The sequence below is a fragment of the Macaca mulatta genome, chromosome X (assembly GCF_049350105.2).
Source record: "Macaca mulatta isolate MMU2019108-1 chromosome X, T2T-MMU8v2.0, whole genome shotgun sequence".
In the NCBI taxonomy this organism is placed as follows: domain Eukaryota; kingdom Metazoa; phylum Chordata; class Mammalia; order Primates; family Cercopithecidae; genus Macaca; species Macaca mulatta.
In genome coordinates, this window is record NC_133426.1 from 49,596,972 (window position 1) to 49,741,150 (window position 144,179).

Genomic DNA, 144,179 nt, shown 5'->3' on the forward strand with positions numbered 1-144,179 from the left:
ACTTTCAACTTTTCTCTGTTTGGTATAATGTTGGCTGTGGGTTTGGCATAGATGGCTTTTATTACATTGAGGTATGTGCCTTGTGTGCCAGTTTTGGTGAGGGTTTTAATCATAAAGGGATGCTGGATTTTGTCAAATGCTTTTGCTGTATCTATTGAGATGATCATGTGATTTTTGTTTTTCATTCCATATATGTGGTGTATCACATTTATTGACTCGCATATGTTAAACCATGTTAAACCATCCCTGCATCCCTGGTATGAAACCCACTTGATCGCAGTGGATTATTTTTTGATATGCTGTTGGATTTCTTTAGCTAGTATTTTGTTAAGGATTTTTGCATCTATGTTCATCAGGGATATTGGTCTGTAGTTTTCTTTTTTTTTTGTCCTTCAAGTTTTTTTTTTTTTTTTTTTTCATTTCAGTTATTGTACTTTTTAACTCTTGAATTTCCATTTGGTTCTTCTTTATAATTTCTATTTATTGATGTTCTCTATTGGATAGGTCATTGTCATAAAACTTTAATTATTTAAACATGGTTTCCTTTTAATTATTTGAACAAATTTATGATATCTTCTTTGAAATCTTTGTCTGCTAAGTTCTACACATGGACTCCCCACTTTTTTTTTTTTTTTTTTTGAGACATGGTCTCACTCTGTTGCCTAGGCTGGAGTGCAGTGGCATGATTATGGCTCACGGCAGCCTCAACTTCCTGGGCTCAAGCAATCCTCCTGCCTCAGCCTTCAGAGTATCTGAGACTGCAGGTGCACACCACCATGCCCAGTTAATTATTTTATTTTATTTTTGTAGGGATGAGGTCTTGCTTTGTTGTCCAGACCGGTCTCAAACTCCTGGGCTCAAGGTATCTTTCCACCTCAGCCTTCCAAAGTGCTAGGATTATAGGCATGAGCTACTGCACCTGGTCAGCACATGGCCCCTTGAAGGCAATTTCTCTTTCGTGCTTTTTGTTTGAATGATACAAGAATCATTATCCCATTTCTTCCCAAGACTCGTAACTTTTTGTTGAACACTAGATATTTCAGATAATATAGCAACTCTGAATTCTTATTTATTCTGTACTCCCTCTGAGGCTTAGTGATATCACTGGTTTGTGTTAGCTTGTTTGTTTAATGTCTTGCCTAGACCAATTCTATGAAGTATATTTCCCTCTCAGTGTGCAGTCTCTGACATCACTACTCAGTTTGTTTTTTCTCCTTGGCTTTATTTTTTAAGCCTAGTTTCCTAGGAGTTGCCTCTGGGTCGGTATAGCTTAGTGTTCAATCAATGATTATTCCAAGGTTGTGCTTATGCTCTGTTATGATCTGCATAATTTCTTCCAAATTCATTTGTTGAAACTTAATTGCCAGTGTGATAGTATTAAGAGGTGAGGCCTTTAGGAGGCGGTTAAATCATGAGTGCAGAGCCCTCATGAATGGGATTGGCAACCTTATAAAAGGGCTGGAGGGAACTAGTGTTCATTCCTTCTGCCCTTCCCTCCCTTCCACCATGTGAGGACATGGAGTCATCCCTTCTGGAGGATGCGGCAACAAGGCACCATCCTGGAAGCAGAGAACAGTCCTTGCCAGACACCGATCTGCTGGTGCCTTGACCTTGGGCTTCCCAGCCACCTGAACTGCAGGAAATAAAATTTCTCTTCTTTATGAATCACCTGTTCTCAGGCATTTTGTTTTTCTTTGTTTTGTTTTGCTTTGAGACACAGTCTCACTCTATTGCCCAGGCTGGAGTGCAGTGGCACCATCTTGGCTCCCTGCAACCTCTGCCTCCAGGGTTTAAGCCATTCTCCTGCCTCAGCCTTCTGAGTAGCTGGGAGTACAGGCATGTGCCACCACACTTAGCTAATTTTTGTAATTTTAGTAGAGACAAGGTTTCGTCATATTGGCCAGGCTGGTCTTGAACTACTGGCCTTAAGTGATGCACCTGCTTCAGCCTCCCAAAGTGCTTGAATTATAGGCATGGGCCACTGTGCCCAGCCGAAGCATTTTATTATAGCAGCACAAGTGGACTAAGACATGCTCCTTGAGTCAGTAAGGGTTCAAGCCTTAGCTGATGGATCTGAGTAGCTTTGGGGATGCTTTCAATTCTGCCACATGCTCTAGTAGGGACCAGTAGCTTTCAAATGCCTGCTTCAGTTGCTCATAGACTGGAGGACTTATCCCTGATTGTAAGGGATAAATATGATTTTAACAGGGTACTTTTTCCCTGTCCATTCCACTGGTTGCCTTTGTGAGACTTCTGGCTGATTTGCTGTTTTGTCTGTTGGTATTGGTTTCATGGAAATATTCGTCTTCTCTTTTTTTTTTTTTTTGAGACGGCGTCTCGCTCTGTGGCCCAGGCTGGAGTGCAGTGGCCGGATCTCAGCTCACTGCAAGCTCCGCCTCCCGGGTTCACGCCATTCTCCTGCCTCAGCCTCCTGAGTAGCTGGGACTACAGGCGCCCGCCACCTCGCCCGGCTAGTTTTTGTACTTTTTAGTAGAGACGGGGTTTCACCGTGTTAGCCAGGATGGTCTCGATCTCCTGACCTCGTGATCCGCCTGTCTCGGCCTCCCAAAGTGCTGGGATTACAGGCTTGAGCCACCATGCCCAGCCTCGTCTTCTCTTAATTGCCTGACACGAAAGTTGTTCTTGTTTTTCCCTACACCTTAAGGCATGGGTTCCTCCACACTCTGTTCCAAATAAAACCAGCCCCTCTCTAGAGCTGTGGAGTTATGAGTCCTCCAGTCCTGCCCTTCCCCTTGGGCAGAACCTCTGTGCATTGCACTAGAGATAGAGCTGGGGCAGGGATGGTGGCCCACATCTCCCAAAATGATGCCTCTACTCTGCAAATTGGAGCAGAAAGGGACTGTAGCTCTTGTCTTGTCTGATTGCCCTTCCCTATATGGAACCTCTTTCCTGTGAGTGGGATCTGGAGTGGGTGTTGCTACTGGGGCCACAGCGTTGCCTTGCCTGGGGTACAACCTCTACTCTGTGAATGGGAGCTGGGTGAGGGGAAGGGAGCCCCTATCTTCTTTGTAGTGGAATAGACCTTGTGTAACACAGAGCTGGTGGTGGGGGGTAGGGGGATGAGAGATGCTTGTGACCTTTCCCTCCACAGGTGAAACTGTAGTCCCAAAACTGGGATCTGTGGGTAAAGGGAGCACTCATCTTCTTGGCCACACTCTCCTGAGGTTACAGCTTCTGTAATATGGAGTTGGGAGGGTTGAGGTGGAGGGGTGAAAGCAGGTTCTAATTCAGGTGCCATAGACTTGTGCTGTTCTTACCAAGATGTATTAGGTTTTCTTAAATAAATGCCTTTTGATTTGCTTAGATTGACCTCCGAAAACTTTAAATGGCTGTGTTTAATACTTTTCACCAGTTAAATGACTGTTTACTGCAGAGAGGTCCACCAAGCTCCTCACACTGTTTTAGAAGTCCCATTCTGTCTCACTATTCTTGATGAAAGTACCATGATCCATCAAAATGACTTAACAGACAAAATGCAGCAAATGTAATATTCAGAAAGCCCATTTTCTGCAATCGTGTCCACGCTTCAGCTGTGCCTGCCGATGCAGGTCTGTGTTCCATTGGTGACTCATGCTCTCTTTCATCCTTGGAGGCTTGAAAGCCTTGGTTTAAGACCAGAGCAACCTAAGAGGAGTTGTCCTGAAACTGCCTATATGTGCACTCTTGCCTCTATAGCAACAGCCCCTTGCTTGCTCATGGATAAAACTGTCATAAGCTATAGTCACCGGTTGAGGACAAAACACCCATGGCCACCTTAAAGTCTTTCACATAGGACAGAGCTGAATATTCTCCTCCAGGTTTCAAGGCTAGAAGCCTTTAGCTACTCGATGATAGTCCAGCCCAAAGCCTATAGGTCCCAGCTTCAACAAGAGTCTCAGTCTGCTATAGTTTGAATGCTTTTATACCCTCCAAAACTCATGTGTTGGAAACTTTTGTGTGTGTGTGTGTGAGACGGAGTCTCGCTCTGTCACCAGGCTGGAATGCAGTGGCGCAATCTTGGCTCACTGAAACCTCCACCTCCCCGGTTCAAACGACTCTCCTGCCTCAGCCTCTTGAGTAGCTGGGACTACAGGCATGCGCCACCACACCCAGTTGTTTCTTGTATTTTTAGTAGAGACGGGGTTTCACCATGTTGGCTAGGATGGTCTTGAATTCTTGACCTCATGATCCACCCGCCTCGGCCTCCCAAAGTGCTGGGATAACAGGCATGAGATATCGCGCCCGGGCATGTGTTGGAAACTTAATCCTCACTACAACAGTATTGAGATGTGAGACCTGACTGGCAGTGTTTAGGTCATGAGGGCACCATCCTCATGAATGGATCAATGCTGCTATAAAAACAGGAGCTTGCAGGAGTTGGTTTTCTCTCTCTTGCTCTTCTGCCATGTGAGAAACAGCAATTCTCCCCTCCGAAGGATGCAGCATTAAACATGCCATCTCGGAATCAGAGAGGCCAGGCCCTCACCAGACACCAGATACCAGCACCTTTATCTTAGACTTCTCAGCCTCTAGAACTATGAAAGAATAAAATGTTGTCTTTATAAATTATCCAGTCTCAGATATTTTGTTATAGCAGCACAAAATGGACTAAGTCACAGTTACTTTATGAATTTTTACTTCCTCAAATTCTGGTGTTTTTAATTTTTATATTAATGTTCCCAGATGATATACAAAAACCGTTGAGATCCTAAGCTACTTTCATCAAAATACAGCTCTTTCCCACCTCAGCTGCTCCGTAATTTTTAAGGCAAGCAAACCCTGTCAGAGAGCTGGCCAGGGTTTCCCTTTGTCTTCTTTTAGGTATATTCCCATTAGTGTTGTTGAGATCATTTACTTGATCCTGAGGCCACAGTGTTTATCATCCCTGCAATGAAACAAACAGATCTCAGTAAGGATGTTGAAAAGATTATGCATTTCTGTGAGTTATAAAAAGCCTGTGAGCATTTCTATTCACAGGGGTCTCTCCTAGTAAATTCTGCAGTTGAAGATGTTTCTGACTGTATGAATTAAAACATACATTTTAAAAATTGCTGGCTGGCATGGTGGCTCATGCCTGTAATCCTAGCACTTTGAGAGGCTAAGGCAGGAGGATCACTTGAGTCTAGGAGTTTGAGACCAGCTTGGGTAACATGGTAAAGCTCTGTCTCTACTAAAAATACAAAAAATTAGCTGGGTGTGGTGGCACATGCCTGTAATCCCAGCTCCTTGGGAGGCTGAGGTTGGGGAATCACCTGAGCCTGGGAACTCAAGGCTGCAGTGAGCTGTGATTGCACCAGTACACTCCAGCCTGGGTGACAGGAGTGAGACCCTGTCTCAAAAAAAAAAAAAAAAAAAAAAGATTAAAAATTTGCTGGTGATTAGATGAGAAATAAAAAGATTCATTAGAAGTTTCTAATATTGCCCGTTGACTCTTGCTGAGAGATATTTGTCACAAGGCAGTTTTGTAATTGATAAAGTTAAAACCATTTTCAGAGGTAGTTGTAGGCCTTTATTTCTGTGTTGACTTTTCTAACAGTTGTGCTGTGATCATGTTTTCACTTATTCCTTCCCCACAGGTGAGGGTCACAAACTTTTGTGCCCAGAGCATGCTGCCAGCACACATTACCACTGCTTCCCCTTATTCTGATGGAAATGACTCTGTCTTTGCCTGCAATGTTGGTATTGACTTTTCATAACTTTCGTGTTGATTACTTTTATGTGTCAACTAGACTGGGCTAAGGGGTGCTCAGATAGCTGATAAAACATTATTTCTGGGTGCCATGGTTTAAATGTGTCCTCTCCAAAATTCAGGTGTTAGCCATGTGATAGTATTAAGAGGTGACTAGGTCATGATGGTTCCTCCCTCATGAATGGGGTTGAGGTCCTCATAAAAGAGCTTCATGCAGTGTTCAGCTACTTGCCCTTCCCCCTTCCACCATGTGAGGACACGGCATCCCTCCCCTCCAGAGGATGCAACTCTCACTAGACAACCAAACCTACCGGCACCTTTGATCTTGGATTTCTCAAACGTCCGAACTGTGAGCCGATACATTTCTGTCCTTTCTAAATGATCCAGTCTGTAGTATTATGTTATAGCAGCAAAAACAGACTAAGACACTAAGTGTGTCTGCGAAGGTGTTTCTGGAAGAGATTTGCATTTGAATTGCGGACTAAGTAAAGAAAAATGTCCTCCCCACTGTGGGCAGGCATCATCCAATCTACTAATGGCCTGAATAAAACAAAAAGGTAGAGGAAGAGATAATTTGCTCTCTGCTTGAACTGGGACATCCATCTTCTCCTGCCCTCCTGCTTCTCAGGCCTTTGGGTTTAGACTGAATTACACCAACTTTCTTGAGCCTCCACCTTGAAGATGGCAGATCATGGGACTTCTTAGCCTCCATAATTGCGTGAGCCAATTTCTCACAGTAAATCTCTTTCTATATATTTATATACATCTGATTGATTCTGTTTCTCTGAAGAATGCTGACTAATACAGCTTCTCATTGGAGGTAAGGGGGAAATGGTAACTGAAGTTCTTGATTGAAATCCTCCAGATTGAAGCCTTATACTTTTACCCAAACAGCCGGCAGGCATAGAAGTATTCTCTAGGCTGAACATCTTAGTGGTTACTATAGTTTTGGGAAGGCCTGTTGATTCTGCATTCAGAACAGTAAGGCTTCTTAGCAGCAACTCGAGTTTATATTAGAACACTAAATATAGATGCTCAACCACATAGCAGAAGAGAACACTGCCACGAAATAATCAGCATTTTATAACGGTATTTATTATTGTAGAGATTCAGTATTGCTTGTTCACAAAGTCATTCTTAACCACCTACAATCTGGTGAGACTGCCAGGCGTACAAGAGAAGCAGAGACAGAAGTGTTTAAAATCTGAAGTAGAGAAAAAATGGATACATATAAAACACATTATGATGAAAGACTATATATAATTATTAAATTATGAAGGTTCCTTCAAATGCAACAATACTGTGAAATAAATGATTTCTCATGCACTAAAGTTGCTAGAGGGAGTGATAGTTCAGAGTAACTCATGGATTCCCAGAAGCTCATCTAAGAGTTCTTTGCCTGCCTGGGAGTCCATCCACCCCAGATTAAGAAACTTTAAACTAGCTAGTATCTAGGACCCTTTGTAGCTCCAAAATACTCTGAGCTTGGGCTCCTAGGCTTAGTATCAACTTCAGCTCCTTCCTACTTTTGCAAGCATGTTCTCCACTTGCCTGCCTCATGGATCTCCTTCTTTTGCCAGGAAGACAACCCAGTGTGTTCAGTTTCACCCCCTTCCTTGCTCATACCATATTTCATCTGTTCAGTGGCTCAGAAAATATCTGTGGTGCAACCACGAAGCATGGGCTCCATGACACAGCAGGGAGGCACCCAGACAAAGCCTTGCTCTTGCGGATTGACACTCCATCTCCTAACAGAAATGGCTTTTCCTTTACTTCTTGGCTTCCCACTTATCCCCAACCTAGCTGACCATTTTCCCTGCTTCTAAAATTCTGCATTTCCTCAGATGACGCCTGAATGTTTGGCCTTCATTACGAGATGTTTCTGCAGTGGGTGAGCTTACCTGGGCTCAGTCATCGCTTCTCTACAGTTTGATGCCTGTCCTTCAGTGGAGGGATCCTGTCATGTTTCTTCTTTTTTTCTCTTTTCTTTTTTTTTTTTTGAGACAGAGTCTCACTCTATCGTCCAGGCTGCAGTGCAGTGGCACGATCTCAGCTCACTGTAAGCTCTGCCTCCCGGGTTCAAGAGATTCTCCTGCCTCAGCCTCCTGAGTAGCTGGGACCACAGGTGTGTGCCACCACACCCAGCTAATTTTTGTATTTTTAGTAGAGACAAGGTTTTGTCATGTTGGCCAAGCTGGTCTCAAACTCCTGGCTTCAAGCAGTCCACCTGCCTCGGCCTCCCAAAGTGCTGGGATTACAGGTGCGAGCCACCCTGCCCAGCCCTGTCATGTTTCTTTATCATCTCTAGGCACCTGTTAGATTTTGGTTTTGAAATTCTGTTTGACTGATTATCATATGTGTTATTCTGCCCTAAAACAGTGACTCCAGGCAGAACCTTAAGAAAATACTTTGCATTTGTATGGCTCTTTAATCATTTGTGTTAACATATTATTCTGAGACATTCTCATTATAGCCCTAGGATTTGATGAGCTAACTAGGTGTGGGCGTTATTTCCCATTTTGCATAAGGGAGGGTTGATCCCACAAGAGGTAATTTCAAGAATTTGTTCTCAGTCACAGATCACAGAAGTCACAAAGTAAGAATGGATCTGAGATTTACTGGGTCCTAGCCCTAGTGCCTAGTTCCTTCAACAAGACTCTAGGATTAGGAAACACCCTGCCATCAAGAGCAATCAGCATCTCAGGTTAGAACAGAGTTTGGCGTGCTGGGAATTCTATCACTTCGAATGGAGCGAGAGACATTCAGGCACTGTTGACTGGACTCTACAGATAACTTGCAGACTTCCATTTAATTTCAGTATCCTTCTCCACAAAATCAGTGACTAGATGCACAAATAGGGATTCTCTTTAATCCTTCATTTATAATTGCTGACAGACATTCCAGCTCCACTGCCAAGCTGTGTGGATTCCCACTTTTGGGGCCGGCTTTCTTTGTGACTTCGAGGAAGTCACCAAATTGACCCTTTTAGACCTAGACTTTCCTATGTGTAAAATGGGGGATAATTCCACTCTCTCTACTTATGCTTTAATAAATCATAGCTTCTAATATGGATGTGCTGGAATAATACATACTGACCTGAAAGGTTAAAAGAGCTCACTATATCCCCTGCTCTGAGAAGGTCATTCCACCAAGGTGTGGAGTGATTTTTTTGCTCTATAGTCTTATGGAAGACTTCTGTCTCATCTGTAAATTTTGTGCATATCATTTATAGCCTTATGCTGATCACAGCCTTGTTTCTCTTTCCTTATTGGATTATAATAATATATTTGCGTTGTCCACTGTTTTCAAAGTAGCGTCTTCCACATTGTTTCACATAATTCCTAAAATAACTCTTGTGACTTAGGCAAGTCAGGTGTCCAAATTTCCATTTTTCTCCCTAGCTTCTTCAACCCATCAGTACCAGCCCCCTCATGGAGCCTCACTTTACCACCTCCTTCAGGAAGTCTGCCCTGATTGGAGCCTGGGAGAGCACAACACTCTGCACAAAGGAAAGGCCTGAGAAACGCTAGAATAAATAGATGAATTTGTGAGCCCCCAGTAGCATCACTCTAACTTGGCAATGAAAAATAAAGGTTCTGACCTTTTTTGTTTTTCTGCTTTACCTGAGTGCAAAACACTAAAAGTTAGAAATGCAAGCATGGTGACATTTGGGGAATGGGCACCATAAAAACTCTTACCATGTTATAACCTCATTATTATATCAGCATCATTTTTTTTTTAACGCAAAAGGGAAAGAATGCACAACTGAAAAGCTTTTTATTTCTATTTAAAGCACAGATGCTTTTAAGCAGCACTTACTACATTTTTAAAATGTGTTGAGAGGATGGAAAGTTTGGAGAGCTGCAGACTGTTTTTCAACTTTGATATGGATGGACTATGTGGTACTCTCTGAGATTTTCCATGTTTGTTTGTTTTTTTTTTTCCCCAGGAGGTTAAAATGATACCTTTTTGTATAATGTGAAAGATGTGTTTGAGGGAACCTGGGGAGCAAAGGTAATTATTCTGATGATTCAGTCCAAAAACCATTCTGTCATGAAGGAGGAAAACAAAGTGTGTAGTTGGACCTGAGCTGTCCAGATTGCCAGTTGACATAACTCACATTCACAGAACACATTATTCCTTTGCTTGTTTCGCTAGAGCACCTTTCGGGTGCGTCTATTAGTTTGTTAAGACTGATAAGTAAATCAGCATCTTATAACCAAAGAATAGCAGAGATCTGAGAAGCTCTGCATCCCTGGAGTTGCTGGGTTTATAAAGCATTTCCACCTTCCAAGGGCATGCCCTAAACTAGTACTCAAGAGGAAGGGAGAAGAAAAGGAGCACCTGTGTGCGGAACATTGTGTTGGGTGATTTACAAGACTTTGTCCCTCTTTTTTTTTTTTTTTTGAGACGGAGTCTGGCTCTGTCGCCTGGGCTAGAGTGCAGTGGCCGGATCTCAGCTCACTGCAAGCTCCGCCCCCCGGGTTTACGCCATTCTCCTGCCTCAGCCTCCCGAGTAGCTAGGACTACAGGCGCCCGCCGCCTCGCCCGGCTAGTTTTTTGTATTTTTTAGTAGAGACGGGGTTTCACCGTGTTAGCCAGGGTGGTCTCGATCTCCTGACCTCGTGATCCGCCCGTCTCGGCCTCCCAAAGTGCTGGGATTACAGGCTTGAGCCACCGCGCCCGGCCTTGTCCCTCTTTTAATACTCACAACACCACTCTGAGATCAGAATTTACAGATGACAAGACTAGAGCTCTAATAGATTAAGGTGCTCACAAAGAGTGGGCCAACCTGAGATGAGAACCTCAGAAACTGCAAAGTCCCAATGTCCTTGAGCCATCGACTACAACTCCTCCTGCTTCTGGAGCATTCTAGGTGTGATTCAAGTTACTGCATTATTAGTCAGATCCATTATTGAGCACCCACAATGTGCAGGAATAATACCAGGAACTGAAGACACCAAGATGCATAAGGCAAGACCTCACCTGTTGAGGAATCGAGTATGGTACCAGGTGAGCCTGAAACACATCTTCACGACAGTAGCGTTGCTGCAGGACTGCAAAGGAGGAGCTGATCAGCAGTTTCCTAGAAAAGTTCTTAAGGGCCACAGCAGGAGGGAGAAATCTGAAACCCTGGGGTCACCTGGACCAGAGTCTCCTCTCTTCTGCACTAGATCACATGGTTATATGGAGAACTTCACCAGAAAGACCCTGGCATTCAATCACGGGAAGACTGGGCTCAAATCCTAGCTGTGGTATTTATAATGTGTGCTGCATGGCACAAGTTACTTAACCTCTCTGGGTCTTGGGGCTTGCTTTTGTAAAAATATTAGGATAAAAATGCCAGCTTTAGGGAATTGTTGTGAAGCAGAAATCTCAAGATGCTTTTTGTATTTTAGTCCTTGTCTGTCTTCTTTCCAGTCTGCAATATTGCTTCTTGCTGTGCACCAACCATTGTGAAGTTCTCTGTATAACCATGTAGCCTAGTGCAGAAGAGAAGAGACTCTGATTCAGGTGACCCTGGAGTTTTAGATGAAAATGTGCCAATTTGCATCTAAGGTCTTCCAGACAGAGCACCCTCTGAGGACATAATCTATGGGAAAGCAGGCCAATAATACTCACTACTTCAGGTGAAAAGAGACCAAGCCCAGGAGGCAGGCAGGCTGGGCACCATAAAATAAACTGGAGAAAGATCAGCACCAGGTTTTTGCCAGGATACTCAGGTGTAACACCTCAGTGACCTGGTGGAAAACAAAATGGGAATAACACTTGTCGAGGATAATATTTGGGTGCCAATAAAGAGGGGCAGATGATTAATATTAACATGCTGGGGCTGGGAAGACAGACAGAATATCTTAACTCCCCAGGAGGAAGGCTGGCCTTAGAATGGGTTACATTCCCCCAAAGCCCCAGGCTGCTAATGAGATAGATTACCCAGCTGCAGCTAATGAGAAAGGGGCTAATGAGTCTGCAGATCGCCTGTCTACTGGCCAGCCTTAGCTGTAGGTCACCAAGCAGGGAGATGGCTGCCCTTTTTTATAGAACCATTCATTTGAAATAATAGGTGTGATGGGGTGTTTGCTTCTTGGCTCCTTAATAGTGACACTGATTCCTTATCCTGGCCAGGCTGCCACAGGGAACAGTTCCCTAATTAATTGATTGGAAGGAGATGCCTCCTGGGAAGGCCACAGAGGATTTGTGGGTGGGACAGGGAGACATGGACAGAATGGGGCCCACTGAGAATACAGATATTCTCTAGGCTCTGCAGTGTGAACCCCGGATGAAGGGCACATCCTAGATTCCCAGATTTAGACAGATAGTGGGAGCAGGAGTATATGAATATCTGAATTTTTGCCATGCAAACAACAGTCTGGCTTTATAAGTGACCTTGACCACAATCATGGTTTTGTTTGTGGGTCCCCAATACCACCCTCAGGTTTAATTATTTGCTAGAAGCACTCACAGAGCTAAGCAAAGCTATTGTACTCATGGTTATTGTTTATTACACTGAAAGGATACAGATTAAAATCAGCAATGGAAAAAGGTGCATAGGGAAGAGCCCAGGAGAGACCAGGTGCCAGCTTCCTGTTGTGATCTCCCAGTGAAATTTTATGAACAGCACTTAATTCTCCCAGCAATGATGTGTGTATGTTAACTGGTGAAGCTCACTTGAGCCTTGGTGTCCAAGGTTTTGACTGGGGGTTGGTCATATAGGCATGGAATGTCCATGTGATTGATCCTACCTTAATCTCCAGCCCCCAGAGTTCAAACTGATACACAAGTGATCCTCCGACCTCAGCCCCCCAAGTGACTGGGAGTACAGCACGCACCACCATGTCCAGCTAATGAATCACATGGCCCAAGGCAATAAGTCACATAGTTAGCAGAAACTATCTCACCTGACCTCTCAGATGAACAAAGACACTCTCAATAGGCAGGACATTCCAAGGGCTTAGAAGTCCCCGGAGCCTGGGTCAAAGAATCAAACATTTCTCGGGAGCTTGCAGAGTTTGCACAGCTCAGACCCTCTGAGTTAATTCTTTACTGCATGATGGAAGAAATAGAAGAGTGGTAGTTCCTCTCCTTTCTAGAGCACAGGATTAGTTTGGCATGTGGCTTGAAATTTTAAAACATGTGTAAGCCACTTTTCTATTGGACTGAAATCTCACTGGCATGCCACATTTGGCAGGGCCTAAAGGTAGTGCTGTGAAGAGGCAAATGCATTGGAGTAGGGAGAAGAAATGTGAGTCACCTTGGAGCTGTATCTCAGCTGACTGTAGAACCACAGACAAGTCTCTCAGCCTCCTTGGTTCCAGTTTTATCCCATCATACATGACTGGCAACATTTAATCTACTTCCTGTGAACAACATCTACCCTTTTGGGGAGTATCAAATTAAATAATAAATACGAAATCAACTTGAAATTTGATCACAATACACAAATGAGATATTAAAATAGCAGCTTGCTGTTCAATAGCTTTTACGGGAAGAAATACCACACGATTCCTGACTGAGAATATCGGTTGGGGGCAGTGGTAATTTTTAATTTGACTTTTTAGGTGCAGTGTTATCACTATTCTTGAAATATTGATTTGAAAACCTCAAAGAAGGCCGGGCACAGTGGCTCAAGCCTGTAATCCCAGCACTTTGGGAGGCCGAGGCGGGTGGATCACGAGGTCAGGAGATCGAGACCATCCTGGCTAACATGGTGAAACCCCGTCTCTACTAAAAATACAAAAAACTAGCCGGGCGTGGTGGCGGGCGCCTGTAGTCCCAGCTACTCGGAGGCTGAGGCAGGAGAATGGCGTGAACCTGGGAGGCGGAGCTTGCAGTGAGCCGAGATCGCGCCACTGCACTCCAGCCTGGGTGACACAGCGCGAGACTCCGTCTCAAAAAAAAAAAAAAAAAAAAAGAAAACCTCAAAGAAGATTAAAAATGTTGTTAAAATCCCTAAAGGTTGGAGACAGAGGGCCTATTAATGCTACCCATCATATTTATTGGTTATATGACAAGCCCCCTTATCCAGGGGGCACCTGCATCTGCACTGGTTCAAACAGTTCTCTTTTGAAATTGTTATAGCGAGTTGGTCAGCATTATTCTTCCACCTGAGAGGTCTGGAAGGGGCTGCTGCATATGGCCATGCCTATTGTGAACTGCACTATTCGCATAGACTATGACATGAATCACACTCCTTAGAGCTGTGCAATGTGGAAACCCTCATTCTGGGAAGGATCAAAAAGAATATATGTAGGATTTTAAAATGTTTAACCAAGCAGTGCTAAAATCAGATTTTTGTAGTTAAGGTCATTTTTGGATTCCCCTATGTCCAACGAGTGTGAAAAGCAGTTGACTACAAATCATTTGCTTTATTTATTTATTTATTTATTATTATACTTTAAGTTCCAGGGTACGTGTGCACAATGTGCAGGTTTGTTACATAGGTATACATGTGCCATGTTGGTGTGCTGCACCCATTAACTCGTCATTTACATTAGGTATATCTCCCAATGCTATCCCTCCCCCCTCCCCCCTCCCCCCACGCCACAACAGGCCCCAGTGTGTGATGTTCCCCTTCCTGTGTCCAAGTGTTCTCATTGTTCAATTCCCACCTATGAGTGAGAACATGTGGTGTTTGATTTTCTGTTCTTGTGATAGTTTGCTGAGAATGATGGTTTTCAGCTGCATCCATGTCCCTACAAAGGACATGAACTCATCCTTTTTTATGGCTGCATAGTATTCCATGGTGTATATGTGCCACGTTTTCTTAATCCAGTCTGTCACTGATGGACATTTGGGTTGGTTGCAAGTCTTTGCTATTGTGAATAGTGCTGCATTAAACATACGTGTGCATGTGTCTTTATAGCAGCATGATTTATAATCCTTTGGGTATATATCCTGTAATGGGATGGATGGGTCATATGGTATTTCTAGTTCTAGATCCTTGAGGAATTGCCACACTGTCTTCCATAATGGTTGAACTAGTTTGCAATCCCACCAACAGTGTAAAAGTGTTCCTATTTCTCCACATCCTCTCCAGCACCTGTTGTTTCCTGACTTTTTAATGATCCCCATCCTAACTGGCGTGAGATGGTATCTCATTGTGGTTTTGATTTGCATTTCTCTGATGGCCAGTGATGATGAGCATTTTTTCATGTGCCTGTTGGCTGCTATTTCTTTATTTATTTTGAGACAGGGTCTCGCTTTGTCATCCAGGCTGGAGTGCAGTGGTGCAATCTTGGCTCATTGCAGCATCAACCTCCTGGTCTCAATCGATCCTCTGACCTTAGCCCCACAAATAGCTGGGAGTACAGGCACGTGCCACCATGCCCAGCTAATTTTTGCATTTTTATTAGATACAGGGTTTCACCATGTTGTCCAGGCTGGTCTGGAACTCCTGCGCTCAAACGATCCATCCCCGTTGGCCTCCCAAAGTGCTGGGATTACAGGTGTGAGCCACCGCGCCTGGCCCAAGTCATTTGCTTTAGATAAAAGTTACTGATCATCTTCCTGTGGAATTATTTTCTGTATCAATAATAGTCTCTTTGACATAGACGGGTGGAAAGACTGTGACGCTTGATGTTTAGAACTTCAAACACAATGGCCTCAAATGAAAGATATGCTTAAGCAGGTGGCTGTTAGGCCTCAAATTGTACTGTCATGACTGGTCACCTATTTCTCCTTCCAGAATTTTTTTTCCACAGGGTTGACCTAAGGACTATGCTTTCTGTTTTCAGATATGAATATGCCTCAGAGTATGTGGGAATGTTTCATTTTCATAATCCCCTTAACTCCTCATTGCCACCTAGCTGAGAGTTGATGATGACATTGAAAATATTATGCTACCAAATTGAAGGCTGACACTCATTGTGTCATTAAGTAAACTGCACTTATTTAACTGATTAGGCAAAATATAAACGTGTAAAACTGCTTTAATTTTTTTTCCTTGTTTATACCTGCCAGTAAAGATTCTTAAGGCTTTACTTCAGTGGAAAGCATTCCATAAGCTGGGCTCTTCCTTCATCCTAAATACCTACTATGTCAAAAGCCCTTTACACTCCAAAGTTAGGAAGAGGTGGCCACTATCTGATCATTTTAATCTTGTCTATACAATCTTAATTTTTAGATAATTACCATTGCTTTTATCTGTGCTTCATACATAGTTTTTGCCATGTTTTACTTTAGCTAGATTAAAGGTAAAGAGACCAACAAAAGTGGCAACTTTTATTTTTCTCCTTCAAGAATGCATCAGTATATTCCACAAAATAGAAACCAACAATGAGCAACAGTAGCTATATTTATATCAGATAAAATAGACTTTAAGTCAAAACTGTAAAGAGAGACAAATAAGGTCACTAAATAATAATAACAGAATCAATTTAGCTAGGGGATGTAACAATTGTAAATATATATGCACCTAACACTTGAGCACCCAGGCATATAAAGCAAATATTGGGATAGAACCCAATACTGTAATGGTTGTGGGCTTTAACACCTCACTCTCAGCAGTGGATGAATCATCTAGACAGAAAATTACAAAGAAAGATCAGATTTAAATTGCACTACCGATCAAATGGAATTAACAGACATTTATAGAAGATTTCATAAAACAATGACAGAATACACATTCTTCTTTTTTCTTTTTCTTTTTGTCTCTTTAGTCAGAGTCTTGTTCTGTCTCCCAGGCTGGAGTGCAGTGGCACGATCTTGGCTAACTGCAACCTCCACTTCCTGGTTCAAGCAATTCTCATGCCTCAGCCTCCTGAGTAGCTGGGATTACAGGAGTATGCCACCACACCTGGTTAATTTTTGTATTTTTAGTAGAGATGGGGTTTCGCCATGTTGGCCAAGCTGGTCTCAAACTCCTGACCTCAAGTGATCCACCCTTCTCAGCCTCCCGAAGTGTTGGGATTACAGGCATGTGCCACCACACCCAGCCCATATTCTTCTCATCAGCGCTTGGAACATTCTCCTTGATAGACCATATGTGAGGCTGCAAAACAAGCTTCAACATGTTAAAAAATCGAAATCATATCAAGTATTTTTTTCTGACTAGAATGTAATAAAACTAGAAATCAATCACAAGAGGAACTTTGGAAACTGTACAAATACAAGGAAATTAAATAACATGCTTATGAATGACCAATAGGTCATGGGAGAAATTTAGAAGAAAATTAAAAAAAAATGTGTTGAAATGAATGAGAATAGAAACACAATATACCAAAACCTATAGGATATAGCTAAAGTAGCACTAAGAGGGAAGTTTATAGCAATGAACACCAACATCAAAAAAAGCAGAAGTTTAGAAGGAACAAGATTACATAAAAAAAGAAAAGAAAGCAGAAAAATTTCAAATAAACAACCTAACTATGTGCCTTAAGGAATTAGAAAAGCAAGAACAAACAAAACCCAAATTTATAAAAAGAAAGAAAGAAAGAAAGATCAGAGCAGAAATAAATGAAATAGAGACTAAAAAATACAAAAGATCAACAAATGAAAAGTTGGTCTTTTGAATGATAAACTAAGTTGACAAACCATTAGCTAGACTAACAAAGGAAAAAAGAAAGAAGAGCCAAATAAAGAAAATCAGAAACAAAAAGGGAGACATTACAACTGCTACCACAGAAATACAAAGGATCATTAGAGACTATTATGAACAACTAACTCTACGCCAACAAATTGGAAAACGTGGAGGAAATGGATAAATTTCTGGACACATTCAACCTACCAAGATTAAACCAGGAAGAAATAGGAAATCTGAACAGACCAATAACAAATAGTGAAATTGAATCAGTAATAAAAAGTTTCCGAACAAAGAAAGGCCCAGGACTAGATGGCTTCACCATTGAATTCTACCAAACTTTCAAAGAAGAATTAACACTGGGTTCCCGGAGCAAGATGGCCAAATAGGAACAGCTCCCAGCGCGAGCGACACAGAAGACGGGTGATTTCTGCATTTTCAATTGAGGTACTAGGGAGTGCCGGAAAATCAGTGCTGGTCAGCTGGTGCAGCCCGACCAGCGAGAGCTGAAGCAGGGCGAGGCATCGCCTCACCTGGAAAGTGCAAGGGGGAAGGGAATCCCTTTTCCTAGCCAAGGGAAATTGAGACACACAACACCTGGAAAATCGGGTAACTCCCACCCTAATACTGTGCTTTACCAAGGGTCTTAGCAAATGGCACACCAGAAGATTATATCCCACACCTGGCCGGGAGGGTCCCATGCCCACGGAGCCTCCCTCTTTGCTAGCATAGCAGTCTGAGATCCAACTGCAAGGCAGTAGCAAGGCTGGGGGAGGGGCACCCGCCATTGCTGAGGCTTAAGTAGGTAAACAAAGCCTCCTGGAAGCTCGAACTGGGTGGAGCCCACCACAGTTCAAGGAGGCCTGCCTGTCTCCATAGACTCCACTTCTGGGGACAGGGCCTAGCTAAACAAAAAGCAGCAGAAACCTCTGCAGATGTTAATGAGCCTATCTGACAGCTTTGAAGAGAGCAGTGGGTCTCCCAGCACGGAGGTTGAGATCTGAGAATGGACAGACTGGCTGCTCAAGTGGGTCCCTGATCCCTGAGTAGCCTAACTGGGAGACATCCCCCACTAGGTACAGACCGACACCTCACACCTCACATGGCAGGGTACACCCCTGAGACGAAGCTTCCAGAGCAAGAATCAGACAGCAGCACTCGCTGTTCAGCAATATTTTATCTTCTGCAGCCTCCGCTGCTGATACCCAGGCAAACAGGGTCTGGAGTGGATATCAATCAAGCAATCTCCAACAGACCTACGGCTGAGGGTCCTGATGGTTAGAAGGGAAACTAACAAACAGAAAGGACACCCACATCAAAACCCCATCAGTACGTCACCAGCATCAAAGACCAAAAGCAGACAAAGCCACAAAAATGGGGAAAAAGCAGGGCAGAAAAGCTGGAAATTCAAAAAATCAGAGCACATCTCTCCCTCCAAAGGAACGCAGCTCATCACCAGCAACGGATCAAAGCTGGACGGAGAATGACTTTGACGAGTTGAAAAAAGAAGGCTTCAGTCAATCAAACTTCTCAGAGCTAAAGGAGGAACTACATACCCAGCACAAAGAAACTAAAAATCTTGGAAAAAGAATGGAAGAATGGATAACTAGAGTAATCAATGCAGAAAGGCCATAAACGAACTGACAGAGATAAAAACCATGACAAGAGAAATACGTGACAAATGCACAAGCTTCAGTAACCGACTCGATCAACTGGAAGAAAGAGTATCAATAATTGAAGATCAAATGAATGAAATGAAGCGAGAAGAGAAGTCTAGAGAAAAAAAGGAAAAAGTAATGAACAAAGCCTCCAAGAAGTATGGGATTATGTGAAAAGACCAAATCTATGTCTGATTGGTGTGCCTGAAAGTGAGGGGGAAAATGGAACCAAGTTGGAAAACACTCTGCAGGATATCATCCAGGAGAACTTCCCCAACCTAGTAAGGCAGGCCAACATTCAAATTCAGGAAATATAAAGAATGCCACAAAGATATTTCTCGAGAAGAGCAACTCCAAGACACATAATTGTCAGATTCACTAAAGTTGAAATGAAGGAAAAAATGTTAAGGGTAGCCAGAGAGAAAGGTCGAGTTACCCACAAAGGGAAGCCCATCAGACTAACAGCAGATCTCTCAGCAGAAACTCTACAAGCCAGAAGAGAGTGGGGGCCAATATTCAATATTCTTAAAGAAAAGAATTTTCAATCCAGAATTTCATATCCAGTCAAACTAAGTTTCATAAGTGAAGGAGAAATAAAATCCTTTACAGACAAGCAAATGCTTAGAGATTTTGTCACCACCAGGCCTGCCCTACAAGAGACCCTGAAGGAAGCACTAAACATGGAAAGCAACAACTGGTACCAGCCATTGCAAAAACATGCCAAAATGTAAAGACCATCAATGCGAGGAAGAAACTGCATCAACTAATGAGCAAAATGACCAGCTAGCATCATAATGACAGGATCAAGTTCACACATAACAATATTAACCTTAAATGTAAATGGACTAAATGGTCCAATTAAAAGACACAGACTGGCAAATTGGATAAAGAGTCAAGACCCATCAGTTTGCTGTATTCAGGAGACCCATCTCACATGCAGAGACACATATAGGCTCAAAATAAAGGAATGGAGGAAGATCTACCAAGCAAATGGAGAACAAAGAAAAGCAGGGGTTGCAATCCTAGTCTCTGATAAAACAGACTTTAAACCATCAAAGATCAAAAGAGACAAAGAAGGCCTTTACATAATGGTAAAGGGATCAATTCAACAGGAAGAGCTAACTATCCTAAATATATATGCACCCAATACAGGAGCACCCAGATTCATAAAGCAAGTCCTTAGAGACTTACAAAGAGACTTAGACTCCCATACAATAATAATGGGAGACTTCAACACCCCACTGTCAACATTAGACAGATCAATGAGATAGAAAGTTAACAAGGATATCCAAGAATTGAGCTCAACTTTGCACCAAGCGGACCTAATAGACATCTACGGAACTCTCCACCCCAGATCAACAGAATATACATTCTTCTCAGCACCACATCGCACTTATTCCAAAATTGACCACATAGTTGGAAGTAAAGCACTCCTCAGCAAATGTAAAAGAACACAAATTATAACAAACTGTCTCTCAGACCACAGTGCAATCAAACTAGAACTCAGGACTAAGAAACTCAATCAAAACTGCTCAACTACATGGAAACTGAACAGTCTGCTCCTGAGTGACTACTGGGTACATAACGAAATGAAGGCAGAAATAAAGATGTTCTTTGAAACCAATGAGAACAAAGATACAACATACCAGAATCTCTGGGACACATTTAAAGCAGTGTGTAGAGGGATATTTATAGCACTAAATGCCCACAAGAGAAAGCAGGAAAGTTCTAAAATTGACACCCTAACATCACAATTAAAAGAATTAGAGAAGCAAGAGCAAACGCATTCAAAAGCTAGCAGAAGGCAAGAAATAACTAAGATCAGAGCAGAACTGAAGGAGATAGAGACACAAAAAACCCTCCAAAAAATCAATGAATCCAGGAGTTGATTTTTTGAAAAGGTCAACAAAATTGATAGACCGCTAGCAAGACTAATAAAGAAGAAAAGAGAGAAGAATCAAATAGACACAATAAAAAATGATAAAGGGGATATCACCACTGACCTCACAGAAATACAAACTACCATCTGAGAATACTATAAACACCTTTATGCAAATAAGCTAGAAAACCTAGAAGAAATGGATAATTTCCTGGACACTTACACTCTCCCAAGACTAAACCAGGGAGAAGTTGAATCCCTGAATAGACCAATAGCAGGCTCTGAAATTGAGGCAATAATTAATAGCCTACCAACCAAAAAAAGTCCAGGACCAGACGGATTTACAGCTGAATTCTACTGGAGGTACAAGGAGGAGCTGGTACCATTCCTTCTGAAACTATTCCAATCTATAGAAAAAGAGAGAATCCTCCCTAACTCATTTTATGAGGCCAACATCATCCTGATACCAAAGCCTGGCAGAGACACAACAAAAAAAGAGAATTTTAGACCAATATCCCTGATGAACATCGATGCAAAAATCCTCAATAAAATACTGGCAAACCAGATCCAGCAGCACATCAAAAAGCTTATCCACCATGATCAAGTGGGCTTCATCCCTGGGATGCAAGGCTGGTTCAACATATGCAAATCAATAAACATAATCCAGCATATAAACAGAACCAAAGACAAAAACCACATGATTATCTCAATAGATGCAGAAAAGGCCTTTGACAAAATTCAACAGCCCTTCATGCTAAAAACTCTCAATAAATTCGGTATTGATGGAGCATATCTCAAAATAATAAGAGCTGTTTATGACAAACCCGCAGCCAATGTCATACTGAATGGGCAAAAACCAGAAGCATTCCCTTTGAAAACTGGCACAAGACAGGGATGCCCTCTCTCACCACTCCTGTTCAACATAGTGTTGGAAGTTCTGGCTAGGGCAATCAGGCAAGAGAAAGAAATCAAGGGTATTCAGTTAGGAAAAGAAGAAGTCAAATTGTCCCTGTTTGCAGATGACATGATTGTATATTTAGAAAACCCCATCGTCTCAGCCCAAAATCTCCTTAAGCTGATAAGCAACTTCAGCAAAGTCTCAGGATACAAAATTAATGTGCAAAAATCACAAGCATTCTTATACACCAGTAACAGACAAACAGAGAGCCAAATCATGAATGAACTTCCATTCACAATTGCTTCAAAGAGAATAAAATACCTAGGAATCCAACTTACAAGGGATGTAAAGGACCTCTTCAAGGAGAACTACAAACCACTGCTCAGTGAAATAAAAGAAGACACAAACAAATGGAAGAACATACCATGCTCATGGATAGGAAGAATCAATATCATGAAAATGGCCATACTGCCCAAGGTAATTTATAGATTCAATGCCATTCCCATCAAGCTACCAATGACTTTATTCACAGAATTGGAAAAAACTGCTTTAAAGTTCATATGGAACCAAAAAAGAGCCTGCATTGCCAAGACAATCCTAAGTCAAAAGAACAAAGCTGGAGGCATCACGCTACCTGACTTCAAACTATACTACAAGGCTGTCGTAACCAAAACAGCACAGTACTGGTACCAAAACAGAGATCTAGACCAATGGAACAGAACAGAGCCCTCAGAAATAGTATCATACATCTACAGCCATCTGATCTTTGACAAACCTGACAAAAACAAGAAATGGGGAAAGGATTCCCTATTTAATAAATGGTGCTGGGAAAATTGGCTAGCCATAAGCAGAAAGCTGAAACTGGATCCTTTCCTTACTCCTTATACGAAAATTAATTCAAGATGGATCAGAGACTTAAATGTTAGACCTAAACCCATAAAAACCCTAGAAGAAAACCTAGGAAATACCATTCAGGACATAGGCATGGGCAAGGACTTCATGTCTAAAACACCAAAAGTAATGGCAACAAAAGCCAAAATTGACAAATGGGATCTAATTAAACTAAAGAGCTTCTGCACAGCAAAAGAAACTACCATCAGAGTGAACAGGCAACCTACAGAATGGGAGAAAATTTTTGCAATCTACTCATCTGATAAAGGGCTAATATCCAGAACCTACAAAGAACTCAAACAAATTTACGAGAAAAAAAAACCAACCCCATCAAAAAGTGGGCAAAGGATATGAACAGACTTTTCTCAAAAGAAGACATTCATACAGCCAACAGGCACATGAAAAAATGCTCATCATCACTGGCCATCAGAGAAATGCAAATCAAAACCACAATGAGATACCATCTCACACCAGTTAGAATGGTGATCATTAAAAAGTCAGGAAACAACAGGTGCTGGAGAGGATGTGGAGAAATAGGAACACTTTTACACTGTTGGTGGGATTGTAAACTGGTTCAACCATTGGGGAAAACAGTGTGGCGATTCCTCAAGGATCTAGAACTAGAAATACCATATGACCCAGCTATCCCATTACTGGGTATAAACCCAAAGGATTATAAATCATGCTGCTATAAAGACACATGCACATGTATGTTTATTGTGGCACTATTCACAATAGCAAAGACTTGGAAGCAACCCAAATGTCCATCAGTGACAGACTGGATTAAGAAAATGTGGCACATATACACCTTGGAATACTATGCAGCCATAAAAAAGGATGAGTTTGTGTCCTTTGTAGGGGCATGGATGCAGCTGGAAACCATCATTCTCAGCAAACTATAGCAAGAACAGCAAACCAAACACCACATATTCTCACTCATAGGTGGGAATTGAACAATGAGATCACTTGGACTCGGGAAGGGGAACATCACACACCGGGGCCTATTATGGGGACGGGGAGGAGAGGGATGGCATTGGGAGTTATACCTGATGTAAATGACAAGTTGATGGGTGCTGACGAGTTGATGGGTGCAGCACAGCAACATGGCACAAGTATACGTATGTAACAAACCTGCATGTTGTGCACATGTAGCCTAGAACTTAAAGTATAATAAAAAAAAAAAAAAAAGAGAAGAAGAATTAACACCAATTCTTCATAAACTATTCCAAAAAATCAAAAACTAGGGAATTCTTCCAAACTTATTCTGAGGCTAGCATTACCCTGATACCAAAACCAGACAAGGACACAACAACAACAACAAAATAAAACTACAGGACAATATCCCTGATTAACATCGATGCAAAAATCCTTAACAGAATCTTAGCAAACTGAATCCAATAGCACATCAAAAAAAAGAAAAAAAATATATATATATATATATCATGATCATGTAGGATTTATTCCAGGGATGCCAGGATGGTTTAACATATGTAATTCTATAAACATGAACAGAATAAAGGACAAAACCCATATCATCTCAATACATGCAGAAAAACCATCTGATAAGATTTAACATCCATTCATGATAAAAATTCTCAACAAATTCGGTACAGAAGGAATGCACCTAAACTTTCAATAAATTAAGTACAGAAGGAATGTACCTAAACACAATACCCCACAACCAACATTGTACTGAATGTGGAAAAGTTGAAAGTTTTCTTTCTAAGAACTGGGACAGGACAAGAATGCCCACTTTTACCACTCTTATTCAGCATAGTACTTTAGGAAGCCCTAGCCAGAACAATGACGCAAGAGAAGGAAATAAAAAGGCATCCAAAGTGTAAAGGAGGAAATAAAATTGTCTCTGTTAGCAGACAGCATGATCTTATATATTGAAAAACTAAAGATTCCACCAAAAGACTCTTAGACCTGATGAATGAATTCAGTAAAGTTGCAGGATTAAAAAACCAACATACAAAAATCAGTAGCATTTCTGTACACCAATAACAAACTAGCTGAAAAAGAAATCAAGAAAGCAATCCCATTTACAATAGATACAAAAAAAAAAAAAATGCCTAGGAATAACTTTAACCAAGGAGGTTAAAGATCTCTACAATGTAAACTGTAAAACACTGACCAAAAAAAAAAAAAAAAAAAAAAAAAAAAGGAATCTGGACATGAGGAACAAAAATAAATAAACAAATAAATAAATGAATGAATAAATAAATAAAATAAAGTGAAGAAGACACACAAAAAATGGAAAGACATTCTATGTTCATAGATTGGAAGAATAAATATTGTTAAAATGACTATACTACTCAAAGCCATCTACAGATTCAATGCAATCTCTATTAAAATACCAATGACATTCTTCACAGAAATAGAAAAAGCAATCCTAAAATGTATATGGAACCACAAAGACCTCAGATAGCTAAAGCAAGCTTGGTCAAAAAGTACAAAGCTGGAGGCATCACACCACCTGACTTCAAAATATACTACAAAGCCATAGTAACCAAAACAGCATAGTATTGGCATAAAAATGTACACACAGACCAATGGAACAGAGTAGGGAACCTAGAAAATCCATACATCTACATGGATCTGAATAGACATTTCTCAAAAGAAGACGAACAAATAGCCAACATATATGTGAAAAAAAGCTCAATCCTACTATTCATCAGGGAAATGAAAATTAAAATCACAATGAAATATCACTTTACCCCACTTAGAATGGCTATTACAAAAAAGAGAAAAAATAACAAATACTGGCAAAGATGTGGAGAAAAGGGAACCCTCATACACTGTCGGTGAGAATGTAAATTAGTACAATTTCTATGAAGAACAGTTTGGAGGTTCCTCAAAAAGCTAAAAATAGACTTACCATGTGATCTAGCAATCCCACTACTGGGTATATATCCATAGGAAATGAAATAAGTATGTTGAAGAGATATCTGCACTTCCATGTTCATTGTATCACTATTCACAATAGCTATGATATGGAATCATCTTAAGTGTCCATCAATGAATGAATGGATAAAGAAAATGTGGTATATATATATAATCAATAGAATACTATTCAGCCATAAAAAATAATGAAATCCTGTCATATGCAGCAACATGGATTAACCTGGAGGACATCATGTTAAGTAAAATAAGTCAGGCACAGAAAGATAAATACCACATGTTCTCACTCATATGTGGGAGCTAAAAATGTTAGCTCACAGGAGTAGAATTGAGAGATTGAGAATAGAAGTAGAAGTAGAGAGTAGAATTGTGAGTATTAGAGGCTGGGAAGGGTAAGGGTAAGGGGAGGTTGTGGAGAGGCTGGTTAATGGATACAAAATTATAGCTAGATAGGAGAAATAAGTTCTAGTGTTCTATAGCCCTGTAGGGTGACTATTGTAAAATACTGCATTTTTCCTTATCGCTAGAAGAGACTTTTTTTTTTTTTTTTTTTTTTTTTTGCGAAGTCTCACTCTGTCACCCAGGCTGGAGTACAGTGGCGTGATCTCGGTTCACTGCAACCTCCGCCTCCCGAGTTCAAGCGATTCTCCTGCCTCAGCCTCCCGAGTAGCTGGGACTACAGGCATGAGCTACCGCGCCTGGCTAATTTTTGTGTTTTTTAGTAGAGACGGGGTTTCACCATATTGGCCAGGCTGGTCTCAAACTCCTGACCTCGTGATCCACCTACCTTGGCCTCCCAAAGTGCTGGGATTACTGGCGTGAGTCACCACACCCGGCAAAGAGATGATTTTGAATGTTACCACAAGAAGAAATAATAAAAGTTTGGGTGATGAATATGCTATTACCCTGATTTGATCATTATACATTGTATACATGTATCAAAATTTCACGTTGTACTGCACAAATATGTACAATTATTATGTGTCAATTAAAAATATATATTAAAAAATTAGAAAAAAAAATTCTGTCTCTAAGCCTGTGGTTGTAGTTGTAGTAAAAATTCTCAAGCACAAATATGCAGGACAATAAAACATAGCTTAAAATGAAAAAAATAAGGTTGTCAGAAAGGAATTTTTTAAAATAAAAATCTGCTTATATGCTGTTTAATAAAAAAGGATGCATTGTTAAGAGAATAATATTTTTCCACGTAATTAGCCTAAGAGGCAATGGGTTTGTTTGTGTTACTTGAAGAACTAGCAAGACCTTCAGAACACCTCAGTCACTCAGTTTAGTAAATAAGCTTGGTCACCTAGCATTTTGTTTATTTTGTATACAGTACTTCAATTTTTTTAAATCATTGCTAATTCCTGGAAATCTGTTCTCCTCTTCATGCTTTTGCTGTTGTATTTGCAGTTACCCCCTCACATATTGCTGGATCTTCTCTTCTTCCTGTTCTATTCACCTTCCTAATTTCTAAAGCCCCAGAGCTTCTAATGCAGGTCAGGCAGCGCGACACAGGGAACCACTGAGGGTCAGGATCTGACCAATGAACATACAAGGTTCTTGAGAGGGGGCATGTGGACAGCTATGCTGAACGCTTAGTCATCTTCTGCCTCCTCAGAACCTCTTGACACACACAAAGACAGGCAATTGCAGTATCTAAATGACCATATAAATTGCCATTTCTTTCCTTTTCTTAAAGACACATCCTGAGACACTTATGAAATAAAAGTGGAACATATGGTTTTTTTTCCCTTTAAAAGCACTGCTTGTCCTCTGTCCCTCTCTGCCAACTCTCTCACATTCCCAACAACATTATCTAACAGTCTTTAAAGGACAAATGCTCACCTCCCCTCTCCACTCAGGGAACAGGAAGAGCCAGAGAAAAACAACTGATGGAGAAGATGCCCTAAGGTTGAATATTTCTTCCCTTGGGGGAGCTGAACGTCCAGAGAAAACAAATTAAATTATCCTCCTTATCCCTGGGCTGTGACATCAAAGTGGACATTGTGTACCAATACCCCTTGCTTTGTTTTATAACCTCAAATCGAAATTAATCTGTTGTCACATTTGTTTATGGTGACTAACCAAAAGCCTGAATTATTCAAGAAAAGCAGTTTGAGACACAAGAACAGGAAGAACGACCTAGCAACCACAGATCATTCTTTTCCTGCTTTCAAAGGAGTAACATTTCCCATCCTCCATTTCTGGAAGCCCTAGTAAAGCCTTCCACTCTGCTGTCTGAAGTCAAGTTTGAGTGCCTAGAGAGAAGAGAATCCTTTGTGTTGCAGGTCAGTTAATCTGGAGCAGGTCCTACACAGTCTCTCCTATGCATTTATTTAGCCAGGGAGCAGTTATTAAGCACTGATTTTGAGTTCAGACCTTACCATACATTTTTTTTTTTTTTTCATTCATACAGTCATTGGGAACCTGACTGGTGAATTGCTGGGAAGTCATTTATGAAAAGGTCACGGTCACTGCTATTGAATAGCTTTTAGTCCTGCCATGGAGGAAACAAATCAACAGCTGTATATGTGGTACAGTTTGGTGAGCACTATAAGGGACCTGCACAGGGTGCTATAGGAGTATACAGAAGGAGTCTCAAGTGCAACCATGGGCAATCAAGGAGGAGGAGAAGGTGGCATCTAAACTGAAACCAGGGGAACCGCATACAACAGATAGGGGTTAGCCTGGTGAAGCTGGTGGGCAATGTCCTTCCTGGCAGGACAGCAGAGCAAAAGTTGGGAACTGTATTATGAGTGTAGAAAGCATTGGGAGGTGTCTTAGTCACCTTGGGCTGTTATAACAAAATATCATAGCGTGGGTGGCTTTTAAACAACATAATTTTTTTCTTACAGCTCTGGAGACTAGAAATCTGAAATCAGGGTGTCAGCATGGTTTTGGTGAGGACCTTTTCCTCTTGCAGACTGCTGACTTCTTTTTGCATCCTTACATGGTGGAAAGGGCACGAGAGAGCTCTCTGGGGTCCCTTTTATAAGGACATTAATCCCATCCATGAGGGCACCATTCTCATCACCTCCCAAAGGCCCTACCTCCTGATACCATCACATGCGGGTTTAGGATTTCAACATAGGAACTTGAGGGAACGCAAGCATGCAGTCCATTGCAGGAGGCAATGTGAAATCATTGAAGAGTTGTAGGGAAGAGCACAACCTGATCAGATTTGCATTTTAGAAAGCTGTCTCTAGCTACAAAAAGTTGACTATGAAAAGGCAAGCCTGGAGGCAGAGCAAGTTAGCTAGTGGTCTTCATACTTCTTATAAAGGACAGTGGTGGCTGGCTGGAAGGCAATGGAGTTGATGAGGTAGAGAAATTAATGCCTTCAAAACATATTTCGAAGGAGGAGACACAAGATCGGCTGGCTGATTAGATGAGGAGGGGCAGATGTGAGAAAGACAGAGGCCAAATACAGAGCCTCTGCCTTCCAGCAGCTTACAGAATGCTTGAGAGAGCATAACCTGTAAATGTCAGCCTTGTACATTTCAGGCAGTTCAGTGTAGTGGTAAGAATTTGGTCTTTGAAATCAGCCAAACTTGCTTTGAATTCCTGTCATATCACCGATTAGCCACATGATATAGAAAGATTACTCGAATGCACTGCACTGCATCTCAGGCTCCTTATTCCTTACAGGTGGTTATGTGTGTTCATATGTGAAAAGTATGTGGCACCCAAGAGATGTTCTAAAAATATTAGTACATCTTTCTATGGAATGATAATCATTATCATATATACTTACTACTATAACACTAGGAAAATAGTAGTCATTATTATATAAAACCGTGAAAAACACTTTTTGGGGGGATCAAATGTATACTACAAGGTAATTTTTTTTTCTCTTAAAAGTTTCCAAGTATCAGAAAACTCCCTCTATTGTGCTGTTAGGAAACGAAATAGAAATATGTATCATTTTTCTGAATATCTGTGGGTAATAGGCTCCATACCTCCTTGGATCAACAGTTTATACCTGTTGACGAAAAGAGTCAAACTCTTTAAAATATTGTAAGAGATTTATTCTGAGCCAAATATGAGTGACCATGGCCCGTGACACAGCCCTCAGAAGGTCTTGAGAACATGTGCCCAAGGTGGTCAGGGTACAGCATGGTTTTATATATTTTAGGGAGGTATGAGACATCAATCAAATACATTTAAGAAATACATTGGTTTCATTCAGAAAGGCAGGACAACACAAAATGGGGAAGGCTTCCAGTCTATAGGTAAATTGAAACATTTTCTGGTTGACAATTGGTTGAGTTTATCTGAAGACCTGGGATCGAAGGAAACGTTCAGGGTAAGGTAAAGGATTGTGGAGACCAAGTTTTATTGTGCAGAGGAAGCTCTCAGATAGTAGACTTCAGAGAGAGCAAGTTGTAAAATGTTTCTTACCAGACTTAAAAGGGTGCTTGACTCTTGGTTGATAATCTCCTGGATCTGGAAAGGAAGGAAGGAAAATAAAGGGGGAAAGGGATTCTCTATAGAAGGCGGATTTTTCCTACAAGAGACTTTGCAGGGCAATTCCAAGGTATGCCAAGGAAATATATTTTGGGGTAAAACATTTTGATTTTTTCCCTTGTTATGTCAGAGTCAGATTGAGAAGTAAGCCATGATATACAGGGTTAAACAAAACCCTTCTGATGAGAATTTATGGTTTGTAGAGCATGACTCCCCAGACCCCTTAGAAAGGAATTTGGGCAAGATTAAAACAAAAACAAAAACTGAGCTTAGTCCTCATTCCTATAACGGTCTGGAAGTTCTTCCATCTATCTCACCACAATCCCTCTTGCTTTATTTTAGCCTGTTTGCTTTTGCTCCATTCCCTTAGATTTCTTCTTGCTGTTCTAAGTGTAGTTACTTTCTTGTCAGGGAATGGTTTATCAAATTATCTTGCACGTTTTTGTGCTGGGACTTTATATTTCTCTGATTTCCTGGTTCTGTCTAAAGAATATATTAACTTATTTCATAGAATTGGCATGGTTTTCTCTATACACCCTGCTCATTACTTTTCTATTTAGAGAAAATATTTATTAATTTAATTTCTTTTTCAAAAGGTTGTCTTCTGGTTTTATTTTGATGGCCTAACTTCAATTTGTCTACTGGATCAAAGTATGTGACCTGTGTTTGTTTCCATGTAAAACATTGCCCAATCCAGCATCAAGCAGTTCCAGGGAAGCCGTTCTGGATCCTCAACAGGTGGAAATGTTTATTCTCACTTTGTGTTATAGATAGGAACCTGAGATGAATAGAGGTGCCTGATTGATCCAGAATCACCTCGCTGTCAGATACCCACACAGAATTGATCAGACAGAGCAAGCTGACTGCTCCAGGCATACTTACCGTAATGGATGGAATGTTTGTGTCTCTCCAGAATTTATATGTTGAAACCCTAATCCCCAATGTGATGGTATTAGGAGGTGGGGCCTTTGGGAGGTAATTAGGTCACGACAATGGAGCCCTCATGATGGGGTAAGTGCCCATATAAAAAAATGGATACAAAAATACAGTTAGCTAGTAGGAATAAGATCTAGTGATCTGGTAGCACGATAGAGCAACTATAGTTAACAGTAATTTATCATACACTTCAAAATAATTAGAGAAGTGGATTTGGAATGTTCTCAACACAAATAAATGATAAATGTTTAAGGCAATGAATATCCCAATTACACTGATTTGATCATTACACATTATATACTTGTAACACATGTATTCCATAAATATGTACAACTATTATGTACCCATAAAAAGTTTAAAATAGCATATTCTCAAAAAGAAAAATAACAGACACGAGAGAACTGGCTTCCTCTCTGCACCATATGAGGATAAAAGAAGATGACCATCTGCAAACCAGGAAGAGAGCCCTCACTAGTAACCAAATAAGTTGGCACTTAGATCTTGGTCTTCCAGAACTGAGAAATAAATGTTTGTTATTTAAGCCACCCAGTCTCTGAAAATTTGTTACAGCCGCTGGAGCTAAGATAGTGGACTGCACAATTTTCTGTCTTTAGATGCCTTCAACCTCTTTCTCAGGGGGGTCTGCTAGCAGCCCTTGCTGTCTTCTATGTTTTCTTCTTCTGATCAAATCTGCCTCTGAAAATGAGTTGGTCTACCTTTGGTATGTATTTCAGAGAAGGTACTACTCCTCTCTGGGTTACGCCCTTATGTGTATTTATAAAATGGAAGGGGCTGTTGCCTGTGAAGGAAAAACAGGCACTAACAAGCTGGTAAGGCAGCTCAGTGGGGGAATGGTCTGGGCCCTCCCAAGAGCTCTCCAAATGCTGCCACATTGCAGCCATCTATTCTGACTCTGTCCCTACATCCTCATACACACAGTGCATGAGGCTGTGTAGTCAGATAGACACAGTGTCCAAACCTGGGCCTGCCCAGAGATTGCTGGGAGACCTTGGGTGGGTTACTGTGAGCCACAGTAACCTCATCTGCAGTCTGGTGACAGCAATCCTTGTTTTACAGGATTGGAAGAGAACAAGTGTGGAGTTTCCAGGCTAGCATAATGTCCAGATTGTAGGGTCTTATAAATGCCTTTCCTCCCTGCTTCCAGGTCAAAACCTGTGAGCATGCCATGTTTTCACTGAAGCTTCTATTTGTAGTTCTAGTTCCTGGGGTATGAAGAAAAGAAAAGGAAAATGATTTGGGGATGGCTACAATTTGTAACAAGTCAGTGTGCCACAAGGCATCTTGGATATGCTGCCTGTAGTGGGTTTAATTGTGTCCCCCAAAAATATATGTCCAAGTTTTGGCCCCCAGTACCTATGAAAGTCACTTTATGTGGACACAGGGTCTTTGCAGAGGTAATTAAGTGAAGATGAGTTTATTCTGGATTTGAGAGTGGGCCCTAAATCTAATGATTGATGTCTGTATGAGAGAAAGGAGAGGGAAGATTGGGACGCAGAGACCCAGTAGAGAAGGCTGTGAAGACAGAGGCAGAGACTAGAGTTAGGTTGCCAGAAACCAAGGAATGTCTGGGGCCACCGTAAGCTGAATGGGGCAAGGAGGGATTCTCTCCTAGAGATTTCAGAGGGAGCATGGCCCTGCTGACACCTTGATTTTTGACTTCTGGCCCCCAGAGCTATGAGAAAATAAATTTTGGTTGTTTTAATCTACCAAGCTTGTGGTAATTTGTTATGGTAGCCACAGGAAACTAGTACGCTGCTTAAAAGGAGGACATTTATTCAGGCATCAACATGTCCAGAGAAAACAGCATGCGTATTTGCTAGTACTTTCCCATCTGGTGTGTCCAGAGCATCAGGAGAAGCAGGAACCCTCCCAGCAGCCATCTGGTCTCTCTACCCAGCTCCAGGCAGAGCTGGCACCTGTACATGGATGGTCCCATCCCATGCCCAGGTTGCATATGATAGAGTTTCTGACTGTGATGTGTTACATGAGGGCATCTGTGCACCTCCTCATATGCAGGTAGAATAAACACACCGTCCTTTAAATGTTCTCCAAGCAAGGTCTGGCCCAAAGCACAATGGCAGGTGTGGTCATTGTATTTCCGCAGGAACATGAATTACCAATTAACACAGTGCTAAGAAATAGCTGATTATTTTCATCTTTGACTAAAAGATTTCTTGAAATTGCTTTGATAAAATAAGATCAACACTGATTTCCTTTTTATGCATTGTGCCTATCAATTGAAATGGAAAAAAGAAAGCCACTGCCAACTTTCATGTATTTAAATGTATAGGTAGATAGATACATGCAGATATTTACGATTTCTCCCTAGGATTCACAGATGCAAATGGAAAGGAAAAGTTGCAATGTTAAGTGTACATATTTTGTGGGGAAGACAAATAAGAACAAAGTCCCGCTTGCTCAGATGGACAGCTCTGTGTCTCCGCCTACAGGGCTCTGGGTGTGTGTGCACCAGGGGGAACCTGAAGTGGCCGCTTCTTCACAACCTCCGTTCCATAGACAGTTGCTTACCCCACCCCTTGTCACTGGAATAAAATCATTTGAAATATCTAACACCTAAAATTGCTAAAATGCACAGTGGACCTACGTAACAGCGATTTATGCCTATGAGGGCCTACAGCCAAAATGAACAAGGAGAGAGCTGGGCTGCTGTCAGTGTTATTGTGGCTCATTGTCTATGTACCAACTGCAGTGCTACAGAGGCAGGTAACATTTATGACTTTCTGTTTGTTTGACGTCACTTTGGTACCTCAGCTCTGAGGTTTCCTTTGAGGAAGAGGGAGTGGAATGTCTGGAAGTTTTGACAGTGAATTTAACCTCCTCTCCTTACAGAGTTTAAGGGGCTACTCTCTAGAATGATCCCCTCTGACATTTAGATAACACTGGATTCTGTTCATCTCTTGCAGAGGAGCTTACCAGCGTGGACTCTGTCCAAATGCAGGAAACATGAGCAGAATCCCCAGCTTGCTTTCTCACACAGGACTCTGAGAAATACTCATCCTGTACATGCTCCCATTTAATGCCTTTTAATGGAACAAATTCGCCATTGGAAATACGCAGGAAGTTGATTTCTTATGTATTTTGCCATCTTTAACCAATCCCTGGATGGGTTTCCAACATCTCATTGAAGAGAAATATTTGGATGAGATAGGGGAAGTGGAACTCAGGCTTCTCTTTGTATTTCTACTTGGGTAGAATCAAGGAAACCTAAATGGCCATAATGTTTTACCTTTACCCCTTGTTATGGTTTGAATGTGTCCCCCTCAAAATTCATGTGTTGGAAACTTAATTCCCAATGCAGGAGTGTTGGGAGTTGGGACTTGATAAGAGGTGATTGGCTCTGCCCTCATGACTAGATTAATGTCATTATCATGGAAGCAGCTTAGTTATCATGACAGTGGGTTGTTATAAAGTGAGTTCAGCCCCTGGTGCCTCTCTCTGCCTTGAGCACTGGTTTTCACCTCTGCCTTCTGCTGTGGGATAACAAAGCATGAAGGCCTTCACCAGATGCTAGCACCAGGCTCTTGGACTTCCCAGCCTTTGGAACCATAAGCAAAATAAACTTTTATTTTTTATAAATTACCTATTCTGTAGTATTCTGTTATAGCAGCAGAAAACAGACTAAGGCACTCACAAAACATATATAACAAACCAGCGTGTGTGCACATATGCGCACATGCACTCATACTGGAGGATACAGTGAGTGTTTGAGTTTTTGTGTCTTGTAGTTGTTGATGCAAGATGGCTTATGGGGTTGAAATTTGTCATCCATACTAAGTAATGTACCAGTTGAAATTGAGCAAAGTGTGGAGAAGAGCCTTAAAAATCTGAAAAAATGAGGTGAGCTTAAAATAATTTAATATGTGCAGCTCAGGGAAGCTGCTGTTTAGGAGAAGTGGGAATGTGCCTCTGCTTCAAGACTGTAAGTCTCCAAAGGGTAATTTGCAGGTACTAAGAAGGCACTACAAAGAAGGAAATGGGCAGAAAGGAACTGAAGTGCGTCTTAGTTTGCTCAGGCTTCCATAACAAAATATCACAGACTAGGTGGCTTAAACAATAGACATTTATTCTCTCATGTTCTGGAGGCTGGAAGTCCAAGATCAAGGTGCTGGCTGATTTGGTTTCTGGTGAGGGCTCCATTCTTGGCTCACAGATGGCTGCTTTCTTGCTGTGTTCTCACATAGTCTCCTCTTTGTGAGCAGAGAAGAAAAAGAAACAAAAAAATAGAAAAGAAAGAAAAATAAAGGAAAAAGAAAAAGAGAAGAAGAGCAAGAAGAAGAGCTCTGTTATCTCTTCTTTTAAGGACCCACCCTGATTTAATTAAGGTGAAATAACTGTATGACTTCATTTAACCTTAGTTACCTCCTTGTAAACCCTGTCTCCAAATACAGTCACATTGGGGATTAGGGTTTCAACTTATGAATTTGGTGGAGAAACAATTATTTTCATAGTAGAGTGGAAGCTATAGGCAGTAGAATGACCTCCCAGGGAAACAACGGGGACAGTGATGCTATTCCTGAGGAATTAAAAGTGCATTGGGCTGGCCCAGTTCCACAATATGCTCTACGAAGGGCTTCCTTCCCTCCTGGCCCTTTGGAGATGTGAGGAAGGGACTGACAGACTAAACACTTTAGGTTGCTTGGGAGATACCATCTGATAAAAACTTGAATCTGGTAACCTTTCTCTCTCTCTTTCTCTTTCTATCTCTCTCTCTCTCTGTCTGGCTCTCCTAATGGAATACTAGTGTATTCTTATTAGGGAAGATAGAATTTGGTTAGGAAGGAAGGAAGAAAAAAAGGCAGGCAGGCAGGTATTGGAGCCAGAAGGACTGGGAGATCGCAACCACAATCTCCTGGGCAAAAGAAAGGTGAAATTAGAGGCAGAGCTTTCTCTTAGTCATGCGGGTAGTTACTGGCAATTTGTTCTGGCCAGCAGAACTTCTGATATCATGGCTATTGAATAATTTATCATCAAAGTTTAATGTGAAACCAGGTGACTAATAACTAAATCTAGGAACAGAAATAGAATCTTCATTTTTTCCGCCTGAAGAAACATTTTTTTTCTGTCATTTGATTTAAAGGCGAAAGGCTATTCACCATACCACTGAGAATTATAAAACCTTTATGAAATACTCATTACAGTGTTGAAATGAATGTGTGATAGAGAGGAAAGATGGCCTAATTCAAATCCTTACCCGACCCATCTTAATGAGGTAAAGACTCCTGTGAAAGCTATCATACTCAATGCAGTGAGATCACAGCATAGCCTATATATATATATTTTACCCTCTTTCTAGGTTGAATGGAAACCAGGCAGTGGCCAATAGGGGATAGAAATAAACGTTCTTCTCTTACTGTGATCGTGTAGATCTGATGGGGTTTTCAAAATGGCACATGGGTCAGTGTTTCTTGGAGCCTGGACTAGCACTTCCTCCTGGCATCTTAAGAGAAACAGTCTCCAGGCTTGGTAGAAGTCCTTGGCTTTCTTGCTTAGAAATGTCAGAGGCCAATGAATTATTTACATCCCCATCTCAACTTTACTCTGATTTGCTAATCTGATCCTTATCAAATCAGGCCAAAAGGAAAGCAGTTAGAAACTTAAGAACTTCTGTTGTTAGATAAGGACCAATCTCTACATTAAGAGCTATACAGATATTTGTAAATTTCTCACTGGGACACAGAATTGGTACATATCTCCAGGTGATCCTGTTCTTTCAGCATGTATATTCTTCTCTTGTGTAGATATCAGTTGCTGTGATGGTCAGAAAGAGACAAAGAGAAACAAATTCATCAGTCTGTATTATATCACAGTAGAACACAAGGCTAGAAAGTAGGTTCTACCCTGTTGGAACCCAGCTGGTCTGCTGCCGTCACTGAGTTTCAGGATCCCTGTCTGCATATCTGGAAAATAAGTTCATCTTTCCTAAAGACCTATCCAATCTTTCATTCTATAATCATAAGTAGGGTGATAAGATGTTATTTCATACTTAGAGGATGGGGAATTTGAAGCCATGCATGGTTACGAAAGGCCCAGAGATGGAATCTCATCTCTGATTCAAGGCTTTGGTTTCTGGCTTCCTGCTGTGTTACTTCAATGAAACCAACCCTTTTAGGGCATATGTCCACACATATTGGCCTATTCAAAAATCCATTCTATGCTGGATGAGGTGGCTCACACCTGTAATCCCAGCACTCTGGGAGGCCAAGATGGGAGGATAACTTGAGGCCAAGCATTTGAGACCAGCCTGGACAGCATAGTGAGATCCCATCTCTAAAAAAAATAGAAAAATTAGCTGGGCTTGGTGGCATGTGCCTGTACTCCCAGTTACTTGGGAGGCCAAGGTGGGAGAATTCCTTGAGCCCAAGAGGTTGAGGCTGCAGTGAGCTATGATCGTACCACTGTGCTCTAGCTTGGGTGACAGAGCAAGACCCTGTTGCTTACAAAAAAAAAAAAGAAGCAAAATGCCTTTCCAAATGATCCCATTGACTGGGCAGAAATGTTACATTGTTAAAATATTTTGTGCCAGCTGCGGTGGCTCATGCCTGTAATCCCAACACTTTGGGAGGCTGAGGTGGGTGGCTCACCTGAGGTCAGGAGTTTGAGACCAGCCTGGCCAACATAATGAAACCTTGTCTCTACTAAAAATACAAAAAAAATTAGCTGGGTGTGGTGGTGGGCGCCTGTAATCCCAGCTACTTGGGAGGCTGAAGCAGGAGTTTGAGACCAGCCTATGCAAAATGGCGAAACCCCTTCTCTACTAAAAATACAAATTAGCCGGGTATGGTGGCGCATGCCTATAGTTCTAGCTACTTGGTAGGCTGAAGCAGGAGAATCACTTGAACCCAGGAAGTGGAGGTTGCAGTGAGCCGAGATCACGCTATTGCACTCCAGCCTGGGCAACAAAAGCGAAACTCTGTCTCAAACAAATACTACTACTACTACTACTACTACTAATAATAATAATAATTTTGCACAGTCTTCTCCATGAGATTTATACTCCTAGAGAGCAGAGATAATGACAAGCCTATAAGTCAATGTAGTATTGTTTTATTTAGTGCCTGCCTATTACCTAAAGAGTTTGAAGCAGTTTACACTAAAAACATAAGAAGAATAATCTTGAAAACCCAGGAAGAAAATTTGGGCAGAGAAGTCTCTGGGAAGCATCCCAAAACTAATGGCTACTGAAAATAAACCTCTCTAAACCCCTCTCTGTCTTTCTCTCTCCTTTCTTTTTCTTTCTGCTTCCCTTCTTGATTGTATTGTGTTTTCTCAATTAATTATTTTCTCTTTTTTATGCCGTCTTTTTCTTCCTATTTGGTTTCAGACAAAATGAGCCAGGTTTCTGAAACCAGAAGCCAAAAGCATCTGTGTTAGTCTGTTCTCACACTTCTATAAAGAACTACCTGAGACTGGGTAATTTATGAAGAAAAGAGGTTTAATGAACTCACAGTTCCACAGGTTGGACAGGAAGCATGGCTGGGAAGGCCTCAGGAAGCTTACAATCATGGCAGAAGGTGAAGGAGAAGCAAGCACCTTCTTCACATGGCAGAGCAGGAAGAGAAGAGAGTGAAGGGGGAAGGACTACATGCTTTTAAACCATCAGATCTCATGAGAACTTACTATCAAGAGAACAGCAAGGGGGAAATCCACCCCCATTATCTAATCACCTCCCACCAGGTCTCTCCCCTAATATTGAGAATTACAATTCAATATGAGATTTGGGTGGGGACACAGAGCCAAATCATATCAGCATCCTAATGGATACATCATTTGATTTTCGTGGCATGACATTAAGTATGAACTATTATCACCCCCATTTTACAAATGAAGAAACTGAGGCACAGAGGGGTTGAAGATGAAGACTTGCCTAAAATCAAATGGTAAATGGTGGAGTGAGGATTTTGATGAAGATAGTCTGAATCCAGTAGCTACATCATTAACTATTATAATATATACTGCCAGGTATGAAGTCAGATTTTAAACCAGGTCTGTTTAACTGAAACTCCATTGATCTTGACTATTAAACTATGCTCCCTGTGATGAAAATGATGATGATCATGACAATGGCAATAACAGTAATAATTATAGCTGACATTTTTTTTTTTTTTTTTGAGACGGAGTCTCGCTCTGCCGCGCAGGCTGGAGTGCAGTGGCCGGATCTCAGCTCACTGCAAGCTCCGCCTCCCGGGTTCACGCCATTCTCCTGCCTCAGCCTCCCGAGTAGCTGGGACTACAGGCGCCCGCCACTGCGCCCGGCTAGTTTTTTGTATTTTTTAGTAGAGACGGGGTTTCACCGTGTTAGCCAGGATGGTCTCGATCTCCTGACATCGTGATCCGCCCGTCTCGGCCTCCCAAAGTGCTGGGATTACAGGCTTGAGCCACCGCGCCCGGCCTATAGCTGACATTTACTGAGCTTTTATAGTGTGTCAGCATTAGTCTAAATATTTTTTAAAAATCAACTGATTAAATTTTCACAAAAAGTCTGTGAGTCAGGTACTACTGTTATCCACATTTTAGAAATATTTATTTCTATTCATATTCACAAATTGAGGTGTAGGTCATGTATTTTAAAAAAATTCTAGTTAAGACATAATTCACATACCATATATCTTATCTTGTTAATCATTTCAATTATTATTTGATTAAGAAATAATACACATCGCCATAAAATTTACAACTGTATACTTTGTACAATCCAGTGATTTTTGTATGTCCACTATGTTGCACAGCCATCACCACTGTCTAATTTTAGAACATTTTCATCACCCCTAAAAGAAACCCTGTATCCATTAGCAGTCACCCTCCACTCCTTCCTCTCCGCAGGCCTTGGCAACCACTAATCTACTTTCTGTCTCTATGGATTTATCTGTTCTGGATATTTCATATAAATGAAATCATACAATATGTGACCTTTTGTGTCCAGCTTTTTTCACACAGAACAGAGAAAAACAGCTACCATTTATTGGTTGCTATGACTACTATGGCCTACGCACTGTTATTGAGAGCTTTGTGTGCCTTATCTTTAATCCTCCCAATAACCCTGTGGCAGAGTAGAACTATCATCTTCATTTTAATGAGGAGACCGAGGCACAGAGCTGTTCAGTAACTTGCATAAAGAGCAGCAGCGCATACATGGCAGAGTTAAAATGCACATCCAGGTCTGTCTGTATCCAAATCCCACACCCTTTACATTCCATTTCTCTGCCTCAGTGTCACATGGATGTGGGCTACTAATGTGGTGGCATTGCAGCCAGGGCAAAGGAGTTGAGTCAACCACGTGGTGCTGAGAAACACAGCCCTAAGATCTCCTGGACTTGGTGTATCTTAGTGGGGTGGGGGCTGGGGATACCCCATCTCAAGCCTGTGCTCCTGACCCCGGCAAATTTGCCTGCTGAGGTCCTGCTTGCTTACTTCTTCCTGCAGCTTCCTGGAGGCCCCAGCTGCAGTCTTTGGTTTTACTCAATTTGGATGTGTAGGTTACAGAGCTTGTATCGTGGAGCGTCTGTATTTCTTCATCTGGCTTTGCTTACATATGGAAACATGACAAAGCAAGTCAAGCTTTCTATGAGGGGAAGGACAAAAATTCACTGACCTTATTCAAGTATTCCCCCAAAGTCTGCAGCTCAGGCACATTTCCATCTGGGGCCCATTGAATAGCATCAGCTGCCCTTCTCTGGATGGGCACCCGAGGATGACAGCTCATATTTGCTTCCACAAGAGGAGGTTTTGGGGTTGCCCAACGGTTTGTTGCACAGAGAGCCATTTATGCTGTTGACTTAAGTTGATACTTTCTCCCAGTGTTAAGCTCTTCAAGGTGTGGCCTGTGAGATCTGGGGGAATGAACTGTTTTGCAAAGAAAGGATTATGCCTGATTGATAAAGCTGATATTTGCACCATGTGGTGGTGATGAGTATTCTTTGATGGCATTGGAGGATTTTATGTAACAGAAAATAAATATTTCAATGAGTTGAGTCCTAGAACGTTAGATCTGGAAGTGATCCTCAAGACTGAGTATTCAGCCCTTCTTTTTAGAGACAAATAAATTTACCAAGTCTGAGGGAGGAGTGTGGCACAGCGCAGGAATGCATGTGGTATCCATGGGCATCAATGAGAGAACGTACTGGGATCATTGCGCTCTGGTCATTTTACCCACTGAAGCCTTGGCTCCAGTGACCCCTGAATTTCAGTGACACACAAACATATCAGGATGCCTCACAGATGACAGCTGGTGCTTGTCGTTTCATAGACTTTCGGCCCTCAGTGCTGCTTTGTCACTGGCTTTCTTGGGCAAAAATGTGCCCGCTGCAGGGTGGACCCTAGTCACTACCAAGAACACTGATGACAATGATGATGATGATGATGATGATGATGACATCATCTTAGAAAACCCAGAGAGTGATGTACAGCAGTGGGTCCCCAACCTTTTTTACACCGGGGACGGGTTTTGTGGAAGACAGTTTTTCCATGTATGGGGCAAGGATGGAGGATGGTTTGGGGATGAAGGATGGTTTGGGGATGAAACTGTTCCACCTCAGCTCATCAGGCATTAGTTAGATTCTCATAAGGAGCAGGCAACCTAGATCCCTCACATGCACAGTTCACAATAGCGTTCGTGCTCCTATGAAAATCGAATGCCTCCACTGATCTGACAGGAGGCGGAGCTCAGGCGGTAATGCTTGCTTGTCCGCTGCTCACCTCCTGCTGTGCAGCCTGGTCCCTAACAGGCCAAGAACTACTGGTCTGGGGCCCCGGGAATTGGGGACCCCTGATGTAAAGGACTTATGTGTGCTCTGGTGATTTGTGAGGATGCTTTGAGGACCAGACTGTCCCCAGCTGCTATTCCTCCTCAAAGTCACCTGGTTGATGTGCTCCCTTCTCCCTCTGAAGGACCTAGAGTAGCCTAACGGGGAGAGGAGACAGTGAAGGCCCACAGAACAGGACCAAAATACCCAGCAGTACAATTAGCTGTCTCCACAGACCAGTCCAAGATCTCTTTTATTTATATATTGTACAAACGCAGATGTTTTACATTTTATTTAATAATTGTTTTAGAGACAGGGTTTCACTATGTCACTCAGGCTGGAGTACAGTGCTGTGATCATAGCTCACTGCAGCCACAGCTTCCCAAGTAGCTGGGACTACAGACATGTGCCACCATGCCTGGATAATTTTTTAAATTAATTTTTTTTTTGTAGAGATGACGTCTTGCTATGTTGCTCAGGCTGGTGTTGAACTCCTGGTCTTAAGTGATCCTCCACCTCAGACTCCCAAAGTGCTGGGATTACAGGTGTGAGACATTGCACCTGGCCCAAAAGCAGATGTTTATACTAATAGATATGGACAATGAATAATTAAGTGGCGATTTCCATGCTCTATAAAGATGGCAGAGAAATGGATACTACTTTTCTAAAAATAGTGCCTGCCAAAAGAGTTTGTTTCAATAATTTGGAAAATGCAGGTCCAAACGGCTCATTCTTTCAGATTGCTGAACTGATTTGCTGTTATTGCGGCTACAGGCCTCTAAGAGTCACTGTTGAGCTCTCAGAGGAATGTAGAAGCTGGCAGGGAAGAGAAGGTCTAGAAAAAAACCTTATCTTATATAACCAGAAAATATTTATCAAAAATAAGGCATTAATCTTGATACAATGTTATTAACCAAACCATAAAAGTTATTCAGATTTCATCAGTTTTTCCAGGATCCATTCAGGATTCCACATGGTATTTGTCGTTTTAGTCATGTCATGTCTCCAGTTTGTGATAGCTCCTCGGTCTTTTCTTGTTTTCCATGACCTTGACATTTTAGTGGTCAGGTGTTTTGTAGGCAGTCCCTCAATTTGAGCTTGTATAATGGTCTGTCATGATTAGAATGAAATAGAAATTTCTCATGATAAGACTGAAGTAGGTTTAAGTTAGTGGAGCCGTCTTGGGGCTAAATTTAAGAAAGGGATAAGTTAATTTTCTCTGTCCTGCTGCATCCTCCTGCATCCTGCCCTCTGTCTCCATCTTCAGTTCACTTCTCTCTGCCCTCAGTGGCCAAGCCTTAATAAACACTTATGCTTGCTCTGTGTCCAAACCAATGATAAGCGCTTGGGGCAATGCAGATGGAAGGTATCTGCCTCCATTCCTCTTTCTCTTCTTTCTTTCCATTTCTTTTCTTTCTGCTCCTTTCTTTCTTGCTTGCTTTCTTTTTCTTCTTTCTTTTTTCTTTCTTTCTTTCTTTCCTTTCTTTCTTTCTCTGTTTCTCTCTCTCCTTCTCTCTGTTTCTCTCTTTCTCCTTCTCTGTTTCTCTCTCTTTCCTTCTCTCTCTCTCTCCCTCTCTCTCTCTGTCTCTCTCCTCCTCTCTCTCTCTGTCTCTCTCCTCCTCTCTCTCTCTGTCTGTCTCTCTCCTCCTCTCTCTCTCTGTCTCTCTCCTCCTCTCTCTCTCTGTCTGTCTCTCTCCTCCTCTCTCTCTCCTTCTCTCTGTCTCAACAGGTGTCCTCAAACTCTAGGAATGAATTCCAATATCCTACATTGTGACCAGAAGGAGGCCCCACAGTACTCCTTCTGAAAGGGTTTGAGCAGAGGGCAGTCAGTCCTGCAGCTGTAATTCATCATTACATCGCTCATTGTGTGAAAAGCAATAATGTCCCATTAGCGAAGTATTAAATCTGAAATGTTTGTACTGAATTCTGGAGAAACTTCCTGAGGTCACTTTCTCAACTGGGTGGTGTGATGTTTCATCTCAGTGGTCCTGATTTTTCTTACTTTTGGTGGAAGGGGGAATAGTAACTTAGTTTTCTGGAGTTTCGAGAGGGATGGGAAATATTATGAAATCAACAATGTTGTAGCTCAGTACATGATCCTTTCAATTTACACCAATGGCTAAGATTTATTATCATTTTTCTGATAAAAGTTTGGGGCTTTTAATCATAGCTCCATTGAACATCAAGTTTGGAGGAAGATGTTGTTCACAGTTGTGTCATTTTATGTATGAAATCACTGAGGCCAGAGAGGGAAAAACAACAAATTACTCAATCAATGAAATCGATATTGCTCGTTTTCTGTGTGCTCAGTTCTGTACTGGCTGGTGGACGGGTATATAGGTTTATAGGACATTGTGCCTATCTGTAAAAATCTTTAAGATCTAGCATGGGGGTGTTTACTATTCTGTTTAAGGTGAGCAAGAGCAAGGCAGCAGTTATGGCATTGATGCTAAGTATCATATGAATTCATAGAGAAGTCCAACAAAAGTTTGGAAAGGCCTTAAAGAGGGGTAGAAATTGAGCTGGATCTTTCACAATTGACAGGATTAGAGAGAGGAAAAAGCCAGACAGTGGAAGCCTCCAAAAACCAAACAGAAAAGGTTGAAAGATTTGAAGCAAGAGTGCCATGAGGGGACCACTGTGGTTTTTTTTTTCTTGTTTGTTTTTGAGACAGGCTATCACTCTGTCACCTTGCTGGAGTGTAGTGGTGCGATCACAGCTCACTGCAATCTTGACCTACCCAGGGCTCAGTCTCCCAAGTAGCTGGGACTGTAGGTGCATGCCACCATGCCCAGCTAATTTTTCCTATTTTTTTTGTAGTGACAGGGTCTCACTGTGTTGCTTAGGCTGTCCTTGAACTCCTGGGCTCAAGTGACTCCCCTACCTTGGCTTCCCAAAATGTTGGGATTACAGGCATGAGCCACCATGCCCAGGTGAGGGGAGTAGTGTTTACAGAAACTTAATCTAACTGAGATGTGCAGTGGGATCAGCTGTTTCAAGTGGGAGAGTCATTGCCAGGCAAGTGTGACATTTATTCTGTGCCTCTCAGGGGCAGCACCAAAGCACTGTGGTCCACTAGTGAAACTAGAAATCAGATAGGAAAGGAAAATTCTGCTATATTGAGGCAGCAAGAGAGACTTTTTGGAGTAAATGTATCCTTGAGTGTTCCTTAAATTTTAATGGAAAAGTACATTGGTTAACATTTTTAAAGTGCTTTTTATGTGCTAGCCATTGCTATGTGCCTATTGGTTCACGTAATCTCTCTTATACAGAGGAGGAAACTGAGGCTTGTAAAATAAGTCCCTCCGCTTAAATCATAAGGCCAGAAGATAGCAAAGTAAAGTTTCCTAAATAGACCTGTCTGATTTCAGAGTCCCTATCTCCTGACATCCTACATATTGCGGCATTATTTTTTCTATGTTAGAGCTGGAGGAAATTCTAGTCCAAACTCTTGTTTTAATGAAGAGCAGGCCAAAGGCCAAACAATCAGAGTGGTGCACCTAATCCTTGATCATTTTGTGCTTCTTCAAAATGTTGGTGCCTCTGACATCAGGCATCTGGATGCTGGGGATGGAGTATCTGGTCCTGATGTCACAGAGTAACTTAGGGGAAAAAACCCTCTCTAAAAGAGTTCAGGCTTTAGACTTAGCTGACTAACATAGGGGTCCCCATATTATTCAGTGGCTCTTTCCCCTCCAATTATGACTTGAGATCTGGTTCTGGAAAAGACTGAAAGGGGGGGCGTTCTTGGCAGGAACCCAAGCTGGGCAGTCATTGGTGGGGATGGGGGAATAGATGTTATCCCACCTTCATATTTTGATTCCTGTGACTCTGAAGCCTTTTCTGTTTGGACAAATATATCATCTAACATGGCCACTGTGTGTCCTTGGGCAAATTGCTTGCTTTTTCTCAATGTCAGCCTTTTCCTTTGTAGAGTGAGAATAGTGATCATATCTACATTTTTAGGGTTGTGGGTGTGAGAATGGAACGGCTTTGGTTAAGTGTACAAAGTAGACACTCAGTGAATGTTAGCTCCCTGAAATACCTTGGTAGAAAAGGCAGTGGGTGGTAAAATGGCAAGATCCCTTATTTGGAATTAGACAACATTGATGATGCATTTAGGATCATCAAACTTGGGTGTGTGGTCTTGGGTAAAGCAGGTAAGTTCTGGCTGTAGTCTCACCTGAAAAACAAAGAAGCTCATTCTAAATGGAGCACATGCTAATCATTAAGAAACTAAATGGTATGCAAAGTTATGGAGAAGGAGAAGCAGATAAAAAAGGGAGGGGAGAAGGGAATTGTCAAGAAATCCACTTTGCTTTTTTACATCTCACATATTTGCCAAAAGCCTCTGCTTTCATGGAGGCATGAGCCTAATAAAAACATAACTGTTGTCTCTAAGGTTAGTTACTGTAAAAACACACACACACACACACAAACAAAAAATCTATAACTGCAAGCTACAGGTAGTTTTAGAGAGACTTAACCATAACAGTAATGATAATATTTACCATTTATTGAATGTATGCTATGACCAATAACCGAGCTGGATGCTTTACACACAGTATGTCCATTTTTCCTAGCAATCCTGCAAGGTGAGAATTACTGAAAACAATTTACAGGTGAGGACACCAAGTTTTCAGACATGTTAAGCTAATCTCCTGCAGATGAAAAGTGATGGAGATGGGATTCCAACTCAGGTTTCTTGAGCTTCAAATGAGTTGCTCTTTCCCTTATGCCAAGATGTTTTTCATGTGTATCAAGTGCTAATCTTTAAAGCTGGTCTGATGAAGAGGCTCCCTTTATTTTCAGAAGCTGTAGCCAGATCATAAAGCCTTCCTAGTGTTCCTTTTTAGGGGTTTTTTTCAGAAATACACAAAGAAGTCAGCCATTGCTTTCAATGACAGCCTGTTTAGGGGCCATATTGTATCTGACCTTTGGGTTCCCTACCTTATTCACCATGTATGGCTCCAAACAAAACTGAATGGTTCCTGAAATGAAAATTCACACTCAAAAGACATACCTTTGCTGCAGTTGTAAATACTTGGAAAAATTATGCTTTGCAATTTGAAGGCAGTTTCAAAAAGAGGTGTTCCAGAAATGCCTTTAGTACTGGCAACACCATTGAGATCATAAGATGACTGCTTTAGAAATGAACAAACCCATCTGGAAGTTGAAGTATTGACATGGAGACTAAAAACAACAAGATATAATTCCTCTCCATTCCCACCCCAACCAAGGTATTCCATGTCTGTAAGATGAGTGGGCTGTAAATTTGTGTGTGTGTATATGGGGTCCCCCAACATAATAGACCACAGGAGACTGGGAGAGAGATGTGGAGTTTCCCTTTAATCTTCTAGTACCTGAGTTCCTTGCCCTAAACCAAGATAATGGTTTTTATATGCAGAGTCTTGATTTCATAATGCAAAAGCCTTATGAAATCTAGTTGTGAACCTCCAGCTGCTGCTCTGGTTGATATGGAAATGGGAGGGTGGGGAGATACAGCCCTAGCCACATAGAATCTCTCTAGCTGTGGGCAATAGACCTGAAGGGGGCCCAGGACACTCCTGTAGGACACAGTTTAAAAACCACTACTGAGGCCGGTCATGGTAGTTCATGCCTGTAATCCCAGTAAGTTGGGAGGCCAAGGCAGGAGGATTGCTTGAGCTCAGGAGTTTGAGATCAGCCTGGCCAACGTGGCGAGACCCTATCTCTAAAAAAAAAAAAAAAAAAAAAAAAAAAACTTAAAAATTAGCCAGGTTTGGTGGCATGTGCCTGTGGTCCCAGCTACTTGGGAGGCTGAGGTGGGAGGATTGCTTGAGCCTGGGAGTTTGAGACTGCAGTGAGCTATGATCTTACTACTATACCCCATCCTGGGTGACAGACCGAGACCTTGTCTCTAAAACAAAAACAAAACAAAATGAAACAAACAAAAAACACTGCTGAGGTAATTCATGGGGTTTCTTGGTGATTTTTTTTTCCATGAAGGAATCCCATATACCAGTTCCTATATTGTTGGGCCTTCGTTTCCTCACCTAAAAAAGAAGAATCTCTCAAGTCTCCTCAAATTCTAATGATTGGGAATTCTAATGTGGTCTAATAATAACCAGGACCAGGCAGTGAAAATGCGAAACCTTTGCTGACAGACCTTACCATACAAGGCTTTAGCTCATTCGTAATGGGGACTGAGGGCACAAGCTCTGTGGGGCTGAAATGCACCAGCCCTCCTGCTGAGTCCCTTCCTCCCCATGGCTTCTAATGGTTAATGGACAGCTGACTCCATGATACACAGATTTCTCCAGCAAGTCTTCTGTCGTGTTTTTACTGCCTTGGAATTGTGGAATTGCTCAACCGATGTGCATGTGGCTCATTTCACTCATTCACAACAAAAATGCAACTCCTGCCAAGTCAACAGAATGCATTAAATACACTCAAATTATACAACACATCCAACAAGTATTTGCCAAACACAGTTTAATGCTCAGGAGGTGGCTGATCCAAGAGAAGAAAAACCAAAGCTCTTCAAAGATAATATATAATACATCTTCATTAAAAGAGAAGATAAAAAATAGAAAAATGGACTAAGGACACAGACAGTTCACCAAGTACAAATAGTTATTGTTTAGTCTTAAAAAAATTAATCTTCCAGGACATCCAGCCAATACAAATAGTTATTATGTAAAAGTAGGGGTCTGCATTGTGACCTCTATCTTGTTATATGATCTGGAGCAAGTTACACTGTCTGGCGCCAGTTTCTTCCTTAAAATGTCCAGGTTTGGCTAGATAAGCCTTAAGGTCCGAGTTCTAAAATTCTCTTGGTCTCTCTTTTGTATTAAACACAGAAGAATACAAAAAGACACCTCCTAGAAAAAGTAACATACGGCATAGGTCCTGCTCCTGAAGAAGGATGCAGAATCTGATTGAAAGGCAGGTTGGGGCTACATCGTGAATGGCCTTGAAGGACAATTAAAGATGTTTGGACATTATCTCATTGCCAAAAGGAATCACTGAAAATTTTAGATCAGGGCAGTAGTGCTGAGAAAAGTTTGAGATAATACAAAAATAAATCCCGGCCGGGCGCGGTGGCTCAAGCCTGTAATCCCAGCACTTTGGGAGGCCGAGACGGGCAGATCACGAGGCCAGGAGATCGAGACCATCCTGGCGAACACGGTGAAACCCCGTCTCTACTAAAAAATACAAAAAACTAGCCGGGCGAGGCGGCGGGCGCCTGTAGTCCCAGCTACTCGGGAGGCTGAGGCAGGAGAATGGCGTAGACCCGGGAGGCGGAGCTTGCAGTGAGCTGAGATCCGGCCACTGCACTCCAGCCTGGGCGACAGAGCGAGACTCCGTCTCAAAAAAAAAAAATAAATAAATAAATAAATAAATCCCTAGGAAGAAATGATAATAGAATGAGGACAGTATGGAAGGAGTCAGAGAGGCCTTCTTGGCAGACTCTAAAAGATTTGAACTGTACCCCTTCTGTTTCCACGGATGCAATTGTTTGATTTTGTTTTTAATAATGCAGCATTGAATATCATCATTGACAAGGTTTTACTTTTTTTCTGCTTTGTTTTTCCTTCATATGATTTACAAGTTTTTAGTTGAAAAAGTAAAATACAGAGAAAGATAGAAAATTCAGTTTCCTCCTTCTCACATTTTTTTGGATAAATTATATATTTGACATTTTAAATGTCTTCTCAGAGAAGAGGAGCCATGCGGTATCAGCCTGCTGGCATTGCTGTCCTTAGGGAAGTAGGGACTCTGGAGACAGAATGCTCAGCTCATTTATGGAAATCAGTTGATTGAAGGATAGAATAAAGTGATCTTCTCAACATTGATTTAATATGAACATGTTTTATTGACAGCTTCTAAAACAAAGTCTGGCTCCACTCCTTACCAAACTATTCACCCTCTCTACGCCTCCATTTTCTTATCTGTAAAGTTGAGCTACTAAGAGTACCTACCTCATAGAGTTATGAGGATTAAACAATGTAATGTTTTTAAAGTAGGAGTTTTCATTATTTAATAAATGCTGAGGGGAAAACAGTTTCACTGTTTAGAAGAAAAATAATAAATGCAATATTTTAAGATTGCATTTCATACTTTATACCAAAATAAATTCTAGATGAATAAAAAAGGGACATATTTGAAAAGATAGTTAATATATAATACATCCTCATTAAAAAAGAAGATAAAGAACAGAAAAATAGGCTAAGGACACAGACAGTTAACTAAGTACAAATAGTTATTATGGAAACTATAGCCCTTTAACTTAGGAGTTTCACTTCAAAGAAAATACAGATGCACAAGGATGTACTCATAAGGATTTCATTCTAAAATATGAACAGAATTACATGTAGAATTATAGATGAGTTTTTAAAATTTCTGTTCTGTGTGTTTTTTACTTTTTAATTCTTGTGGGTATATAATAGGTGTATATATTTATGGGGTACAAGAGATATTTTACACATAGGCATGCAATGTGTAGAAAATTGGCTATCCATTCTCTCAAGCATTTGTTCTTTGTGTTGCAAACAATCCAGTTATACTCTTTTAGATATTTTAAAATATACAATTAAATTATTTTGACTATAGTCACCCTGTTGTGTTATCAAATACTAGGTCTTACTCTTTCTAACTAGTTTTTTTGGTACCCATTAACCATCCTCATTTTTCCCTCAACCCCCCACTACCCTTCCCAGCCTCTGGTAACCATCTTCCTATTCTCTATGTCCTTGAGTTCAATTGTTTTGATTTTTAGATCCCACAAATAAGTGAGAACATGTGATGTTTGTCTTTCTGTGCCTGGCTTATTTCACTTAACATAATGACCTCCAGTTCCATCCATGTTGTTGCAAATGGCAGGATCTCATTCTTTTTCATGGCTAAATAGTACTCCACTGTGTATAAGTACTACATTTTCTTTTCTTTTTAAAATTAAGTTAAATTAAATTTTAACTTTTGGGATATATGTGCAGGATGTGCAGGTTTGTTACATTGGTAAACATATGCCATGGTGGTTTGCTGCACCTATAAATCCATCACCTAGGTATTAAGTCCAGCATGCTTTAGCTATTTTTCTTGATGCTCTCCCTTTCCCCATCCCCCTACAGGCCCTAGTGTGTGTTGTTCCTCTCTGTGCCCATGCGTTCTCATTGTTTAGCTCCCACTTATAAGTGAGAACACGCAACTTTTGGTTTTCTGTTCCTGTGTTAGTTTGCTGAGGAAAATGGCTTCCAGCTCCACCCATGTCCCTGCAAAGGACATAATCTCATTCCTTTTTATGGCTGCATAGTATTCCATGGTGTATATGTACCACTGTGGTACATTTTTATAATCCAGTCTATCATTGATGGGCATTTGGGTTGATTCCATGTCTTTGCTATTGTGAATAGTGCTGCAATGAACATATGCATGCATGTATCTTTATAATATTGTAATATCATAAAGATTATAATAGTAGAATGATTTCTATTCCTCTGGGTATATACCCAGTAATGAAATTGCTGGGTCAAATGGTATTTCTGGTTCTAGGTCTTTGAGAAATTGCCACACTGTCTTTCAAAATGGTTGAACTAATTTATATTCCCACCAACAGTGTAAAAGCATTCTTATTTCTCCACAGCCTCGCCAGTATCTGTGATTTCTTGACTTTTTAATAATCGCCATTCTGACTGGTGTGAGATGGTATCTCATTGTGGTTTTGATTTGTATTTCTCTAATGATCAGTGATGTTGAGCTTTTTTCATATGTTTGTTGGACACATAAATGTCTTCTTTTGAGAAGTGGCTGTTCATATCTTTTGTCCACTTTTTAGTGGGGTTGGTTTTTTCTTATAAATTTGTTTAAGTTCCTCGTAGATTCTGGATATTAGACCTTTGTCAGATAGATAGGTTGCAAAAATTTTCTTCCATTCCATAGGCTGTCTGTTCACTTTGATGATGGTTTCTTTTCCTATGCAGAAGCTCTTTAGTTTAATTAGATCCCATTTGTCAATGTTTGCTTTTGTTGCAATTGCGTTTGATGTTTTTATCATGAAGTCTTTGCCTGTGTTTATGTCCTCTAGCATTGCCTAGATTTTCTTTAGGGTTTTTATAATTTGGGGTAGTACTACATTTTCTTTATCCATTCATCTGTTGATGGACATTTAAGTTGGTTCCAAATTTTGGCTACTGTGAACAGTGCTGCAACAAACATAGGAATGTTGATATCTTTTTGACTTACTGATTTCCTTTGTTTGAGGTATATACCCAGCAGTAGGATTGCTGGATCATACGGTAGTTCTATTTTTGTTTTTTCCAGGAACATCTAAACTGTTCTCCATAGTGGTTGTACTAGTTTATAATCCCACCAACAGTGTACAAAGGTTCCCTTTTCTCCACGTCCTTGCCAGCATTTGTTATTGTCTTTTGGCTATCAGCCATTTTAACTGGGGTGAGACGATATTTCATTGTAGTTTTCATTTGCAGTTCTCTGATGACCAATGATGTTGAGCACCTTTTCATACGCCTCCTTGCCATTTTTGTCTTCTTTTGAGAAATGACTGTTCAAATCTTTTGGCATTTTTTGATTGGATTAGTGTATTTTTTCCTATAGACTTGTTTGAGAACCTTATATATTCTGGTTATTAATCCCCTGTCAGATGGGTAGTTTGCAAATATTTTCCCCCATTCTATGGATTGTCTCTTCACTTTGTTGATTGTTTCCTTTGCTCTGCAAGAGCTTAACTTGATGTGATCCCATTTGTCTATTTTTGCTTTGGTTGCCTGTGCCTGTGGGGTATTACTCAAGAAATCTGTGCCCAGACCAATGTCCTGGAGATTTCCCCCAATGTTTTCTTGTAGTAGTTTTATAGTTTGAGGTCTTAGATTTAAATCTTTAATCTATTTTGATTGGATTTTTGTATATGGTGAGAGACACGGGTCTAGTTTATCCTTCTGCCTATGGATATCCAGTTTTCCCAGCACCATTTATTGAAGACTATCTTTTCCTCAATGTATGTTCTTGGCACCTTTGTCAAAAATTAGTTAGTTGTAAGTGTGTGGATTTGTTTCTGGGTTCTGTATGCTGTTCTATTGGGCTACGCATCTGTTTCTATGCCAGTACTATAGTGTTTTAGTTACTATAGCTCTGTAGTATAATTTGAAGTCAGGTAACATGATTCCTCCAATTTTGTTCTTTTTGCTTAGGATAACTTTGGCTATTCTGGGTCTTTTGTGGTTCTATATAAATTTTAGGGCTGTTTTTTCTATTTCTGTTAAGAATGTCATTGGTATTTTGACAGGGATTGCATTAAATCTGTAGATTGCTTTGGGTAGTATGGACATTTTAACAATGTTTATTCCTCCAATCCATGAACATGGAATATCTTTACATTTTGTGATGTCCTATTCAATTTCTTTCATCAGTGTTTTATAGTTTTCATTGTAGAGATCTTTCACTTCTTTGATTAAGTTAATTTCTCGATATTTAACTTTATTTGTGGCTATTGTGAATGGGATTACTTTCTTCATGTCTTTTTCAGATTGTTCACTGTTGGCATTTATAAGTGCTACTGATTTTTGTTATTTATTTACTAGTTATTTTGTGGTCTTCTCTTTCTTCTTTCCTTCCTATCTTTCTTTTAATGAAGGTGATTTTTTCTGGTGGTATGATTTAATTTCTTGCTTTTTTTGTATCCGTTGTATGTTTTCTTATTTGAGGTTACCATGAAGCTTGCAAATACTATGTTATAACACATTATTTTATTTTATTTTTAATTACTTAATTAATTAATTAATTTATTATTATACTTTAAGTTCTAGGGTACATGTGCACAACGTGCAGGTTTGTTACATATGTATACATGACCCATGTTGGTGTGCTGCACCCATTAACGCATCATTTACATTAGGTATATCTCCTAATGCTATCCCTCCCCCCTCCTCCCTCCCCACAATAAGACCCGGTATGTGATGTTCCCCTTCCTGTGTCCAAGTGATCTCATTGTTCAATTCCCACCTATGAGTGAGAACATGCGGTATTTGGTTTTCTGTTCTTGCGATAGTTTGCTGAGAAGGAAGGTTTCCAGCTGCATCCATGTCTCTACAAAGGACACGAACTCATCCTTTTTTATGGCTGCATAGTATTCCATGGTGTATATGTGCCACATTTTCTTTGTTTTTGTTTTTTTTTGGGGGGGGGGATGGAGTCTTGCTCTGTCACCCAGACTGGAGTGCAGTGGCGCAATCTCGGCTCACTGCAAGCTCCGCCTCCTGGGTTCACGCCATTCTCCTGCCTCAGCCTCCCGAGTAGCTGGGACTACAGGCGCCCGCCACCACGCCTAGCTAATTTTTTTTTGTATTTTTAGTAGAGACGGGGTTTCACCGTGTTAGCCAGAGTGGTCTCGATCTCCTGACCTCATGATCCGCCTGCCTCGGCCTCCCAAAGTGCTGGGATTACAGGCGTGAGCTACTGCGCCCGGCCAGGTGCCACATTTTCTTAATCCAGTCTGTCACTGATGGACATTTGGGTTGATTCCAAGTCTTTGCTATTGTGAATAGTGCCGCAATAAACATATGTGTGCATGTGTCTTTATAGCAGCATAACTTATAATCCTTTGGGTATATCCCCAGTAATGGGATGGCTGGGTCGAATGGTATTTCTAGTTCTAGATCCTTGAGGAATCGCCACACTGTTTTCCACAATGGTTGAACTAGTTTACAGTCCCACCAACAGTGCAAAAGTGTTCCTATTTCTCCACATCCTCTCTAGCACCTGTTGTTTCCTGATTTTTTTAATGATTGCCATTGCAACTGGTGTGAGATGGTATCTCATTGTGGTTTTGATTTGCATTTCTCTGATGGGGAGTGATGATGAGCATTTTTTCATGTGCCTGTTGGCTATATGAATGTCTTCTTTAGAGAAGTGTCTGTTCATATCCTTTGCCCACTTTTTGATGGGGTTGTTTGTTTTTTTTCTTGTAAATTTGATTGAGTTCTTTATAGGCTCTGGGTATTAACCCTTTGTCAGATGAGTAGATTGCAAAAATTTTCTCCCATTCTGTAGGTTGCCTGTTCACTCTGATGGTAGTTTCTTTTGCTGTGTAGAAGCTCTTTAGTTTAATTAGATCCCATTTGTCAATTTTGGCTTTTGTTGCCGTTGCTTTTGGTGTTTTAGACATGAAGTCCTTACCCATGCCTATGTCCTGAATGGTATTACCTAGGTTTTCTTTTAGGGTTTTTATGGTTTTAGGTCTAACATTTAAGTCTCTAATCCATCTTGAATTAATTTTCGTATAAGGAGTAAGGAAAGGATCCAGTTTCAGCTTTCTACTTATGGCTAGCCAATTTTCCCAGCACCATTTATTAAATAGGGAATCCTTTCCCCATTTCTTGTTTTTGTCACGTTTGTCAAACATCAGATGGCTGTAGATGTGTTAACTCATTATTTTAAATGGATGACAACACTGATTGCATAAACAAAGAAACAAACATGCAAAAACAAAAGTAATAAAAACTCTACACTTAAGTTTTTTTCTCCTGCTTTTTAAACTTTTTGTTGTTTCTCTTATGTCTTACTGTCCTGTCGATGTCTTGAAAAGTTGTTGTAGTTATTATTTTTGATTGGTTCATTTAGTCCTTCTACTCACAGTAAGAGCAGTTTATGCATTACAATTACAGAGTTATAATATTCTATGTTTTTCTGTATGTTTACTATTACCAGTGAGTTCTGTACCTTCAGATGATTTCTTCTTGTTCAAGTAACATCATTTTCTTTCAGATTAAAGAACTCCCAAGCATTTCTGGTAGGTACAGGTCTGATGTTGATGAAATTCCTCAGCTTTTTTTGTCTGGGAAGGTCTTTATTTTTCTTTCATACTTGAAGAATATTTTTGCTGGATATACTGTTCTAGGATAAAATTTTTTTTCCTTCAGCACTTTAAATATGTTATGCCATTCTCTCCTGGCCTGTAAGATTTCCACTGAAAAGTCTGCTGCCAGATGTATTGGAGCTCTACTGTATATTATTTGTTTCTTTTCTCCTCCTGCTTTTAGATCCCTTTTTTATCCTTGACCTTTGGGAGTTTGATTAGTAAATGCCTTGAGGTAGTCTTCTTTGGGTTAAATCTGCCTGGTGTTTTATAACCTTCTTGTACTTGAATGCTGATATCTTTCTCTAGGTTTGGGAAGTTCTCTGATATCCCTTTGAATATACTTTCTACCCCATCTCTTTCTCTATCTCCTCCTTAAGGACAGTAACTGCTAGATTTGCCCTCTTGAAGCTGTTTTCTAGATCTCTTAGGTGTGATTCATTCTTTTAATTCTTTTTTCTTTTGTCTCCTCTGACTGTGTATTTTGAAATAGACTATCTTCTACCTTCAAGCTCACTAATTCTTTCTTCTGCTTTATCAATTCTGCTGTTAAGAGACCCTGATGCATTCTTCAGTATATCAGTTGCATTTTTCAACTCTAGAATTTCTACTTGATTGTTTTTAATTATTTCAATCTCTTTGTTCAATTTATCTGACAGAATTCTGAATTCCTTCTGTGTTATCTTGAATTTCTTTGAATTTCCACAAAACAGCTATTTTGAATTCTCTGTCTGAAAGATCACATATTTCTGTTTCTCCAGGATTGGTCCCTAGCACCTTATTTAGTTCACTTGGTGACGTCATGTTTTCCTTTGTGGTCTTGATACTTGTTGAAGTTTGTCAGTGTCTGGGTATTGAAGAGGGAGATATTTGTTGTAGTCTTCACAATAAGGGATTATTTGTACCCATCCTTCTTGGGAAGGCTTTCCAGGTTTTCAAAGGGACTTGGACCCAAGCCCAATAACACTGTGGGTTTGTCAGACCCATAGAGGCACCACTTTGGTGGTCATAGGTAAAATCCAGAATAATTCCGTGGATTACCAGGCAGAGTTACTTATTCTTTTTCCTTACTTTCTCCCAAACAAATGGAGTCTCTCTTTTTGTGCTGAGCCACCTGGTACTGGGGGTGTGGTGATGTAAGCTCCCCTGTGGCCACCACCACTGGGACTTCACTGGGTCGGTTCTGAAGCCAGCACAGCGCTGGGTCTTGCCTAAGGCTTGCTGTAACCACTACTTGACTACAACCTATGTTTACTCAAGGCCCTAGGGCTCTATGATCAGCAGGTGGTGAAGCCAGTCAAGTTTTGTGTTCTTCCTTTCAGGATGGTGAGTTGCCCCTGGCCCTGGGTGGGCCCAGATATGCTATCTGAGAGTCAAGGATTAGAGTCAATAATATTAGAAATTTACTTGATGTTCTCTTCTACTGTGGCTAAGCTGGCACTTAAACCACAATACAAAGTCATTCCCACTCTTCCCTCCTCCTTTCACAGGTAGAGGAGCCTCTCCCTGTGGCTACCAACACCATTAGCCCGCAGGAGTTTCTGCCAGGCCATGCTGATGTGCACCTAAAGCCCAAGGGCCCAGGGCTTTTCAGTCAGCTTGTAGTGAATTCTGCCAGGCCTGAGACTTACTTTTCAGGGCAGTGGGCTCCCCTCTGGCCCAGGGCAATATCTAGAGACACCATTAGCCCACGGGGGTTTCTGCCAGGCCTTGCTGATGTGCACCTAAAGCCCAGGGGCCAAGGGCTCTTCAGACAGCTTGTGGTGAATTCTGCCAGGCCTGAGACTTACTTTCAGGGCAGTGGGCTCCCCTTTGGCCCAGGGCAAGATCTAGAAATGCAGTCCAAGAGCCTAGGCCTGGATTCTGGGACCCCAAGAGCCTGCTTGTTGCTCTACCCCAATGTGGCCGAGCTGCTACCTAAGAGGCAAGACAAAGTCCTCTTCACTTTTCCCTCTGCTTTTCTCAAGTAGAAGTCTTTCACCATAGCCACCACAACTATGAATATACTGGGTCACACCAGAAGGCAGCATGTCTCAGAGTCTCATCCAAGGCCCATTGTGTACTACCTGGGTGTTGCTGCTGGTTATTCAGGGCCCAAAGGCTCTCTAGACACCAGGTGATGAATCCTGCCAGAACTGGGTCCTTCTCTTCAAGGCAGCAGGTTCCCTTCTGGCCCAAGGTCGGTCTAGAAATGTCATCTGGAAGCTAAGGCCTAGAATGGGGGGTCTCACAACTCTGCCTGGTGCCCTCTCCTACTGTGGCTGAGCTGATACCCAAGAGGTAAGACAAAGTCCTCTTTATCATTTGCTCTCCTCTCCTTAAGCCAAAGGAGGGAGTCATTTTTTGTTGCTGTGAGCTGCACTTCCTGCAGTTGGAGGAGAGATGGCACAAGCACTCCCTTAGCTGCCCTGGCTGGTGTTTCTCTAGGTCATATGTCACCCTAGTCCACTGGCGCTAAATCCAGCCTAGCACTGGGAGTAGTCTAGAAGTTGCAGTCCTTGTATGCTAGACTGCCTTTCAAGTCTACCTAGAACCCCAGAGCGCTTTGACCCACCACAGTGAGGCTTGCCAAGAAACTAATGTCTTGACCCCTGAGATGGACGATTCCCCTCTGGCTAGGTCTGGCCCAAATGCTCCCTCCATTCATGGGTGCTGGCTGAGCCCAGCATGGCTTTGCTCTCCACTGTGACAGAGTGGCACTGAGTTCAATGTAAAGTCCCCCAGTTGCTGCGCTCTCCCTCCTGCAAGTTCACAGATTCTGTCTTCACACAGCATGACTGCTGCTGGGGGATGGAAGAGAGGTGGTGTCAGAGAGTCAAGACTGTCCATCCTACCCTCTTCAATGCCTCTTTCAGCAATATGAAGTTAAAGCCAGGTACTGTGATTGCTCACCTGATTTTTGGTTCTTGTGAAGGTAATTTTCTGTGTGCAGATTGTTGTTAAATTTTGGCATTCCTGTTGGGGGGAGAGATGAATGGTGGGGGCTTCTATTCTGCCATAGTATTCCACTCTCCTAGATGAGGTGGGTTTTTTTTTTTTTTTTTTTTTAAGACAGAGTCTCATTCTCTCGCCCAGGCTGGAGTACAGTGGCATGATCTCAGCTCATTGCAACCTCTGGCAACGTCTGCCTCCCGGATTCAAGTGATTCTTGTGCCTCAGCCTCCTGAGCAGCTGGGATTACAGGTGCCCACCACCATGCCTGGCTATTTTTTGTATTTTTAGTAGACACAGGGTTTCACCATGTTGGCCAGGCTGGTGTCGAACTCCTGACCTTAAGTGGTCCCATCACCTCGGCCTCCCAAGGTGCTGGGATTACAGGAGTGAGCCACCGTGCCTGGCCCTAGATGACTTTTTAATTAATCTTATTCCACCACCTCCTCCTTCTTTTTTTTTTTTTTTTTTTTTTTTTTGAGACGGAGTCTAGCTCTGTCGCCCAGGCTGGAGTGCAGTGGCCAGATCTCAGCTCACTGCAAGCTCCGCCTCCCGGGTTTACGCCATTCTCCTGGCTCAGCCTCCCGAGTAGCTGGGACCACAGGCGCCTGCCACCTCGCCCGGCTAGTTTTTTGTATTTTTTAGTAGAGACAGGGTTTCACCGTGTTAACCAGGATGGTCTCGATCTGCTGACCTTGTGATCTGCCCGTCTCGGCCTCCCAAAGTGCTAGGATTACAGGCTTGAGCCACCGTGCCCGGCCCACCTCCTCCTTCTTTTACAACAAATTTCTTCTTCTTCTCCTTCTTTTTCTTCTCCTTCTTTTTCTTCCTCTTCTTCTTCTTCTTCTTCTTCTTCTTCTTCTTCTTCTTCTTCTTCTTCTTCTTCTTCTTCTTCTTCTTCTTCTTCTTCTTCTCTTTCTTTCTCCTTCTCCTCCTCCTCTTTCTTTGTCCTTCTCCTCCTCCTCCTTCTCCTTTAGTCTTATTCCACCACCTCCTCCTTCTTTTACAACAAATATGTGCTACTTTCCTCCTCCTTCTCCTCCTCTTCCTCTTCTTCCTCTGCCTCCCTTTCCCTCTCCCCCTCCCCACCTCCTCCTTCTTCTTCTGAACAAAATGGTGAAAATAAAGTTCTCCTTCACTTTGTGAAATCTGGTTCTTTTTCCACTCTATCCAGTATGTCCCCACTTCCAGTCCAATTCTCCACATGGTTTCATATATTCAGCTCCAACTCTTAAGCACATCTGGTTCATAATCTAAGTCATAGATTCATCACCTGTCAGCCATTGTGGTACCTCCAAACTTTGCCAACTGCTCCCAGTACTCATTGCGGGACATAGTTGTGTGAGACAATCTTCATTTGTCCATGGATAAGATAGAACATGGTTTGTTCTGATGGAGGAAGGGGAGTCAGTTGTTTTATCTTTGCATGGGAGAGATTACACTCTGCATTATGATGAAGTGATTCATATGTCCTGAGTAAAGTGGCGTGCTTGTAGAGGGATGCGGAATGGCCAACATCTGACATTCCTGCCAGCAGCCTCCGTGGCTATTCCCTTGGAGAACATGGCAAGTCTGTTACAGCATTCTTTCCAGCTGATCCCTAATACAACCCCAGAATCTTGACCCAGGAATCTTGGGCACAATGCTTTATTCTAGCACCTCAAAGTATGATCTTAGTGTCAGATAGGAGCTTATTAAAGATGCAGATTCTGAGGTCCCACTCTAAATTTACTGAATCTGAATTTGGCCTCACTTTTAGGAATTCTTGGTCCTTTACAAGCTGTGGTAGAGAATTACCTAAATATAACCCAATCACCTACTCATTTCACTGAGTGGTTTGTGGTCAGTTTGCATTAAATCACCTGGGATATTTATTACAGAAGTTGAGTCTTAGGTTCTTCCTGAGAACTAGGATAATGCCAGGAATCTATGTTTTTGACAAATGCCCTGGAGTATTCTTAAATGTAAACTGATGTGGTGGGATTCTGAGTAAACATGGCCGTTTCTCTGGAATGCAATACACTCATTCTAACACACAAGGTAGACAGGGTGGGGTTAGGCAGTGGCTTCCCTAGGTGTATGTTGAAAAAACTCTTGGGGCCAGGTGCGGTGGCTCATGCCTGTAATCCTAGCACTTTGGGAGGCCAAGGTGGGCAGATCACTTAAGGTCAGGAGTTCGAGATCAGACTGGCCAACATGGTGAAATCCCATCTCTACTAAATACAAAAATTAGCCAGGCATGGTGGCATGCGCCTGTAAACTCGGGAGGCTGAGGCAGGAGAATGGCTTGAACCCAGGAGGAGGAGGTTGCAGTGAGCTGAGATGGTGCCACTGCACTCTAGCCTGGGCAACAGAGTGAGACTCTGTTTAAAAAAAAAAAAAAAAAAAAAAAGAGACAGAAATAAAAGAAAAGAGAAAAAAAAAAAAGAAATAAGAAATAAAAGAAAAAGCTCTTGGTCTCTCTGAGGTCAGGCCAAGGCATAAATTATCTAGTGTATGGATGTGGAAAATACAGGCTGTGGAGTCATACACCATTTACTAGGTGAATGTAATTTTGTTGAGCCATAACTATAACATCATGATAATTATGCCTGGCCTGTCATAGGGGGGATTCTGGCAAGTTTCTGGTGGATAGTAGGAACTCAAGCTTTTTTGTCTATTGATGTGTACTACTATTTCCATTTATTCATCATTTTGAATATACAATCCATAGCAAAAATAATTAAATAATGGCTAATATTCATTGATTGTTAATTATATGCCAGGCACTACATGAAACATTTAATATACATTATCTCATTTATTCTTTACAAAAGCTCTATCAGGGTGGTATTATTATTCTCTTCATTTGACAGAAAAAGGGAACTGAGATGTGGGGAGCGGCCAAATGCTCTTAAGGTCCCTAAGCCTAGACTCTTTCAAGCATATTTGGCACCATGCTAACTTAGTGAACTTTAAAGTGATGTAAGAGACACGATCTTGGAAAAAATCTTTTCGTAATCTTGAAGGCAAGCAAGCCCATGCAAACAAATAACCAAGATGAAGACATACCCAGAATTTCCAAGGCGTACACATGGAACATCACAGACTTTCAGAGGAAGAAGAGGCCACTTTCAGGTTCAATGGTCAGGGCAGATTTCACGAAGAAAGTGCTTCTTAAATGTAACATTGAAAGATATATAGGGTCCTGTTAGAAAGGGATTGAATGAGTTACCACATGGAAAGTATAAAGCTCTTAAATAGAGGGCCGGGTGTGGTGGCTCTCGCCTGTAATCCTAGCACTTTGGGAGGCTGAGGTGGGCGGATCACAAAGTCAGGAGATCGAGACCATCCTGGCTAACATGGTGAAACCCCGTCTCTACTAAAAACACAAAAAATTAGCCAGGCATGGTGGCAGGCGCCTGTAGTCCCAGCTACTTGGGAGGCTGAGGCAGGAAAACGGTGTGAACCTGGTAGGTGGAGCTTGCAGTGAGCCGAGATCGCACCACTGCACTCCGGCCTGGGCGACAGTGCTAGACTCTCAAAAAAAAAAAAAAAAAAAAAAAAAAAAAAAAAAAAAGCTCTTAAATAGAATCTGGCATAAAGGAAATGCTCCATATTTTAATGTATCTCTACTATTCTAGTTATTATAATGTATCTCTACTATTGCTATTACTATTACTATTACCATTACCCTTTTGTGTGTGTGTGTGTGGTTTATAATGTTTATAACAGTTTTAATGGTTTATAACTCTTTATAATGTGTATTGTGAAAGCCTCTACAGAAGCCACTTGATGGATACAAACTCACCAACTTCATCTCACCCAGAGTTCGTTTGTCTCTCCATGAGGTCTTTCTGAGAGACTTCATCAAAGACCACGTTCCAGATATGAACCCTCCCCTGACATGCCACTCTAGTCTCCATCCAAAATGACTGGGAAAATTGTGTGTGATATGGTTTTTTTGTGAACTCATCTACAACATCATGATGTTTAGGTGGCTACTTCCTTCACAGCCTCCCTTGGGGTTGTGGGGAGTGTCACATGGCTGCCATGGGTGCTTCGTGATGATCTCATTGCAGGGAATTTCTTCTGAGTCTTGTAGCATCTGTTCCTCTGTTCATCTTGTCCTCAGATATTTGGGTCCATCTCCCCTCAAGCTTTACTGAGATATCTCAAATAATCCAGGACATGTGGGCTTCAGAGCCTGCAAACCTCATTTTAGAGCCTGGAGTCCTCAACTCCTGGTTGTGTGACTGTCTTAGTCCATTTTTTTGTTGCTTATAACAGAATACCTGAAACTGGGTAATTTATAAAGAAAAGGAATTTATTTATTACAGTTCTGGAGGCTAAGTTCAAGGTTGCAGGGGCACATCTGGTGAAGATGGTCTTTCTGGTGGGGACTCTGTCAGAGTCCCCTGGTGATGCAGGATATCACATGGCAATGGAGCTGAGTGTGCTAGTTCAGATCTCTCTTCTACTTCTTATAGGGCCACCAGTCCCACTCCCATGGTAACCCATTACTCCATTAACTCATTAATCCATTCATGACAGCAGAGCCCTCATGACCCAATCACCTCTCAAAGGCCCCACCTCGTGACATTACCACATTGGGGATTAAACTTTTACATGAATTTTAGTGGGGACAAATACTCAAACCATAGCAGTGACCTTGGGCAAGTCACCTGTCCTCTGTGAGTCTCATTCAAATGCCCATCTTGGAGGATATCTGTGCATCTTTGCCATGTGTTGTGACACGGTTTGGCTCTGTGTCCCCACCCAAATCTCATCTTGACTTATGATCCTCACGTGTGAAGGGAGGGAAGCGATTAGATCATGGAGGCAGTTTCCCCCATGCTGTTCTTGTGATAATGAGAGAATTCTCATGAGATCTGATGGTTTTTAAAATGGCAGTTTTTTTCCTGTATTCTCACTTCTCCCTCCTGCTACCTTGGGAAGAAGGTGCCCTTCCGCCATGATTGTAAGTTTCCTGAGGCCTCCCCAACCATGCAGAACTGTGAGTCAATTAAATATCTTTCCTTTATAAATTACCCAGTCTCAGGGAAGTTCTTTATAGTAGTGTGAAACGGACTAATACACATGTAAAGCTCTGGCTCCCAGCCATCCTTCAATAGGAATTTTCCGAGTATCTGTTATGTGCCCAGGTGCTGCTCTAAGTGCTAGGGATACAACAGAGAACAAAACCAACAAAGTCCCTAACCTCATAAGTTGATCAGTAAATATATAGCAGATCACAGTGTAGCAAGTGCTATATGTAAAAATAAGGCAGGGTCAGGGGAAGGACTATTCTGGTGGTGGAGGGATTATATTTAGCGTGAGTGGGAAAAGCCTCACTGCCAGGGGTCATCTGAGCACAGAGCAGAGAGAAATGATGACAGAGAGTCACACTCTGACCTTAGGGTTTGTATCCCGGATGCTTCCCCTGCCTGGGACATTCTATCCCCAGAGAGCCACGTGGCTGACTCCCTCATCTCCTCTGGGTCTCTCTCTTCCATATCTTCTTCGTGGTGAGGTCTTCTCTGACACATTTGGAAAATGGTTGAGCATCACAATCAGTCTCTGCTTCCTCACCCCATTTAATTTCTCTCCATAGAACTTATCACCACCTGACATATATTTATTATATGTTAATTTAATGCTTTTTTTTTTTTTTTGAGACGGAGTCTCACTCTGTCACCCAGGCTGGAGTGCAGTGGCATGATGTTGGCTCATTGCAACCTCTGCCTCCTGGGTTTGAGGGATTCTCGTGCCTCAGCCACCTGAGTAGCTGGGATTACAGGTGCGCGCTGCCATGCCCAGCTAATTTTTGTATTTTTAGTAAGGACAGGGTTTCGTCATGTTGGCCAGGCTGGTCTCGAACTCCTGACCTCAAGTGATCTGCCCGCCTCGGCCTCCCAAAGTGCTGGGATTACAGATGTGAGCCACCACGCCTGGCCCCACTGTCTGATTTTGTAAATAAAGTTTTATTAGAATACAGCCACACCCATCCCTTTGTGTATTGTGTATGGTGGCTTTCATACTACAACAGCAGAGTTGAGTGGTTGTGAAAGAGACAGTGTGGTCCTCATAGCTTAAACTATTTGTTATTTGGTCCTTCACAGAAAGAAAGTTTGCAGACCCCTCTTCTACAACACAAGCCCTGTGGAAGCAGAAATTTTGTTTCGTTTATTGCTGTCTCCCAGGTCCTAGTACAGTGCTTGGCATGTAGTAGGTCCTCAATAAATATTAGTTTACTGAATGAGTGAATGAATGTAGAAGAGTAATCAAAATAACCAGAAAACCAGGCCAGTCTTGAGTCTTGAATGCTGTGCTTAAAGGGCTTGGTTGTTCTTCCCTGGTGATCGGGGAAGGGGGTGTCCAGTGAGGAGGAGGGTGAGGGAAGCTCTCTGGATTCTGTCAGTGAGGAGGTTAAACAGCTGTTTCTACCATGAGATTACTATTATTCATGTTGCTATTATTCATACATTACTACTATGCATGTCCAATGTGCATGTTGGAGACATCATATGTAAGTATGGGCATGTGGGCACCATTTCTGAAAACCTGGTACTATTACCCAAAGTGGAATAGAGGCTCTTTAAGGGTAGGACCCCCAGGGTCACAACATGCAGTGGGTGATTCATGCTTCCCCCACCAAGCACCTGTGGAATCTGGAGAATTTAATGAACTTCCCTATACCTCAGTATCCTTGTCTTCGAAATTGGATATTAACAGATCTACCCTCATAGGGTTGTTTATGGATTTAAGGAGTTGGTTAACGTGAAGTGTTTGGATCAGTGACACTCAGTAAACTATTAATGAATATTAGCGATTCTCCACTATTAACAACTCTCCATGATGTCCCCCCATGTGTGTATAATGTCACATAGTAAAGAATTTAACCTGCAAATTTAACCTCAAAGAGAAGTCTGTCCTTTGCCCTCAGATTCCAGTTGGTAATCTGTAAGGTGTCATGCCTGATAGGAGTGTCTTTATTTGCTTAGGGGCCCTGGGCCAGCCAGATTGAAGCAATGTGATTTAGGGTAGAGGCTTTGAGCCACACCAACAATGTGATTTAGGATAGGGAACTTGGTCCAGCCAGATGGTAACTATGTGATGTACAGCAGGGACTCTGAGCCACACCAACAATGGTGTGTAGGATGGGGGCTTTGGGTCATGAAGCTTTACCTCCTGAGGGCTGGAAACTGAGATCAGCCATGTGGGCAGTAACTGTCCCTACATGATGGAGCCCCAGTAAAGACTCTGGACACCAAGGCTTGGGTGAGCTTCCCTGGTTGGCAACACTACATGCATATCAATGCCAGCAGAGTAATGTTGTCCTAACTCTGTGGGAAGGGGCCAACTGGAAGGTCTGTGTTTGCCTCCCGCCTGGACCCTGCCCTGTTTGTCTCTTCCCTTAGCTTATTTAAATTTTAACCTGTATCCATTCCTTGTAATGAACTATGTAGCTATGTATATAACAGCTTTCAGTGAGTTTTGTAAGTCCTTTTAGCAAATTATCAAAACTGAGGGTGGTTTTGAGAACTCCCCCTGCATTTACAATTGGTGTCAGTAGTAAGGATGGGTTTGTGTGGACTGTTCTCTCTAACTTTGCAGTTGGCTTTTTGAAAATGTGCAGAGTGTGGGTTTCCATGTATGCCTGGTCCATTCCTGGCCTGACCCCTTGAGAGGCAAACTGTCCCATCATATCCTCCTCAGGGGACCTGTACCCTCTTCAGTTTCCTCTGTCACTGAGGCCGATGAGTAGGCAAGGCCACCACATCAGCATCCCAGGTATACCATTTTCTAGGGGGCTACAGGATTGGGTGTTTCTGACCTAAATGGGAACCTGGGAGGGAAGAAGATGTGCATTTCCCTTCTTCCTTCCCCAGACCTTTGTGGTGAATGCTCTGTCCTCACACCGCAGCCTCACACTGGGGCCAGAGATAGACAGACAGATGGGACCTAGTCTATCATTGATGGTCATTTGGGTTGGTTCCATGCCTTTGCTATTGTGAATATTGCTGCAATAAAAATATGTGTGCATGTAACTTTATAATAGAATGATTTATATTCCTTTGGGTATATACCCAGTAATGGGATTGCTGGGTCAAATGGCATTTCTGGTTCTAGATCCTTGAGGAATCACCACACCGTCTTCCACAATAGACGGTGAACTGATTTACATTTCCACCAACAATGTAAAAGAATTCCTATTTCTCCACAGCCTCGCCACTGTCTGTTGTTTCTTGACTATTTATTTATTTATTTTTATTTTTTTGAAACAGAATTTCACTCTTGTTGCCCAGGCTGGAGTGCAGTGGCGTAATCTTGGCTCACTGCAACCTCCACCTCCCGGGTTCAAGCGATTCTCCTGCTTCAGCCTCCCGAGTAGGTGGGATTATGGGCTCCTGCCACCATGCCTGGCTAATTTTTGTATTTTTAGTAGAGATGGGGTTTCATCATGTTGACCAGGCTAGTTTCGAACTTTTGACCTCAGGTGATCCACCCACCTCATTCTCCCAAAGTGCTGGGATTACAGGCATGAGCCACTACACCTGGCCGTTTCTTGACTTTTTAATAATTGCCATTCTGACTGGCATGAGATGGTATCTCATTGTGGTTTTCATTTGCAGTTTTCTAATGATCAGTGATGTTGAGCGTTTTTTCATGTTTGTTGGCTGCAAAAATGTCTTCTTTTTTATTATTATACTTTATGTTCTAGGGTACATGTGCACAACGTGCAGGTTTGTTACATATGTATACATGTACCATGTTGGTGTGCTGCACCCATTAACTTGTCATTTACATTAGGTTTATCTCCTAATGTTATCCCTCCCCTGCCCCCAACCCCACAACAGGCCCCGGTGTGTGATGTTCCCCTTCCTGTGTCCAAGCATTCTTATTGTTCAATTCCCACCTATGAGTGAGAACATGCAGTGTTTGGTTTTCTGTTCTTGCAATAGTTTGCTGAGAATGATGGTTTCCAGCTGCATCCATGTCCCTACAAAGGACATGAACTCATCCTTTTTTTATGGCTGCATACTATTCCATGTGCCATATTTTCTTAATCCAGTCTATCATTGATGGACTTTTGGGTTGGTTCCAAGTCTTTGCTATTGTGAATAGTGCTGCAGTAAATATACATGTGCATGTGTCTTTATAGCAACATGATTTATAATCCTTTGGGTATATACCCAGTAATGGGATGGCTGGGTCAAATGGTATTTCTAGTTCTAGATCCTTGAGGAATCGCCACACTGTCTTCCACAATGGTTGAACTAGTTTACAGTCCCACCAACAGTGTAAAAGTGTTCCTATTTCTCCACATCCTCTCCAGCACCTGTTGTTTCCTGACTTTTTAATGATTGCCATTCTAACTGGTGTGAGATGGTATCTCATTGTGGTTTTGATTTGCATTTCTCTGATGGCCAGTGATGATGAGCATTTTTTCATGTGTCTGTTGGTTGCATAAATGTCTTCTTTAGAGAAGTGTCTGTTCATATCCTTTGCCCACTTTTTGATGGGGTTGTTTGTTTTTTTCTTGTAAATTTGTTTGAGTTCTTCGTAGGTTCTGGATATTAGCCCTTTGTCAGATGATTAGATTGCAAAAATTTTCTCCCATTCTGTAGGTTGCCTGTTCGCTCTGATGATAGTTTCTTTTTGCTGTGCAGAAGCTCTTTAGTTTAATTAGATTCCGTTTGTCAATTTTAGCTTTTGTTTTGTAATTGCTTTTGGCAATTTCATCATAAAATATTTGCCCATGCCTATGTCCTGAATGGTATTAAAGAAAATGCGGTACCATGGAATACTATGCAGCCACTAAAAGGAATGAGGTCATGTCCTTTGCAGGGACACGGATGAAGCTGGAAGCCATCATCCTCAGCAAACTAACACAGGAACAGAAAACCAAACACCGCATGTTCTCACTTGTAAGTGGGAGTTGAACAATGACACATGGCCACAGGGTGGGGGAACAACACACACTGGGGCCTGTGGTGGCAGGAGAGGAGGGAGAGCATTAGGACAAATAGCTAATGCATGTGGGGCTTAAAACCTAGGTGACGGGTTGATAAGTGCAGCAAACCACCCCATGGCACACATATACCTATGTAAAAAACGTGCACGTTCTGCACATGTATCCTGGAAATTAAAGTAAAAAAAAAAAAAAAAAAAAAAAGGATAAGACAGATGGGGCCTACTCCAAGGGGAATGAGGTTTCCCTCCTGTGGGAAAAAAAAACATATCGATGCATAACAATGACAATAATCATAATATTACACATTAATAAAACATGTTGATCCTCTCATTCTTGTGCACACGGCTCTGTGCACACGTAGGTTTTTTTTAGGACACATTCTTAGAACTGTCATTGCTGCATGAAGGGAGTCATTCATTCAACAAACACCTCATGAGTGCCTGTTGTGTGCTGGGCACTGTTCTAGGAAGTTGGGAGATGTCACGGGCATGAGGTCCCTGAGTTCTTTGTCGTTTTTCTTCAGAACATAAGCTCTCCGAACTGCTCAAGCTTCTCCGTCCAGAGTTTGTAGAGTGTAAGATGTTATGGGGTCTGTGTCCTGTATGAGGTCTTTGAATTCTATGGCAGGGTCTGTATCCCAGGGATGAGGTCCCTGAGCTGTTTGGGGAATCTTTGTCCAGGATATGAATTATCTGGTACATTGGGAGATCTGTGTCTCAGGATGTGAGGTGGGACCTGTTTGTGGCTCTGTGTCCAGGGTGTGAAGGCTTTGAGCTTTATGGGAGTCTCTGTTTGCAATATGAGGTCTCTGAGCTCTTTGCAGGTGGGGGGTTCTGTGTCTAGGATATGAGGTCTTTGAGTTGTTTGGGGATTTTATTTTTAACCAGTGGACGAGGTCTCTGAGATTTGGGGGGATACTTTTTCAGGGTGTGAGGTTTTAAAACAGGTTGGGATTTTTTTTTTCTAGCATGTAAGGTCTGAGTTCTTTGAGTGTCTGTATCCATGGATGTAATGTTTCTGTGCTGCTTGGGGGTCTGCAGCCCAGGGTGTGAGATCTGTGTTCCCGGGGAGTTTGTATCACAGTGTCTCTGGGCTCTTGGTAGGTCTGTGTTCACAGCATGAGGTGTCTGTATATTTAGGGGTCTGAATCCTGTATTTGAGGTCTCCCAGCTATTTGGTGTAATCTGTGCAGAATTTGAGGTCTCTGGACTCTGGGGTTTCTGAACTCAGAGTGTGACTTCTCTGAGCTGTTTAGGGATCTGTGCCAAAGCGTAAGATCTATTAGCTATTTGGACTCTTTGTTTTATGAGGGTCCTGAACTGGTTGGCTGTTTTGCAGGGTGTGAGGTCTCTGGCTGTTTGGGAATTTGCATTCTTGATGTATATAGTTTTGGGTCTGTGTCTAAGATGTGGCTGTCTGCAGGTCTCTGAGCTGTTTCTGTGTCTGTTCTCAGGCTGTCATGTCTCTGAGGCACCTGGGGAGTCTGCATTCAGAATGTGATGTTTCTGCACACTTTGGGTACCTATGCTTGAGAAAGTCAATCTCCTGAGCCATTTGGACATCTCTGTTTTTTTTTTTTAATTATTATTATACTTTAAGTTCTAGGGTACATGTGCATAACGTGCAGGTTTGTTACATATGTATACTTGTGCCATGTTGCTGTGCTGCACCCATCAACTCCTCAGCACCCATCAACTCGTCATTTACATCAGGTATAACTCCCAATGCAATCCCTCCCCCCTCCCCCCTCCCCGTGATAGGCCCCGGTGTGTGATGTTCCCCTTCCTGAGTCCAAGTGATCTCATTGTTCAGTTCCCACCTATGAGTGAGAACATGCGGTGTTTGGTTTTCTGTTCTTGTGATAGTTTGCTAAGAATGATGGTTTCCAGCTGCATCCATGTCCCTACAAAGGACACAAACTCATCCTTTTTTATGGCTGCATAGTATTCCATGGTGTATATGTGCCACATTTTCTTAATCCAGTCTGTCACTGATGGACATTTGGGTTGCTTCCAAGTCTTTGCTATTGTGAATAGTGCCGCAATAAACATACGTGTGCATGTGTCTTTATAGCAGCATGATTTATAATCCTTTGGGTATATACCCAGTAATGGGATGGCTGGGTCATAAGGTACATCTAGTTTTAGATCCTTGAGGAATCGCCATACTGTTTTCCATAATGGTTGAACTAGTTTACAATCCCACCAACAGTGTAAAAGTGTTCCTATTTCTCCACATCCTCTCCAGCACCTGTATAGATTCAATGCCATCCCCATCAAGCTACCAATGAGTTTCTTCACAGAATTGGAAAAAACTACTTTAAAGTTCATATGGAACCAAAAAAGAGCCCGCATCTCCAAGACAATCCTAAGTCAAAAGAACAAAGCTGGAGGCATCACGCTACCTGACTTCAAACTATACTACAAGGCTACAGTAACCAAAACAGCATGGTACTGGTACCAAAACAGAGATATAGACCAATGGAACAGAACAGAGTCCTCAGAAATAATACCACACATCTACAGCCATCTGATCTTTGACAAACCTGAGAGAAACAAGAAATGGGGGAAGGATTCCCTATTTAATAAATGGTGCTGGGAAAATTGGCTAGCCATAAGTAGAAAGCTGAAACTGGATCCTTTCCTTACTCCTTATACGAAAATTAATTCAAGATGGATTAGAGACTTAAATGTTAGACCTAATACCATAAAAACCCTAGAGGAAAACCTAGGTAGTACCATTCAGGACATAGGCATGGGCAAAGACTTCATGTCTAAAACACCAAAAGCAACGGCAACAAAAGCCAAAATTGACAAATGGGATCTAATTAAACTAAAAAGCTTCTGCACAGCAAAAGAAACTACCATCAGAGTGAACAGGCAACCTACACAATGGGAGAAAATTTTTGCAATCTACTCATCTGACAAAGGGCTAATATCCAGAACCTACAAAGAACTCAAACAAATTTACAAGAAAAAAACAAACAGCCCCATCAAAAAGTGGGCAAAGGATATGAACAGACATTTCTCAAAAGAAGACATTCATACAGCCCACAGACACATGAAAAAATGCTCTTCATCACTGGCCATCAGAGAAATGCAAATCAAAACCACAATGAGATACTATCTCACACCAGTTAGAATGGCAATCATTAAAAAGTCAGGAGACATCTCTGTTTATGATATAAGATCTCTCAGCTGTGTGGCCATCTTTGTCCAGAGTATAAGATCTCTGAGCAATTTGGGGGTCCCTGTCCAAGGTGTGAATTGTTTCAGCAGCTTGAGGGTCCTCATCTCAGAGTGTGAGGTCTCTAAGTTGATTGTTTCATATTTAATGTCTGTTGTTTGGCGGTTGGTGCTCAGGGATGAGGCCTCTGAACTCTTTGGAGTTCTGTGTTCCAAGGTATGAGTCTGAAGTATTTCAAAGTCTGTGTTGGGGCTATGAAGTCTCTAAACTTTTTGAGGGTCTGTGTTTCAAGTTGTTTGAATCTGTGGTATTTGGGGTTTTGTATTCCAGGTGTGAGGTCTCTGAATTAATTAAGGGTATGGGTTCCAAGGTGTAAGTCTGAAGTACTTTCAGTCTGTTTAGGGTAGAAGGCCTCTGAAATCTTTGAAGACATTTTTCCCAAGGTCTTAGTCTGTTGTATTTGGGGTCCGAGTTCAGGATTTGGGGTTTTAAATGCTTGAATGATCTGTGGCCTAAGGTCTGAGGTAAGTGTTCAGGGTGTGTGGTTTCTGAAATCTCTGAGTGTGTTTCTTGGGGTTTGAATATGGGAAGGTTGGGTGTCTTTTTCAGAGTGTGAAGTCTCTGAACTTGTAGAGGGTTGCTGACAAGGTTTGGATTGGAGGTATTTCGGGGCCTGTTTTCAGGCTGTGTGGTCTCTGAGCTTTTAGAAGGTCTTTGTCCTAAGGTTTTAGTGTGAGTTATTTGGGCCTCTACTTAGGATGTGAAGTCCCTGAATTTGTAGAAGGTGTGTGTCCCAGGGATAGAGTCTGAGATGTTTGGGCATGTGTCCAGTAGAGTTCTAAGTTTGGGTTAAGGTATTTGGGGCCTGAATTCAGGGTGTGTGATACATGATCTTTAAGGGTCTGTATTCCAAGTTTTGAGTTTGAAGTATTTGGAGGTTTATGTTCAGAGTGTCAGGTCTGAATTTATGGAAGGCCTGTGTTGCAAGGTTTCAGTTTAAGGCATTTTGGGATCTTTGATCAGGTTGTAAGTTCTCAAGAATCATTTGAGTTTGCAATCCAAGGTTTGAGTCTGAGGTATGTGGGTGTCTCTGTTCAGGATGTAAAGTCTCTGAACTCTTTGAGGGTGTGTGTCTGAATTTTTTTTTGTCTAAGCTTTTGGAGGACTGTGTTCAGGGTGTAAGGCCTCTAAACTCTCTGAGGATCTGTATCCCAATGTTGGAATCAGGTATTCGGGGGTCAATATCTAACTGTGTGATGTCTCTGGAAACAATGAAGGTCGGTGTTTTAATGTTTAAGTCTGATACATTTGGAGGCTCATATTCAAGTGTGAGGTCTCTGGAACTTTAGGAAATTACCAAGATTTTATGAGTCAGTCATTTAGTAGCAGTGTACAGGGTATGAGGTATCTGAACCTTTGGAGTTTCTGTATCCAAATACTTGGTTCTGAGGTATTTGGGGGTCTGTAGTCCGGGTGTGAGATCTCTGAACTTTTAGAGTGTCTCTGTACCATGCTTTTATTTTGAGTTATTTGGAGTCTGTATTCAGGGCAGGAAGTCTCTGAATTTTTGAAGTCTCTGAATGTTTAAAGTCTCTGTCCCAAGATTTGAGTCTGACGTTTCTGGGGATCTGCGTTCAGGATTTGGTGTCTCTACTATTTGAGGGTCTTTGTTCCAATTTTTCAACTCATTGTGTCTGGGAGTCCATGTTTAAGGTATGTTGTGTTTGAAGGCATTAAATCTGAGGTGTATTCGTCGTTTTCACACTGCTGATAAAGACATACCTGAGACTGGGAAGAAAAAGAAGTTTAATAGAGTTACAGTTCCACATGGCTGCAGAGGCCTCACAATCATGGTGGAAGGCAAGGAGGAGCAAGTCACATCTTACATGAATGGCGTCAGGCAGAGAAGGAGAGCTTGTGCAGGGAAACTCCCATTTTTAAAACCATCAGATCTCGTGAGACTCACTCACCATCAAAAGAACAGCATGGGAAAGACCCGCCCCCATGATTCAACCATCTCCCACCAGGTTCCTCCCACAACATGCTGGAATTATGGGAGCTACAAGATGAGATTTGGGTGGGAACACAGAACCAAACCATATTATGAGGCATCTGAGGTGAATGTTCAGGGTGTGGGGTCTCTGAATTTTAGAGGGTCTTTGTTCTAAAGCTTTAGTGTGAATTAGTTAAGGTCTGAGTTGGAGTTTGAGCTGAGTAATTTTTTTTAAATCACTGTCCCAAGTTTGGGTTGGTGGTATTTGTGGTCTTTGCTCAGGGTATGATGTCTCTGAACTCCTTGAGGGTCTATTTTTGCAAGGTTTGAGTCTGAGGACTTGGGGGTCAGTATTCTAGTCAAGAGGCCTCCCAAATTTATGAGGGTCTGATGTTTGAGTCTGAGGCACCGAGGATCCTCTGAACTATTGAGGATCTGTGTCCCAAAGGATGAGTTTGGAGTATTTGGGGGTCTGTGTTTAATATGTTGGTTCCCCGAACTCTTGGAGGATCTTGATTTTAACGTTTGAGTCTGAAGTATAAGAATGTATGTGCAGAGTGGTGTGGTCTATGTACTCATTCAAGTCTGTACCCCATGGCTTGAAACCAATGTGTCTGGGGGTCCATATTTAGGGTGTCAGGTCTCTCAATTTTTATTATGTCTGTGTCTTAATATTTGAGTCTGAGGTATTTGCAGGTTCATATTCAGAGTGCAAGGACTCTGAAATCTTTGAGAGTATGAGTTAGAAGGTTTAAGTCTGAGGTGTTGGGAGGTCAATGGTCAGACTGTTTTCTCATATCTTTGAGGGTTCATATTTGAATGCTTGAGTCTGACACATTTTGGGGATCTATATTCAGGGTATACAATTTCTGAACTATTGGGGAGCTGTGTCCCAGGGTATCAGTCTATGGTATTTGAGGGTCTCTTCATAGTGTTAGGACTTTGAACGCTGAGGAATCTGATGCATGAGTCTGAGGTCTGGGGATCTGTATTCAGGGAGTGCGGTCCTTGAACTCTTTGAGGGTCTGTTTCCTGAACTTTCAACCTGAGCTATCTGGGGATCATTGCTCAGGGTGTGAGGCCTGTAGACTTTTAGAGTGTGACGGAGGCTTTGTGTGCCAATTTTTGGGTCAGTGTTCAGGGTGTGAGGTCTGTGAACTTTCTAGAGAGTCTATATCTTAATGTTTTAGATATAAAACACATATAAAAGGGGTGTGTCGTATTTGAGCTCATTGACTGTTGTGTCACAGGGTTTAAATCTGAGTGTCAGTGTTCAGGGTGTGAGGTCTCTCAATTTTTAGAGGACCTTTAACCCAAATTTTTAGGGTCAATTATTTGGGGGTCTAATTTTAGGGTGTGAAGTCCATAATTTTTAAGGGTCTCTGTTTCAAGTTTGGGTCAGTGATTTTTGTGGTGTGTTTTCACAATGTTTGACATTTGAATTCTCTGAAGGTTTGTTTCTCAACACCTAAGACCAAGGTAAACGGGAGTCTGTGTACTCGGCATGAGGTCTCTTTACCCCTTGAGGGTATGTTTCAAGGTTTGAGTCTGATTTGTTTGGGTCTGTGTTCAGAGTTTGAGATCTGTGAACTTTTTAGAGGGCCAGTGTCTCAATATTTGAGTCTGAGGTATGTGGGCCTATGTTCAGGTTGTGAGGTGTCTGAGCTCATTGGCGTTTTGTGTCCAAGATATGAGTCAGAGCTATTTGGTGACCTGTGTTCAGAGTTTGAGTTTTGAAAGTCTGAGTTCCAAGGTATGAATCTGAGGAATTTCTGTGTCTGAGGAATTTCTGTGTCTGCTCAGGAGATGAGTTCACGAAACTATTGAGGGTCTGTGTTTTAAGTTTTGACTCTGACATATTTGGGGTGTGTACTTGGGTGTGAGGTCCTTGAACTTTTAGGTGTGATCAAGGCTTTTTGTATCAATTTTTTGGTCAATGTTTAAGGTGTAAGGCCTCTGAATTTTCTAGAGAGTCTGTATCTTAATGTCTTAGTCTGAGGTATTTGGAGGTCTGTGTTCAGGGTTTAAGGTCTCTGAACTCTTTGGTAGTTTGTGTCCCAAGAATTGAGTCTAAGGTGTTTTGGGGGCCTTTTTTTTTAAGATTTGAGGTCCCTGATCTCTTTGAGAGTCTGAGTCTCAAGTTGTACCAATTGGTATCTGTTCCAATTTTTGTGTCTAAAATATTTGGGTGTTCATAAGGAAGACGTGTTTTGCTTAAATTCATTGAGGTTCTGTGTTTCAGTGTTTGAGTCTGAAGTTTGTGGGGGTCAGTTTCAGAATGTTAAGGGTATCTGAATTTTTATAGGTCTTTGTTACAGAGTTTTAGCATAAATTATGTGTTGTCTGAATTCAGGGTGTGAAGTCTGTGGTTTTTAAAAGGTCTCTTTCCCACTTTTGGGTCAGTGGTATTTGTGGTCTGTGCTTAGGGTGTGAGGTCTCTGCATGCATTGAGGGTTTGTGTTCCAAGGCTGCATCTAGGTACTTGGTGGCCGCGGCAGCGGGGGGTGTCTGTGTTCAGTTTGTGAGGCCTTTAAAATCTTTGCAGGGTTGTACTTTAACGTTTAAGTCTGATATATTTGGGGATTTTCATTCAGGGTATGAGGTTTCTTTATTATTGAGCCTTTGTGTCCCATGGTATATGTTTGTGCTGTTTAGGTTTGAGTTTTAGGTGTTTTTGAAACCTGTATTCAGAGCATGAGGTCTCTGAACCTCAGTCCCAGGGTGTGAAGTTTCTGAGCTGTTTGGGATTCTCTAAACCAGTGTCGATGACATGTTCCTGTTTGTGGGTCTGGTTCCAGGGTGTGTGGACTGGGCACTGTTGTGGACTCTCTAAGGTATGAGAGTCTTGGAGCTATTTTAGGATCTGTGTTTAAAGTGTGAGGTTTCTGAACATTTTTTGGATCTTTTTTCAGAATGTTAGGTCTGTGAACTCTGGGGAATCTCAGTTAATGTTTGAGTCTGAAGTATCTGGGGATATGTGTTCAGAGTGTGAAGCTTCTGAACTCTTTGAAGGTGTGTCCCAAGGTATGAGTGTGATGTACTTGGGCTGTATGTTCAAAGTTTAATGTCTGTGAACTTTTGGAAGGTCTGCATCTCAATATTTGAGTAATTTTAATTTGTGGGTCTGTGCTCAGGGTGTGAGGTCTGTGAATTCTTTGAGGGTCTGAGTCCCAAATCTAGGGTATTTGTGTGTCTCTGTTCATGGGGTGAATCTTGAAGTCTTTGAGGGTCTGCATTCCAAGGTTTTGAGTTGGAAGTGTTTGGTTGTCCGTGTTGAAAGTGTGAGGTCTCTGAATTGTTTGAGAGAGTACGTCTTCTCTGAACTCGTTCAGTCTGTGTTCAGGGTGTGAAGTCTCTTAACTCACTGAGGGTCTATGTTCCAAAGCTGAGAATCTCTTAATTCTTCAAGAGCAGTGTTTCAGCCAGGCGCGGTGGCTCACATCTGTAATCTCAGCACTTTGGGAGGCCGAAGTGGGCAGATCACGAGGTCAGGAGTTCGAGACCAGCCTGGCCAGCACAGTGAAACCTAGTCTCTACTAAAAATACAAAAACAAAAACAAAAAAACCAAAACAAACAAACAAACAAAAAACATTAGCCAGGCATGGTGACATGCATTGGTAGTCCCAGCTACTCGGGAGACTGAGGCAGGAGAATCACTTGAACCCGGGAGGCAGAGGCTGCAGTGAGCCAAGATCACGCCACCACACTCCAGCCTGGGTGACAGAGTGAGACACCGTCAAAAACAAAAAACAAAAAACAAAAAGCAAAGCAAAACAAAACAAAACAGTGTTTCAAGATTTCAGTCTGAGTACTAGGGCCTATGCTCTCATGTTTTGTCCCTGATAACTGGGGTGAGAAGGGTGTGTGTCCTTGTTCCAGGGTGTAAGGATGCTGAACTGTTTAGGGCTTTGCGTTCAGGGTGTGAGGTCTGTGATTTGTGCCGAGGTCTCTGTCTGGTTTGAGATCTCTGAGTGTCTGTGAATTTGTGTTTAGTGTGAGAGGTTGCTGAGTTCTTTTGGTGTCTTCGTGCAGAGAGTGAAGTCTTTATGCTATTTGGTCAGTTACAGGGTGTGAAGTTTCTGAGCTGTTTGGGATTCTCTAAACCAGCGTCGATGACATGTTCCTGTTTGCGGGTCTGGTTCCAGGGTGTGTGGACTGGGCACTGTTGTGGACTCCCTAAGGTATGAGCTCTTGGAGCTATTTTAGGATCTGTGTTTAAAGTGTGAGGTCTCTGAACATTTTTTTGAATCTGTGTTCCCGGCTTTGAAGTTTTTAAACTCTTTGGAACACTGTGTTTCACAGTGAGAGGTCTCTTAGATTTTGGGATTCTTTGGCCAGGTTATGAGGTATTTGTTCTGCTTATGGGTCTGTGTTCAGTTTATGAGGTCATTGGCTAATTGTGTGTCTATGTGCCAGGTAGAAGACCATTTAGCTTTGGAGTTCGTTGTTCAGAGAGTGAACTACCCGGAGTTTTGAAGGTCTCTGGACAGAATGGGGGTCTGTGCCCATGGTGTAAAGTCCATGATCTCTTTTGGTGTCTGTGTCCCAGAAGGTGAGGCTTTAAGCTGTTTTTGAGGTTTTTGAGGGGGCTCTCTGACCATGACGTGAGTTGTCTGAAGACTTTGACAAAGTGGTCCAAGGTGTGAGGTTTCTAAGTTAATTGTGGGTCTGTTTCCCAATGTTCAAGGTCTTTCACCTGTATGGGGATCTGTGTTCAGATTCAGAGGTCTGTAAATCTGTTTTTAGGTCTTTGCACTGGATATTAGATGTCTGAACTGTTTGTTTCTTTCCTAGCATGAGATTTTTCAGCTTTTTGGAGGTTTGTGTTCAGGCTGTGATATCTATAAGCTCTGTGGGGATCTGTGTCCCAAATTTTAAGGTGTCTGAGGTCTTCTGGGTGTGGATTCTTGGTGTGAGGTCTCAGAACACCCCTTGTTCCAAAGTGTAAGGATGCTGAACTGTTTGAGAGTTTGTGTGCAGGGTGTAAGGTCTCTGAATTCTTTAGTTGTCTGAATCTGTGGTCTGACTGTGGGTGAAGTCTTGAGCTCCTTGGGGGCCTTTCTCTCAGGGCGTGAGTTTTTTGTGCTTTATACAACTCTGTGGTCTAGGATGTAAGATCTACTTACTGTTTGGTGGTCTGATTCTTATCGTATGAGTTCTGTGGCTTCTAGGGAGTCTGTGTTCAGGGTGCGGATTCCTTGAGCTGTTTGCAGGGATTGTGTAGACTCTACACTGTAGAGGGTTTGGGAATCAAAGCTATAAGAGTATATTATCAGCTTTCTGAAGAGTTTGATGGTCTATTTTCCAGTACATGTTTTCTATGGCTCTTTGAGGAAGGGTTCTGTGCCCCAGAATGTGAGGTATCTGAACTTTTGGTGAGTCTGTTTAGCATGTGAGTCTTGTGAGCCTTTTGGAGGTCTGTTCCAAGGGCATGAGGTTTTTGAGTTCTTTGGTGTTCTGTTTACAGGATATGAGCTCTCTGAGCTGTTCACATGTCTGTCAAGAGTGTGAGTTGTATGAGTTGCTTGGAAGAAGTGGTCCAAGGTGTGGGCTTTCTAAGGTCTTTGGGGTTCTGTATACAGGGCTTTAAGTCTCTGACCTAGTTAAGGGTCTTTGCCTAGGCTTGGAGGTCACTCAACTTTTCTGACATCCATTCCCAAAGTAGTGAAGTCTATAGGTATTTAGGGGTCTAGATCCTCAGTGTAAAATGACTTAACTCTAAGGGTGTGTTTGTCCTTGATGTGAGGTCTCTGATCTATCTGAGTATGTGCGACCCAGGGTGTGATGTTAGCAAGCTGTTTGAGGATCTGTGCCAGAGTGTGAAGACTCTTTGCTGTTCAGAATTGTCAATTCTGGGTGTGAAGTCTATGAGTTGCATAAGGGTCTGTGTCTTTCTAGGATTTGGGCTCTGTGTTACTTGTAGATCTGTATCCATAGTGTGAGGCCTATGGGGGTCTCTTTCCACAGTGTGAAGTCCCTCTGCTGCTTCAGGTTTTTAGTCCCGGGGTGTCAGGTCTATGAACTCTTTGGGGTCTGAATCTAGTCCTTTGGCTTCAGCCCCTCTGGGGATTCATCTGTAGAGCGCATAAAGGTAGGCAGGGAGTAGGCAGGGGTGGGGATGAGGAGTGAGGGATGGAATAGGCCTCTCCCAGGAGCGGTGATGGAACAGCCCACTTTGGGAAGTTCCAATGAGTAGGGGCCACCCATTTCAAGATAAATTATTGTGTGTGTTGGGTTTGGTGCTGGGGAAGACATACAAGGGCCACTTCACCTTGGCAGTGGATCTATGACAGCCCTTGATGGACACAAAGGTTATTCTGTCTTGAGTGTCTTAAGTCTCCATCTCCTCCTCCAAGCTGCTTCTACCCAGCTTCATGAAAACACCTGTTTTCGGTTTGCTGTGGCCATATGCTCAGTGTCCTCTAGTGCTATTTCTTTTTACCATTCCTCCTCTCTGTATCTAGGCTATGGGATTGTACCCAGGGTCAGGCAATCAGCTTTGGTATGAGAAAGGTAGGATGGAGGAACTTTGTGGTTCCTAATTGACCTATGAATTTCCTGTGAGCAGATCCTATCCCACCTTCAGGACAAGGTGTTATGTTTCATCCTTTGATAACTTGGCCAGAAACACTGTTATCACCCACTGTGTGATTCCATCACAAGTTAGTTGAAGCCACTGAGTCCACAAATGCAATGAAAAGAAAACGTGAAGGTGATGATGACTGTGACTCCATGTGAAGAGGATGATGAGGGCTTAATGCAAGTCACAGATGGTACTAGCTCCTATTCTGAGGTATAGAAAGGGAGTATTCAGGATCTTACTAAGGATAAGGTATTTGATGCAGTGTGTTCTCTGTACCCTTCCACTCCCTTACACCTCTGGGTTACTCTCTGTATTACCTTTTATTTTACTTGATTGTAAGTTGTCTGTGAGCTTTTTAGGGTCCCCCACTATACTTTGTCATCTTTGGAGTCGGTGCTAATATCTTAATCTTGTTCCATCAGTGCACAGTCCCTGTATGGAGGTGTTTATGTTAAATTGGAGTTTTGTTATGTTTATGTTAAATTGGCTGAATGCGTTTGTAAAACCTGGGTTAAATATGACTATTTTAATGTCCTTTTAAAATGAAATGATTACAATTGACAAGTCGAATTAGTCAAAGTTCTGGCAAAAAAAACTTGGTTCAAATTTCCATTTCTAAAAACAACTAACTTGGGGAGATCTGGTTTACTATTGCAGCAGAAGTCCGTTATAGCCTGTCTCTCTGGTTGACTACAACTCAAAACTCTGGACAAAAATATAAAAGCAATTACTTGAGGATTCTGAAAAGTAAGCTAAAGCAGTTGGATTGTGGAGGTAAGGCAAAACTTACAGAAGCTATTGGGATTATATTACTGGATGTCTTCATTTTTTATTTCATGATGTTGACCCCAGTCCAGGTAGTGCAGGTGACTAATACTCTGAGAGAAACACTATCCTTTGGCCATAGGAAACAGGAATAGGGATCCATATGAATCCTGTGCAAGTCTTAGCCTAGCCCCTGAGCTATGCATGTGTAGAACAGACCAAGACCAGTGTAGCAAAGACTGAGGGAACTGAGCTGTGATTTGAACTGCCTTCTCTAGTTTAAGACTAACATCTGAACTATACATGTACAGAATAGACACAAACCAAAGTAGCAAAAGCTTAGAGAGTTGAACTGAGATTAGAACCACCACTCATAGGGGAAGAGATAGAAGTTCAGTTATGACTCTAACTGGGTTGATTTCCTGCTAAAACTAAAATATCAACATTCTTCAAAGGACCCAGAATCTACAGAACATACTATATATAATGCCCAAGGCACCAATCAAAATTTGCTTGACTATAGTAACTATTTAGCTATGTAAAAGCACATCAAAACATCATATTGCATACTATACATATATAAAATAAAATAATAACAATAATCAAAAACAAAAAACGACAAAACTACTGGGAAAAAAACCTGCAAAATGCTTCCAGTTCTCAAGGGAAAAGACTAATGCCATCCCCAAGATGACCTAGTTGTTGGAAATTTCAGAAAAAGACTTGAAAGTAGCTATTTTAACTGTGTTCCATGAGGTAAAGGAAAATATACTTGAATTTAATGAAAGTGTAGGAATTCTCAGCAGAGAAATAGAAATTTTAATGAAGAATTACATGAAAATGTTAGCACTGAAAAATAAAGTATCTCAAAAATTTCACGGTATGGGTTAAAATAGACTAATGGAGGCCAGGCGTGGTGGCTCACGCCTGTAATCCCAGCACTTTGGGAGCCCGAGACAGGTAGATCATGAGGTCAGGAGTTTGAGATCAGCCTGGCCAACATGGTGAAACCCCATCTCTACTAAAGATACAAAAAATTAGCTGGGTGTGGTGGCACGCGCCTGTAATCCCAGCTACTTGGAAGGCTGAGGCAGGAGAATTGCTTGAACCTGGGAGACAGAGGTTGCAGTGAGCCGAGATCATGCCATTGCACTCCAGCCTGGCGACAGGGCGAGATTTTGTCCAAAAAAAAAAAAAAAAAAAAAAAAAAAAAAAAAGAATAATGGAGAAAATAATAGAGGAAAGAGTCAGTGGACTTGAACCTAGATCAATAGAAATTATATAATTGTTAGATCAGAGACATCAGTTTTTAAATGGACAGATCCTCAGAAACCAATAGGACAATAGCAAAAGTTTTCACATTAGTGCAATAGGAGTTCGAGAAGGAGAGAAAAAAGAGATTGTAATATAAAAGACATTTAAAGATATGATGACTGAAAATTCCCCAAATTTGGTGAAAGACCACCACACGCTCAGACACATCATAATCAAAGTGCTGAAAAGCAAAGATGAAGAAAACCTGTCTTGAAAGTTGCCAGAGAAAATGGCACATTCCATAGAAAGGTACAATTCAAATGGCTGCAGATTTCTTATCAGAAATCATGTAAGCCAGAAGATAGTGGAATGCCATCTTTGAAGTCCTGAAAGAAAAGAATGGTCAACCCAGAGATCTATTTCAAGTGAAAATATTATTCAGAAATGAAGGTAAAATAAAGACATACTCAGATGAAAGAAAAAACAGTCCTACTCTATTAAGAAATACTAAAGGAAGTTCTTCAAGCTAAAGGGAAATGATATGAGAAGGAAATGTAGGTATTTGGTAATGATGGAAGAGCAACAGAAATAGTAAATAACTAGGTAAATATAATTTTCCCTCTGAAGTTTGTTAAAATATATATGTTTTTTTAAACAAAAAGTTATAACATTGTCTGATGAGGGTTTTTATAGATGTAGATGTAATATATCTGGCCACTGTAACATACAGGTCCCTGGGAGTGGATTAAAGGGAATAGTATGTTTGCAATGTTTCTACATTTCACATGAAGTGGTAGACTTCTGCTTCTGGCCAAGATGGAGTAATAGAAGCCAGAATCACCCTTCCCTATACTAGCAGAATCACATACATAAATAGGTAATCTCCAATTTCGGTTAAAGGTTTCAATACCTCTTTCAATAATTGATAGAAAAAGCAGACAGAAAATCAGTGAGCATATAGAAGATTTGAACAAGACTCTCAATCAAGTTGACCTATTGGTATTTATAGAACACATCACACAACAAATGCAGAATACATTCTCATTTCAAGTGCCTATGGAACATGCACCAAGATATTCTAAGCTATATAATAGATTGCAATAAGTTTAAAAGGATTCAAGTCATGCAAAGTCTATTTTCTGACTCCATTGAAATTAAGGATCAATAACATAAAGATCTCTGGAAAATCTTCAAACGTTTTGAAACTAAATAACTCTATGTAACCCACGGATCAAAGGGAAATTAAAAAGTATTTGAGCTAGATGGAAATGAAAGTACTGTATATCAAGATTTGTGGGGAGCCATTAAAGGCATACTTGAAGGAATATTTATTACATCAAACTCTCATATTAGAAAAGAAGAAATTAATAGCTAAGAAAGTTATAGACTATAGTTAATAACAATGTATTGTATATTTGAAAATTTCTAAAAGAGTAGATTTTAAGAATTCTCATCACAAAGATTGATAAGTATGTGAGGTAATATATGTATTAATTATCTTGATTTAGCTATTCCATAATGTATACAGTTATCAAAACATCATGTTGTATGCCATAAATATATAAAAATGTTATTTGTCAATTAAGAAATGGAAAAGAAAACAAACAAAAAAAGGAAAAAAGAATAAAATTTGCAAAGCAATGACCTTAGCTTTCATCTTAAGAAACTAGAAAAATAATAGCAAATTAAACCCAAAGCAAGTACATCAAGTGGTATGATATAAATTCAAACTAGACACTGTGAAAGGTTAGATGTGTATATTATAATTCTAATAACGAGATGAAAAAGACAACAGATAAATTAAAAGGAAGACCAAATATATTCAAATAATTCAAAAGAAGGCAGGAAATGGGGGAAAACAACAGATAAATAAGCAAATAAAAGCCTGAAGGAATAAACAGAACAAGTCCCTTCCCAATAACCTCAGAGCCAAAATACAACCCTGCCAACTATTACATTAAATGTTAATAGTATAAACAATTCAATTAAAATGCAGAGATACATAGAGTAAATGAAAAGCCAGGGTCTACTAAATGCTACACATAAAAGACATACTTTAAATAGACAGAAAATTTCAAAAATAAGTGGATAGAAAAATTATACTATACACAGGAAAAAATATGAGAAGGCTGGAGTGGGTTTTATAAATCAGACAAAATAAACTTGACAGTATTATCGCAAATGAAAGGGAAATGTCATAATCATAAAGATGACAGTTTCTTAGAAATATGTAGCAATTATAAATGGTATGCACCTAATGACAGAGTCTCAATGCACATAAAGTAAAAATCGACAGAACTGTAATAGGAGATTTTAACAATGCTTCTTACTTGATAGAATAACGAGACCAAAAAAATTGTAGAAGACATAGAAGGTTTGAAGATCACTATCAAGCACCTTGACCTAATTGACATCTATAGAATACTTCATGCAACAGTTACAGAATATAAAGTCTTTTCAAGAGCACATGATACATTTCACCACAATAGATCAGAGGCTGAACCTTAAAACATACCTCAATACATTTTAAAGGGTCAAGGTCATACAGAGTACATTCTATGGTTACAGTTGCATTACATTAGAAATCAATTGTAGTATGATATGTTGGAAATCTCCAAATATCTGAAAATTAAACAACATACTTTTAAAAGATTCATGGGTCAAAAATGAAATCACAAGGGAAATTAGAAAATATTTTGAGCCGAATGATAAAGTAGAACAGATCAAAATTTAGGGGATTGAACTACAGAGATGCTTAGCGGGAAATTTATAGCTTTAAATGATAATATTAGAAAAGAAATACATAGAATCAATTATCTAAGGTTTCCCCTTAAGAAGCTAAACAAAGAAGTACAAAGTTAACCCTTGGTAACAAGAAGGAGGGAAAAATAATGATAATAATAGGACTCAACATTATAGGAAACAGATAATAGAGAAAATTGACAAATCCAAAGCAGATCTTTGAAAATATCAACACAACTTGACAAATCTCTAGTTAAACTAAAAAAGAAAACTAAAGAGAGGAAACAAATCACTAATATTAGAAGCACACATGAGATTTTCACCAGAGACCCTGCAGACATTCAAAGGATAATAATAAAAAAAACAAAACTAGCAAACAACTTTCAGCCAACAAATTTGACTACATAAATACGTCAAGCGGGGAAAGAAGTCAAACTTTGATTCAGACCAAATTTCTGCATGGTCAACTCCTTGGGAAGCTCTTGAATGGCCCATCAGTTATTCTGAGTTGGGTCTAGATGACTGTGCCTTTATACCCCTATGTTGATAAGTCATTAAATGGGGGCCACCCAGGGAAGGAATGTGGTCTTGAGTGAGGCATCTGCTTACAGTTGAGACAGTCCTTGAAGGGGCCGACAGCTGTCTGATGATAGCACACCGAGCAACTGAGGTAATAAGCCCTTCATTGAAGGGGGATCTGGGTAGTTAATTAATGCCCACCACGGGTCCTTATAGGAACACTTGAAAGCAATTCAACACTGTGAGTGACAATGCAGGTCACCTTGAGATGGAGAGAATTAAAGGCATGATGTCTTATTAAAGTAATGGGTCCAGGCACGGTAGCTCACGCTTGTAATCCTAGCACTTTGAGAGTTCAAGGCAGGCAGATTGCCTGAGCTCAGGAGTTCAAGAACAGCCTGGGCAACACGGTGAAACCCTGTCTCTACTAAAATACAAAAAATTAGCCAGGCGTGGTGGCATGCGCCTGTAGTTCCAGCTACTTGGGAGGCTGAGGCAGGAGAATTGCTTGAACCTGGGAGGCAGAGGTTGCAGTGAGCCGAGGATCACGCCACTGCACTCCAGCCTGGGAGACAGAGCGAGACTCCGTCTCCAAAAAATAATAAACAAACAAACAAATAAATAAATAAAATAATGTATAAAAACATAACGGCAGAAATATCTACCACCCACTATGGGTCAGGCATTGTGGTAGGGAACAGAAATACTGAGAGAAGAAGATATAGTCTTTGCCCTCAGTGGGAAGAGGCACAACAGATAGTGTGAAACTAAATCTCACAAAAAGATTCATGTTATAATAATGCCATAGGAGTGAAGATGGGTGAGTAAGAGGTAAGCGTGGTGAGTGGGCTGGATTTCCAGAAAGGTTTTAGGTAACATTTTAGCATCTACAAGACTAAGGGAGTTTTGTACAGGATGTGGCATTTGAGGTGTTCTTTAAACACAGTCCTGATTTTTAATGTGCTTAGAGTTGGAATATTATTTGATTTAGAAAAATATGATGTACACAAGAGTTCTTCCTCTAAAACAACCGCTAATGGAGGACATACCTGTATTACTATAAACAGTATATTTTTCTGAGAAATACTTTTCCTGTCAATTATGTGCTGCATTTTAAAAACAACCATTATGCTATCTTCAGGACAAACATTTCTTTTCTCTCTGAAAATATAATGGAAATCTACAGCAAGCAAAATCAAGATTTATTTAGAGCATTTAAATTTACAGACATCATTTTGGAAATGTGCTTATGATTTTTAAAAATTCCCTCTACTACTTGGCTATTCATTTATAGGACCTATCAATAGGAAATGGTACTTCATTCAGTTACCTCAGATTTAAATCTTGGAATACAGAACCCCAAATAATTCAAAGACCTCATACCCTGGACACAGACCCCAAAACCTCACACTTAACCTTGGAATAAAGGCCCTTAAAGATTTCAAAGACATCACACTTTGAACACAAATCAACAAACACCAAAGTCTCTACCTTAAAACATAGACACTCAGTGAGTTAGGAGGCCTCATACCCTGATATGAACTCCCCAAATATCTCAGAGTAAAAACTTGGGACACAGACACTCAAATATACCTCACACACTAAACTTAAGACTCCAAAGATCTTAGACCCAAACTTGGGACAAAGATCATGAAAGAGTTCAGGTACCTTGCACACTGAATACAGACACTCAAGTCCCTCGTACCCAAACCTTAGAACACAGAATCTCAAAGACTTCAGAGACCACACAACCTGAATACAAACCCCAGACACCTCAGACTCAAATCTTGGGGTATAAACCTTCTAAATGTTCAGAGACTTCACCCTGAACAGAGTCTTAAAATGCCTCATACTCAAACCTTGGAAAGCGCTCTAAATGAGTTCAGAAACCTCATTCCCTAAAAACAGACCCGTGATTACCTCAGAATCAGGACATCTTTGGAAAACAGAACCCCCAAAGACTTAAGAGACCTCACATCAACACAGACCCCCCAAAACCTCAGAATCAAATCTTTTTACGTAGTTTCTGAGAGAGTTCAGAGACCTTATGCACTGAAAGCACATCATCAAACATCTCAGACTCACACCTTGTGACAGACCTTCAAAGAGTTCAGATTCCACAAGCCATTAACTCAGACCCTGAGTTACACAGAATTAAAACCTTGGGACATGACAAAGATGTTCAAAGAATTCTGAGACCTCACACCTTGAGCAGACACCTAAATATCTCAGAGTCAAGCCTTGAGATGCAGACCCCCACAGATTTCAGAGACCTTCTAACCTGAACATAGACTCCTAAATACCTCAGACTAAAATTTTGGAACACAGACTCTCGAAGATTTCAGAGACCGAGACCTAATATCCTGAAAGCAGACTCAACAAATACCTCAGACTCAAACATGGGATACAGACTCACTGAAATTTCAGACACTAACACCCTGAACACAGTCCCTGAATATCTCAGACTCAAATCTTTAAAAGGACTCTAAATAAGTTCATAAACCTCACTTTATGAACACAGGCCACTAATTACCTCAGACTCAAACCTTGAAGCACAATGCCAAAGAGTTCAGGGGCCTTACACCATGAACACAGATCCCCGAAATCTCAGCTCCAAAGCTTAGGATACATGCCCTCAAAGAATTCAGAGAGCTCCCAACCTGAACACAGGCAACAAATATCTGACATTCAGATCTTAGAAAACAGACACTCAAAAATTTTCTGGGACCTTAAACGCAGATGCCCTAAACATTACATATGGAAATCTTCAACACAGACCCTCAAAAAATTGGAGACCACAAACTCTGGCCAGAGTACTCCAAATACTTAAGACTTAAAACTTGGTACACAGACCCTCAAAAGTTCAGAGACAACACATCCTTGACTCAGATCTCTAAAGCCTCAGATTCAAACCACGTGGATATGTATCCACAAAGAATTCAGGGGCTTCACATTCTGAGCACAGACCACCTATACCTGAGATTAAAAACTTGAAAAACAGACCCTCGAAAGATTTTCAGAGACTTCATCTCTTGAACACAGACTGCCCAACACCTCAGACTCAAGTCTTGGTACACAGACCCTCAGAAAGTTCAGAGAACTCACATCCTAACCAGAGTATGCCAAATACTTAAGTCTCAAAATTTGGCACATAGACCCTGAAAAAGTCTGGAGATCTCACACACCTTGAACACAGACTCCCAAGCACCTAAGACTAAAATGTAAAAAACAAAAAACAAAAAACACCCAGAATTGCAAAGATTTTAAGACCCTCACATCCTGAATATGAACCCCCAAATACCTAATACTCAACCTTTGGGGCATAGAACATTTAAAAGTTCAGAGACTTCACACCTTAAACTCAGTTTCTAATACCTCAGGCTCAAATCTTGGAAGAGGCCTGTATAAGTTCAGAAATCTTACTCCCTTAAAACTCCCCAAATAGCTCAGAATTAAACCTTGTGATACAGACCTTTAAAAAATTCAGACACTTTATACCCTGAAAACAAGTCACCTCAGACTCAAATCTTGGGAGAGAACCTCAAAGATTTGAGAGGTCATACCCTGAAAAGAGATCCCCAGGTACCACTCTGTGAATACAGTCCTACAAATATCTCAGATTTGAATTCTGGAACACAGGCCCTCAAAGAAGTCAGTGCCTTCACATCCTAAATATAAATCCCCAAATACCACAAACTCAAATCTTGAAACACAGAATCTCCAAGAGTACTGAGTTTCTGAGATCTCACACCCTGAAGAGAGACATTAGAACCTCAGAACAAAACTTAGGACGAAAACCTTAAAAGAGTTCGGACCCAAACACCTCAGACTCAAACCTTGTAACAAAGACCCTCAATGACTTCAGAGACCAAAACCCTACAAAAAGGCCCACAATACAGAAACTTAGAATTTTATGTCACAGGCTCCCAGAATTCAAAGACTTCACACGCTAAACACAAAACGACTAATACCTCAGACTCAATCCTATGAAAAAAATACTGTCAAAAAGATCTCACACTTTGAATGGAGATCCCCAAATGATTCAGATTTAAACACTGGAAGACAATTAGTTCAGAGACCTTTCATTCCCTGCTCAGAGGAATGAAACACTTCGATTCTCAAGTTGGAACAGAGGTCTTCAAAGATTTAATGATTTACACCCAGAACATAAACACCCAAATACCACCGAATATAGGAAAAACAAACTTTTTTCTCCCTTTATACTCTCACAACACTCAATACTTCACTTCTGATACCAGATATATGGGAATTTTTGCACACATCAGTTCTCCAGTAGACTCCAGCTGAGTATCCTACAATTTAACTCAATTCTGACACTATCTACCTGGAGTTAGAATCAGATCCCATAGGTTAAGGGCTCGGTCCCACAAGACTGCCCTCCATTTCAGGATCCAATTGCAAGTCCAGGCCTTCAGTAGTTCTGACTGATATAAATCGGTTCCCACCTCCTTGGGTTCAATCATTTGCTAGAATGGCTGACAAAATCCAGAGAAATGCTTTCTTACATGTACTGGTTTATTATAAAGGATATTACAAAGTATAGAGATGGAGAGATGAAGAGATATATAGGGCAATGTAAGTGGGAAGGGTCATGGAGCTTCTATGCCCTCTCCTGGTGCACCAACCTTTAGACACCTGCATGAGTTAGTTCAGCAACCCTGAAGCTCTCCAAACCCTGTCCTTTTGTGTTTCTATGGAGGCTTCATCAGTTAAATCACTTAATCTTTTAAAAAAACTTTTTATTGGAATTTCATTTGGAAAATATTTATCTTTGTACAGATTTACACTTATGTTCCCTTTTTTTCTTTCTTTTTTTTTTTTTTTTTTTTTTGAGACAGAATCTCACTCTGTTGCCCAGGCTGGAGTGTGGTGGCATGATCTCGGCTCACTGCAATCTCCACCTCTCAGGTTCAAGCGATTCTCCTGCGTTTGCCTCCTGAGTAGCTGGAATTACAGGTGCTACCACCACACCCGGCTAATTTTTGTATATTTAGTAGAGATGGGGTCTCACCGTGTTGGCCAGGCTGGTCTTGAACTCCTGACCTCAAGTGATCCACCTAACTCGGCCTCCCAAAATGCTGAGATTACAGGCATGAGCCACCACACCCAGCCAGATTTACACTCATGTTCCTTTGATTACAACCCAAATCATTTATTTTCACCTTTTATTTTAGGTTCAGGAGTACATGCACAGGTGTGTTATATAGGTAAATTGCATGTCTTGGGGGTTTGGTGTACAGATTATTTTACCAGTCAAGTAATAAGCATAGTACTCAATAAGTAGTTTTTTGATCCTCTCCCTCTTCCCATCCTCCACCCGCAAGTAGGCCTGGGTGTCTGTTGTTCTCTTCTTTGTGTCCACATGTACTCAATGTTTAGCTCCCACTTATAAGTGATAACATGCCAGTGTTTGGTTTTCTGCTCCTGTGTTAATTAACTTAGAATAATGGCTTCCCACTCCATCCACGTTGCTGCAAAGAACATGATCTTATTCTTTTTAATGGCTGTGTAGTATTCCATGGGTATATGTACCACTTTTTTCTTTATCCAGTCTACCATTGATAGACATTCAGGTTGATTCCATGTGTTTGTTATTGTGACTACTGCTGCAGTGAGCATACATGTGCATGTGTCTTTATAGCTGAATGATTTATATTCCTTTAGGTATATGCCCCAAAATGGGATTGCTGGGTCGAATGGTAATTCTGCTTTGAGTTCTTTGAGAAATTGCCAAACTGCTTTCCACAATGGCTGAACTAATTTACATATACAGCAGCAGTGTATAAGCATTCCCTTTTTTCTGCAACCTCAGCTGTTATTTTTTGACTTTTTAATAATACCCATTCTGATGGTGTGAGATGGTATCTCATTGTGGTTTTGATTTGCATTTCTCTAATGATTAGCTGATGTTGAACATTTTTTCATATGCTTGTTGGACAGGATCACTCAACTTTTAGCCCTTCTCTCCTCCAAGGTCAGTGGTGGGACTGAAAGTTCCAACTCTCTAATCATTGCGCCTGGTAACCAGCCCCCATCCTGAGGCTAGCTAGGAGCCCATAGCCACCAATCAATCCATTAGCATGCAAAAGACACTTATCACTTTGGAGATTCCAATGGTTTGGGGAGGGGTGGAGAACAAATATATACTTCTTACTACATCACAAACACACATAAATCTTGGAGCACTGATTCTCTAAAGTTCAGAGACCTCACACAATGAACTTAGACAACAACAACAACAAAAACAAAAATCCCAGAAGCAAACTTAGGAAACAAATCCTCAAAGAGGTCAGATACCTTCAACCTTGAAAAGAGACTCCAAACACCTCACACTCCAAACTTGGAATACATACCATGAGAGTGTTTTGCCTCATCACCTAAATATTGAATGACAACATCACCTAAATATTGAATGAAAACATCATAACCTGAGAATTGAATACTAGTGATTCAATATTTGGAACCTAGACTCTCACCTCAATGAATTCATAGACCTCAACCCAGTACACTAGCTTACAGACAAATGAGACTCAAACCTCATGACACAACACCTGAAAGATTTCAGATATCACATATCCTGAAGGAGATTCCAGACATCTCAACAGCAACCTTGGACCACAGACTTTCAATGAGTTCAGAGAATTTATGCCTTTTAAAAATAACCCAAGTACGTCATATAAACATTAAAACACAGACCCTAAAATATTTGTGAGTGCTTACACTCAGAAAACAGATATAAAATGCCTTAGTCTCAAGTCTTGGAACATACACCCTCAAAGATGTCACAGAACTAAAACTCTAAACACATATGTGCAAATACCTCAAATTCATTATTTAGGACATAGACCCTCATAGACCTCAGAGATCTCACACTCCAAATGCAGATGTGCATATAACTCAAACTCAATTATATAGTATATAATTATATACAAATATAAAAATATAAATACTTATTTAATATAATTATATATTATATATTTATTTAATATATAATATATTAATATTTAATATATTAAATATTAGTATATTATATTTATTTTATATTATACATTTAGTATATTATATTTATTTAATATATTATATATTAAATATTTAATATTTATATATTTAAGATATATATTTAAGACATTATATATTAAATATTTAAGATATTATATATTAAAACTTGTTATTATTAAATAAATATGTGTGTGTGTGTGTATATATATATATATTAAAAAAACCTTCAAAGAACCAGATACCTCATACCCTAATTATGTACCACCAAATACCTAAGATCCCGTGGGGGAGTAGTAATATAACCCCCAATAGGTTCTTAGTTGGAATGGACCCCTGTTATAAAAGACAGATTAACAAGAGAAAAAACAAACGGAAGGTTTTTTAACAGGTATATTTCATATGTACATGGGGAACACCCAGAGAATTAGTAGTTCTTAAAGAGATGGCTTTGAATTACAGCTTATATAGCCTTATTAACAAAGAAGAGTAACTTTTTAGAGAAGTCACAAGACAAAGGAAAAGGATCTTGAGTCTCTATAGGCAGCAAGTTGGGGAAAGACAAACAAATGGCAGAAAAAGGTGAGTTAGCAAAACTTGCCAATATAAATTCCTCTGGAACCATCTCCAGGCTGATGAAAGTCTAAAGCTGTCTTCAGTTGTTAACCTTCACTCTTCCTGGTTGTAGCGAGGGGAGCAGGATACCTTTGTTATTGTAGATTATGTCCAGTTTTTAGGCAAATAGAGGGAGGGCAGAAAGCTCTCCTGTGCCTATTTTCTCTTAATTGTCTTCAGCTCAACAATCCTTCTTATTTGGGGGAGGCATATTCTGGTCTCCCACAATCCCGACCCATCAACTTCAAAGAGTAAGAACCCTCACACCCTGAATAAAGACCCCCAGGAGCTCAGATTCAGAATTTGTACCAAAGACCCTCAGTGATTTCAGAGCCCTCATACCCTAAACATAGATCCCTAAATACATCAACTAAAACTTCAGGACACAGACCCTCAAAGAGTTCAGAGACTATCACACCCTAAACATACAGTCCCAAACACCTCGGATTCAAACTCTGGGACATGGAGGCTCAAAAAAAAAAAAAAAAAAAAAAAAAATCAAGAACCTCACTCCCTGAAGTTAGATTAATGCAGGAGAAAACAGGTCACAAATGCTCAGAGTTCAAAGACTTTGTATCTTGAACATTTGCCCTAAATACCGTAGGAAAAAACTTGAAACATAGGTCCTCGACGACTTCAGAGACCTCTCATTCCAAACTCCAATCCTGAAATGCCTCAAACTCAAACAATGAAAGATAAACCCTCAATGATAATCATAGCCTTCAAACACTGAATGCGGAACCCCCAAATCCCTCAGATTCAGTCTTGGAATGCAGATAGAGAAAACATGAAAGCACAGATACTAAGAGTTCTGAGTACTTACAATCTAAATACTGATCCCAAATGCCTGAGCTTCAGACTTCAAACACAGACCTTCAAAGAGAACTCACACCCTGAACAACTATCTGCAAATACATCAATCTCTACCCTTAGTACGCAAACCCTCATAGAGTTCAAAGGCCTTACATTTTAAACCCGGACTCCAGTACCTCAGACTCAATCTTATTTTTAAAAAGTACTTCAACAAGTCAGGCCTCATATGCTGAACTCAGACTCCCAAATATCTCAGGATTAGTACTTGGAAAACAGATCCCCTAAAATTATAGATATCTTACAGCCTAAACACTGACCAATACTGTATCTTTGACTGAAACTTTGGAACACAGACACTATAAGATTTCAGAGACTTCACACCCTCAACACAAATCTCCTAATACCACAAACTCCACACTTGGAAAAAAAAAACCCTCAAAGTATTCGAGACTTCACACTCTGGTTGCTGACTTCCAAACAATTTAGGCTAAAAACTTGAAGTACAGACACTCAATGATTTCAGAGACCTAACATACAATCCAGATCCCTTGTTATGTGAGAAAGAGATCTGGGAATACATATAATCAAAGCACGTCAGAATCTCCAACCCAGAACTCACACCCTCATAGAACACAGGCAAATCTTGGTACTAATACCCTTAGAGCATTGAGAGACCTCATACTCAGATCACAGACCCCAAAATATTTCAGGCTGAAACAATGGAGCACAGACAGTTAATGAGTTTGGACATCAGGCCGGGCATGGTGGCTCATCCCAGCACTTTAGGAGGCAAGGGTAGGAGGATCGCTGGAGTCCAGGAGTTCGAGACCAGACCAGGCAACATAGTGAGACCCTGTCTCTGCAGAAAAAAAAGCATTAGCTGGGCATGGTTGTGCATGCCTGTAGTCCCAGCTACTCTGGGGGCTGAGGAGGGAGGATTGCTTGAGCCTGAGAGTCTGAGGCTGCAGTGAGCCATGATCATGCCACTGCACTTCAGCCTGGCCTACAGAGCAAGACCCTGTCTCAAAAAACAAAATGAAACAAAATAAGAAAACATAATAAACAAACAAACAAACAAAAAACAAACTTCGGACACCTCTCACTCCCTGTTCACAGACCCCTCAGAACCCCTAATTCAAACCTTGGAACACAGACCCTCAAATAATTTAGAGAACTTATGCTCTGAACATAGACTCAGAAACTATTCAGAGGCCTCACACCCTGTACACTGATCCCCACGTACCTCAGATTCAAACCTAGGGACACAGGCCTCAAAGAATTCAGAGAACATGCACACATAACACAGAACTCCAAATGCCTCACACTCAAACTTGAGAGACTAAAAATTTCAGACTCCTCTCCCTGAACCCAGACTTCCAAATATCTCAGATTTAAACCTTTATCTGCCAGAGACCCCCAAGTACCTTATATTCACACCTTACAACACAGACCCTAAAAGCTTTCAGAGACCTTTCTCTGCAAACACAGACCCCCAAATATCCCAGATTCAAACCTTTAAATGCAGATTCTCGAAGAGATCACAGACATCACACCCTGAACAGAAATGTCTAAACAACTTAGACAAAAAACTTGGAACCCAGATCTTAAAAGATTTCAAGGACCTAATTCTTTGAATGCAGAGCAAAACTATGTCCAAAATTTGGGAACAAAGCCTAAAATTTCAAAGACTTCGCATGTTGGTCACAGACCCCCAGTTACCTCCAATTCAAACCTTACAATGCAAATACTGAAAAATTTCAGAGACCTTACACTCTGAACACAGAACCACCAGTTACCTTAGACTTTTGTACTGACCCTGAAAGATTTCAGAGAACAAAAGTACACACACCTAAGTATCTCAGACTCAAAATGTGGAACATACTCCCTTATAGATATCAGCGACCTCACACCCTAAGCATGGATTTCCAAACACCTCAGGTAAAAAACTTGGAACAAAGACCTTGCAAGAATCCACAGACCTCACTTCTTGAACACAGACAGACCCAAATATTATACCTGAGATCCAAATGTGGACTTAGACCCTCCAAAAGTTCAAAGACCATGTGTCTTGAACCCAGGCTTCCTAATCCCTAAGACTAAAATCTTGGAACAGAAACTGAAAATTTCAAAGCCTTTCAAACTCTGAATGTGGACCCCTAGATAACTCAGGCTTTGGGAAACAGATCCTTTGAAAGTACAGAGACCTCGCACCATGAATTCAGACCTCCAAATATGTGAGACAAACTTTTGGAAACAAACCCCCATAGATTGCAGAGATATTTCAATCTGAACAGAGACCCCCAAATACCTCAGAATCCCAGCACTTTGGGAGGCCGAGGCCGGTGGATCACAAGGTCAGGAGATTGAGACCATACTTGCTAACACGGTGAAACCCAGTCTCTACTAAAAATACAAAAAGTTAGCCGGGCGTGGTGGTGGGTGCCTGTAGACCCAGCTACTAGGATGGCGCCACTACACTCCAGCCTGGGCGACAGTGCGAGACTCCGTCTCAAAACAAAAACAAAAACAAAAACAAAGATACCAAAAGATTTGAGAGGCCTCACATCATGAACATAGACCCACAATGACTGTAGATTAAAACCTTACAACACCAGTCCTCAAAGACTTCAGAGACCTCACACTTGTGAACAAAGATCACCAAATACTACAGCTCAGAGTCCAAACCTTGAGTCACAGACCTTAAAGAGTTCGGAGAATTCACACCCTGAATACAGACCTCCAAAACATTCAGAATCAAATCTCAGAACAGAGACTCTCAAGATTTCAGAGACCTCACACTCTAAACACAGATAAAGTATTCAGAGGCCTCATAGTCTCAACGCTCATCCTGCATAACTCAGATTCAAACCTAGGGAATTCACAAATGGTAAATATTTGGGTAAATATAATAGATGATTCTTCTCCTGAATTCTTTAAAATATGTTTTGTGCTTAAAAAAGTAAAATGTATAACATTGTCTGATGGGGTTTTCAATGTATGCAGATGTAATACATAACACAACTAGAGCTTGAAGAAGGGATGGTTAAGAGGCCTATAAGGTGGCAAGGTTTCTACATTCCAATTAAAATTACAAAACATTGAGTCTAAGTAGAATGTGGAGAGTTAAGTATATGTCTCCCTCTCTGTAAGGGAGATAGAAGATATGCACCAGGGTGGAGCTTGGTAGCAGTCATTCCTAGAGTAACTACTAAAAAAACTACAGTTGACCCTCCGTATTTGCAGGTTCTGCATTCTCGAATTCTACCAACTGAGGATAAAAAATATTCAGAAAAAAAAAAACAGTTAAAAATGATAAAAATAATACAAATAAAAGCAATACAGTATAACAAGTAGTTACATAGCATTTACATTGTATCAGGTATTACAAGTAAGCTAGAGATGATTTAAAGTATACAGGAAAATGTGTGTAGGTTGTATGCAAATACTATGCTATTTTATATAGGGGATTTGAGCATCTATGAATTTTGGTATCTACAAGGGTCCTGGAACCAATCCTCCACGAATACTGAGGGACGACTGTGTATGTAAGGATATAGTAAAAAACACGACAGATACATTAAAATGTAATGCTGCAAGTTTTAAATAACCCAAAACAAGGGAGGAAAGGTAAAACAGAGGAGTGAAAACCTGACAGAACAAACAGAAAACAAATTATAAAATGGTAGGTCTAAATAAAAATATATCAATAATAAATTTAAATGATCTAAATACACCAATTAAAAGAAATTGTCAAAATGAATTACAAACCATGACCTAACTATATGCTGTCTACAAATACAGTGATATAGGTCGGATAAAAGTAAAAAGATGGCTGGTTTCAGTGTAGAGATACGGACGGCTGGAAAGGGTATCACTTCCATCCTCACAACAAGAAAAATGCTGGGCGAACTTCAAATTAAATACTTTTCTTGAAATCATCAAGGAAATAAGTTTTCTGGGAAAACAACTAACCTGAGATCTAGAAAGACAAACCCTATAGGGAGACACAGCACCTGAGCGTTTGATTATCTGAGACAGATGCCTCTGAATGCCATATACGTCAGCAAGAAAATTAGGGTAGAAACTTCCAAATAACTTGCTAAGGGCTGAGTGTGGGCTAGTGTGAGAGTGTGAGGTCCTGGAGGCTGCAGACATGGTAGTTTTGCACTTGCTTGCAGGCTTTCCCTCTAGCAACTCCAGGAGGTACTAACAGGGTAGGCTGGGAGAATCCTGAGAAGACTAAGGAAGGGTGACAGACGTCGTTGTTGAAACCCCACTCTGCCCAATCTCTCAATGCCCCACATAAAACAAAAGCCTTAATTCACAGGCTGAAGAAAACCTATTGCCTGAGGTCACTGGTGCAACCCCACAGCAGTTGGGAGAAAATATGGAAGTCACCATTGAAACTCTGCCCCAGACCCATCTTCTTTAGTTGCTATAGTGTGACCAGTGCCTGCAGCTTAAGCCTTTATTTCTGTAAGGGAGATAGGAGAAATGCATCAATGTAGAGTTTGGCAGCAGCTGTTGTGCTTGCCAGCGCCATGGGGGAACTTTCTCTGGATTCTCTGTGTGAGCCTAGTGGTAGCCCTAGGTGAAAAGCCTACAAGAGGGTAACCTCACATGAATAAGTCTTCTGGGAGCTTCACATTCTCATGCTAGCTCACACTAGGTTCCCAGGACTTCATCAAAATTTATTGTTTAATCTACACACTGGTTTCTGCCCCTTGTAAGCATAAGGCACAGAGTCCTGTGTCTTCCTGTAGGTGCCTGTATCTCTCCAGATTTTGGTATAGCATTTACCCTATGACCTTGGTCCTCTGATGGGTCAAAGAAAAGTCAGCCAGGTGCAGTGGCTCACAGCTGTAATCCCAGCACTTTGGGAGGCCGAGGCGGGTGGATCACTTGAGGTCGGGAGTTCGAGACCAGTCCGGCCAACATGGTGAAACCCTGTCTCTACTTAAAAAAAAAAAAAAAAAAAGGCAGGTGTGGTGGTGGGCGCCTGTAATCCCAGTTACTCAGGAGGCCGAGGCAGGAGAATCACTTGAACCTGGGAGGTGTTGCACCCTAGACTGGGTGACAGAGCAACACTCCGTCTCAAAAAAAAAAAAAAAAAAAAAAAAAAGGAAAGAAAAAAAGAAAAGTCATTAATTTACAGTTTAACCAGCTTTTTTCTTGGATGGGATAGGAGCAGAATTTTTTCAGTGCTCCGTCTCTGAACTCTTGGGTCATATGGTATGTATATATTTAAGTTTATAGAAAATTGCCAAACTGTTTTTCAGAGTGGCTGTACAATTTTGCACTCATGTCATTAACATATGAGAGATCTAGTAGTTCTACATCCTTACCCATACTTGGTATTGTCAGTAACTTTTGTTTCAGTGAGTCAAGTAAATGAGTAATGGTATCTTTTGCAGTTTTAATTTTCATTTCCCAAATGGCCAGTGATGTTGTGCATCTTTTGCTATGCTAATTTTCCATCTGTATGTTCTCTTTGGTTTAGTGGTCATGACATTTTCCAACTTACAAATTGGGTTGTGTGTTTTTTTTGTTATTGAGTTTAGAGAGTTCTTTAAATTTTATGAATATAAGGCTTTAGTCAGATAGATGATTCACAAACATTTTCTCCCAGTCTATAGTTGTCTTTTTTTAAAGTTAGTATTTTATTGTTTTAAGGACATTGAAGAGGCCTCATGAAAATTTAAACATAGGTAGAATTTTATCATACACATATGTCCTCAAATTATAGCCTAATCCTCCCTACTCTTGCATAATCAGAAGCAATTACCCTAGCTTTGACATTTTAAAGATACCTTGAACAATGAATCAAGTGATTTGAAGTTCTAAGGTCAAAATGCTGGGCAGCAAAAGGCTTGACCTTGTAAAGAAAAGATTATATCAATTCAACTTAATGATGTTCTATGATAGAAAAACCTTAATGATCAAGAGAAACTAATAAATTTTTATTCTTCAGGCCTAGGTTTGGCTTCTATTTCTATCTTAGAGTCTTATTAATGATTAAGTTGGATGGTTTAGGAATCATACTTCAAGGAACCCAGGGGTTCTATAGAGCAGGGGTCCCCAGCCCCCAGGCCATGAGCCAGTACAGGCCTGTGGCCTGTTAGGAACCGGGCTGGACAGCAGGAGGTGAGTGGTGGGCAAGCCAGCATTACCACCTGAGCTCCACCTCCTGTCACATCACTGGTGGCATTAGATTCTCATAGGAGAGCAAACCCTATTGTGAACTATGCATGCAAGGGATCTAGGTTGTGTGCACTCCTTATAAGAATATAGCTAACACATGATGATCTGAGGTGGAACAGTTTCATCTCGAAACCATCTCTCCCTACTCCCCAGACTGTGGAAAAATTATCTTTCATGAAACTGGTCCCTGGTGCCAAAGAGGTTGAGGACTGGTGCTGTAGAGGATTCCCAGAGGCTACCTAAGAAATTGGGAGTGCGGGGATAGAGATGATGAGCCTCTGACTGCTCCTCTCTGGCTTCAAGTGCAGTAGCTCTAATTGTTTTATTATTAGGTTTGGCTACATTTTTTTTTGTTTAATACCCATTTTTATTTTGAAATGATTTATAGAACAGTTGCAAAGCTAATACAGAAACTTCTCATATACTTTTCACTCAGATTCACCTAATGTTAACATCTAATATAACCACAGTACATTTGTCAAAACTAAGAGGTTAACATTGGCAATATACTACTAACTAAATGATAAACTTTATTTGGATTTCATTAATTTTTCCACTAATACCCTTTTAATGTTCCAGGATATCACATTGCATTTAGAGAAGCTTTTCTTTTAATTCTATTAACAGTTTTAAGAGCACAAAGCAAAAGTATCAAATTTTTATGAAGTCTGATTTATCAATTTTTTTCTTTCATGAATTGTGCTTTTGGTGTCATGTCTAAGAATTCATTGATAAACTCAAAGTCTCTTTTTATAAAACTTTCTTGAAAAGTTTTATAGTTTTACATTTTATATTTAGATATATGACCCATTTTGTGTTAACTTTTATATATGGTGTGAGGTTTAATAGTGGTTAATTTTCATTGCATATGACCATCCAATTTTCCTCATACCATTTACTGAAGATACTATCCTTTATCTGTAGAACTGCTTTGGCACCTTTGTCAAAAACCAACTGGCCATACCTGTGTAGGCCAATCTCTGGATCCTTTTCTTTTTGATTGATCGATGTGCCTTGATTACTGTTACTTTATAATAATTTTAAAAATCATATTGTTCAGTGTACAGATCTTAGTTTCTAAATACCATTTATTAATACAAGGAAGCCAGAAACCTGGAGAAAAGGTTGATTCTAGAGCAGGTGAACTTGTCTTATCATGCAGTGCCAGGAAGTAAACAAAAGCTAAAAAACAAAAACAAAAAAGATGAATGTGATATCAAAAGTGTGTAACAACCAATCTGAAAGAGGTCCCAATATCTGAGCTAGAACAATTTGAGTCACAAAACACATGGCAAGTGTATTGGAATAGAACTTAAAAAATAAAAAGGAATCCATGAGTCCATGCTGATATAAATGAGCAATTTAATAAGTAAATAAATGGAAAAGGGACAGATCTTTCTTATGGAATAATTCCAAACAATAAATGTAGAAGGAATGAATGAAATAGAAAATCATTATTAGAACAGCACAGTGATAATTGCTCTAGGTAAGGTCCATGGATTAATACTAAAATTAGACGCCTACACTTTAAGAAGAAAAAGGTTACTTGTATTGCCTCAAAGTATTTCCCCTCAAATATGCATTAGTTACTGTAGAGATTTTAACATATATCCACAAATTTTTTTATATTCTTCCCCCCAGGAGGTGGAGCTTAACTCTCTTCCCTTTGGGTGTGAGCTAGACTTAGTGATACACTTCTAATGAATGGAATATGAAAGGGGGAAAATAGTAATTTTATAGTGGAGAAACTTGACATACATCATCTAAATCAAGTGATGAAGGTTAATGTCACCAGTAAGAATTCATGTTTATATCATATACCCTCTGATATGATGTGATGAGAAGGGTACTTTACCCCAACAGTATTCTTCCCCAAAATCCATTATCTTAGTCCAATCATGAGACTCTATTAAACTCAAATTGAGGGGCAGTCTAAAAATTACGGGCAAGCATGCTTCAAAACCAGTTAGTAAGATTCCTCCAACTTTCTTCCTCTTCTTCAAAATTGCATTAGCCATTCTAATTCATTTGCTTTTCCTTATAAATTTTTGAATCAGCCTGTCTTATATGTACAAGAAGTCCTCCTAGGATTTTGATTAGTATTGTGTTAAATCTATATATCAATTTGTCTTTACTATGTTGGGTTTTCAAATCATGAACATAGCATGTATTTCCACTTACTTAGGTCCTCTTTGACTTTTTTGATCAGTGTCTTATAGTTTTCAGCACACAAATCCTGTACATATTTTGTGAGATTTATATCTAGGCACATCAATGTTTTGACTGTAAATGTTTTCTTAATTTCAGTTTCAAACTGTATGTTGTTTTTGTTTGTTTGCTTTTTTGAGACAGAGGCTCACCTTGTCACCCAGACTGGGGTGCAGTGTGGCACTATCTCGGCTCATTGCAACCTCCGCTTCCTGGGTTCAAGCAATTCTCCTGCCTCAGCCTTCGAAGAAGCTAGAACTACAGGTGCGCACCACCATACCTCGCTAATTTTTGTATTTTTAGTGGAGATGGGCGTTTCACCATGTTGGCCAGGCTGGTCTTGGACTCCTGGCCTCAAGTGATTTGCCTGCCTCAGCCGCCTAAAGTGCTGGGATTACAGACTTGAGCCACCATGCCTGGCCCCAACTGTATGCTGTTAATGTATAGAAATCCAATCGATTTTTGTGTGATGACCTTGTATATTGCTGCCTTGGTAAAGTTACTTGTTGGTTCTAAGAAGGGTTTTTTTTTTTTTTTTTTTTTTTTTTGGTAGATTTCTTGGAATTTTCTATGTGGTCAATTATGTTGTCTGCAAATAGGGTAATTTTTACTTCTTCCTTTCCAATCTGAATGCCTTATATTTCTTTTTTCTTGCCTGATTATGCTGGCTAAGACTCCCAGCATGATGTTGAACAGATGTGGTTAGAATAGAAATCTTTGTCTTGTTTCTGATCTTTGGAGGAAAGCATTCAGTCTTTCACCATCAAATACAATGTTAGCTGTCGGTTTTTTGCAGATCTCTTTACAAATTGAGAAAATTTCCTTCTAGTTCTACTTCACTGAGAGTTTTTATCATGAATGGATGCTGTATTTTGTCAAATGCTTCTGCATCAATTGATATTATCATATGATTTTCTTCTTTAGACTGTTAATATCAAAGATTAAATTGATTGATTATTGAATATTGAATTCACATTGCATTCCTGGAATAAACTTCCTATGGTTGTGCTGTATTATTCTTATTGTTAGATTCAATTTGCTAATATTTTGTTAAGGATTCTTACATTTATGTTAGTGACAATCCTAAGAACCCCAAATATTTATGCATCTAATAACAGAGTCACAAAATACATGACGAGAAATACACAAATCTACAATTACAGTCTGAGATTACAATATTTCTTTCTCAATAATTGATAGAACATGTTGGCAGAAAATCAGCAAGGATACAATAGACAATAATCTAAAAGACATAAACCACCAAGGCTCACTCAGGAAGAAATAGATAACCTGAATAACCCTTTATCTGAATAACCCTTTAAAGAAATTAAAATCATAGCTAAAAATGTTCCCATGAAGAAAACTCCAAGCCTAGATGGCACCACTGAAGAATTCTACCAAATAATTAAGGAAGAAATAATACCTATTCTATGCAAAATCTTCCAAAATATTGAGGAGGAAAGAATGCTTTCCTGCTTATTCTATGAGGCCAGAATTTCTTGACTCCAAAATTGGACAAAGATATTAATAGAAAAGGAAAGTATAAATCAATATCCATGATAAATATACATGCAAAAATTCTAAACAATATTTGAACAAATTAAATCCAGCAATACATTAAAAGAATAATCCATCATGACTGAATGGAATTTATTTCAGGAATGCAGGCTGTTTTAATACTTGAAAATGAATCAATAAAATTCACCATATTAATAGCTAAAAAAGAAAAAATATAATTATTTTAATAGATGCAGAATGTTGAAAACTTTTGCCCTATGATCAGGAACAAGACAGAGATTTCCACTTTTCCCACTTGTATTCAACATTGTAATGGAGGTTCTAGGTAGTGTAGTCAGGGAACAAACGTAAGTAAAATGCGTGCAGATTAGGAATGAAGTAAAATCGTCTATTCACAAATAACACAATTGTTTACATAGGAAACATGATAGAATCTAATTAAAACAATGAAAAGCTACTAAAACCAACAAGTGAGTTTAGCAAAATTGCATGATACAAGCTCGATATAAAGAATAAGTTGTGTTTATGTCCACTAGCAACAAACAATAAAATTGACATAAAAACAATACCATTTACAATATCATGAAACATGAAAAACAAGGGATAAACTTGAAAAAAGATATGAAAAATCTGTACATTGAAAACTACAAAATATTTCTGAGAGAAGTTAAGACCTGCATAATTGAAAAACACACACACACACACAAAAAAGAAAAAAAGACCTACATAAATGAAGAGATATATCTTGTTCACGGGTCTGAAGACTCGATATTGTTAAGATGTCATTTCTCCCCAAATTGATCTATAAATTTGGTGCATTCTCAATCAAAATTACTGAAGGTTTTTTTTGGGGGTAGAAATTGACAAGCTGATTCTATAATTCATATGGAAATGCAAAGGACCAAGATTAGTCAAAGTAGGATTTCAAGAGTTACTACAAAACTGTATCACAGTAGTGTGACATTGGCCTAAAGATAAACAAGTAGGTTAGCACAGCACAGAGAGTATAGAAACAAACTCACACCTATACAAACAACTGATTTTTGGGAAAGGTATCCGGGTAGAGACATAACAACCAGCGAAGGCCAGCGTGACCAACGAACCCTCACTAATTACCTATGAGGGGATACGTGCGTAAGAGAAGGCTTGCCCAAGAGAAAGAAGTCCAAAGCCAGATGAGCTTTCTAGCACAAGTGAGAGGCCTGCACACCATCAGTGAAGACTGAAGTGACAAGCACAACTATAAAATGGGGCTCAGTTGGCACAGAAAGGTGAACCTGGAGGTTTCTATATAAGGAGAATGGGAAACAAGGGCTTCTCCTTCTGATGGTGGAACTCTCAAGGACAGAATCTTCCTTCCTCTCCACTTGCTTCAGGTGAACTCCTCGGAAATGCTGACGCTAAGTTATAGCTATCTGAATAGATGTGAGAATGTGTGCAGCAACTGAATGGGCATGAGTAGTATTTGAAGGAGTTCACAGGTAGTTGGAGTAACAGTTTAAAATAACATACTTTGTCAACCCATGTCAAGATTTCCGGGAACTCTCCTTTGCAATCATGAAAATTGCCTTCATGTTTACCAGTCAGTGTTTAGAAAAATCATCTCACAAAATATTTATATTCATAATATTTATATTCATGCACTTATTGTGGCATACAGTAGGTAAAAGGACACCAGAGGAAAGATCCTCCTCTGACCCACAGCCTCAGTCTTCAGCTCCAGTGGCCTCTGCAGTCTGCAAGCATGCTTCCAAGACTTAGCACGTGATGTTTCTTCTGCCAGTCCTGCATTCTGCACATGTGGGCACCTATACCACATCACCTCTCATGGATGGTGCTCATGGGGTTGCTAAGCTTCTCCTTGAGCTGAGGCATTCAAAGGAACTACTGGATCCATGGGGTAGCACAAGGTGAAGAAGCATACATGTTTATGTTTATGATTCAGGCTTAAACCAGAATTGGAAAGATACAGATTTAATTCCAGGCATACCTTGCCAGAGGGTGTTACATTAGACAAGTTGTACATACTCTTGAGCCCTTATTTCTTCATGTAGGATTTTTTTTTCATGAAGAAATGTTTAAGGAAGTGGACAGAAAATGATCCATCAGGATGTTTGCTGCAGCATGAATGATCATCTAAAATGATAAATATATGAAAACACATGCGCTAAAATGACAAATAGAAGAGAGGTTTTTAATGAATGCTGGAACTCCAGAGTTGTTTCTTAATTCTCCTCTTTCTGATTTTGTGGATTGTTTATGAGCATGAATTACTTGAATAACAATGTTCAAACATATTATTTATCAAAAGTGCAAATTCAAATAGTAGTGTGGTGTTTTCTTCCATCAAATAGCAGAAAACAGTAGGATTAGTCAATTTTTAGTGATTGGATTATTTGTAAGGAGCAGATATCACCTGTGACAGAAAATGAATACAATGAAAGTGACATCTATAATCACCACAATGATACAAACAGGGGCTTGGGATCACCTACATATCCTTGATCAGAGTGCTTGCTTCGCACTAATGTTGCCTGAGGATGAGGTTCTCTGGGAAGGCTCATGGTGCTCAAGGATTTCCTTTTCAGTTCAGATCTAAGATCTCACACAGAAAAGGCCTTACCTCTCCTCTCACTCCTTCACAGCATCCTAGAGAAACTTGATCCTATGCAGAGAACACAGCAGCTGCCAACCGTCAGGCACCAAGGTCAGGGAGGCAGCAGACTGCAGATAGCCTTTCCAGGTGATAACAGGAAACACCTAAGAGCTAGTGAAAGCACTTTACCTGAGGAGAAACAGGAGGCTGAGACTAGAGCCCACAGTTTATGCTGATTGCAGAGTGTGAGATCTCAGTCTCTCAATAAATCTTTGTTTAATCCACATAAAGATCGGAGTAGTAGGAGCAGCTCCTGCTTAGATATAAAATGTGATTGTCTCTGATTGGCGAGATCAAGGAAGAATTATATATTCTTCACACTTGGCTCTGTATTGACTCTACATCTTATCTGTAGGAGAGAGGGAGAAAAGGAGAGTGAGATCTGGCAATTCTACTTCTGCCATGGGGGATCTTTCTAACTCTCAAAGAATGTGCACTTCTTTAAGGGTAACCTGCAGAGTCCGAGAATTGTCCAGGTCCAGGCATGCAAGGACGGAAAGGATATTTTTCCCCCGGGGGCTTAGCGGGGGCGGGAGGGGGTGGACAGGGATGTGCAGGGCAAGCTCCTTTCTGTCCTGCAGGCACCCATCTAACTTTTGCCCAAAGCAGTAACAGTGGGCTTCTGTCCTCCTACCCCCAACCCCCCACACCTTCTCTGACAGCAGAGGATCAGACCACCTAGGCAATGATGAAGCTCTTTGACGTGCACCAGGTGCAGGAGACCTATGTCCTCTAGCACTGCATTTTATCTGCTGGGTTCCCCTCGGAGAACCATATATCTTTGGAGTCCCAGGACATGCTGGTTGCACAAGAACAAAGCACACTTACTGTCTGAGAGGAAGGCTGGTGTTGTGGTAGCTCTATTGAACCTCTCTTTTCTTTTGAGATCATGTTGTACATACACAGTGCTACATAACCAGATGTTTCAAGTTAATGACTTAAAGTGAACGGCACCACACCACTATTACAGGAAATATTATTCAGCATGGGTTTTGGTAGTCACTCATATTTCATTTTCAAGTGTGCCATAGTTTACTTATATAGCAAGTCCACGACCATGCTATTATAAATTAAGCTGTTTTGGAAGTCCCATGTATCCAAATTTTTGTTCACATGATTAAAGAAAAAAAAAATTCAGTGGTAGTTGTTAAAGCACAGTAAGGAAAACCTTATTTAGGACCGTGGTGATGGGTATAGGGACCATTGCAATGGGATCTTGCAGTAGGGGAGAGAGATTGGGCTCAATACTGAATACAGCACAGGCCAGTGGGAATGTATAGCAAAGGAGCAGTATGACGGTCTGTGGGTGGAAAATTACTAAGAGGAAACATCAGGGGTAAGGGGGATTCTGGCTAAACCCACCTAGCAGGATTCTTGCTGAAGACAGGCCAAGGGAAATCAGACATCACCTGGGGGATGGTGGAAGATGAAGAACCCCATGAGATAGCAAGTATGATTAGATATTGAGGATGGAGGGTTCATGCCACATTGACTTAGCAGGGCTCTTTGCTAAAACTGGGTTTTACAAGGAAATGCACAGATGGTTCTAGGAGAAGTTTCAGAAGCCTGACTTAAAAGTTTGGCCAAGCAAAGAATATTTGTCAACATTCAAGACAGTTTCCTTAACATTAAAGTCCTAGAAGTAGAAATGCTGGGTCACAGGATTTTTTATTTTTTGAGACAGGATCTTGCTCTGTAGCCCAAGCTGGAGTGTAGTGGTGTGATCTTGGCTCACTGCAACCCCAACCTCCTGGGCTCAAGCTATCCTCCCACCTCAGCCTCTCAAGTCGCTGGGACTGCAGGTGGGCACCACCATGCCCAGCTAATTTTTGTATTTTTTGTAGAGGCAGGGTCTTGCCATGTTGCCCAGGATGGTCTCGAACTCCTGGGCTCAAGCAATCCACCCGCCTCAGCATCCCAAAGTGCTAGGATTACAGGCATGAGCTGCTGCACCTGGCCCGGATTTTTGTGCAAATGTTTAGGCTTATTTATGTATGTGGGTTTATCATCCTTCTTCTTTACATTTTTTTCTGGATTCCTATCATGCTTAAAATGGCTTTGTACTCTCTGAGAACCTAAGCTTTCACACATCTCTGGGAAGACTGAATACCCTCTTGAGGGCCACTGAGGCAGCAGCACTGAGAAAAAATTAAAGGGTAAATTTGCAGGTGAAATGCAGAGCTGGGAACATTCCTAGATCCAGGACAGAACATTTTGCAAGAGGGGCCAGAAGCCAGAGACAAGCCCTTCCCAGCACCGAGCAGGCCCTTCCTCCAGGTGGCACAGAGCCTCTAGGAGGCGGGAGAGGGCTGGAAAGACAACCCACGTGACATCCCCCCATGTTTGGGATTGGCTGGTGGGATTGACAGTGCTGAGGTCTAAACAAGGAGGCAGAAGTAGGTAGGTGCCACTTCTCTTCCCTTCTTCATTCTTCGCCAGGCTCTCTGCTGACTCCAGTCAAGTGTAAGTGAGAACAGGTGTGAATGAGTGAGCCGGCGGGCTTCTGGTGGGTCGGGCACTGTGGTCCCTGGCCTCAGAGAAGGAAGGGCCTTGAGGTCTTCATCCTTCTCCTAGCAGGCAGCTATGCGGCGGGGCAGGGACAGGGGAGGAAGGAGGGCCATGAAGGGGAGGAGGGTCAGCCAAGATGGTGTGAGTTTTGGAGCGGGACACTATCTGAGTCCTGGAGGCATATGAAACTGCCCATAGAGGACGGATGCCGGAGTCCTCAGTGGGGACCAGGGAAAGGGTGGGACGGCCCGCGCTTGACAGCGCCCGCCTCAGTGTGCATATTCACTGGGGGTCTTCCCATCAGCCCCTTCACCCACGAGGTGAACTGCCGCGGAGCTGTGAGGGTGTTGTTTGCATTCCAGTTGTCGGGACTCTTTCACCTGAGACTGAGACTCAATGGGTGGGTCCACCGATCGTTCCTCCTGGGAGTTTAAGTGTGAGGAGGAGCTGGTGGGCTTCAGGCGGGTCGGGCAGCACAGTCCGTGGCCTCCGTGAAGGAAGGGCCTCACAGGCGGTGGCACCGCCATGACCTTGTGGTTCTGGCAGGGCTGCGGCGAGGGAGGAAGTTGGGCCACGGAGGGGAGAGGGATCAGATGGAGTGAAACTTGGGGATACTTTTTGAGGTATCTTTGAGTCCCAGAGGCGCTTGAAACTGCCGACAGAGGACAGTGGGGACCTGGGGAGGAGGGGACCTGGGGTGGCTGAATATTAAAAAATCTCTTCGTAATGGAATTCAGTTATGAAATTAAGTCTCTTTAGGAAAGACCCCATGTTTTGATCTAGGACTTGAAGATCACTTCTCTGCCAAGTTGGCTGTGGAAGAAACAAAGCAGTTTGCAGATAGATTTATTTGATGTGATTGGAAACCAGGCGTAGTTATTATTAACTCAGGACCTATTATGGAAATCTCACAAAATTTAAAAAAAAATTACAATCAGCAGATGGCCATGGAAAGAGTCGAGTATAATTACTCCTTTTTATTGCAGTCTTCAGTTCACGATCTTCTAGTTGGAGCGATGAGTGCACGAGTGAGATCAAGATCCAGAGGAAGAGGAGATGGTCAGGAGGCTCCTGATGTGTTTGCATTCGTGGCTGTGAGTACCTTTCAGTATCTTATTTCCATTGGCAGAAATGTATTTTTCTGAAAGAAAATCGAAAACATTGTTGAACCAATATAGATCTGTTATATAAAGGACTTCCCTGCTGAAAATAGTTGCAAACTAAATCACATTAATGAGATATTGAGCAAGGAGACCTATTTTCTGATATTGTCTGCATATGTATGTTGTTAGGAGTCTGGAAATAGTCCTTATGACTTTCCTATCATGCTTATTAATAAATAATACAGCCCAAAGAAGATGAAGATGGGTTCCAGAATTATCGGTCCTTGCAGGTAACTCCTTAAAGTATTTTCTATATAGGAAGAATAACTTTTCCTAAGAATGCTTATAGAGAGGCTAGGAAAAACCTCTTCAGATTTATTTGTGACTAGCTATCTTCACATAGTATGTATATTTGTGACTCCTATTGCCATGGTGTTAATAACAGTATTCGATTTGCATCTACTCTCCCCCCATGTCTCAAAAGCCCGGTGAATCTCAGCAAGAGGAACCACCAACTGACAATCAGGATATTGAACCTGGACGAGAGAGAGAAAGAACACCTCCGATTGAAGGTGAGAAGGGCATGGAGGAGCATTTTGTATTTCATGTATGATGTTATACTAGTAACAGGAATAAATAAACCATCCCCTAAAAATTGGCTGGAAACCTGTAAGGTAATCCTTCGTAAGGGAATAATGTAGTTTTCAGCTGCCGTAGTCCTTCTTGTGATAAATTTTCTCTTCGGCATTTTACTTATCTTATATCTTAAGAGTTCTTTGGCATACTTGGAAAATACAATCCTTGCCAAACTCTATATTAGCAAACAAAAGGAAACTACATTAAATTTAGAAAAAATTGTAAACTGTTTCATGAGTTAAACTTGGTTTTATTGGGATATTATTTTTCTGGGCATACGTCATTGCATTAAAAGTTTGAGCAAACCTAGATATGTTATGGTTAGCTCTTACACAGCAATTTTTAGAAAATGTCATAATTCAGAGAAATAAAAATGTGAAATCCTTTTAGTTACCGTTAAAAGTCTTCAATACTTTTGTCTTTCTGAACCATTATCTATTTGTCATATATTCATTTTTTAACTTTTTACTTAGAAAGGATTTAAAATGTAAGGAAAAGTTATCTAAGTACAGTGAACTTCTGTTTATTCTTCACCTTGATTCACCAATTGCTATAACATTTTGCCACTTATCTCCCTGTTTTTGCCATATTAATATTTTATTGCTGAACCACTTGAGAGTAAGTTTCAAATATCACAACTATTTACTCTGTAAGTAATTCAGTATGTATCTGCTAAAAATATGAATAATCACTTAAATAACCTCAGAACAATTATCAAATTCAGGAAAATTGGCCTTGAGAAAACATCTAACATATAGTCTATTGCAGTTTTGTCAGTTGGCCTAGGAATGTCCTTTATAGGATTTTTTTCCTGATCCAGGATCTAATCCAAGACTACTCATTGTATTTAGTTGTCATATCTCTCTGGTCTTCTTTAATCTGGAAGTGCTCCTCAGTCTTTCTTTGCCTATCATGACATTGACAACTAGAATCCAAACCAGTTGTTTTGTAAAATGTTCTTTAATTTGGGTTTGTCTTATGTTAATGTTTTTACAGACATTTTTTTCATTCATTTACTGGGGCTTACTAGGTGCCGGGAAATGTACTAAGTACTGAGGATATAAATGAGAGAATGATTTCTTCCTTGAGCTTGCAATCTAATCAGGGAAATTCATGTAAATAAATACTGCTCTAATGAGTGATTTACAGTAACAGAAGTATATGCAGATCGTGAAAGTGACAACTAAGTTGTCTTAAACAGTCGTAGGAAAAGAAAACTTCCTAGTAGAGATAATATTCTTCCCCATTTTCTAGCAGAAAATTCCAACGCCCATTGCACTCATGCCTCACATTTGTTAGAATACAAGCCTACAGAGCTTTATTTAATAACACTAATTTATAGTTTACTGCTTACTTATATCAATAATTTTTTTTATTTATATGAGAACGTAAAGTGGAAGGTGATTGCCAGGAAATGGATCTGGAAAACACTGGGAATGAGCGTGGAGACGGCTCTGATGTAAAAGAGAAGACTCCACCTAATCCAGAGCGTGCTAAGACTAAAGAAGCAGGTACGTTATTCATTCAGAATGGAAGTCATGGGGTTACTCTTTTTCTATAATATGCTTTAATAACAAGTCTCACATACAAATATTATTTGAAAGGTAGTTCAGACACCAAATACTTGATTCAAAGACAGTGTCAGGGAAAAAATGAATTGGGTCAAAGCCATGTTGTTGAATTATAAAATATGAAAGTATTATTACTTTGGAGTAGAAATCTTCCAAAACTCAAGGCAAGTGATCAAACACTTTAAAAAGCATATATATTACTTAACATACCCCAGGGGCAATTGGGTATCTAAATGACACATAGTGTTGCTTTAAAAAAAATTTTGCCAGAATTGTTTATCACAAATCGCTTTTAGGCACTAACAAGTAAGATAGATCTGTATGTTTTGAATTTTCCAAGTTGGTTTGTTGTTTTTTTTAAAATTGCGAGCTAGACTGAGAAACAGTAGCATTTTCCCTCACGTTTTAATGTCATCTATATGGTAGTAGCTTAAATAAACCAGTAAGACTACGTATTTTTTTTTAACAGGCATATCTAGCCTCCAACCATATAATTTTTATCATCTAAATCAGGACACTTTTGAGAGGGAAAGGAATACATCAGGTTAACAGGTAGACAAATGGTCACTCTGGTATAAAGAGTCCACATAAAGATTTAACTAGATGAATGAATTATTTTTGCACTTTTGCACAAAAGAGACAAACCAAATGGAACGGCATTCTTTGACCTCTCTTTAGTCAGCTAAACAATTCCTTAGCTAATATATAATTAGTAGAGTGTTTTTAGTCAATACATTTGAGTGACACTGTGTTTGCTTGCTTGTTTTTTGCTTCCTGGAGTTTTTGTTTGATTAAAAAATCAAAACAAAACAAAACTGAAATCAGTGGCTGTTTTTGCCCTCCACTTAAAATTATCTTTAAATGGGCTCATGGCATTTAATCTGTTCTAGCTTGAGAAGTCTTTGTTTCCTCATACCACTAGAGTGATGAATTTTAAGAATTAGTACACATATGCCTGAAAATGTACATTAGCATAGAAGTCTATGCAGTGGTTAGGGTTCTGGTTTTCATTTCATCTTAAAAAACCAAAACTAGTGTTGTTTGTGTGCTTTTAGTATCATCTCAGTAAAGTTCTGCTAAGTAATGAACTCAAATGTTATGTTTATATTTTAGGAGATGGGCAACCATAAGTTAAAAAGAAGACAAGCTGAAGCTACACACATGGCTGATGTCACATTGAAAATGTGACTGAAAATTTGAAAATTCTCTCAATAAAGTTTGAATTTTCTCTGAAGAAGTCATGCGTGTCTTTTGTAAAATTTATTCCTAGAAAATTGATAACTATTGTAAATGGTATCTTTAAAAAATCCTTGTGTTCTGTTTAGAGCTGGTATATATTTTTGTATACTGATTTTGTGTTGGGCAACGTTGCTAAACTTGCTTATTCTGTTGGTTTATCCCTACATCCTTTTGGATTTTCTCCATACACAATCATACCACATGTAAATAATGATAATTCTGTTTTTTCCTTTTGAGGCTTTATACTTTCATTTCTTGTCCTTACGACACTGGCCAGACCCCTCCAGTACAATGTTGATTAGAAGTGATGATGATGTGAATTCTTGTTATATTCCTGATGTCAAGAGGAAAACTTCCAACATTTCACTATGATAGGTTTTAAAAATATATGTAGAGTCCTTCTACAGGTTGCGTATACCTAATACGAAGTCCTCCAAAATCTGAAACTTTTTGAGTGCCTCTGTGATGCTTAAAGGAAGTGCTCATTTCAGATTTCAGATTTTCAGATTATGGATGTTTAACCAGTAAGTATGATGCAAGTATTCCAAAATCTGAAACAGCACTTCAGGGATGGTATACTTAACCTGTATTAGATTAAGGACTTTTCAAAAAAATTCTTAGTTTTCTAAGAGTACTTACCATGCTTACCATGAATATATGTTGAATTTTATCAAACACTTGATCTGCATCTATTGAGGTGTATGATATTTCTCCATTAAACTGTTAATACAGCATTCCTAGAATAAGCCCAATTTAATTTGTCATATATTGTCCTTTTATGTATTACTGGTTCCTTTTCCTAATGTTTTGTTTAGGATTTTTGCACTTTTGTTCATGACCTTGACCTATAAATTTTTAATACTCACTCCATTCAGGCCTTGGCATCAAGGGTATTCTGGCTTTGTAATATGAGTTAGGATGTATGTTCTCCTTTTATTTTTCTCATGTAGTTCAGCTAACATTGGAATCCTTTCTTAAATGTTTGATAGAATTTGCCAGTGAAGCTATCTCTACCTGGAGTTCTCTTTGTAGGGAAGCTTAAAATTGAATCAATACCTTTAGTCACATTAGGACTATTTCAATTTTCTATTTCTTCACTTTGGGTTTTATTTTTCTAGGATTTTGTCCATATTATCTAAATTTTTGTTATACAAAATAGTCCATAGTATCCTCTCCTTATCCTCTTAATGCCTGTTTTCATTCATAAAACTGATAATTTATGCCTTCTCTCTTGTATTCTTGATCAATGTCAGGGTCTTTTCAAAATAAACTAACTTTTGGCTATCCTATTTTTGTTTTATATTTTGCTAATTTTGGCTCCCATGTTTATTTTTTTACTTTGTGTTTAATTTGTTGTTTTTAACTCCTTGAGATAGATGTTTAGTTCATGAATTTTCAGTCTTCTTTTTAATGTATACTTCATAACTTTCTTTCTAATGAAGGCTTTAGCTGCAGTCCACAGATTATATTTAGTATTTTTGTTATTCAACTCAATATTTTCTAATTCACATTATTTATTTGAACGATAGATTACTTAGAAGTGTATTTCTTCCAAACATTTGAACACTTTCTAGCTGCTGTTGTGTTACACAGTATAGATAACTGACAATAGCTGTTTACAAAAGATACATCCAAAACATAAAAATTTACAGAAGTTGAAAGTAAAAGGATGGACAAAAGATATTCTGCATAAAATAATTAAAATAGGCTTTAAGGCAAATGAGCATTACTAGGAATAAAGTATTTCACAGAGAAAAGGATCAATTCACTAGCAAGATTCGATTTTAAATACGAGCCTAATGTGGCTTCAAAATATGATGGGAAAATTGGCAGAATACGAAAAGAGGTTGGTAACTGAGAGAATAAGCAGACAAAAAGCAATAAGGAGGTGGGGCTCTTCGCTACTGGCAAACGAATCACTTGGCTTTGTCTGCCTTTAAGGTATCCTAGCACTGATTCTTACCCTGAGGAGGGGATGTAGAGTAGACCTGCTGGAGGGTTCCTGGTGGAAGGTTTTACTCCTCCCAGTCCATCACCAGGTATTCGAACTGCTGTGGGTATGCAAGGAAATCTAATACAACCTGGACATCATTTTTAGTTTCTACATGTGTCACCTGGGGGTAAGAGACAGGTGGTAGATGGAAGGGAAGGGCCTCATAAACTGAGTGAGTCATGACAGCTAGAAACTAGTTTTAGAGCAAAGGGCAGACATTTATTGAAAGGATGCTGGAGTGCCTCAAACTTAGGAAGGGTAGGGCCCAGGGCGACCCTCAGTTGTATGGAAACCAGGCATCCTCCTTTCAAGGGCTCCTGATTCCTGAGGACCAACTCCTGCTACTAACCCTAGGAAGCCTCCCCGTTCCCTCCCTGGAGGAAGGGGCCAGGTGGAGAGATGACGGCCAGTGCTGAGCAAGGAGAATGTTGCTAGGGTATGTACAGTCAGGCAGCACAGCTGTACAAGCCAGACAGCGTGCACTAGACTGTGACCAGCCACCACCAGCACTCGGGTACTGGACTCTTCCTAGAACACTCTTTCTCCTCCGGCCCATGTCCTGATGCCTGCCCTGGGCTGCACTGTCTGGGACCAGCAGCTACAAACCGACATCCTCGAGCCATGCCCAAGGTCTGAGCCACTTGCTCTGGGCACACTCCTCGTGGGATTTGGGGTGCTGCTGCCCAGTGCCAGCAGCCCCTTGGCACAGGGGCTCCCAGAGGCCCTTCAGCCCCATGTCTGATCCCCTCTCCCTGCTGGTAGCTCCACAGGCTTCTTTCCACTTCCACCTGCTGCCCACCCGAGGACATTGCCAGGGCTTAAGGGTCTTGGGACTGTGTCCTGTAGTTTAGGCCCCCTCTCAGCTGAAGGGGAGGTGCCAGCTGTAGAGATGGCCTTGTCGTGCCTCATCCCTCCAGCTGGCCTTGGAGAGAAGAGCTGGATTGTGCCCCCAGGCTGCTCAGCATCTGCTGGGCCAGGAGGCCGGCTGCCAAACCATCAACCCACCCATGGCCTTAGGAGCCCAGGAGACAAGGAGCAGGCCCAGACCCTGCAGAGCGCTGATAAGATGGGCCAGGGACGCGCCTCTCCAGGCCCAGCAGCCTTGGGAACCACAGCCCCTCCGGAGCTGGGGTCCAGGCCTCCCCAGAACTGCAGCTGGAGCTTCATCCTTTTCCGGGAAGGGCAGGACCTGGGGTGGGAGGGGAGACTGGGACGGGGCTGGAGGCAGGCTCAGCTGCCGAAATGATGGCCTGTCACATCTTCTGCCTGCGCTCCTCAGGCAGGCTCCTTGGAGGGGACATTTCACAGCCTCAGAAACATTTCTGGACTTGGCACCCGCTTGGCCCCCAGCCCTGTAGTGGCTGGGGGAAGCCTGCATGGAAGACGGAAAGAATAAGGGAGGAAGATCAGAGCTGTAAAAGGGGATACAAAGCCTGTACTCCACGACCATTGTGTCAGGCACAAGGTACTATCCTGGAAGCCTTTGCTGAAGTGCAGTGGACAGTACCCTGGATGGGGATCAAAAGAACTGAGTTGGCTTTTGGTTCTACTTCTGAAAAGCTTTGTATAATAACATGTAGATGATCCTCTTTGAGTCTTAGCTTTATTGCTTGTAAAATGCAGATAATTCCTCCCTCCCAAGACTTCTATATAGATTGAGATTTTAAAAAATGCTAATGTGCCAAGTAAACAGCTAGGCCTGTTCTAAAGGCACTGTGAATGTTGGTTGCATCCAAATCTGAATTTTGTCTGGGACCAGGGTTAGGGGCCAGAATACACCAGAGGTGAGGGCCAGACCCACCTGAGAACCATCAACAAACTTACCCCACACCCCAATACACCTCCTCACCCCCTGCAGCCTGTCAGCTTCCCCCATCTCCCACACTCACTGTCACCTGGCACTCCGGTGCACCAGATGACACTGCTTATTCCCTGGTACACAGGTAAGTGCAGCCAGTGTCATACCCAAGGCCTATAAATGAGGTCCACAGGCAAGAGCCATCCCAGCCCACATCTGATATCCAAGATGCAATGCTAAGTGGAAAAAGCACTGCAGAACAATGTGTGGAATATGGTCTTGTTTATGTGTGTGTGTGTAAGATATAGGTATAAAATACGCTTGCATATTCATAGAAAATTTGTGGAAGGATACACAAAAATTGTTAACAATGGTTATTACTAGTTCTACAGGGATGATAAACAGGGAGGGGTGAGGACTGTATTTTCACTAGTTATTATCATTTGAATATTTTTGCCATGAACATGTGTTACTTTCATAATGTAAAAGCACTTAAAATCAAAATTTTTAGATAGTAAATTAATATGTAGATATAGATAGATGATAGATGGACAATAGTGGTAGATAAATGATATGAAAATAGCTAAAAGCTAAACCAGACAGCTATCTCTGTGCGTTGGTTTCCTCACGTGAAATGGTACCTATTTCATAGGATTATTGTGAGGATTAAATGACTTCATACGTTCGAGTCCTTGGAACAGTGCCTGGCACACAGTAAGTGCTCAATAAATGTTCTCCTCTTTTGGATAATACTGGTGTGGAGGTGGTGGAGGAAGACAGGCTGGCTCGATGTGATAATCTCTTTCGCCATCTTGTGGTCAGTGGAGCACAGGCCATAGAGCAACATTAATGCCAGTTGGCAGCGTGGGTTCACTTTGCATGTTTTCAAACCTCTTCATAGGTAAGTGTAGGAGTTCAGGCCTTAGGAATGGAGGACCTAGGACTTTTAAAATCGAAAAAGAGTTTAAAGAAATAAACAAATAAGTTTACAAATGGGTAGCCAGAATAGGACTTAAGAGACCCCTACTCTAGTCATCTTTGATACCAGATGCTCCTGATCCCTAGTGCTGTCAGTGTCAAAAAGAAAACAAATTGGCGGGTCCCTGTTTTTGTTTGTTTGCTTGTTTGTTTTTTTCAGGTTCCTCTTTTTCTGTCAGGCTTAGTTGCATCAACAGAACCAATTTTAGCTTACTTACTCAGAAAAGGGATTTTTGAACAGCTATTAGGTAGCTCAGGGAAACCTCAAACAGGTCAGAGAATCTGGTTTGGGAGCTAGGTGGCCACGAGTTGCAATCCTACCCCCTCTGCGGACAGGAGCTGCTGAGGCTGAGTCCAGCGCCACTAGGATATCTCTTACAGTTTTTTGTGAAAACTCAGTGTGTCTCAGCCATGATCTGCCACTGTCACCAGGCATAGCTTCTACTGTTCATCTGATTTCCAATGGTCTCTTCACATGTTTCTTCTGATTGAAAATCTGGATAGGGAACATCTAATTGCTGGAGCCTAGGGCTCACACCTCTCCTCTAGGCTGAATTCTGGTTTCCACCTTAGAGCGGAAGGACTTTTTTTTTTTCTTTTTTTTTTTTGAGACAGATTCTTGCTGTGTCGCCCAGGCTGGAGTGCTGGAGTGCAGTGGCGCAATCTCAGCTCACTGCAACCTCCTGGGAGGAAGGACTATTAATGTAGGGCTTCTCCAAAATTTAGAAGGGCTATTCAGAAGAGCCTGGGTTGGGTAGGGGATGATGATGCTCTGACTTTGGGAAAATGGCATTGAGCATGTGTGCTTCAGAGTCCCACATCCCTTCTCCAGGTCCTGTGTATCTAGCTGTAGGTTCTACATATGACCCAGGCAGTACTGGGAATCTAGGTCTGTTTGACTCAGTGGTCAGGCCGGGTATGGTCGCACATGCCTGTAATCCCAGCTACTCGAGAGACTGAGGTGGGAGGATGGCGTGAGTCCAGTAATTCGAAGCAGCAGTGAACTATAATCATGCCACTGCACTCCAGCCTGAGTGACAAAGCAAGACCCCGCCTCTTAAAAAAAAATTGGTGGTCAGACTCCATATTGATTATTAGGGGACAGGTCATGGTGATACCAGATGGAAGGGTTTTTTTGGACAGGGAAGTCCATGGGGGCGGTGGGGCACAGGGGCCATGGCCTACTGGTTTACCACTGTATTCAACAGCAGCTAGCTTGGTGCCTTAACACATGACTGAAAGGAAGGTGGAATAAAAGAACAAACTAAGCTGGCCACCTTCCTTCTGTAGTTGTAAAATTTCACTGACATTTAGGGCCCCTAATTTCGGAAGAAACCTAAGAGAGGTGTTTTGGAGGTGTCTCGTTAGATAAGGGAGATCAAGAAAGGTAACTCCACTCATACCAAGCTACACCTTCATGTAGGGTTTCTGACTCCCCTCCAGGAGGTGACTCCCCTCCACATTTAGTGTCTCCATTCAGAAGGAAAGAACAATCAAGTGTGTGCTCCAAGATTCTACTGTCCATTCACACAGTTTCTTTCTTTCTTTCTTTCTTTTTTGCAACAGAGTCTCACTCTGTTGCGCAGGCTGGAGTGCAGTGGCGAGATCTTGGCTCACTGCAACCTCTGCCTCCCGGGTTCATGCGATTCTCCAGCCTTACTCTCCCGAGTAGCTGGGATTACAGGCATGCAGCACCACACCTGGTTAATTTTTGTCTTTTTAGTAGAAACGGGGTTTCACCATGTTAGCCAAGCTGGTCTCTAACTCCTGACCTCAGGTAACCCACCGACCTTGGCCTCCCAAACTGCTGAGATTACAGGCGTGAGCCACTGTGCCCGGCCCATCCAGATATTTTCTTGAAACAATTCTGCACTTAGGATATATTTCCAGGAGAAATAGATGAAACATTCCCATAGTGGAATTGCTCGAGATTGCTGGGCCTCAAGGCCTATTGGAATTGAACTTCAACATCCAGCAGGTGGGTCAGCCTGTGGCCTCCATATTTGCTTCTATGAATCAGTGATGGCAAGTGCCCATCTCTGGCCACGCCAGCTGAAAGGTACAGACCACCAGAGGGAGCAGGTGTGCCTCTTCCATAGTGGAACACGGCACTTCCTGTTTGCCGCCCCCCTCAACCTGCCCTGCTCTGGAAAACACCACTGTTGCTTAGCAACAGGGAAGGCAGTCATCCAGGGCCCCATATTTCTATCAGTCACCAACCCAAGTGAGACATAGAATGTAAAGGCCTGCTTTCAGCTCACATCTACTGTAGCATTTTGGAACTTGCTGGCCACTCAAAATGTGGCCTGTGACCATTCAACATTTCAGGGGTCCCCAAGACCGCCCAGACATTCAGTGAATTAGCTAGGACTCACGGGACTCAGTATATTATTGTACTCATGGCTGTTATTACAGCAAAAGGTTATACAATATGATCAGCAAGAAATAAAAAGAACAGGTGGGGTCTGGAGAAGTCCACGCACAGACGTCCTCATGCTCTCTTTCTCCTGTGAGGGGGCCCATCGAGCACATCCTTCCCCACGAATGAAAATGCACAATTTGTGGGTAATGTTTTGCCCAAGGAAGCTCACTTAGTGCCCCAAATTTGTATTGGGGTCTGGTCATTTGGCACCCCCTGCCTATTATGTACCCGAGTTCCAGACTCTCAGAAGGAAAGCAGGTGTTCAGAATCAACTACATTGTGGGTACAAACTGGTCAGGCACTATGAAGCACCCTTCTCAATTAGGGAACATGTCAAGTGCTGTCTTAGTTTTCTATTGCTGCCATAACAAATGATCACAAACTTAGAGGCTTAAACTCTACAAATGAATCGTCTAACAATTCTGTAGGTCAGAAGTCCACCATAGGTCTCTGGGCTGAAATCAAGGTGTTGGCAAGGTTGTGTTCCTTTCTTGAGGCTCTAGGGGAGAATCCATTTCCTGCTCATTCCAGGTTGGCAGAATTCAGTTTCTTGACATTGTAGGACAGAGGTCCCTGTTTCCTTATTGGCTGTCACCTGAGGGCCATTCTCAGCTTCTATTCCTTAGCCTGTAGTATTTTCCTCCACCTTCAAAGCCAGAACAGTGAGTTGAATCCTTCTCAAGTCACATCTCTGTAGCCACAGCTGGGAAAGTTTGTCCACTTTTAAGGACTCCTGTGATTGGATTGGGTCCACCCAATTAATCCAGGATAATCTTCCCATCCCAAAGCCCCTACCCTTAATCATGTCTACAAAATCCTTTTTGCCATGTAAAGTAACATATTCATAGGTCCCAGGGATTAGGACATAGACATCCTTGTGTATCCAGTATTTTGCCTACCACAAGTGCCCAGTTCCTAGATGCCAGCCAAAGGTCTTTCTAAATATAACAGTCTCAGGGATGCTATGTTAACTATTTTCTGCATACTCATGCATATCTAAAGGAAGGTGACATCATGAGGGATAGGGGATACCCTCTTCCAACATCTTGTAGCCCCTTTCATGCTTACAATGTCTTGGACTTCATAAACAACTGGACCCAGGGCTCAGCCCACAAAGATGCCTTATAACCCAGATTCTAATATGGCATACACATTCTGACCTTGGGACTGCGCAGTGCTATCCCTTCCCTGCTTCAACCTGGATAGGAACCAAGGTCTAGGAAACTGTTAGGTCACGTTCTCTCAAGCATAGGGCTTGACAGAAAGTATATTTCAGTTTAAATTCTTAGCTATGTATCAAGAGCAAGTTATTTGTTCTCTGTAAGTCTCATTTCCTCATCTGCTTCCAGGTATAACACACTGTCTTATAGATTTAAATGAGAGAATACATACACAATGCTTGTATGTGTAAGGCAATCTTTCCAGCTCTCAATGGCTAGTGTGCTAAGAGATGGAACATCCAGTAGGAACTAAAACAAGACTAAAGTCTTCTGTTTCAACATGGAGCTTCCTCTTAGGGGGAGAAAGAAGAGAAGAGGCAGAGGTTCACTTTTTGGATCTGCTTGGGTCTTTTTTTTCCTTCTGAGCTCATCACTTTGTTGACAAACCTATTTCTCCTTCTTCCTGTGAAGGTGTGATATTGTGAATGATTAACCTTTGTTTTTCACCCCAAGCTCCAGCTTGCCCTTGTACTCTTGGCCCTGCTGCAGATGACAGGCCCAAGGCTTCTGCCCCAGGGTAGAGTTATTTCAGCAGAAAGGCAAATAGAATCAAAGAGCCCAAGATCAGCTTTTGAGTCACAGAAGAGATTTCAGAAAATGTACACTGAGAAAAGAGAACTAAATGAAAGGCTTTTTGAGTTGGAAGATCTCAGGTCTTTTGAATACCAAGAGATAAGGACCTGGCCTATCGACAGGCATACAAGGATATATGGTTTGTCCAAGGGACTTCCAGCCATCTCAGACTAGATAAAGCTCCCATACACTAAAGGGAGGGCTGAGAGGGAGGCAGAGAGATACTGATGACATTCAAGGCCAGGGGATTTCAACCTCCATTTCAGACTATGTTGAAATCTTAAGGAGAATCAGTCTCTCTCTCTCTCTCTCTCTCTCTCTCTCTCTCTCTCTCTCTCTCTCTCCCCCTCTCTCTCTCCCCCCCCCTCTCTCTCTCCTCTCTCTCTCTCTCCTCTCCCTGCTCCTGACTGGATTTGGGTTCCCCTTCATCTCCAAATATCACAATGGTATTTCCTGGAGGGCTAGAAAGGCCACTCAATTAACTTTTAGTCTGGGCCTTGGGATTGAGGAAAGAGAAGAGAATCTGTGGTGTTTATAGACACTAGTATCATCCATTAGGGTAGGAACAGTAAGAAACCAAAGGTTTGTATCAAAGACTTGAAGTTTTCCTAGTGTGGGTCTTCAGAAAACCACTTTAGGGCCTCTGAGGAAAAAGACACTGCTATACCGGCTTGGTGGTGACAATCAGGTAAAGAGCTCATTCCTCCCATTACTGGAACAGCCATGAGGTCTCCTGACAGCAAGGTGACAATGTCCAGATAACAACAGGTGAACAAAGTAGCCCTACATACCCAGAGACAGAGCCACTTGCCTTGGGCTCAGCTGTTCACTGAGAGTCATTGGGTTCTTCCATTTCAGTGCAAGGGTGCCTAGCCAATGCAGTGAGCAAAGGTTAATTTCAAGATTGAATTTTGAGGGATCAAAATTGGAGCAGGTCAAAATTATTAACAACTCGGTGATGTCCAATCCCTTCTGCCTGCAACTACTGACACTGCATGGCTCCTAGCTTAACAACTCTCTGAATGTTGGGGAAGCTTCCTGTAAACAGTAAAGAAAACAAATAATATGCCTTGAGAGCAGTGTGTATTATGGTTAAAAGCAACTGAATATTGTTCTTCCAGCTGGGTTGCGTGAATGCACATCAGGGGAACCATGAGTCCCATTGAATTACAGGCAAACGTACTACACCAGGTGCTTTTCGTGCATTTTTCAAGGGAGAAGAGATGTAATGTAATCAGATTCTCAGAGTGGTCTGAGTCTTAAGCCACTGTTGCAGTGGGGAGTCTTGGATTTGTGCTTTATTAACTGTGTGTCCTGTGAAAATTCATTTATAACCCCCATGTCATGTTTTCCTGCCTGCAGAGTGGAAAAAAAACAATATCAAGCCCATAACATTATTGTGGGGAATTAATTAAAAGATGCTTTATAAATAAATTGATTTTTAAATGAGACGTTCATGAACTCCCTTCCCCAACCCCCAGTAAATAGCTCTATTAAATAAAGGGCAATCGGCTGAGATTTTGGATATCAGACTTATATATTTTTCAAAAATGTATGTGTACAGTTTATATATGTGGAATAATGATGTGTCTAATCCTGTATTTTTTCAAGAATCATTTTCATAAATTATTTGGCATTGTGTGCTTTAAAATAATGATGATGGTAATGATGATGATGATAATGATAATTCCTTGTACTTGCATAGCCAGTAGTCCTTTCATTTATCTCATCGGTTGTTGACAAAGCCCTCCTCTTACTCTTGTAAATGAAATGAGGCTATTGCTGGGTCCGCAGTGTTTGGTTGCCATGGTTTAAATTCGTTTCATAAGCTGTTGCTTGGCAATCCCACGCGTCAGCTGGCTCTTTTTCCTCAGCACTCTCGCCACACGCTGTCTGAAGTATAATGAGACTGAGGCTGGGCAAAGGAGGATGGCAGTCCCCAAGCACTTTCCATCTTCCCACACAACACTGTTTGTTACCATGATGCTTGATAAATGTGTTAAAAGCAGAGCAGTGAAGTGGTTGCAAACATGGGATTTAGTGTCACACAAACCTGGGTTCAAGTTCTGGGTTGGGATTTGGCTCAGTGTTTCCTTTGGCCATTCACCTAGAAACCCATGTCTCAGTTTCCCCATGTATCAAGTGAGAGATGATAATATGCAGCACCTGGAGTGGATGTGAGAATTGGAGGAAAAAAATCATTTAAAGTACCTGCACACAGTAGGTGCTCAGTAGCTGTAACCTGTACTAATAAGGGTCATGGGAGTTAGTGGAACTATAACTTTCCTTGTGCTGTAGTAAAATGCTCTGATGTAGCAGGCAGTTTGGACTTAATTTGTATAGTTGTGGCCCACTTTCTTTTATACATAGTATGAGTGGGCTCACTGCAAATCCATAGAGTAAAACAGAAATTTATAAATAAACTATCAGGATCAAGGAAAAGACTGGGAGTGTTGTGACTAAAGGAAGACAAGTAGAGATGCTGCAGACAGAACATATCAATAGATGTCCACTCCAGGTAGTGAGTGGGTAGGCACTGTGCATTCAAAGGGGCTGCCATGGGGGAGGCTTGTATCCTCCCTAGATAAACACATACCCATGGGCAGTGGTGTGCAGGTAAAACAGCTCTCAGGGAGAGAAAAGCCTTGATTTGTAGCATTAGCCTATTTCTGTGGTGTAAATACTCCTACTATGACTAATTTCAAACTACCAATGTGATGCTATTGAAGGGAATGTGGAGTTGGAAAGCAATGCCCACAATTGGCTCTCAGGAGCCCATCAGAACCTGCTTCGGCACAGAACTAATCCCTTCCCTAGGAGAAGCTTTTTGTTTTTGTTTTTGTTTTTGCTTTTTTTCTTTTTTGTGGACATTTCCAACAAGCTCTTGTATTTATAGCAGTTTAGGGAGGTCAGTAGGACTGCTCTTCTGGCCTTTGATTTTCCCTGATTGGAAGCATATGGCTGAGGAAATAGCCTCTGTTCTGTTGTTCAGGCCCATCCCACATATCCATAGGCTGACTTCAGCACCCTTTCTGGCTTAGGATCAGGAGCCCATGATCTTTGCAGGATCCAGAGGAACTTGGGAACTAGGAATTACCTAGATGAAAATCTTAACTGAGGTAGTATCTTCTCCCAAAGTTATTTTTTCTTTTTTCCATAACCCAACTCAGCCATACTGCCCTCATCATAGTCTCTCATACTCTCATGGTCTCTCATATTCATTGTAGCATTCTCAGTGCTACAATGCATATGACCTTACTATGTTTATATTAGTCACCAAGCAGTTTCAAAATGAATCACTTTTTAAATTCATCTGTGCCACTGTAAAGCTGCTTCATCTAATATGACTTCAGTGTAGTTGTCTGATTTTGATAGCTGGAGTAAACAAACTGTGTGTGTTTGAATTCCATTCTGGACTGAACAGTTTCAAGTGTCAGTCAGGGATGCTCATTTGTAAGAACAGGCACATTGACCAGCTTTCAGTGAAAATATGTTGCATGTGTTTTACATTTTACATGGTCCATAATTTGTGTTTCCTTTCCACTTCATATCTGACAATGTCCAGTTAAATAGCTTCTACAGACAGAGTGCCCCAAAGCATAGTGTCTTCCTTGTGAATCAGCTGAAAGACATCGGGATGTTTATGAGGCAGCAGAAGAGAATATTAGATATAAAACCCACAACTTTCTAAGGAGGGTAGGCCCTGTTAACAGGAAATATTTTGGGGGTGGGGTTAGATACAAAGTCATGAACCTCAATATAATTAATGGCCTGTCGCAGTTCTGAAGAGTTTTCAGTAGTGTACAAATTTGAAGGTAGAAGCTGGAAGACACTTAAACTTCCCAGCAAAAGCAAGATCCTTGAGGGAGAGACCAAAGCCAGGGAAAATGGAGGCCTGTTTGGGAGATGGTGCAGGGAGTGGTGGGGGGAAGGGGATATGATCACTGGAGACTGAAAAGAAAGATTTGGGAGAAGAAATAATGTCTAATGGAGACTTTCTAGTTAAATTCTGTGGGGAGAAATGCTCGTAAACATCTCCCCCTAGGAAATTTTCATTTAATTCTACAATGCTCACTGTTTAACAGGCATGGATTCTCTATGGTGAATGTGAGTAAAATTGTGTTTCGAGATTTAGATATGGGAGAAAAACAAAGGGTAGCAGACATGTGGCTTATATATACTCTCGTGTGAATGAAGGGACATCTTTGCATAGAAAGATCTCATGTTCACCATTCACTTACCAGGTTGGGGTGGGAGATGGAGGGTATTTACTGTGCCTAGCTGGAGGACTGTAGGTTAGAGAGGCTTGGCGGAAGGATGGAAATGGAGTTTCTCTAACGAGAGCCTACAGGTTGCTGGAACTCCTCCTCATGCTGACTGCTCAGAAGTGCCCCACCAAATTCTGCCCAGTGGCAGCAGAGTCCTGCTGGGGATGGTCTCATCAGATCCAGAAGAGTGGCTCATAAGCGAGAGTAAGCATACATTTTCTCTTAAGAAACCAGAGTTAACAATTATTTTATTTTCCATTGATTTCTCACAGTTCTGGAGGCTGGGAAATCCAAGGTCAAGGTGCCAGCAGATCCTGTTGTCTGGTGAGGGGCCACTTCCTGGTTTGCAGACAGCTGTCTTCTCATTGTATCTCACAGGGTGGAGAGCAGTAAAAGTTCACTGGAGTCCCTTTTATAAGGGCACTAATTCTATTCATGAAGGCTCCACTCTCAAGTCCTAATCACCTCCCAAAGACTCCACCACTAATATCATCATATTGGGAGTTAGGATTTCAACATATGAATCTGGAAGGGGAGCATAAACATTCAGTCCATAACACTAATGTTTTTGAAATATTTGAAAATGTTGTATACCAAAAGGAAGCTCAGGGACTTTTACCCTTAATATTGTTTTGCCTTTAAGACTTTGTGTCCAATTATTTAAGTGGTGAAAAGTGAGGATGCGATTTTTTATGTACCATGAAAAAGTCTTAAAACTTCTCAAGTCTTCATTTATATGTTGGACAAATTTTCAGATCCTAAAAGAGTTCATTTCTAATTTATTTTCAGGAAATTTTGCCTCACTGCCTTTTTATAAAATCCAAAATTATGTCTCTAGCTATGATTTATTTGGAAACTAATTTTTTGAAAATGAATAAGGGGGGTTGTGGCCATAATAGATTGATGGCTACCTACAATTCATGTTCTCTTTCCATGGCATGGAATTGTTGCTAGGAGAAGCTGCACATCCATAGATGACAGTTCTCAGTGCCCGCTTCCCCCAATCCAGCTGACTTGTACTTGCCAGTGGAGTATGAGAGTTACTACATGGCCAATAAGGGGCTGTAACCCACTCTTGAGATAATTAATCCATTCCTGTGGAAAACAATCCACTCCCTCTAGGAACTAATTCAGTCTTGCAGGAGTGAGAACTCACCAAGCCATTCATGAAGGATCTGCCTCCATGACCCAAATACCTCCTGCCAGGCCCTACCACCCCACACTGCCACACTGGGGATTAGACTTCAACGTGAGTTTTGGTAGGGACAAACGAAACACATCCAAACTATAGCAGTACCTGAAATGCCTTCATGAGGGCTCCTTAGAATAAGAATATGTTGTTGTGGGTAGTTGTCTGAAAGGACACCAGTCTTGGTGTTCATAGTACAGAGTATTCTTATAGGAAGAACTTTATTTTGATCAGCATGTATATCAGTCAAAATTCAGTTGCACATAACAGAAATTACTCTAGCTATTTTAATGGGATATAGATTTAATATAGGGAGTAAGGTGCTTACAAAATCACCAGAAGGGCTGAAGCAGCAACCTCCAAGCTCGGAAATGACTACTAGAACAACTAAAGAACTGCCACACCAGGAAGATGGCTACCTCTGCCACAATCAGGAAGCTGGGAAATCAGGAACTTTTTTTCCTGACAGCTGGATTCAGAATCAAACCATGTTAGCCCACATCCTGGGATTGGATTAAGGACTCTGCCACCATAGCTGTTGCTCTAGGAACATGCCACTTTTGCTGTGATTCTGAGAAATGGAGACTGTCATCAAATCTGTTATGCCAGAGCCACCCCATGCCTGCTAGATCCACAGCAGCAAAATTGAAGCCTGTCTCATTGCCACCTCTCTCCCCACATTGACTAGATTTTTAAAGATAATACTCACATGAGTAAACCTGATTAGCAGAACCTAAATTACGTCTTTTGCCATGTTTCAGAGGAATAATAGAGTTTTTAGCTTTCTAGCCTGTGTCATAAAGGAAGACACACTAGAGAGGGCTTAGAAGAGATGTTTAGCAAGCCAATTATAGACTTTACCACAGTCATTCCCTGTCTAGAAAGAGGCCCTCATCCCTGACTCTGACCTTGGGAGACTGGCCTTTCATGATATGAAACAGGCCCGATTAGATAAAAGCTTCAATTCTGAAAGCACCACAAATAGCAATATAATGTCACTGGACTGAGAAACACTATGCTGAGTAAAACCTGCATTGATGTAAGTGATATGCACAATCAAAAAATGTAACAGGGCCAGATCTGTAAAGTGAATATTATTTTCTGAAACAGAAACTAAAATTTGAAAAATAATGTTTGAGAAAAAAGTGCCTTAAAAAGTTGTAACATCAAGGAACACCATATATTTTTAAAGGTGCCAACATATCTAGGACATATTTCAAATACATTTAGAGTATTTGTGTTGGAGAGAGGAGAATGAGAATAGGGATTTGGGACAAAGGAGAAAAAATAAATAAAAAATAGAATAGTCTGTGCTGACTGATAATAAAAAGTGTGCCATGATTTGTGTAGTATGAATAGCTCAACTCCTAATTTGGTAACATCTAAATAGGATACATAAAACTAACCAAAAGTTAAGTTTCTGCACAGCAAAGGAAACCATAAACAAAGTGAAAAGGCAACCTACTGAATGGGAGAAAAGATTTGCAGACCATACATCTAATAAGTGGTTAAATATCCAAAATATATAAGGAACTCACACAACACAATGGCAGAAAAATAAATAGCCCAATTAAAAAAGAGCAAAGGACTCTAATAGACATTTCTCCAAAGAAGACATACAAATGGCCAGCTGGTATATGAAAAAATGCTCAGCATCACAAACCATCAGGGGAATGCAAATCAAAACCACAATGAGATAGCACCTCACACTTGTTAGGATGGCTACTATTAAAAAAAAAAAAAAAAGAACAAGTGCTGGTGAAGAAATTGGAACCCTTGTGTACTGTTGATGAGAATGCAAAATGGTACAGAGTCTTTGAAAAGCAGTATGGAGGTTCCTCAAAAAATTAAATATAGAACTACCATATGACCCAGCAATCCCACTTCTGGGTATTTATCCAAAAGAATTAAAGTCAGAATCTCAAAGACATATCTGCACTGTCATGTTTATTGCAGCACTATTCACAATAGCCAAGATGTGGAAACAACTTAAATGTTTATGGATAAATAAATGGATAAAGAGAATATGGTATATGCATACAATGTCTTAAATTATACATTCAGTCTTTTTTTTAAAAATAGGAAAACTGCCCATATGTGGCAATATGGATGAACCTGAACCTTGCATTAAGTGAAATAAACCAGTTACAAAAAGACAAATACTGCATGATTCCATTTATATGAGGTATCTAAAATAGCCAAACTCATAGAAGGAGAGAGTAGAATGGTGGCTTCCAGGCGCTAGGGGGAGAAGGAAATGGGGAATAGCTCTTCAATGGGTATAAAGTTTCAGTAATGCAAGATGAAGAAGTTTTAGAGATCTGTACAACATTGTGTTTATAATTAGCATGTGCACTTAAAAATGTGTTAAGGGGGTATATCTCATATTAAGTGTTCTTACCACAATGAAAAAGAAAAATAAATGGTGATTGGACGCATGCATTTTAAACTACTTTACAACTGAAAATTTCATAAAACCTGTCAAACAGAACAGGAATAATGTACTTATGTAAATTAGATTGAAAATATAAAAAATTAAAATATATAAAACTCATTCCCCAAATTCTGAAAGACATGCAAATATATAACTTTTATAAAGCTTAAAAATGCCACATAGGGTTTAAAATTTAATCCAATGTCCAAACAGAAAGTCTAGGAACATCGATATTCTCAACTCTGACACAAAAGTGTATGGTATAAAAACCAGATTCAATAAAAATTGTGCAAATGAAAAACTTATTGAATATAAAAGACACATACAATGCAAAATCATTGAAATATTTTTGATGACTTTTTTGAAAAAATGGCCAGAACAGTAAGTTAAAATTGTTTTAAAATGAACTCAGTAAACAATGATAAAAGTATAAACTGCTGTTTGGGAGATATTTGTTTTCAGCCCCTATGAAAACTTTAAAAACTGAAGACAGAATAAGATTACTTGTCTTAAAATGAAATTGAAATAAAAACAAAAATATCAAAAGAACCACAAGGAGAAAACTCCCGCCAAACCTGAAACAAATCTACTTGACTCAAAATCATTGAAAATGGAACCCCAACTCCTTCAAATTTACTGAAAGATCATACATTATTTATTAGAAACATTTCATTTTATACCAATTTAAAATTTCATAGTTTTTCCCAAATTGCCCAAATGCTACCCCCTAAAATTTATTCTTTTCCAAATTCCCCTGCATCCTATTTACACTAAGACCCTCACATGATTAGGCAGCTGCTGAACAGGCTGGGAGACATCCCTTTGGCACTTACAAACTGAAACATTCCACACACATAAAGATCAGTTCTCTCACTTTTGCTTTTCATGCCATGAGATGGCTTTGTCAAAACCGAAGCTCTCAGGCCTGCCCTTCCCATCATGAAATAGCCTTTGCCTACAGTAGGTCCTGGGAGAGAACCCAACAGTTCCTAACCAGACTTAGGGCTTTCCTCCTCCTCTGTATCATTTTCTCTCCCTGAATTGAAGCTGGAGTTTCTTCCAGAGCTTGTGACAGGGCAGATCATACTGATGTGATTTGAAGAAAACCCTAGCTGCTTCCCTAGCCAGATGGCTGCTGCAGTGGGATGATGATGGTCAACCTTGGCCTTGTTCCCCTTTGCTACCTCGTGGAGGAGACTCGAAGTTCCTATTGTTAGTTGCAAATGTCTCCCATGTGCAGGCTGGAGTAATTAGGTGGGGTATGGATGGAAAACAGAGGAGGCCCCTGATATAGAGGTTGAAGCAGGTTGAAGGGGGCAAATACCGAAGTCAGGGCTCCAGAAGAGTGAGGTGAAAGTTCCAGGTTGGGACTGCCTCATTCCAGGAGTGGTTGGTCTAGGCACAAGCGTCTTCAAGGTGTAAAGGGCAGAGGTGAAAGCCATGGTCAGGGCTGGGCTATAGGAGGGAAAAGGTGTTCACTGAGGTCTGGTCAGGGACCATCCCCAGATACTGTATTTCATCAAATCTAAGATGCCATCAAGTGTAAGATGAACCGTTATTTTATGTATCAATACTAAAAAGGCTGCCAATTAAATCATGCCATGATGTTTTCTCAGCACTTGTAATTTTTTATTTTTACTTGTCAAAAGAGTTCTTTGAGACTTATATAGATATAGTATCTTTCCATATATCACTCTTGTGAGTACATAAAAATAAAAGCAATGTAAATTGCTTAAAGTATTTCTAGAGTGTCTTCACATCTAGAACCTAAGTATCCCAAATGACTTTTCAGCTCAGAGTTCATTGTCTGTGTTTTCCCACACAGAGTTGGAACTGTCTGTGTTTTCCCACACAACATTGTCCTCTGTGCCATCAAGACGGTTGGTGATACAGCATTTCTTAAAAGAGAGACCCACTATTGTTCATGGATTTTCTTCCAAGTTGCTGCTAAACTGCAAGTTTTGATGTGGGGCTTTCTTGCTTGACCTGCGAGAAGTTATCCTGTTGAATGTATCTCAATAACAAAACCGAACAGAATTTCACCTATTGTAGGTATCTTCCTTGCTTTGGACCTAAAACACACGTTGTTGTTCCTCTGCATGAAAATGTGGAATTGCAACATTTTCTCCATCTTTCAGATAGCTATTGCTTCATAACAAACCAGTTACACAGATTTCTGTTTCCAGCCTGAGGGCTGCAATTATTATTTATGCTAATATGCCTCTGAGATTGACCTTTGCTAGAAAACTCTTTCTTTTTCTTTTAACTTTTGAAATAATTATAGACTCACAAGAAGTTGAGAAAATAGTATGGGGAGTTCTCATGGACCCACCACCCAGATTCCCCTAATGGTGATATCTTAAATAACTATAATACATTTTCCAAAGCAGATAATCAACTGGCACAATACAATGAACTAAATTACAGAGATTACTCAGATTGTACCAATTTTCATGTGCACTCTTTATTTTGTATGTTTGTGGATCATTCTATGACATTTTCTTACAAGTATAGATTTGTATAACCACTACAATCATAATACAGAAGTGTTCTATCACCACAAAGATCTCCCTCCTGTTACCCCATTACAGCAACACTTTTCATTGAGGTAACTGTCCTCAGCCTCTTCCCCCTCCACTCTCAGCTTTTTCTGATTGTACATGTTAAGTAGCACCTTTTGTTGCCTGCCTATTTCGCCTCCCAAGCATGCCATGTTCTATTAATCATCTCCACAATTCCCTGCACAGCAAACCCCCTTGGTCCTTCTTCTGACCTTGCCAGTTATTATGGTGATTGTAGTCTCCTAGCTTCCGGCAGTTAACTGCTACCACCTGGCCTCTATTACTTCAAGGCCCCATGATCCCCATGGACATTAATGAGCCCGGTTCCATGACCACGGCTCCTACCCCCAGCTCTAGCCTGCAGGTGAGAGCCGCCACTGAACTTCTAAGTGATGCTGGTACCCTTATCACCCATACATTCCTTATGGCTTTGATGAACAGTGTTTTTTGGGCCCCTATGGAACATAACCCTCTGGCAGGATTTCTGACCTCACATTATGTATCCATTTCAACATGTCGAATTCCTTCAGCCTCTTTATTCCTTCCTCTGCTATCCTCCGGGCAATTCCTGCATTTCTACTTTACTCAGCTTAAGTCTTTGCCTACTGCAGGCTTCTAAGAGTCACCCTAGCCATGAGTCTGCCCCATCCTGATACACTTGCCTAGGTGTTAAACTCACCTTACAACAAAAGTACCCTCAAACTGATGAACTCTGGGTTATATTCAATCTTATATTCTAACTGCCTTGATCAAACACCTCCCCTGGCTCATGCTAATATGTGCTAGCCAATTTTTCCAGCCTCTTCAGCACATAATCTCTTTCCTTCCCTATCATGCACACCACATCTCCAGGTGGATTATGCTGGAGCTTAACCCAGGTCATTATCCTGTCAGTTAGGAGATGAGATTGGGGCAGCTCCTGAAGGGGGAACCATTTGCTTCATGGCGAAGAGGCCTCACTAGCATCTTTCCGCACAAGGGGTGTGCTAGCTCTAAGAAAGGATGAGCTAGCTCTGCAATTTCTGAGAGTTCAGGGAAATCTGCAGAGGCAACATCTCAGAAGTATCCATCTAGATGTCTCCATCCTATTTTTTCAGGTTCCAGGTTTTTCAAACCAAGGCTCTGACTTTACCATGACAGGCTTTCCTAGCATGAGCAATTAATCATCTTGAGAACTCTGGTCTCTGTCTCCTGAGTCTGCCCCTCTAATATGTCTGTTCTTCTACTGAAAGATAAAAGGGCATGTTTATAAGCTACCAATGAGATCCTGTGGCTCTTGCACTTAGCCATTAATCGCTTATCAACAGCCCTCAATTTCATTAACCTTTTGTAGGGCATCAATACAAATTAGTATTAACCAGCCAACTTTGCGGGCTTGTTTTACAAATAACAGAATCATTGTACCTACAAGGTGTTCACTTCCACCAGACATTTTCCTAGGTCACTACTGGTGAAATCTTTAGAATTTAGGTCATTACCTTGTAGAAAGGACTATTTGTTCCCATCTGCAACTTAGGTAACTTTCCCATCAGCAATTTGTCCACCAGCTGGTGAGTGATCCAGTTCCCAAACCCCATCTGACCACCTGTTTTATTGGACTTCATCAACAGTACAATTCATGTCTGTTCAGAACCTTCAAGAAACAGATGCCAAGATGGGATTAGATGTGCAAGAAACGTATTGGAGGAAATGCCTATGGGTGATAAAGAGGAAGAAGTACAAGTAGGCAAGGAGGGCCTTCATAATATAATCCAGATCTGACATCTATGAAAAGAGAGAAGGAAGGAAGTAGGAAGGAATTGGATAGGAAGAAGTCCAGACTGCTGCACAGTTCAAAGAAAGTTTGAGCCAGGCACATGAATTACAGGAAGCTTGTGTCCCACAAGAATGAGCCAGCAGTAGTACTCGTACCACGCTCAGTCAGTGGCTATTGGTGGCCCTGGGGAAGCATGACCTCAGTGCAAACATGGTGGTGGACCAAGTCAGGTGGCAGCTGGAGCTATCAGTCAACTATGCTTCCTGCAGCAGGAGATCCCAGTGGTACATTTTAATGGCCACTACATGTGGCATTCTAGGAGAAAGCCTCACTTCTGTCTGTAGTTTTGATCCCTGGGGAAAGGATTGAAGGCTTCTCTCTCTCTCTCTCTCTCTCTCTCTCTCTCTCTCTCTCTCTCTGTCTCTCTCTCTTTTATTTGAGGCAGGGTCTCACTCTGTAGCCAGGCTGGAGTGCAGTGGCTCAATCAGGGCTCATTGCAGCCACAACCTTCCAGGCTCAAATGATTCTCCCACCTCAGCCTCTGGAGCAGCTGGGACTACAGGCCTAAGCCACCATACCCAGCTAAATTTCGAAATTTTTGTAGAGATGGGGTTTCTCCATGTTGCCCAGGCTGGTCTCGAACTCCTTGGCTCAAGCAATACTTCTGTCTCGACCCCCTAAAGTGCTGGGATTACAGGTGTGAGTCACTCCATTTCACTTTAACAGCAATGCATCTACAAAGTAGGGCTGACTGATTCCCAGTTCTACCTGTATATTGCCAGGACCAGTTTCCACATTACCAAGAAAAGATTCCCTCATCTCCCACTCCCCACTCAAGATTGGGAACATAAATGGCACCTAGCCATGTGCCATGACCAATTCTCAATCATTTTAGGATCCTCTTCAGCCCGAGTAGAGTCCTGGCCTGGACTTTGGACTCTATCATATAGCTAATTGATTTAAAATTTAAAACTCTAGACTAATTGTTATAACTCTTTGCAAAACTGTGTTTTACCCCTGACTCCCACTCTTGGACCCCAAATGTATTAAGGCTCCATACACAGTTGTCATTCAGGCCCTAATATATACAGACGTTGCTTCCTCAGGCTCATCAACCTGAAGGGAAGGGCTTTTAGCCCAATTACACCTTAAGACATCACAACCTTAGGCAGTTCATTTCAACCTTTAGGCCTGATTCATTTCTTTCTACAAAGTTGGAGATATGAGATATCTGTGAAGTCTGCTATTCACCAGGTGTTTCTGAATTGAAAGTGCCCTCCCCTTTCCCTAGCAGCAAAGTATCTTAATTGAGTGGTTTCTAGTTGTGGGGACACTCTCCTTCATAGTTGGAATGGCCTCAACTTAACAAGAGTAGCTTGGAATTATCTCCGAGAAGAGCCAGTTCTGAGATGCATTTGACAAAGTTTATCTAAAGTTATGCCCCAGCAAGGGGCCACCTGAAAGTAATTCTTAGGGAGGCTGGTTTGGGACCATCACAGGAATCATTCTAGGCAAGTAGAAAACCAGACTTCTTTCAGTGTTTACTTCTTTCCACCATCCAATGTATCACAACATTATGATTTCAGATGCATTACAATGTCTACAGCCTCAGATTCTGTTATGGGTTGAATTGTGTCCCCAGAAAGATATGTTGAACTCCTAATCTCCAGTACCTGTGAATGTGACCTTATTTGGAATAGGGTCTTTGCAGTTAAGGTAAGATGAGGTCATTAGGTTGGGCCCTTATTCCAATATGACTGATCTCTTATAAGAAGAGACATGGTGACAGACACATAGGGAGAATGTCATGTGACAACAGAAGCCGACTGAAGTGGTGTGTCTACAAGCCCACGAATGCGAAGGACTGCCAGCAACACCAGAAGCTAGGAGAAAGGTATGGAACACATTCTCCTCTAGAGACTTCAGAGACAGCACGGTCCTGCCAACACCGACTTCAGACTTCTAGCCTCCAGAAGTGAGAGAGAGTAAATTTCTGCTGTTTAAGCCATCCAGTTCGTGGTAACTTACAACAGCCCTAGAAGACTAACAGATTCTATACTGACTGGTTAGTTATGACTGGGGTTTCCAGAACTGGGAAGGGAAAAGTTGGGACCTACTCATCAGAGAGCAGTGTGTGTGATACTTTGGTGTTCCTGGGGCTTCTCCAAGTTTTAATAACCAGGAACAAAAATGCAGAGAAGGGGATTCAGCTTAGGTCTCTGGTTATGAGGTCTTTATAGTTAAGAATCTCACTGCACACTTTGGCCAAGGCATCCGATGTTTCCAATTCTTATTTCTCCATTCACGATGATACTTTGGGCCCCTGGAAATGAAAATAGTAATATTATTAGATAATACTTATAAAAGCCCTTGTTGTTCTAGGTGATTTTACCTTAAGTCACCACTCACAACAATGCTAAAATGGGATCATTATTATTATTGTGTTTGTCTTTACAGATGAAGGAGCTGAAGCACAGAGGTGTTAAATAATCTACCAAAAGTCCTCTAACTAGGAAATGACAGAGGTGGATTTGAATGCTGGCAACAATGGCTCCAGAGTCTGTGCACTTAACTGTTATGTCAGACTGATTCTCTAACAGGAAACATTGCAGAGGTTGTGCCAAATAGAATTCACCAAGTACTGAATGCCCCATTAGTCCAACAATCTACTGACTGTCAGAAATAAATAGGTTGACTTTGTTACCATGGTGTCTGGAAATCCTCAAAGTTAGATTGTTCTTTTGGAAGTCCAAAGGCCACAATTTCAACCTCCTAGATCCAATTCCATTTTCCAAGGGAACTTATTTACATTCTAGGTCTCTGGATCCCCAGTCCAGCTTTTCCTGTGCAAAGGAGTCATCTTCAAAGTAAAATTTGTTTTATTGTGCAGTTAGTAGTTCTCTCTCAAGATTATTCAGATGATAGAATAAATAAGTTAGGCATAGACATCAATTTATATTGATATAGTTATTTCCCATGGAGAAGTTGAGAAGTTGGAGGCTTCCCCAAGAATCTATCCACTCAATTGTCATAGGGTACTACTAGTGCCAAGGGTTTATAGACAAATCAAAACCTCAAATTGAAACTGAAATAATAGAGAATAGTCCTTCACCAAGTTCCATTTGGTTTTCTAATCAATCAGACAGGAATATTTGTGGATGAGCCTTGGCAATAGCTGTACTTCCAGGCCAACAATTTTTGGAGTGTTGTCCTAATTTCTTCTATGACATCAACAGCAATGGGGTTTGTTTCTGTTAGAGTTTGAGGTAGTCATAATCCTTATACCAACTTGAGCTCAGGTTGTAAGAATACATGACCCCTTTGATGGATTTTATTATCTAGCTGACTCCTCCATCAAAATTAATTATGTTGTGGCAGCGTTTTCTTTCTCCACTCTCTATTATGAAGACTGATGACTCTGTTAAATTAGAAAAAGAAAAGAAGAAACCCTTGAGGTTCCTAAGATATATACACTTTAAGCCCAATTCAATCTTGGGTGCTACTTGTGGAATTTCGGGTACTGCTGCCAATTTTCCCATCTCATAAACAATGCCTACAGGTGAGGAATTGTTAATAAATTAAACCTATACCAGAATTCAATGGGGAAGTTCAGGTATTTGTTTCCTTCTGTATTCTTCCCACAATCCCATTGTGGCCTTGGGAAACAGTTATGTGCTGGGGATTCTGTACTTCTGCTTTCTTTGTTTGAAATTTGTGAGGGTGAAATGATCAGAAATCTCTGGGTATTCTTGGCTCAGAACCAAAACAACTTCTTCCATGTCCCCTGGAAGCAGAGACCTATACGTAAGATGCAATAACAGGCAGGCAGACTTTATTGCTCATCATGGGGCCTCAGGATATAACCACTCTCCTTGAAAGGTAGGGACACTGTTCTCTTTCTAGAAATGATAGGTGAGTTCATTTGGGAAACTGGAACCCACCAGATTGGTGTATTTTTTCCATTGTATCCCTCTTTAGATAATCAGTTAAAAATTGTTTTAACCCAACATTTTTAAAAAGTCAGGTTTATTAAGGTATAATTTACATGCAGCTAACTCCACCCTTTTTAGAAGTATGGTTCTATGAGTTTTTACAAACATGTACAGTTGTTTACAACTGATTGTGCCACCACCACAATCAAAATATAGAATATTTCCATGCCTCTAAAAGTTCCCTTGTGCTCCTTTTTAGTTAACCCTTCTCTGCTCCCACCAGCTGCTGGTAAGCACTAATGCTTAGCACATAGTTTTGCTTTCTCCAGGATATACATGGAATCATACAATATGTAGCCACCTGATTCTGGCTTCTTTTACTCATCATAATGCATTTGACATTCATCCATATTATTGTGTGTATCAATAGCTCATTCCCTTTTATTGCTGAGTAGTATTTTATTGTGCGGAGATACCAAAGTTATTTTATCCATTCACTCATGAAGGGTGTTTGCATTGTTTTTTGAGCTTCTATAAACATTCATATTCAGGTTTTTGGGTGAACATACATTTCCATTTCTCTTGGGTAAATTCCTAGGATTGTGATCACTGGGTCATATAATAAGCTTATTATGTTTGATTTTATAAGAAACTTACCCTCTTATTCTTCCCCAGTCTCTGCCATTCCTCTCTGAAAAGGTAACTACTATTGACTTGTTGCAGGGGTTCATAATCCCCAAGCCTTTAGTTCACCATTAAAAGTTTGTTTTCTAGACAGTTTTAAAGAAAGTAGTTGCCATTGATCATTTGGTTTAACTTTCTAGTTCTTTGGGTTGTAATAGTCAGAAAGTTATATAGTGTTTCCATATTTCACATAATGGGCCAAGTGCCAAATTTTCAAGTGGGTTTTTTTTTTTTTGAGTGGCTATTGCCATTCCTGGGGTTGGGAAACCTAGAGGTTCCATGCCAACTGGAGAACCCCTGTGAAGACTAGCAAAAAGTCTTCCCAGTGATTCTCATGAAGATCTCTCTTAGAATTCACCATTGCCTTCTGATTGATCCTATCTTCAAATGCTCCCTATATGTTCTCTGACCTACTTCTACGTATTCCCATATCAACCCTCTGAGCAAAGGCCCCTACAATTTTCTCTTATCTCTAGTGGTATGTTGCCCCATATCTTATCTCACTTCCATCAGCCACTTGGAAAACTTTTCAGTACTTAGGACATGTTCCCTTGCCTTAAAAACTTTCTTGGACTCAACTGGACTTCAAAGTTTTCAATGATAAATGTCCATCCCACTTCAGGGTGGGTGGATGGGTGAGCAGAGCAGCTTTTTGGAGTTGTCTCCAGGCTACTCTGTCCCCCCTCCCTCCTGCATGTTGTTTGCCTTTAAAACCATCTTCGTTGTTTGATTTGCCTTGACACTTTCATGTGCAGACATGCTTTCTTAGTGGAGCTCAGCTGCGGGTGGGTGCACCAAAATGACAAAAGTTTGTCCCTTGCCTTGGCACTCCCTAAATACCTCATATCTTTCAGAAACATTCTTTCCATTTAATTCTTAGAGTAAGATACTCTGCCCTACATCTCAGGGAAGATTCCCTAGTGAATCATCGACACTATCTTTCTAACTCCCCACAATTTTCCCTCCATATATTAGAACTGTTGTCCTTTGACCTCTAGAATGGAAACTGACTGGCTTGCCACTTTCATCTGTTCACAAAAAACAGGTCAGTATTGCCCCACACTTTATTCAGTTTGTTCATGCTCCCTCTGTACACCTCAATGAGAGGGAAAGTTCTGTCACGAATTCTGGTAATGTGATCCCTTTCTCTGTTTTTAATCTTCCTGTTTTCCTGCATCTCCACTAGGAATAACTGGGTCCAAACCAGAACCCAAAGAATCTTCTGCCCCAAATTCCCACGGGATGGTGAATTCCCCTTTATGTCACATTTCTTGGCAGTAGATTTTTCTGACACACTTAGGGCTCCCCAAACTGCTACTGACAGTGTGAAGATGTTGGAGGTCTTTCCAGTTCTGGTGGCAGGGGGAGGGAGGTTTACCTGATCTGTTTGTGGACTCAGGGCTTGGCTAATTCTAATCTGTTGCTGCAGTTGCTCAATATATATTATATTCTTATATATTAATTATATATGTCAATAATAATAATTATAATTGAAATAATAATAAGCAGCAACCAGGATGAATTTTTAACTGGGTAAATGCTTCTTGGCCTGAGATGCAGTGGTGAAGTTCTTGAATAGGTTGGGGCTGCTCTTGATTTGAGGGGCAGAGAAGAAATTTGGCCAGAAGCTGTCTTAAGCTGTGAGGGGCCCAGGTGTGTGCACTAGTCTAATTGTGCTGAGAGAGTCCTTGTTCGGTTAGTGCTGCCTCTTCTGGGAAGAGCAGATAAGCAGATCTGGGCAATGTCAACAAATACTGACTTGAGAACACAACCTTCTCCAGCCCTGTAACCTGTTTCTCTGCCTGTGTTGCCTATCTCAGCAAATGTCACCACTATGCACTGTTGCCCATGAAGAAATCTTAGATTCAAAATATGGGGGCAAGGGGAGACGTGGTCTACCTCTTCCATGCCTATTTTCCTGCCTCTCCACTAGGAATAACTGGGTCTAAACCAGAACCCAAAGAATCTTCTGCCCCAAATTCCCCCAGGATGGTGAATTCTCCTCTATGTCATAATTCTTGGCAGTCTCCTCCCCCAGTCTCCACACCACATCAATCTTAGTTCTACCTAAACATCAGTTCTTTTCATAAATGGCCACAACCACTGCTCGGGGTCTTGCCATCATTAGCCCTCATCAGGATGAACTGGACAGCCTCTACCTCCTCCATGCCTACAAGCAAAATGATCTGTCTCCAGGGCATGGCACTTCTAGATTTTCCTATTGTTAACTATGCCTGCTAAACTCTTTGTCATGGTATGCAAGGCCCTTTATGACCTGGATCCAATTTATGGCTTTAGATTCCTAGTCAGTAATTTCCTTCCCTTGGCAATATTGACCTACGTGCAATTTCTTAAAATATACCCACCAAGGTGTCTCATGACCAAGGATTTTCACTTGCTTTTTCCTCTCCCAAACTCCTTACTTCTTTGCTTCACAAGCTCTTACACTTTCTTCTGGTCCCATGTCAAATGCTACTTCATCTATGGAGCTTTTCTGATAACCCAGGCTGACCTATGCCATCTTTCTTCACCTGTTTTGCCATATGTGTATATGTGACCTCTTGTATAACAATTGTGTTCAATAATTTACTGCCTGTTTATTTTCCCCTGGGCCACCGTTACAGTGAATAACTAGGTCTTTAAACTAGGCACTTGAAAAATAAAGGAAGCTCAAGTGTTGTGTGTATGGGAAAAAGAAATGATAGAATTGTCCCAATCCCTCTCTCAAGCATATCTCCCCATTTCTGGCCACTGCTAAGAAACTTTCCCCCCATTTTGGTCATCCACGTGAGTGTGAAGTCACCAGGATTGATGACAAAAATAGAAGAGGATTGGAAGACAGTGAGCCAGGTGCCAAAATCTTCAATAATGATGGAGTCTGTTGTTGCCGCAAAAAGGGGGGCCAGTGAACATTACATCAGTGTGTGTGAGCCCCAGGTAAGCCAGGTCTTTTTACCTCCTAACTCACCACCCGAAGTATCCCATGATATTTGGCAGAATCCAGAAAGGAGGGCAGAGTTAGTGAGGGCCAGTTGGGCCTGGTAGGGCATGCTTATACTCCTAGCTACTTGGGAGGGTGAGACGAGAGGATCGCTTGAGCCCGGGACCATAGCTGCAATGAGCCGTGATCATACCACTGCACTCCAGCCTGGGTGACAGAACAAGATACTATTTCTTAAAAAAAAAATTTTAAGTTAGTGAGGCATAGGCCCCATCCCCTGCTTTTGTATTTTTATATAACTTGCTCAAAAGTACTCTCCTAGTCATATTAATTGTTCCCATAGACATTATTGCAATGGGTATAACATTATTTAATATGAGTCTCTAATCACTTATAATCCACTTTTTCAATTAATCTAAGTCACTTTAAATGTGCGACAATTACTAAAATTACTACTCCCAGTATTAGTACTACCACTACTACTATTAATAGGACTTTACAAATAACAGTTTTTGTGTTATCAGAGAAATATGAGGGTATTGCTAAATTTGAATTGGATGAATTACCTTTTGGTGTAATTGGTTCTAATATTAGTGATGCACATTTTCAAGAATTCAGGTATCATTAAACACTCAGTGAAATCACTTAGATTTTTACATTGTATTGATACATGGTTTATATTTATTCCAAATAAGTATTTGATCATGTCCATTTCAATGAATTCTGGGATGAAATGCCTATGAGCACATCTCCCTTAAAAGCAAAGGAGAAAATTATGTTCACTGTTATTTTATATAAGTAGTAGAAGCAGAAAATTGTGACTTATAATTCTTCATTGCCCTCTAAAAAGATTAAGTCCTGATGCTGGAGGATCTTTTCTTCTGAGTGCAAATAAAATAAAAGCCTCAGAATGGTGGCCTTTTCCACACTTGAAGTAGTATTAAGTATGGGTAAGTGTCCAATCTGAAGACAGAAGATGAAACAGAGCTCAATTTATCTGCATCAAAAAATTGGGGAGACATTGAAAGCCCTGCTAATATTAGTGGTTGGGTTTTATTTATTTATTAATTATTATTATTATTTTACATAGAATGTAAGAAATTCTCGAATCTAGTTTCAAGTTTAGGGTCAGGAAATGGCAGAGGGCGAACCAGGATGGCAAACATGAAAGTTATATTTAATTTATACAAATCACTCTTGTGTGAATAAAGGAGTGTGTTCACATGAAAAGATCTGTATTCACCAGTCACTAGTTAGGCTGGGGTGGAGGGGATTTAACTGTGATCTAGCTGGAGGTCTGTGGTCTAAAGGAGAACAGAACAGACTCTGTCTCCTTATTTTGGAGATACGTCTAGTGAGAGCCCATAGGGTACCTGGGGCTACTTTCTGCCATGTTATGAATGTATCCGCTCCAAAATTTATGTTGAAACGTAGCCCTCATTGTGGTGGTATTAAGAAATGGGGTCTTTGGGGGAAGTGACAAAGGCAGAGAGAGCCCTCATAAATGGATTAATGCTTTATAGAAGGGCTGGAGAGAACTAGCCTAGGTCCTATTGCCATCTGCCTTCCACCATGTCAAGATGAAGCAAGAGGACCCTCACCATACATCAAACCTATTGGCACCTTGATCTTGGACTTCCCAGACTCCAGAACTGTAAGAAATAAATTTCTATTATTTTTAAGTCACCCAATCTCAGGTGTTTGGTTACAGCAGCATAAATGGACTAAGACACTCCAACAGCTGTGGTCCTTGTTGAAGACCTGGGCTTCCATTGATATTGCCCAGGGGAACAGCAAAGGACATAGTGTCACATAGACCTGACCCCTCTGGGATCAGTCTTATTGGAACCTCTGGAGACATTTGGTAACCTCGGCATTCAGGAGAAAAAAAAAACCCTTGACATTCTAGTTGAAATGATGTTGTAGACAATTACTGC

The 144,179-nt window shown here is 41.0% G+C and overlaps 1 protein-coding gene across 1 annotated transcript; it reads left to right on the forward strand.

Annotated features, from left to right (window-relative positions):
* Window positions 1-33,499: 33,499 nt before the first annotated feature.
* On the forward strand, window positions 33,500-113,488 carry PAGE4 (PAGE family member 4). Its single transcript, XM_077988027.1, has 5 exons — window positions 33,500-33,588; window positions 109,931-110,038; window positions 110,532-110,619; window positions 112,069-112,194; window positions 113,368-113,488. Exons 1-5 carry the CDS (start codon window positions 33,508-33,510, stop codon window positions 113,382-113,384), a joined length of 420 nt encoding a protein of 139 aa, XP_077844153.1. The 5' UTR covers window positions 33,500-33,507; the 3' UTR covers window positions 113,385-113,488.
* The last annotated feature ends 30,691 nt before the right edge of the window (window positions 113,489-144,179 follow it).

Coding starts and splice junctions, on each gene's coding strand:
- PAGE4 (XM_077988027.1), top strand. CDS start 33,508: ATGAACAAGGAGAGAGCTGGGCTGCTGTCAGTGTTATTGTGGCTCATT. Junction 33,589..109,930: donor CTGCAGTGCTACAGAGGCAG/GTAACATTTATG, acceptor TTTTTATTGCAG/TCTTCAGTTCACGATCTTCT. Junction 110,620..112,068: donor AAGAACACCTCCGATTGAAG/GTGAGAAGGGCA, acceptor TATTTATATGAG/AACGTAAAGTGGAAGGTGAT.